The 144,179-nt window shown below is 46.5% G+C and overlaps 3 protein-coding genes across 3 annotated transcripts; all 3 read right to left on the minus strand.

Annotated features, from left to right (window-relative positions):
* Positions 1-8,289: 8,289 nt before the first annotated feature.
* LOC139688553 (zinc finger protein 431-like) lies at positions 8,290-26,091 on the minus strand. Its single transcript, XM_071586101.1, has 7 exons — positions 26,048-26,091; positions 25,794-25,896; positions 25,447-25,617; positions 24,554-24,751; positions 23,938-24,162; positions 12,466-12,583; positions 8,290-9,592 (listed from the first exon to the last, which is right to left on the minus strand). The coding sequence occupies exons 1-7, from the start codon at positions 26,077-26,079 to the stop codon at positions 8,532-8,534; spliced, it is 1,908 nt and encodes a 635-aa protein (XP_071442202.1). The 5' UTR covers positions 26,080-26,091; the 3' UTR covers positions 8,290-8,531.
* Positions 26,092-31,324: 5,233 nt separating this feature from the next.
* LOC139688554 (zinc finger protein 708-like) lies at positions 31,325-43,559 on the minus strand. The gene is made up of 3 exons (XM_071586102.1): positions 43,524-43,559; positions 42,226-42,343; positions 31,325-32,982 (listed from the first exon to the last, which is right to left on the minus strand). The coding sequence occupies exons 1-3, from the start codon at positions 43,551-43,553 to the stop codon at positions 31,925-31,927; spliced, it is 1,206 nt and encodes a 401-aa protein (XP_071442203.1). The 5' UTR covers positions 43,554-43,559; the 3' UTR covers positions 31,325-31,924.
* A 22-nt stretch (positions 43,560-43,581) lies between these two features.
* LOC139688576 (uncharacterized) lies at positions 43,582-73,749 on the minus strand. The gene is made up of 5 exons (XM_071586129.1): positions 73,596-73,749; positions 73,238-73,408; positions 44,107-44,304; positions 43,640-43,775; positions 43,582-43,592 (listed from the first exon to the last, which is right to left on the minus strand). Exons 1-5 carry the CDS (start codon positions 73,728-73,730, stop codon positions 43,582-43,584), a joined length of 651 nt encoding a protein of 216 aa, XP_071442230.1. The 5' UTR covers positions 73,731-73,749.
* Positions 73,750-144,179: the final 70,430 nt, after the last annotated feature.

The raw sequence follows: 144,179 nt of genomic DNA on the forward strand, positions 1-144,179 counted from the left end.
GGAGACATTGAACATAATCGTAAAATTTTAAACATTTTTCCTTAACAGCTTTCGTTATTCCTTTTGCTGTCTTCTTTTCTTTAGATCCCGCTACCTTGAACGAATGAAGTTTACTACGTAATCCAACGGAATGTGTCATTAGGTTTCCATCGCATTCGTCCTTGAATTTACCAATGACTTTTTAATTTGTTGCAGAAAAGCAAAAGTGATACTTTGGATAATTTGACGTGTCAAATGCATCTAGGTTCCCCAGAAAATCCCTTTACACATCATCCTTTTTTATTCATATATGAAGCCATCAGTATCGGTGTAGGCGAGGGATATATTTTCCCCGTATTTTGGAAGAATTGTTCTGTAATGAAAACTATACATTAAAGTCTTACTCAAGTCAAAGACACAGACATCTTTGTATAGAGGTTTTTTCAATTTTATGACTGCCTTCCGCATGTGAACAGCTACCAAATACTCGTGAAAAATCGTCCTATCCAGAAATGTTGACTTATTAATTAGTTCTTGTAGTCTTATTTTCTTTTACCACTAATTCCATATTCATCCGTTTCCTCACGTTTTCCATTGTTTTTCAAAAGAATTCTTTGTTCATCAGTTTATGGAAATCCTTCTCAGTCATTGACAGCCATTTTTCTTTTCTCAGTGTTCAAATCAATATAGGTCTCTAACCAATTTGATTGGCTAAACTCGATTACTCTTTGCACCTTCTTCAGCACGAGTCCTATTTCTAAAGCTCGTTTCAAGTTTACGTAATGAATTACATATTTACTTTTATTTTCCAGTTGTCAAGATTTTTGTTTACCGCCGGGTGGATTGTTTTCCGGGTAAAGATGGAGATCTTAATGTTTATTGTGTAGCCTTTGTGGGTACTCAAGATCACCGTCGAGAATATACCCAGTTTCACTTTCTGCGGGAACATTTTCTACGTTTAAATCATCAATATCCGCCTGTGTTAGCCATCGAAATTTACCGTAAGGAAGGGTTCTCGAAAGGGCCCACACGTAAGAATTGTTCGCGTCTAGATATGTCAAATAGGTAGAACCTGAATCTGGGTTATGACTTGACATGTATCTATTGTTCAATTCGCAGTATCTTTTACAGCATTGTGAAATTCCGCCTCGGTTACTGTTCTCAATCATTAGAATCATGTCGTAGTCAGTCAAAAGCATTAGTTCCATTTCAGTCTATTTGAGCATTGCATCAAAAGTTAAACCTGGAGCAGTATCATACCACGCAGGATCTAGGTTATACGCGCTGTAGCATATATCACGAAAACTTTCAAAAACATCAGGTAAAAGGGTAACGTCGCTTTTCAGAGAGACATCGCTGTAATCTCAGAGTGTTTCACATTCAAATGCGTTCCAAACATTTTCTGCATGCTGATAATCTTCTTCGGATACATATTTATCGGTCAGTCTGTTGTAAAAATTTTACTTTTCCGGGAGTAAGGTTTCATCGAGTTTATTCAACGAATCAGTGTAATCATAGGGATGAACTGCCTTCTGTGTAACTAAATTTGTCTTTTCACCGAATATTGTACTTGTGCATTTAAACTGTTAAATTGGCAACCAGTGAAGCTAGAGAGGTGGGAATGAACCTAAACGTGTCAACAAACCGAATTTTGAAATTTTCCACGATAGACTTAGAAAAAGATATATATTTTTCTTCAGAATTTGGAATTATAAATATTTCCCTCTCATCATAGTCAAGCTCTCGTACAATGAAATGGCCATTATATAATGAAAGGTTATGAATAAAGATTGGGAGGAAATTTGGCATTTTATATTGAATGCTACAAAAATAGTGCGCAGTTCCTCTATACTTTCCTGTCAAATGATCATGGTCTCTAACTTTATTCTCGTTCAATTCTTTACCACAAATGTGACATGTGTTCGCAGTTTCAAAATCTGAGTCTTCCTCTGGAGTGAGAGGATTCATTGGAATAATATTTTTTATAGTTTACAAACTTTTTCGGCCTCTTCTTTCATCCGTACAATGAATACCCTTGCAGCATTGGGACCTCGGTACAGGTATGGGTCCTCGCATCCCTCAGGTGTGACTACGATGTAACGTAAGCTGAACGGGGTATGTTTCTGCATTAAATTAGTATGGGATGAGTTATGATAAGGCTCGCAGGTACTAATATTTTCCAGAAGACATTCAAAGTCAGCGTAAATGACAAAAGATGCCCGAAAAGAATAATTTAAGTGGGTGAATTTTAAACTTTTATTGTCCTAGTCAGGTAGAACGATTTTACTCGGCTCACCTGTACCTTTACATAGCTGTTGATGCTCTTCTAGCCTGCGTTCATTCTGGTAATGTGAGGCAGCGTTCGCAAGTGAATATTCTATTAGAATGTTTTGAAATATGGGAGTGAATCAATTTATCAAAATTCCTAATCCAATAATACTGAGCGGTTGTTTTGTTGCTAATGTAAAGGAGGTCGCGATGATCCTCGAGCTCATGATCCACAATTTTTAGTGGGTGCAAGATGCTCTTATCTGTCAGACCAAAAACGTTGATTGAAATATTATTGACACGTTCGAATTTAGGGATATCTTTCAGCTCCACTGGGTACGCGATGGAGTCCCAATTGTAGCCCATATGGCATGCTCGCGCGTTATATTGGGAAACTCTTTGAGGATCCCTTTCGATATTCTGTGCCCAAATGGCATACTTGACGCATTATTGATCATCATTTTTGATATTGATAACGGATTTCGTAATCCTAATTTTTGTAGGCAGCTCAATGAATGTTGCGCTCACGCTGCTGCGATGTTTACAAACGAAGTTAATTATAAACTTGAGATCCACATTTGCTGACGATGCAGTGATATACGAGTGCCAATAGTATAGGGGAATATCCAGTAATGAAGATAGGGAATCATTAGGAATCATTCAATCATTATGAAATATGGGGAATCATAGGAAATCTGGGAATCATTCAATTCAAAAGTGGTGCGACTCATGGAAGCCAGAATAACATTTGAATAAATGTGTTTCGATAAATTCTTGGAGCGAAAAAATTTCACCCGAAAACTCAATAAACAGGGAAACGACGTAGAAAGCTTAGAAACGGTAAAAACTTCGTTGTAACGATAACTAAGGAGACGTATGTCCCGGGAAAAAGACAATCGTTAAAGTTGCAAAATAAAAGTTAGGATTCATCTAAAGGATGCTTGGCAATTATAATGACAGGGTTAGAGAGCCTTGTCATTTCACATTATTTTGGCCCAACCTAAAAAATACTACAGGTGTATGGCATCCTCACGACATTGCCTTAATTTTGGAACAAGCTCCAGTGCAACGTAGAGCAGCTAGGTTAATGAAAACTCGCAACGAACAAGGTAGCAATGTCGGCGCACTATTAGAATAATTAGAATGGGACCCTCTACTTCACCGTGTGGTTGAATTACAGGTCCCGACTTACTATGGTAGATCATAAAACTCACGTAAAATCGGGGGAAAAGATTGTAGATAGAATGGATTTAAAGTGTCTTTTTTGCCTTGGACCAATGAAGATAAAAATAGATATGATCGCAAGCGCGTAGACAAATACCATTGGCTGTGCATATATTTCCTTGACTACCTGAATGTTTTTGTATTTAATAGACCCATCTTCATTACTATTCTCCCGCATGATTTTATTATACGTATCCTGTTATTGAATATTTATCCATGTAAGTCCCTTCTTTCGCGTGATGGACTTGTTCCAGTGCACGATAAAACAAATCTTTGTGTTCAGGTGTGACCATCGGGAATGTTCTTGTTCGGCTGATGACGTCACACCCGTCGCCGTACGTCCTCGCGGCGGCTAGCGGGGAATTCTTTGCATACGTACACTTGTGTTTAGATGAAAACGAAGTTTTCACGAAATCGGAAGATTGGTGTCATTAATGTTTTAAAGGAACAATGTTGACATGACGACTGCTGCAAAAGCTTTGTCTATTCCAATTAATTGAAGAATGGCACTGGAATCACCTCCGGGAAAACCGATACGCGAAAGAAGAATTCGTCCCAGATTACGCACCAACCTTGAACCCAAAGGCATTCTCCCGGCTACGACGGCGTTCACCTCGAGAGCGATGGCTATTGTTGATGTCCTCGGCAGTATTTCCCCTTTCACATGATTTTTAACGCATTGCGACCTCTCCTATTTGGGTTTAACCAGGATTTACCCTTATCCGATGGTCACCGAACACCCTTCGCCTTCCAATAAGTTTTCGTCCGTCGTTCAAGCCAATAGGGATTGTCCACCCATAAATAAATAATAAAGAATCACGTACGTTTTTTGTCTAGGCGCGTTCGTCAACTTTCAAAGAGATGTGAACATTTTCCTTCAGTTACAATAATGAATTCCGTGGTAAGTGGCCTGCACATTTCATCTTCTCACGTACTTGATCCAATCGTAAAAATGTGTCCCGGTTATACGAATTATATTTTTTTGTGTCACAAATTTTTCACTTTCTATATTTAAGGTACTTTCTATTTTGTTTCCTTCGTTTCAGAATGAGAGACCAAAAGTGTTCGGGGCGGAGATGTTAGATGTTGGGTGACTCCTTCTTTGTAAGGGTCGCCTCAAACATTGGGTATAGGCTGCAAGATGGTGCGTTGGATTTTATGAGGATTACTCTTTCATACGGTAGTTTTGCTTATTTCTAATATCGTTTACTTCGTGGTTTTATAGTAAATCCTGCCCTTATTGGAATGTGTGTCTCAGGACAGACAACCGAGGAGTTGAAGAGGAGGACCCAAATTGTTAACGCGATAAACGAAGAGGTCATTGTATTGATTGGTTGCAAAGACTTCACTAAGGTATAATGTTTAAACTTGAGAGACGATAACATTGATTAATATGCCCACCATTGCTGACTGATTTCATTCCAGGGGACTAAGTTTCACACATTAAGGGGTAGCTACTGCTCCTTAGTGAGAACTTTATGGAACAGGGGATGCAGAATAACATTGTTAACCGTGATACCAGCACAAAGGTTTTGGTATTGCTCCAAATATAGGGCGCTTCTGGAGGCATTAAACAAAGCAGTTTTGAATTGGCGAAAAAGTAAGTTCCCAAAATGTCCTTACATATTTCTTTTTCGAGGGTCGCGGTAGTCCAAGGGGTTGAGCGTTTGACTACAGAGTAGAAGGCCCGGGTTCCATTCTCGGGCAAGTCTCTGGACACCAGCAGCTCCACCTAAGCTTTGGGATTTTTTGGGTACACATGTTCCTGGGAAACCATAACCGGCACAGGGAAAGGAACTGGCCCCCCTAACCTGATTCACACGCCGTCGGGCTTAGTAATGGGGAACTCCAGCATCACCAACCAAACCGACCTTCGGGTTGATTACTGAGTTTGTCTTTTTTAAATTGCAAATTGACATGGGGATGAATTAGCTCTGCCTTATATTTCTCATGAGGACACTATCCTTGATAACTACTATATTGTGATCCAAGTCTGTTCCTGTGAAACTGTGCAAATCAATCATACTGTTCCTAAATCTGTATTTAACCATAATGCAAGGTCTGTCCCCAAAAGTAGAAAGAGAAATTTTTTACCAGAGAGATGGAAGGATGGGCAGTAGATTCTTTTGCTGGTTTGAGAGAAGGGAATCTCTGGAAAGACAGCTGGTGGTAATTGGTTCCCAGCCTTTCCAAAGTGCACATCGTTGGTTTGTGAATCCTCTATAATGTGACCTCACTACTCTGCATCATGAACTGGTTAATTGAAATTATGTTATGTTATTGAATTTTGCCTAAAACTGAGCCAAACCAGGAAAGAGGCTCATGACAATCCCAACTCAGTTTATGAGAATTGTGAGTGAGGACATGGGCATGAGAAAGGTATGTGCAAAGTTGGTACCGCCAAAGCTCTCAGAAGAGCAAAAGGAAACAAGCCTTGACGAGGGAGCTAAGCAGCATTCTGGGCGCTGCCTTCCAGGTATGCACAAGGGATGGAAAACCTGCTGGCAGCGGTAAGTGAATGCACAAGGTTGCTACTTCATGGACTTTTGACCAAATGTATCAATTCTGGCAATAAATATTTTTTAATTGACTCAGTCCAGCTACTTTTTGATAGACTTCATAATCACCAGCTCATATATTTTCTGAACACCAAGATATTTTCCATTTATGTCTATACCAAATTTCTGGTATTTGAACCAAGTATTTTGTTACATATTACCCCCAGTCTCCAGCAAAATTCTATTTATATCTTCCTACAGTCATTTCTTAGATATTAAATGATATTTGCCCACCTCATCACCCCCTCTTCTTTTGCCTACTGTCGCATTCCCATTTCAATTTTTAAGGATTCTAAGTACAGTCACAGCTTTTTCCTTGTGGTGATCATATACCATCGACTTTTTTCCCCTAGATTTCCTGGTGGTATGTGGAAATGAGCAATGATCTAGGTTATTGATTCAGCTTTTAATTCCATTAACAATGTTGCATCACTCCCTTTATCTATGTTTACTAGGGTTCTTCTTATTATGGTTCCTTTGTTCATTACTATTAGCACCTCCCTTCCCCTCATGCTTTCTATCCTTCCCTCTATCATTCCTAACTTCTCTGCCCATCCCACCTTCTCACCTCTCTGCCCCTACCCGAGCGTAGTATAGGTAGATGGATGCCTGTAAGAGTGCTCACCTGAAGATGATGTTGAATGTCGAAACCCGGGTTGTATTGTAATAAATTTTCAGTGGAATCTCAAAGCTACTATTTTTCATTTCCAATATGAATCAAAACCAATAATTAACTAATTAACTATCAAGAGAAGAGCTGCCAAATGTATATTTTGAATTGACATCTGCGATTATGTATCTCCTAACAAAAAATAAATATGAGGGTTGCCATTCATATTTTCAGCCTAATAATGAAAAGACAGTAATTTATTGTTGAAAATGGCTTTATCCTTTTTGAACTATTCTCCATTATAATTAATACAATTTTGCATGTGCTTGGGCATTAATGCACATCATCATCACCTTATTTTTATGATCTAAAATAAGGTGATGATAATGAAAAAATGCAGTGCTCATAAATAATTATCACATTTCAAGTGACTAGTTACCAAATGTATTGGCTAATACTTAAGTACAAAGCCAGTTTTTTCCCTATTTGTATATTTAAACATATCTACAATGCCACAAATTCAATGCTATGATTAATTATTTTAAAACGTTTTAGTTAAATGAGAAAGCATTTATTTACTAATGGTGTTAATATATTTACCGAATAGAAGAGTAGAAATTTCCACAAAAGAAGCTACAAAAAATAATACACAATAAAAATAAATCGAACTATTTATGTGGAACATGACAGAACATTCAAAAAACATGTTGTTTTTTAAAGAAAATATATTGAGAGATCTTTATTGATTCTTGAAACACGATTTTGCTACATGCATGGCCTGCATCACATAGATTGCAAATATTCAGACAGACAATAAGAAATTCAATTGGAGATTGAATATAAATGATAGTCACAAATAAAAAAGGAACAGTAATGGCACACATTAGAATGATATTATTTATTTAGGGCGATGTGAATTCATCCACTGAGTAGACTTGATGTTTGCACAGGAACTGATAACGTTTAGATTTAAATGATAACTTTTCCATATCCCTTAGTTTTTCCAGAGGCTCACACCAGCATAACAGTTCTTAGCACACAAAGCAATGTGCTTTGGGCAATTATTCTCAAGCCATTACACCCTCTTGTGCTGTGCCTATGATGAAGGTTTGTATAAAAATTATTGGCAACAGTTTTTTCTCACGTTTGGGGAATTAATGAATTCAGCCCAATGGTTACAAAGTGTGTGTATTATTGATATTGATTGATAAAATTAATGCACACCATTGCCACTGAAAGTTTGGCAATGCAATGCTTGTTAAAACTTCCTGCAAGGATATTGTGACTATTCCCCAACCCCATTACAGTCCCGACTACGCACCAACAGACTATTCCCTACTCCCAAAAATCTTCCCTCATTAGACCCTTAGTTCCATCAAAGAAGCTTATACATGTCCCCTTCAGGTCCTTCCAGTATCCGCCAATCAGGGATCCTTCGCGTCAATGAAAAGTCGCTGGTAAATGTGTTTCCATGCTCAAGGGATGTACTTTGACGAATTTTGAGATATTGTAGCAATATCATAAAGGATTGTTTTAGTGCACAAAGGAAAAACCACTCTGCTATTATCACAAAATAGCAGATAGTTCACAAGGGATAAAATTAATGAAATAGTTTTTAATGTTATTATATTATCACGCTGTTGCCAATTTTTCAGGATTGACATAGATTCAGTATGTATCCATTTTTTCTGAAAATTTCCCATGAAAAATACGAGTATTTGAGGAGAACAATTTCATTTTTCGACAAATCGGTAAAGTCACTTAGTATTGATTCCTGGCAGAGTGAGGGAATTCTTGGGATGAGTTTTTAATACCAATCAATCCTCAGATTTCTAGTGCACTTAAATTATGTCGCCTTGGCTTTCTTTTGGAGATGGACTCTTTTTGGAGATTCAGTCGGTTATTACCTCCGTGTGCCCCTTCTTGTGCCTCATTAGGTCACATGTATGTTTGAATGTTTTTGAACACATTCCACATTTGTATGGCCTTTCATTTGTATGTGTCAACATGTGCCTTCTAAGGTTTGACTTATGTGAGAATGCTCTTGAGCATATTGCACATTTATGCGACTTCACCCCAGCATGTACACGCATGTGACCTTTCAGCGTTTGTTTGAGAGCGAATGATTTTGAACAAATCTCACATTTGTGCGGCCGTTCGCCAGTATGTGTCAACATGTGCTCCTTGAGGTGTGGCTTTTGATGAAAACCTTTCAAACATATCTCACACTTGTGCGGCCTTTCACCAGTGTGTGTCAACATGTGTATCTCAAGGTATGCTTTATGGTTAAAAGCTTTCGAACATAACTCACACTTTTGCAACCTTTCATTGGTATGTGTAAACATGTGCCGATTGAGGTTTGCATTCTTTGCAAAAGTTTTCAAGCATACTGCACATTTGTGAACCCGTTTACAAGTACGTAACAAAATGTGCTTACTCACGTCTCTCTTTCTCGAGAAAACTTTCAAACATTTCTCGCACCTGTACTGCTCTTTAACTCTGTGCGTCAACATGTGACTATCGAGGTGCAATTTTACCTTAAAATTTTTCGAACAAATATTACATTTGTGTGGTCTCTCCAAAGTATGTTTCAACATGTGCCTTTTAAGAAGACCATTATAACGGAAACCTTTTGAACATATATCACATTTCAATTGGCTTTTTCCAGTATGTGTCGACATGTGGATCCTGAGTTCACTTGGATTTTGGAAGTATCTGGAGCACTGTTGGCATCGGTGCCTCTTTTCCACAGCATGCACTGATTCCAGATGTCCATCGAGGTCACTTATGCACTCAAAAGCCTCTGAGCAAACACCACATTTGAGTTTCCTCTTCTTCACAAGGTGCACACGCATCACATGAGCCTTAAGATAGCTCCTTTTTGCAAATACTTTGGTGCAAATTTGGCACGTGTGCAGGAGTTTCACTACACCATCTTCTACTTGGCCATCATCTGAAAGAGTAGAATCACACCTTTTGATAATTATAATTACTTTTTATTTGCCCAGAGATCACAATACAAAAATACCAGGTGGGTGGTGTATGTACATGGTATAAGGCACGTCAAAAATGAGCAAAGACACAAGCTCAATTAAGATACATTAAAGAAATGGCATTCAAAGTTACATAATATTTGGCACAAACCCATGAACATTGGCTGTAACATATGCATGAAATATCAATTCAGAAAAATCATTGATCACCAACATGAATCCGACCATGACCATAGATATAAAATAACCATGCCCATAGCTATAAAATAAAAGTATGAATTTACTGGTCAGGAATATACTAAAGATATTTGTCAACTAAGTATAACATATTAAGCTGTAGATCTCTTTATATTTACGCCTGAATGCAGCAGTTCCATTTGTATCCTTGATACTTTTGGGCAGTTTGTTATGTAATCTGATGCCCATTTCATTGGGTCCTAATTTCAATGCTTAAGTTCTTACATTCCCATAATGGATATCATTCCTCCCTCTGGCGTAATAATGATGATAAGCAGAGTTAAGAGAATAGTTGCCAATGTTATTTTTAATATAAACAATTAAAAACACAATGTAGATGCACAGGAGTGGTAGCTAATTTAATTCATGGAAAATAAGCCTTGATGGAGCATTGTGAGGTTTCCTAGTGATGATTTCAATAGATTTCCTTGGCATTTTAAAGATGGTTCGAGAAATAGCAGCTGATCCCCATAACATTATACTGTAGGTAATATTTGAATAAATTTCGCCGTAGTATAAACTGATTAGTACAGTGTTACTTGTAGTTTCATACAGGTGTATTAATAAGTAGCAAGTTGAACTAGGCTTATGTTGAAGGGCTTTTACATTTGTATCTCAAGAAATAAAACCAGCAGCAGGACAGAAAACGCGGGAGAAGAAGACCAAAGTAGTTAGAATAGGAACGTGGAATGTTATGACAATGAGGAGGACAGGAAAATTGGACAACAATAAGCAAGAGATGGAAAGGGGAAATATAAATATTTTAAATCTATGCAAGGTGAGGTGGAAGGATAGCAGGGATTACTAAAGTGATAATTATAGAATAATATACAGCGGCTGGGACGAGAGCCAACAAGGGGTTGTCATAGTATTAAACAAAGAGGTAAGGAGAAGCGTAGTCAATATAGAACAAGCAACCGATAGAATATTACTAGTAGAGATAAAAGCAGAACTGACGAACTTGGTTATCATTCAGGTATACATGCCACTGAGCAACCATACGGAGGAAGAGGTCAATAGGATATACAATCAGTTAGAGGACATAATCGCTTGTGTTCCTGCAGGGAAACATTTGATAGTGATGGGGGATTGGAATGCGATGGTAGGCGAAGGAAGAGATGGTGTTGAGGTGGGGGACTACAGTTTAGGCACGAAGAATGACCAAGGGGAGAAAGAAGTTGAGTTCTGCAGGAGAGTGGGGTTAGGCATCACCAACACTTGGTTTAGACACCACAAAAGGTGCAGGCATATATGGAAAACACCAGGTGACTCAGAACGGTATCAGCTAGATTATATTCTGGTTAGACATAGGTTTAGGAACAGTGTGATAAATTCACACAGCTTCCCGGGAGCAGATGAGGACACTAAGGTGGGTAAGACAATACCTGACACAGGAAAGATCCAAGAGAGATGGAAGGAATATATAGAAGAACTGTACAGTAAAGAGCTTAGACCAACAAAGTTAGACATAGACAAGGAATGAATAACTGATCGTAGCACTTTTCCGCTTTATCAAGTGGAAAAGTGCTACGATCAGTTATTCATTATGTTCGACTTCTACCACATCACGCCTGAAGCTACTCAATTTATAGACAAGGAACATGACGTAGAGGAAGATACCTTAGGTCCAAGCATACTCGATGGTGAGATAGAAAGAGCATTAAGGGAGATGAAACTAAATAAGGCCGTGGGGGAGGATAACATTCCTGCGGAACTACTGAAATGTATAGGAAAATGTGGGAGGAAGAGGCTCTAGGGGCTGATTCGTAGTATCTATGAGGAAGGAATCTGGCCGGAAGACATTTTGAGATCAGTTTTAGTTCCTATTCCGAAAAAGTTAAAGGCTACATCATGTGAAGACTACAGCGCAATAAGTTTGATATCCCACGCAGCTAAAGTGGTTCTCAGGATCATAAATAAAAGGATAGAGTAGGGTAAATGATTACTTAGGGGATGATCAGTTTGGGTTTAGGAAGGGGAGAGGTACACGTGATGCAATTGCAGTAATGAGATCACAAATCGAGAGGAATATAGAATACAATCATGACGTATTAGCCTGTTTCGTAGATTTTGAAAAAGCATTTGTTAGAGTAAATTGGGAAAAACTAATGAGTGTATTGAAAAAAATAGGAATAGATTGGAGGGACAGGAGGCTAATGCGCAACCTGTATATGTCTCAGACGCTTTTGAATTGTCGACTGTGGGTTAGGAGAAGGTGAATTGGTCAGAAAGGAAAACAAAACAATGAAGAGCTATTGATATTGAGGGAGAGAAGAGAAGACTGCCCGGAAAAATCCAAAACAGGCAGGAATGATGGATTCAGAGAGCTCTTCCATCTAATCGCATATGCCCAAAGCATCTCCAAAATTGCATGCTAACAGATGAAACAATGACAAAGAAACTACATTTATACATCAATTAATATCACCATAGTGAATATAAGGTTAGTGACTGGTACCAAGAAGGCATTTACAAGTTATCAACCAAAAGAAGGCAATTGCAATATTGTTTTACAAATATTTTTGTGGATTATTCACTAAAAGTTCTACTACAACAGAAAGTGGCAAAAGTGAAAATGCAGCAGAGCCCTCCTTACCTTGCAATATATCACCTGCCATGTCTCCTTCCTCTCGAGGAATGTCAATGTCACTTTCCTCCTTAATGTCCACTTCCTCATTAAAAGTCAACCGTAGTTCTCTGTCTTCCGAATGGTCCTGTAAGATCAGAGAATAAATTATAAGGTAGAGTGCATCCATGCAAAACATCCATCATATGCCCCACCAACTTTCATACTTTGAATTTGAAATTGCACAAAGCTTGCCAATTTACATTAAAATCTAAAATAATAATTTTAGCATATTCTTAATTGAGACAAATTATTTTTATGTCTGCCAAAATCTTTCTACTCATGAATTGAACCTTTGAACACCAACGTATATTAACATTTCCCACATTTTTAAAAAAAGTTAACAGGGTTGAGGTATACGAGAGTTCAAGGATGAAAAGTATAAAAAAATATGTATTTCCATAGAATTACAATGGTCAACAGGAATGTTTACATTCTCTTAACGACTACTGTAATTAGAAGATTAGGAACTGCATTCTTTTAGGGTCGCTTCAGGTGAAGTTGAATGAAAGAGAAAAACAAACTAAGTCTGAAAGGAATGGTGAGATAGGGGGAGAGGGCATTGTTGGTATAAATCCAAAGGAGGCAGGAGAGAAGAAAGATAGAGGCAGAGAACATTTTAATTGGTAGTGAGATATTGAACACTTTGCAACATGGCATGTTTTTAAGTTCTCCTAACCATTAGCAGTAGTATTATTGGTAGTAATTGAGTTTTTAACAGTGCATCGACATCTATTGTCATTTAGCGCCACTGATAATAGGTTTAACTTCAATACCCTAGCAAGGAATAGATACAAAATTACTTTAATAGATAAATACATAAGTAATCAATACATAAATATTAAAAACCAATACCCTAAAATAAGGATACAACAACTATACTAGTCCCATTAAACCAGTTTCTTTTAAAAATGCAAAAACCTAATTTAAAGATTTGGGGTGATGCCATAAAATATAACCCAATCCCCCCTCATTTAAAAATACTTCTCTAGACCCCTGGTATCTGTTGCGGGGAGTCAAAATACGGTTCACCCTCAGGGTCAGGGCTCAATCTTTGCAGCGAGGATGCCCTTTCTCCTCCATGAAGAGATATGGTGGTGTGAGGGCACTCACACTGCCATATCTCTTCAGCATGTGTTGGTGACCTCTTCCATAAAATTTTTCCAGAAGGGCCAGGCCAAAACAACTGACTTTCCTGAACTCAGTTTGTTGCTATCCACAGACCACCAAGTTTCCTTCCACTGAGGGTAAAGAAAGAAACTAAGCACTTCCACATAAAGATTTAATATTTCACGACCATGGTTTCGATGCTGCACATCATCTTTTCACCTCGCGAGTCTTACTGAATTTTCCATTCCAAGCACTATACATCCCTGATAGGATAACGTTATGTAATGTTTATCTGCCGGAGGGTGCACCAGGGACATGTTTCAATTTAGAAGCCCTTGTTCATCGGCCACCTTGGCCATTTATATTGATCAGCAATTTTAATGCATACGACCCTTTATGGGGACAGTCAATGTCTCCGAGGAACAGGAGAAAATGGATTTTATCTAATTTTATTAAGGATTTTAACTTGTTATTATTGAAAGGTAGTAAAATAATACATTTTGACAGTTTTAATGGAGTATTCCCAGCTATAGATTTCTCTATATGCTCAAGAAGTCCAGCTCCTAAGCTTAAGACATCCCCATGATCTCTGTGAGAGTGGTCACTTCTTCTTTTCCTCGCCAAAGGAGACATTTCCTGTAATCTTATCAATTCTCCGGAAAACAGGCTCATAAGCCATGACTAGCCTCTATTTAAGTTCCTTTTGCCTTTTAAATAAAATGCTGGTTTTGATGCTTAGCACAACATTGAGAGGCTAAGGTCATCGCATGTAGCAGCAGTTTCCGCAGGTGTTCCTTGGTCCTCTGGTAAACTTACCCGAGCAACCTGTCCCTTGGTGGAACAAGTAATGCAACAGGGGGTCAGGGTGAGGAAAAGGGCATTAATTATGTTTTCTTAAATACCCCACAGCAACAAAACTTGCCTCTATTCAAAAACTCTGAGCGTGAGCTCAAAAGGCCATGAAGCAGGCCAAGAGGGCTTCCTCCATTGATTACGTCTCTAAGATCAACCATAGAACCCCAATCACTCACATACAGGACAAAGTGAAGAAAATCTCCAGGTCAAAGGGCTCGTTTGTCATCTCACGACTGCTCATAGCTGGCCCAGGTGGTGACTTCATCCCTGATATAAGCGTCATTATCATGAAGCAATTCACTGCTAATAGCAGTGATGAAAGCTATGATACAGATTTCTTAAAACATAAAGAGGTGATTTGAGAGGGTCCCTCTTAATTTTGGTGCGGGTTGAATAAGAGTGGAATTCAATGAGCCTTTCTTGCCCTGAGAACTGGAATCTGCCATCACAGACTCCCATAACACTTAGCCAGGTATGGATGGAATCCACAACACTTTCCTCAGACATATTCTGGAAGCGGCATTGGTGCAGGTCTTCAATACCATCAACCATTGGTGGATCGAGAATAGTTACCCAAGCTCCTGGTGGGAGTCCATAGTGATACCTATTCTTAAATAGGGCAAGAAAAAAAATGAACCGAATAGCTATGGTCCCACCTCTCTCACCAGATGCCTGTGCAAAGTACGAGAAAGAATGTTCAACTGACTTCTCTTTTGGTGCTTGGATAGGTGACAACTTTTCATCACTCAGGATGGTTCACGACGGTAGAGATTCACTAAGGACCATGTGGCGTGCAGATAATTTCGTCCAGGAATCCTTTCTACTATGCCAACATGTCGTTATAGTCTTTTTCAGCCCTTAGAATGCTTACAATAACGTTTGATGCCAATCAAAATGCATGTATGGGGATTTAGGGGCAAGATGGCTCTTTTTATTAGGACCTTTTAACTAACTGTATTTAAAGTAAGGATGAAGACCTTAAAGCTGCCTTTGAAACTCGATTTTAAACCAGTGGAAGGAACATAAGAATTTAAGGTTTAACTATGTGGAATTCCTTCATGATCAGGGTAAAGAAAGAAACTTAGCACTTCCACATAAAGATTTCATATTTCACCGCCATGGTTTCCATCATCATCATCAGCCAGGTCCCCCTTGTGTAAATAAAAACCACTTCAGGTCCACACTTACATAAAAACCATCAATTACCTCTGGCTTTCATAGCTTTGCTGAAGGTGTAGGGTTTGGTGTCTTTTCAAGCCCTCTTGGCATGTCCCCTTTGCTGGTTTTTAGCGCCCTCCTCTTGGAAGTGCCCACCGAAGTAGGTGGCTCATTGTTCAACTTACTCTATCTCTATTTGGTGATTTTCTTTTATGTTGACTGCCTGCCCGCAGTACTGTCCTTCAGATCACCTGTTTGCATGGCGATGGTATATTTTGGCAACAGGAGAAAGTTGGGGCCATTAGCACCATATACTTTCTCCTTCCTTTCACCTATGTGACCATTTTGAAGGTCTTTATCTCCATGACCTTCCTTTCATCTTTCATCTTAGGAGAATCGCAATAGTACATTGGATATGTACCCTTGTAGTTGGCGTAAAGAGGTTCTTAGTTGTACTCTTTACCCTCGTGAATGTCTTTGCAACAGCACAGGAAGGTGGCTTTACCCTAACATCACGACGTGACATGGATGAAGCATTGGTACTGAAAACAACGCCCTGGTTAGGTATGAATGGCTGAACTGGGGCCAATTCATACCCACCAAACACATTGTCTGGGAGCTCCTCTCAGTGGAAAATCAATCATTCCCTAAAAAAACATTTCTCTCTTCATCTCTCCATCCAGGCGGAAACTTTTCAGTAGTAGAAAGGATTTTTCCCCATGACAATAGATATTTCATCCCACGGCCTCCATATTTACCAAGGAGCCACACACTCTGGATGCCACTCTGCTTGATTGGATCAGTCACCAGGGCCAACTTGAGGGATATTACACTTCAGGAATGGTTATCTGTTTAGGGGTGGACCTTCAATGCAAGAGCTGACCAAAACCCTTATATCTTGAACTCCCCCTACTCAGACTCACGCAACCGTGGCACTCACCACCGGAACGAAAAGGTGACGTAAGCCAATGAACTGGGAGTGGCTAGCTCCCGACCTCCTGTTCACACAAAATCTGTGACTGAAGAGGAATGTCACTCCCCAGTGCATACAGGAAATCTGAATCCCTGCTGGGAACCATAAGGTTCACCACCCAGGATCCCCTTCTCTCCCTTGTGGGTCTCTAGGCACGGCAAACACGGGCAGAATGCAGGCCAGAGTGTATGGCTACATAAGCAGTGGATCCACAGCATCCTCTGGCCCTGGACCAGAACAGTACTAGCTCTTAGCAGTTGGGGGTTTGTTTTCAGGGTTTTCTCCGTGCCCTTTTAGTTGCCCACAACGACAAGCAGGGATCTGCAGGAGCATTCTCAATCCCCATACCCACAGGTATCTTCGCCAGTGTAGTGTACTTAGTGTACTCAGAAGAACAGAAAGTGCAGTCATTCATCCTAAACTACACCCTACTCAAATCAATTACTTCTTACATCATTTTGTTTTCCTTATACCATAAAGAAAGGACACCGTATTCTTATGTCTTTCTTAAAATTTGCAATGCGTCATCCAACATTAAATAGATGTGGAGTTCCCACATCAGAGTTTATTAAAGATTTCCCTTTCATTTATGAAATCTACCAGGGTAATCCCAGAAGTACCAGACCAAACAAAGAAAACACAAAAATTTTGGAAAAATATCTATATTTTTTTTAACATAATCTCATTTCACCTCTAAACACTTTTCCCCCAATGTTCACTAAGTTCAATACCCTTTTTATTATAAGAACTGTCTTGCTCCTCAAAATAGCCATTAACTGCCGACATTACCTCTTCACGGTTGGGAAATCTTTGACAACCGAGCCATTTTTTCATTTGTAAACAGAAAATAATCCGGGTGGGCGAAATCTGGCGAATAGGGTACATGAGGTAAATTTTCAAACATTAACTCATGAATTTTGGCCGTTGTAATACCAGATTTGTGAGCTCGTGCATTGTCTTGATAAAACAACACCTTTGTAGGCAAATGTGACCACTTTTGCTTGATTTCTCCGCTCAAACATCGCAAAAAGTTTGCATTATCCTTGTCAATGATAGTTTTTCCTTTTTCAAGATATTCATTGAAAATTATCCCACACGCATCCCAAAAAACCAATGCCATGACCTTGTCTGCAGATGAAACAGTCTTTGCCTTCTTTGGAGGCGGCCCTCCTTTTTGAATCCATTGTTTTGATTGTTCTTGTTTCTCGGGTGTGAAGAAATGGACCAATGCTTCATCCTTGGTTATGAAACGGTGCAAAAATTCTGCTTTGCTGTGGTGAAACTTGGCTAAACACTCAATAGAAACATCTTCACGACACTGGTTTTGCTCGAGTGTGAGCAAACTCGGCACCCATCTTGCACACAGGTTTCTCATGTCCACATTTTCAGTTAACCCCTTGCGCTGAAATGACGAGTCTAGCTCGTCATGAACTTCCGATACGAAAGGATGCTTATTGAAGGATAAATGCTATTGTAACACAAAAATTTTACAATAGTTTTTCAACAGTATACTTTTGGCAACTCTACTGGTGAAACTAAGCTACAATTTGGAATCTTTGACAAACTGTTAGTATAGCCATCCTTCCGTAGCATTATTTTCTTTCATTTTCATATTCACATAAAAGTATCAAGTTTCCACAATAGAGTTGCAAGTTTCGACTCTCAAGTTTCTACTACAGTTTGTACAGAGTTAGCCTTCTCTAAAAGGGTGTTTCTATTACACGATGAGTCATCTTCTCAGCATTTCTTGTGGTGCCTACGCAGTTCCTTCATGATAACCTTAGTTTGAATGCAATCATTCATGTGGTTAGACGGAGTTTGTCACAGGGTGTCTTTTCGGTTTTTGCCCACATTTTTTTACACATATATAGTGAGGTGAAAACTACCCTTCAATGAATAAAAGAATTATAAATTGTTTATGTGAAAGTGACGATGAGAGCATTGAAAAGAAGAGTTGGAGAGATGGTAGCGAAGCTATTCTTTCAAAACCAGCTAGTTTGATTGATTATAATCGAGGAATGGGAGATGTGGACATACAAGACGAGCAGCTGGCAGGCTTCCCATTGATAAGAAAGTTCGTGAAAGGATATAAAAAAACGTTCTTTTATATATTTGATAATGCACTGTTTAATTCTTACACTTTATATTCGAAAGTAAAGAAGAAAAGTATAAATAGTTTTCATTTGGATGTTGCCGAGGTGTTATTGGCAAAGGTCACTCTGTCAAATTACAATGTTCCTGGATGACCTTCACATGATGACATACCAGTCCGATAGCAAGCTAGAATTGGTCTCATTTTCCTAAAAATATCCCATCAACAGCAAAAGAAACAACACCCAAAAGATGCCATGCAAAAATGCTTCAAAAATGATGTTAGAAGTGAGACAATTTGGAAGTATAAGCACAGCCAGGTACCTTCACATTTGCCAGAGTGTTTTGAGAAGTATCATACTTTCTCTGATTATTAATTATGTATATGTATATCATATTATGTATTCAAATCTATTGTATAATAATGTTGCCTTGCTTTAAATATAAATATTTCCCAATTTTTAACTTTATGTATAGATTTTTCAATGACATATATGTAGTAAGATCTGGTGCTTTCCCGGCGTATTTGCTTCGTGAAGGATTCTCGGGTCTTCCACCGGGTCAAGGGTCCCACATTGGCCGACGTTTCGATGCCCGACTCGTGCATCGTCTTCAGGGTTGATGGCTGCCATTCCGTATTTGGCCGTCTTATATACCTGAGCTCACGCCTCAGGTGACATGTGATTGGCCCGAGGAGGGGGGACCTCCTGATTGGTCGCCGGGCAGTTGTGGTCTGTTCCTTCCTTTCTTTACTTGTTTTAGCACCGGTTTCCATGCATTGCTGAGGGAATAGCCGGAATCCCTATTGAAATTATGTCCTGCCATTTTAATTTCAATTGATTATTTGACTATTCGGTCCCAGTAACCACCGGCGGTTCAAGTACCTTCGTCTCATTGAAATTGATGGAATGATCCATCGCGATGCTGTGTTCGGCGATGGCTGATTTTTCCAATTGTCCCAGGCGAAGGTTTCTTTTATGTTCTTTTAATCTTGTCTCAATGGTCCGCCCCGTCTCTCCGATGTAGACATCTCCGCAGGCACACGGGACTTGGTATATGCCTGGGGTCTTTAGGCCGATAGGGTCCTTTGCTCTGACGAGCAAATTTCTAATTTTTCCCGGTGGTTTGTGGATAGCCTCGATGTTGTGCCTCGCAAGTATCCTGGATATTTTACCTGAGATCGAGGCGACATACGGCAGGCAGGCCCTTGCTATCGGTTTTTCTTTTTCCTCCTCCATCGTGCGTGGTAGCGGGTTGAAGGCCCTTTTTAGGGCCAGAGAGATTTCGTGTCCGCTATATCCATTTTGGCGAAAGGTGGTTTTGAGATGTTTAATCTCCTCCGACAAACTATTCTTGTCAGCGATGTCCCTGGCTCGTTGGAAGAGTGTATTCAACACTGGTCGCCTTTGGGTTGGGTGGTGGTGGCTCTTACCGTTGAGGTACAGCCAAGTGTGCGTCGGCTTACGATACACCCCATGTCCGAGTGTGCCATCACTCTTTCGTTGAACCAGGATATCGAGGAACGGGAGTTTGCCGTCAATTTCCAATTCCATGGTAAAGGAAATGTTGGGATGCTGGCGATTCATATGCGCCAGGAATTCGTTCAGTGTATCGTTCCCATGTGGCCAAATCACGAATGTGTCATCGACGTAGCGGAAGAAATATTTCGGGCGGAGCGGGGCTGATTGTAGTGCCTTTTCTTCGAAGTCTTCCATGAAGAAGTTGGCTATGGCAGGGGAGAGTGGAGATCCCATTGCCACTCCATCCGCTTGTTCAAAGTACTGCCCATCGTAGAGGAAGTAGGTGGAGGTCAAGACATGGCGGAAAAGCATCACCATGGTAGCGTCGAACTTGGCTTCCAGGAGGCGTAGAGTGTCAGTCAGGGGGACCCGTGTGAAAAGGGATACCACGTCCAAACTCACCAGGATATCCCTTTCCTCCAGACGGATTTCATCCAAGATTTTTACAAAATCTGCAGAGTTTCTTAGGTGATGCTCGCAGCAGCCCACATGTGGCGACAGAACACTGGTGAGGTGCTTCGCAAGATTATAGGTAGGTGAGCTGATGGCACTCACAATTGGTCGCAGAGGTGCCCCAGTTAGAAATTTGAAATTAGAAATTTGCTCGTCAGAGCAAAGGACCCTATCGGCCTAAAGACCCCAGGCATATACCAAGTCCCGTGTGCCTGCGGAGATGTCTACATCGGAGAGACGGGGCGGACCATTGAGACAAGATTAAAAGAACATAAAAGAAACCTTCGCCTGGGACAATTGGAAAAATCAGCCATCGCCGAACACAGCATCGCGATGGATCATTCCATCAATTTCAATGAGACGAAGGTACTTGAACGCGCCGGGGGTTACTGGGACCGAATAGTCAAAGAATCAATTGAAATTAAAATGGCAGGACATAATTTCAATAGGGATTCCGGCTATTCCCTCAGCAATGCATGGAAACCGGTGCTAAAACAAGTAAAGAAAGGAAGGAACAGACCACAACTGCCCGGCGACCAATCAGGAGGTCCCCCCTCCTCGGGCCAATCACAGGTCACCTGAGGCGTGAGCTCAGGTATATAAGACGGCCAAATACGGAATGGCAGCCATCAACCCTGAAGACGATGCACGAGTCGGGCATCGAAACGTCGGCCAATGTGGAACCCTTGACCCAGTGGAAGACCCGAGAATCCTTCACGAAGACATATATGTAATTTTATTTTTTGTTAATATTAAATATTATTATCATAGTTAAAAAGAAAAATGTCTTGATGAAAAAATAATCATTTAACTAGATACTTTACAATATGACATAAAAATAACTTTTTATTTCACTATTCTACGTTGATTACCAACTACAACGTTTCATTTCATTACCTACCATTCCATTTTTAAAAAAACAAAGAAAAATTAAATAGAGGATAGGGGCACGATATTCAAAAAATAAATTGAAGTGGAAGGGGTTAATATGCAATGTATCGCACTTTTTGAAATGGCTACTGTGTCTGCTAGCTCGCCCACTTTCAGTCAACAATTATCTAGTATCACTTGGTGGATTTTCTTCGCCCTTCCTGGAGATGTCACCTCATTTGGTCGACCAATGCGATGCTCGTCTTAACAGCTTGTACAGCCTCGATTACACTCTGCTACCCAATATTTTACTGTTGTAAACAAAGGAGCAGAATCACCCAGAGTAGAATCCAGTTCAGCCTTTATATTGGTTCGGCTGAGGCCTTTCAAAGGAAAATATTGTAACACATAAAGATGACAAATTTTCTTCATTTTCACAAATTCTGTTGAAAACGTTCACTGTTGATGGATGCCAAATAAATACTAAACAATGAAGCATCTTCAAACTTGAAACATAAGCTTAATAGATTGCATACTTTCTATAACAGAGATATTTTTCAAACAACTACCACCATCTCTAGGTCAGGCTGGATACTTCGGGGCCTTCCCACGTACAATGAATACTGAGCATCATAACTACACCTATTTAAAGGTCTTTAGTCATTATACTTGCCCGGTCTTATCGCATTTTCGAGCATATTTTCTTAACAAATTTCTGCAACACACTGACTATAAATATACACCAAGATATATCTCTATATTCTATTGTTTCAGGCTTCACTCCGTGAAAGTATTTAATATCCACACTAAAAAGAAAGACTTGTACTTTTCCACAGATTTAATTATATGGTACAAGGCATTTCACCGACTTGCAGCATCATCAGGCACAAAATTTGCTAAACAGACACAGTGCCAGAATATATACCCTCAGGACCGAGTGGGGGCGGGGAGGGGTGGAAGGGCCTGAGAGGGGTGGAGACCCTCAGGTACGTTGAGGGGTTGTTTTGACCATTTCCAGGCTGGTTTCTCGGAAAGGAGTGGGTAGGGGTATGGGAACAATTGCTCATTACAAAGGGTCGTGTTGGGGTTTGCCAAGTGCCTTCTAATCTCTAATTGCTCGAGAGCGTCCATTTTTAATCCTTTTGGGAGTGTGTGTAATATCTGTGGGACAAAGTCACTGCTTTGGTCAAATTCTAGTAAATGCTTGGCGAAGAGAGAGTTGGTATTCTGATTTTTGTGACACCTTGTGTGTTCCTTGACTCGTAACTTAATATTCCTACCTGTCTGACCGACATAAACGCTGTTGCAATCCTCACATTTCAGTTTATAAATGCCTGATTTGAGAAGGCTATCCTGGGTGTCTTTTCCATTGGCTAGAAGTTTGGAGAGGGTTACAGGTGTGTAAAAGGCTGCTTTGAGTGAGTTGGGTAGGCAGTTGGAAATCCTTTATGAAAGATCTCCCAGAAATGGGATCGAGCACCACTTAAAATCCTTAGATACTGCGGGCTGTGAAACGAAAATACTTTTTATGGCCATTGATTTTTGTTTTTTTTCCGCAGTAATGTGTCAACTAGCTCAGGGTTGTAACCATTGTTGGTAGCTATATCAGTGATTGTCAGGAGTTCAATGTTGAAGTTTTTGGGAAAAAGGGGGATGTGTAGGAGGTGGTTGATCGTGGGGTGGAGTTAACAAGGCATGTACTCGAGTGCTGACATCTTCAGGCATGTGTCAGAGAGGGCAATTCCTATGTAACTATGCATATAGTTTTCAAACTGCAATAAGATCTAGGCAAGGAGGCATCCCCATACCCAATCTACTCATTGTCATTACAGCTGATTCCCATTTATAAACATAGTAAACTTACAGACAGATGGGGAATATGATCTATAGATGCAATTCCTGGATACATTTATTGTCCTTGACTGAATATGACCATTTTTATGTTGCAAAAATTGGCTTATATTTTGCCCCGTATATTAATAATTCCTACAATTTTGTGGAGCACAAAAAGTGGCATTTTGACGTTAAACAACAAGAAATTATTGCTTATTTTTATTAAATTCAATTTATGATTTCATTATTCCAATTGTAATCATTTTTACTTATATCATTCCATCATATCCCCAGGACAACATCAAATTTTGTCAGTTGATAAAACAACTATGTCTAATAACAATTAGATAACTGATTTCAGCTCTCAGCAGGTTGACTGTTGCTAAACATAGGTATAGAGACTTGATTCCATTGATTACAATGGTTGATTGGGAGGCATATTCACACTTACTTAATAGGCAGTGTGATTGGGCATTAAAGGAATAGAAATCAAGTCAGACTGTCCCTTCAGTAGACAATATTCTCAAATGGAACAACTTAAAGGTTTGGGAAAACTAATGGATGGCAAATTACACTCACCAAATTCCCTGAAACCTCAATGTCCGACCAATGACAATCACCCTCCTGCGTTAATGGGACAATTGACCTATTTATATCCTTTTCCGGAGCAGCAAATCCTCGGAGGGCAGTGTAAACCTCCTTTTTCACAACGATCATGTCATCTCGGACATCCACAGCCCTGTTGTCAATAGCATCACTGGCAATGGTGGCATCACCCAAGTCTTTCTTGATCCCACCAGGACACTGATGCAAAGAATACACACGTTAGCATTCAATTATGGCAGAGGGTCAAACATTTTAAAACAAGAGCACCAGGGCAACAAATCCTTCACACCAAACTGTTTTAGAAAATTCTGGCATGAGCAACATTTAAGAGTCCCTCATTTCGCAAAAAGATAACCACTTATGATTGAGGGTAGTTAAATTGCCTTCAACTAGCATTCATTAAATGGAATACAGATTATTATATGCTGGTCTACCATTTAGGTTCAGGTTTTGGAATATTCAAAGACATGGAATGCTGTTGCATTTCTTAACTCTGCCTAAGAAGAAAAAACCTCACACTCTTAAAACGCTATAATAATGGTAAAGGCATCGCTTATATTTGCAGTGCATAATTACTTAATTCACTCACCTGAATCTCCACTCCATTCCAATCATTATCCGCCATCCAATTCACCCGAGAGCCCGCGGAATAGGTGTCCTCCATCTCAACCGTTGCCCTTTCCACGGGACTGCTGCATGCCCACACTTTGCCTGACGTACCTTCAACCGACTCCTCTCCAGGCCTCTCAACACCCTTGTTGCCATGGCTCGTGACATCACTCTCCTCCTTATAAACCATAAACAAAGTTATCAACCAGGGGTTTGTTTTGGTAGGTGACGGCAGAGTTTACCCCATACTAAGGCCCTTATGGCATTATGTGAAATTCACCCATTAGCAGGGTATTAATCAGGGGAGGGAGGAAGATAATTTCTCTGGGCCACCTATGGTTTTGCAGGGACATCTATTATGCTGTTATGAACCACACAGCTCGGGTCAATGGCAGGGAGTGCCCATAAACGCATTCCAGGAATCTTATCCTACCCTTCTTGTTAGTAGTGGGTTAAGGTCACAAAATCATGATCTTTAATGATTTGTATTACTTTGTTTATATGAAAGACAGTGATTACAGGGACATTGAGAAAATATGTTAGGAAAAAGCTCGTTATACGTATTATCAAACATACTTTCGTACACCGTCAAAACTTGGTCATAAAAGCAATACGATAGGCGTATATTGGAGGCTTTTTAAATGTGGGTTTGGGGAAGGTGAAATAGACGGATAGGAAAACAAATACACTTTTCCATGCTTCCTTACCCTAAGAGTGAATATTTTCGCCAACAGTTTTAATGCCTGTGATTGATCATTAAGATATGAGAATGGCTTTTCTGGTTATAAATCAAAACAGACGTAATTAAATATCCCTTTTGAACAGAAGATGTCTTCGTGAATGACATCGTTCAATTTAATTGATGCAACTAACCTCCTCTCGATTGGTTATCGAGTCTTTCGTTGTAGGATTGCAGCCCTTATAGATGCGATTGTAGAAAACAAACAAACACTCGGCACATCGACGCTTAAATAGCCGGAATTCCGTCAGCTTCTCCGTGCAGTTAGAACACACCAACCAGGGATAATTTGTATCCGCCACAACCTAATGATACATTTTTTAAAATAACTAATATTACCAACATAATGCTCGATACTCCTGTTACCTAAATATCAATGTACTTCTCCCCTAGAGCGTACGGAATCTATGCACTACTAGCTGATTTATTTAACCGAAGATCTCCAACACACATTGGATGTTACACATGCAACTCAACTTACTTTTACATCTATTAAATCTTCTATTGTCCTTTCCAACATGAATTCCAATTTATTGTTCTGTTCGAAAATATTTATCAACAATCCACCACTATTTAAACACAACCTGCAGAGTTTAAAATCGGTTATATCACACATTCTGACTGTTTCAAAGTACGTTAAATTATTCTCTGGACATTTTAACGTGAAAAAGGTAACGTAATCTTTCAATAGTACGTTAAGTAGAGTCAAAAATGCTAAACTGAGGACTTGCACACCTTACATTAACTTCAGAATTGACCTTAGGCATTACGTTCTTCACCTGTTCCTTCTCTTTGGGTGACTCTTCGAACCGCGGCATGGGTCAGAAGATTCACCTTTGTTAAACGAAGGGCACAAAGACTAATAAAAAGTATGCGCCTTCTTTGGTCTCTATCATATCGTCAAAGTGAACAAGAGAATCTGATCTTATGAATATTTAGCCATTCGAAAAAGGAAACCAGAGCAAAGTTTATAGTTGCAAAAGCATTTTAATGAAGGAAAAGTCTTGGGAAAATGCAATGATATCGCGAGTTTGAAGATTAGCGCACGCACTGCATCAGTTATTTTAAAGAAATAAAAGTAACTAATTGAGCAGTCAGCCTACCATCATGCAATTAAACCATTGAATCCTCAATACAAATCAGAGTGTTCAACGCCTGGTAGGGATTTACCGTTTGTTCCAACCAGAAAATAAGTGGACTTTTTCGAGAAGAGAGATGTGGAGGCCACACGGTCTTGCAGGCAGCATATATTGGGAATATACTATAGGAAAGCAAAAGTTAATATTTCCTTATAGAAGAAAAGTATCGTCGACATATAAGTCGTTCAGTTAGATCAAGATGGTTTTAGGGTGGAGTTTTGCATTTTTCAATGCAATCTTTATAAGCCCGATACATATTTACCTGCTTTTCTCCACCTTTTTCTATGCCACCCAAGAAGTAGGATTTTGGAAGGGTAATCAAATGTCTTGGTAGGAAGTGAATGATTTTCTTCGGAGCCATTTATTTAAGGTTAAAAATAAGTCACTGGGGTCCACCTTGCGGACGAATTTCATCGTCTTTACCTTCTTCGAAGCTAGCTCGCCTTTAAAATCGCAATTTTTCGACTCTTCCTTTATCTTTGGAGTGTAGTAGTGTATCCATGTTTGATCAACAGTAATGTATCATGGAGGATAAACTTGTCACGACTGCATCAGAAAAGTTCCCAATCAACCTTCCTTTGAATTGACCTCACAGAAACATTTATCCTCCCCTTAAAGTCAATACATTGCCTTTGACAAAACATTATTAGTTTAAAATTACTAACGGTTTTCTAGTATGTCACAGCTTCTGTCACATGTATAGATTGAATATATCAGCATTTCTACAATGCTCTAAGTGAAACTATTTCTAATAATTAATTGTGGGGAAAATATTTGTGAGTATGGTTATTAAAACTTGCAAGGGATAAAGACTACTACAATAACTAGCAAAATACTTAAGGGTATGGGAAAATGTGGGAGGAAGAGTTTTAAAGGATTTTGTTACATACTGACATGGGGGAGGAAGTCAGCCATAAGGTTTCATCAGATCAGTGTTAGTTCCTATTCCAAATAAGGTTATGGCTTAAATTTGTTAGGAATACAGAAAATATAGGAAGTTTGATTACTCCTGCAACTGATGTGGCTCTCTGGGTGATCAACAAGAGGATGGAGAGCAGGGCAAATGATTCATACTTAGGGATTGATCATTTAGGGTTCAGGAGGGGGAGAGGCAGGGGTGATGTCATAGAAGTAATGAGGTCACTAATTGGGAGAAACATGGAACCAGCTTTGTAAATATCAAAAAGGCCCTTGACAGTGACTTGAGAAAAACTAATGAATATAATGCAGAAAATAGGATTAGAGTTAAGTGATAGGAGGCTAATTAATCCACCACCTGTACACGTCTCAGACTGCTCAGATGCATGTGGGTGATTAATAGTTTGGATAGGCAGGGTTAGGAAGAGGAGTATGGCATGGGGGTCCATTATCGCCTGTGCGGTTTAACGTGTGATAGGCATAGATATTAGTGTTGGGGGTTTATAGGGTGCGTGGACACCTATGGTCATTTTGCACCAGTCAAGATGATTAGAACCTCAGTTCCATTTCATTAATAAATAAATAAATAGACAATTTTAAAAAAACAAAAGGCATTAACATTATGAGACCCTAACTAAAGCTGCCTCATTAACCCAGTTTCCCTTAAAAAAATTAAAACTCAATTTATACAGCCGGAATCATCCCCTAAATATTACTCAAATCTCCCCCAATATTAAAACTTTCTCTGGCCCTCTGGTAATTGCTACATTCAGTAAGCATATGTTTTATCGTCAGGGGCTGGTCGCATTCATTGCAGCAAGGATGTGAAGAGGTACAAGTGAGTGAGGGCAGAGTGCCATATCCTGAGGCGTGTAATCGTGACCTCTACCCTCCGAATATTCTGGATGGAAGAGGGCCATGAGGGCCAATTTTATGGCCCTCAGTTTGTTGTTTTGCAAGGACCGCCAAGCTTCCTTCCAATGATTTAGGACCAAATTCTGGAATGCAGCCTTTACATTCTCCACAGGATCCAATGTGGGTTTGGTCTCGGGTTTGCCCCGGGCTTCCTTCGCTGCTTGGTCAGCTCTTTCATCGCCTGGTATTCCAACATGACCAGGAGTCCATATAAAAGATACCCTGTTCCCCTTTCACTAAAGGGACAAGAGGGTATAATGGATCTCCGTAACTATCAGGTGCATTGGTGCAAAGTCTGATATTGATTTTAAGCTGCTCAAAGAGTCCGAACATTTGAGGAAAGAGCTGTTGCTTTCTTTCATTTCTCTTAGGGTCGTCCTTAGGGCTGACAGTTCGCCTGTAAGTATACTGCAAGATGTGTGCAGTTTTTTCCTCACAACTCCATGGTAGCAGGACACGACCACATAGGCACATACAGATTCTGACTTTGACCCATCGGTGTAGACATGGACAAAGTCAGAGTGCAAGCCAAGGACGGCACTGAGGAGTCAGTGGTATTCCGAATCAGTTGTCTTTGCTTTAAAGTGCGCATGAGATATGGGCTTAATATCCAGCTTTGGTGGTAACCAAGGTAGATATTTAGCGCTGGAGACAGGGCATATTTGAGGAAAGGTAAAATTTGCCTCATGAATAAAATCATTAAAACGAATGGCAAGGGGCCTAGTTGCCCTTCCCCGCCTATTAAATAAGTTTAAAAACCATTGGTTAAAACCAATGTTAACACAAGGGTGGTTGATCTCGGATAAAACTTTACAGGCATAATTGCCCATCAAAATCATCTTGTGGGTTGCCAACGGAGGCTCTTCTGCGTCTGCGAGTAAGCTTCGGACTGGGCTGCTTCTAAATGCTCCAGTGGCCACCCGTTCCTGGCATTGCGGACACATGTAAGTGGTCTCAAGTAAGACTTATCCTGATGAGTATATTATGGAACCGTAGTCCAGTACTGAACGGACCAAGCCCCAGTACAATAACAGCATGGTAGTGCGGTCTGCTCCCCATGTGGCATGAGTTAAGAACTTTAAAACATTGAGGGTTTGGCGACACCTCTCGCATAATACGCGAATATGCTCCCACCAGTTCAGCTTTTTGTCCAGGATCATGCCACGAAAGCAGATGGACTCCGCAAATAGGATATTCCTACCCAGCAGGCTTAGAGTCCGGGAGACATGGTGCCCGCAAAGACAATGGAAGCATTTCGTTTTCTCTGTTGGGAAACGAAATCCGTTCCTTCGCGACCACTCTCCCAGTTTATTTAGTCACCTGAGCTTGGCTGAAGGCATTTGTCAATCGTGTCAACTGGCAAAATATGGCTAGGTTGTCCACATAGAGCGATGTCATCAACGAAGTAATGATGCATTCCATCACGTCGCTGATGGGACAGCAAATAACGTTGCGCTCAGCACTGATCCCTGGGATACCCTTCTCCTGTATTAAGGATCAGGGTAAGTGCTTGTCAGTCCTTACTTTAAAAAAGCAGTTTGTTAAAAATTCCTGATTAATAAGGCCATATTGCCTCTAGATCCCCACTTGTGCAACGTGTTAAGGATTTTCCGTCGTCACACACTATCATAGGCCTTCTCCAGGTCAAAGAAGACTGCTATGACGTGTTGACGTTGGAGAAAGGCTTCCTGGATGAAGTTGTCAGTGCGGACCAGATGGTCTGTCGTGGACCTGCCATGCCGAAAGCCGCACTGAGTGTCGGAGAGCAGGTGTCGACTCTCCAAGCACCAAATTAGACATCGGTTTACCATCCTTTTCCATCACCTTGTCGCGTGGTTGTTGGCCGCGACATCATTGGTGGGAGCGTAGCACAGAATGAGGGAGTCGTATTCAGTTTATGTGTCTTTTACTTAACCCTTTAAGCAATGGGGCTCAGGCACTGGGGAGTAGGGACGAGCGAACGGGGCAAGGCCATCTCTGGTGTCTCGACCGATGGGCCCAGAGACAGGGTATTGGATGAGGAATCAGTAAGTATTGGGAATGGGAATCAGGAAGGGAATGGGTGTCTAGGAGTCGGGAAGGGAATGAGGGGTCCTGCTTCAGGAGCTCGCTTTATATAGGATCGCGCCTTCGGGAGGAGGGACTTCTGAGCCACTACATAGTGGCAACAAGGGAATTTGGTAGTGGACATTGTCTTGCCATGGTTTCCGAGAAACCCACGCTACATACATTGTCTGGTATGCTTGGGAGAGTTGACCAATAGTGTGGGTTTCCGGGACACCTTGCACAGGCAGCTGGTGAGAGATATGGGACGGTAGTTATTCGGGTTATTTTTGTTCTTGCTCTGTTTTGGGATTGGTATCACAACAGACTCTCTCCAGAAATTTGGAAAACTATCCTCATTCCACAATTGGTTGAGGGTACTTAGGACCTCCCCAATCGTTGTTTCCAGAAAAAAGCGGTGTGGTTTCCGTCCGCTCCTGGCAGGGTGTTCCGGGAATCTTGGGTGGTGGATTTAAGCTCCCAGGGTGAGAAGGGCACATAGTAATCTGCCAGTGTTGGACCTACACCAAAATTAAAGAGGGATTCTCTCGCATCGCCTTACGTTTGGAAAGTCCGTGGCATAGCCCTCGCAACTGCTATTGGCCTCGAACTGCCTGGTGAATATGTCGCTTATTTCAGCGGGTGAAGTAACCACCCAGCCACCTATAAGCAACGGTAAAACGCAGAAGGAGCCCTTGGACCAGGAGATTTTCTTCACTTTTGCCCTATCATTAACCATCGTACCCGACTTGCTCAGGTATGGGACAATTCTGTGATAGGCATAGATGTGAGGCTTTTGAAATGAAGGTGTTTAGAAGGATGGAGGAGGTGAAGTGGACAGAAAGGAAAACAAACAAGTGCTAAGAGGGGAAGAGAGTGGGGGCTGTTGGGAGAAATCCCAAGGAGGCAGCAAAAATAAATTTTAATCGCTGATATGGTTAATGAAATATTTATTCAATTAATACGCATTAAATAGTTTTAGTTGTCATGTGTAACATTATAACAGAAAATCCAATCATACATGGATTTGAAAACATGTTTTTATTAGAATTCAGACAGAAAGGTTAAGAAAAATAAATAAATAAATATGATATTTTCATTTTTACAAATTAGTTACAATTTCTTAAACACGCATGAGTTTTGTGTATCAATCAATCCTCAATGTCGTTACGTTATAACAGAAAAGCCAATCATACATGGATTTGAAAACATGTTTTTATTAGAATTCAGACAGAAAGGTTAAGAAAAATAAATAAATAAATATAATATTTTCATTTTTACAAATTAGTTAAAATTTCTTAAACGCACATGAGTTTTGTGTATCAATCAATCCTCAATATCGTTGGGCCCTCCATTTATATTTAGCCTCAGCACGTTTTGTCCCAGAAGGAAGTGAATGTGCAATGGTGGCCCTATTGTCTTCACTCGGAATCTGTTTATACCCTGTGTGCACCATAATGTACCTCTAAAGGCTACTTTCGTGTGTGTGTCAATGCCCTTGAACAAACGTCACGCTGTTGGGTTCTACCTCTGTGGTTCAACACGCGATCCTTGCAGTTTTGTTTGTGTCTGAATGCCTTAGGGCATGTCTCACGTTTTAGTGTGACTTCCCCCCAGTGTGTCTACGAAGGTGAACTTTAAGGTGTTGTTTGAGAGTGAATTCCTTCGCACATATATCGCACTTGTGAGGCCTTTCGCCAGTATGGAGCAACATGTGCCTACTGAGGGGTGTCTTGTGGTGGAAACCTTTGGAACATATATCACATTTAAGCGACGTCCCGACAGTATGGATCAACATGTGCCTTTTAAGGTTCTGCTTACACGTGAATGCCTTTGAGCAGACCTCGCACACGTGAGGCCTCGCTTCATTATGCACCAGCCTGTGCTCATTCAGCTGTTTCTTCAGTCGGAATGCCATTGAACACGTCTCGCATTTGTGCGACTTCTCCCCTGTGTGTATAAGCATGTGATCTGTCAGGTGTTGTTTGAGAGTGAAGGCCTTACGACACGTCTCGCATCTGTGAGACTTCTCCCCTGTGTGCGAAAGAATGTGAACTTTAAGGTGTTGCTTGAGAGTGAACTCCTTCGCACACACATCGCACTTGTGAGGTCTTTCGCCAGTATGAAGCAGCATGTGCCTTTTAAGGTGTGTCTTGTGGCGGAAACCTTTCGAACATATCTCACATTCATGCGACGTCCCGACAGTATGGAGTAGCATGTGCCTTTTAAGTTTCTTCTTCAATTTGAAAGTCTTTGAGCATTCCTCGCACTTGTGAGGCCTTGCATCATCGTGCACCAGCCTGTGCTCCTTTAGCTGTTTTTTCAGTCTGAATGCCTTCTCACACGTCTCGCATTTATGTGGCCTTTCCCCGACATGGAGCAACACGTGCTTCTCAAGGTTTGCCTTTTGTGAGAATCCTCTCGAACAATGTTTGCACTTGTATTGCGTCATCGCACCTGTATTGAGGTCACTTTTGCACCGAAACGACTCGAAGCCAACTTCACATCTGAGTTGCTTTCTCTTCACAGGGTGCACATGCATCTGGTGATCCAATAGGATGTCCTCCTGTGCAAATCCCTCATCGCAAATTTGACACCTAAACAGGAAATTCCCCACACCTTCCTCCCATGCACCATTTTGTTCCTGGCCACCATCTGAAAGAGTTGGATCATGCAATTGGTTAGTCCTAAGATAAACAGCTTTGTGCTCTCCAAGTACATCATTTTATATACACACATACACCTAAACCATGTACAGTGGAACCTAGCTTTATGAGCACCTTGCTTAGTGAGTAATTTGCATTAAGAGTAAAATTTGTAGCACCAAAAATGTCTCTCCCAGAACGAATTACTTTTCTCATAATGACAGGCACAGAGAATGGAATCCTTGGGATAATTGCATACCTCCTACTTCAGTTTGTGTCTAACACTCGTTCCACTAGCATCTTGGTGTCGCTAGTGATCACATATATTTTTCAAAACTTGTGATCAGACTTATTATTGGTGATTTTTGGTGTAAGAATTTATAATATTTTGTATATAATTTTAAAAATGACCCAGAAGAAAAATCCAGAGAAGGAAAGCCCCAAAGAAAAAAATAACAGTAAAAATGAAAAACAAAGTCATTGGAAATAGGGAACAAGGTGTGAGCATGATTAATCAAGTATGCACATCAACAATTGGTAAAAATCAATGATTGGCCAAGAAAACGGACAAGACTAACAAGATAAATGCTTAGACACATAACAGTAGAAGAAAATTCATTGCCTGGCCACATGCCGTTGAAAAGTCATCTCATGTTTACAAATGCAAGCAGCACATTGGAAATCAAACCCCTTCTTATTTACCATTCAGAAAGTCTCTCAGCCTTCTGGAAGGATTAAATTCAAAACAGCAGGCTAAATGAGATGTAAAGGTCATGGAAAGCTTTTGCATGGCACCATGTGTACACGGCTTCACTATGAAAAGGAAGTGGTGATGCCAGTCAGAAATTAATATCATGATAATTCTGCGCTGCATTTTTATAAAATTTTGAAGCGTCCGTTTCTTGTAAAAAGGAATGAAGTAAATATCATTAAAAGGAACTATTTATTTTGATTCTTTTTTCTTTTACAAATCACGTTCGCATTTCTGATTAATTTATTCCACGATAGAAGAAAATGTGAACATGATCCACAATCTCTCCATTCGTCCACGGCCAAGTACTGCATAGCGGCCTAGAGATCGTCGACAAGCACCAACGTGGAATTGATTTCTTGCTTTCCAAGGGCCCTTTACCCCTTAGTCCGCTTTCTCATTGCCATTCCGTTCCCCTTTTTCCAACTATTGAGTTCGTTGACCATAGGATGGATATGGATTTTAGTGAACTCAAGGAGTCGGAGCATATTAAGAACAATTTGGCAATGAAGCCACTGTACAGAGACTGCTCATCTTTATCCTCAGGACTCCATGGTAGGCCAACACAACCGTGCATGCACATGAATTTTCCAATTTCGACCCAACAAAATAAGCTGGGACAAAGTCAGAGTGCGATCCGAGGACGGCTTGAAAAGGTCCCTCGTATTCCAACTCAGTCATGGATGCTTTAGGGTGCATGTGTGACATACTCTTCATGCCAGGTTTGGGTATGACCCAAGGTGGAGATTTTACATAGCGAACAGGGTATACTTCGGATAGGGTAAAATTGAGTCCACGAATAAAAGCATTAAAACGAACACTGAGGGACCGAGTGGCCCTTAGCCACCTGTAAAATAAGTCTAAAAACCATGGATTAAAAAGTACGATGAAACATGGGTGGTTCATCACGGATAAAACTTTTAAGCACATCAAAATGATCCTGCAAGTTTTCAAAGATGGTTCCCCTGAGACAGCATAGACACTTAGCACTGGGACTGGGCTGGTTCTGATTGCACCCATGGCCACCCGAAGCTCGGCATTGTGGACACATGCTGGGGCCTCAGATATGACTATGTAGCCGAAGAGTATACCATAGTTGTGTAGTCCAATTTTGAATGCACCAGAGCACAGTACAGTAAAAGCATGGTAGTGCGGATTCTCCCCATGCAGAGTAACTTAAAAATCTTAATATATTAAGGGTGTGATAACATCTCTCGTGCAATGTTTGGATATGCTCCCTCCAGTTTAGTCGGAAGTCAAGGATCACTTAGACAAAAAGGAGAGACTCCACAAAGGGGAGGTTCCTGCCATCGAGGCTTAATGTAGGCGGGAAGAGGTATCTACGAAGTAGGTGGAAATGAATGCATTTCGTTTTCTCTGCGGAGAAACAGAACCCATTCTTACATGACCAGTCTCCCAACTTGTTTAAAGCTACCTGAATGCATTTACGAGGCGGGACAACCGGCAAAAAATGACTACGACACCAAAAAATAATGATGCCATCACCAGTGCATAGATACAATTTGCCACATCAGTGATTGCGATGGCAAACAACATTACGCTCAGTACTGATCCCTGAGGTACTCAGTTCTCTTGTATGAAGAGTCAGGATATATATTTGCCAGTCCTGACTTTAAAAACACGGCCCGTAAAAAATTTCTAATAAAATGGGCCATATTGCCCAAAATCCCCACATGTGCTACGTGTTTAAAATTTTGTCCCCACACTCTGTTGTAGGCCTTCCCCAGGTCTCAGAAGGCTGCGAACATGCGATGGCATAGTAGAAAAGCTTCCTGGATAAAATTATCAGTCTGAACCAAATGGTCAGTTGTGGATCTGCCTCTCCTAAAACCACACTCAGTGTCGGAAAGAAGATGTAGCCTCAAAAGGCACCAAACGAGACCTCAATTCACCGTTCTTTTCATCAACTTACACAGGCAGCTGATGAGAGAGATGGGACAGAAGCTACTGGGATCATCATTTTTATCAATGCCCTGCTCCGGAATGGGTACCACCACAGACTCCCGCCGAGAGCTGGGAAAGCTCCCTCAACCAACAACTGGGGGAGGGTATTGAGGACATCCACCAAAGCAATCTGCCGAATATACCGGAGGAAAGTGATGTGCATTCATCCAATTCTGGTGATGTATTATGGGAGTCTACAATGGCTGTTTTCAATTCCCACGGGGAAAAGGGCTCGTTGTATTCTGCTGTGATTCAACCCTCACCAAACTCAAGAGGGGTGCCCTCTATTACCCTCTTTTTGCTGAGGAAACCTGCATCATAGCTCACGTTATCGCTGTTGGTCGCTAACTGATGGCCAAATATCTCACTTATTCTGGGCAGTGAAACCACCACATCCCAGCTATGAGTAGTGGTGAGATGAGCCTTGGACCCGGAGATTTTCTTTACCCTGTCCCATACCAGTGCAAGTGGGGTTCTATGACTGACTTTGGAGATGCAGTCCATCCAGGAAGCCCTCTTTGCCTGTCTTACCACTGAGAGCCCGTGCTCTCAGCTGTCGGAAAGAGGCTAGATTCATTGCCTTTGGGAACTTATTAAAATTGTGCAATTGACCATCTCCTCCTTGTGCCAATAAAAGCCATTACAGTTTCCCTACAATGATCATCATTTAAAACTGTGTTTCCTTTTCCAATTACTTGCAAGGAACTCAGAATCGGAGATACTATGGTCCTGGTCTGTTACCTGCAGCTTTCTTGGTTTTGCCAGAGGCCTTGGTGTAGGGGGTCTTCTCATGCCTTCTCGGCATTCCCTATATGGAGGCTTTTGTCGGATTCTTTTTTGAAGGACCTGCCAGATTGGGTTCCACATTTTGTTTGTCCCTGTTCAACCAAAGCTTTAGCCAGTTTCATTTCTGGAGTCTGCATTTCCAGTACCTTGTTATTTTGCCTCCCCCTGAGGCACTGCCTTTTTGAAGGCTCTTTCAGTGCCGGGCGGGGAGGATTGTGTGCAGTAAGGATGTCAAGAGCTATGCCAGTGGTAGCATAGCTACTGGTAGGGCCTCCCTTGCCAGATAGGACTTGACTGAACTGCTAGACTAAGTGTGCCTCACATGATAGTGAAGAGAGGGCTCTTCATGTCTAGAGAAACAAGCCTTTCTAAGGGAGTAAACCCTCAATATAAATCCTGGCCTTCCAAGTCGGGGGTTAGGCGTAGGGCTAGCAACTCTACCCTTTAAAAATTTGCTTGCTACGAAACCTCTAAATGTGCCTCGGATAGATAAGGATGATTTACAAGATATCCACCTAGCAAACAGACAAGGACAACAAATACATGGAAATTAGCGGCATGGAAAGTCAGAACATTGTTGAAACTGGGTAGAATGATTCAAGTTGCCAACGAAATGCTGAAATATGGTTTGAATATTATAGCCCTACAGGAAGTAAGATGGGTCGGGAATGGTAGAATTGATAAGAAGAATTTTACAGTACTATACAGTGAACCCAGCCATGGAACTGGATTGTATGGAACTGCTTTCATGATTAATGCAAGGATAAGAAGCAGTTTGATGAATTTTGAGCCATTGGGGGACAGACTATGTAAAATAACCTTAAAAGGAAAATTCCATAACATCAGCCTTATATCAGCTCTTTCCCCTGCTGACGATAAAACAGAAGAAGAAAAGCAAGAATTTTACAATAAACTGGAAAGAGAATGCCCATTAATACCAAAATATTAAACAATTATCACCCTATGAGATTTTAATGCAAAAATCGATAAAGAAGACTTCTTGCATTCTGTAGTAGGAAAGTACTCACTGCATGATGTGACAGGTGAAAATGGAAGGCTTCTAAGCCAGCATCAACATGCTTTGAACATAAAAATATTCACAAAGGCACCTGGAAAATGCCTGGGACAGGAATTGTGAATCAAATCGATCATGTGCTGGTATCCAGGAGACATTCATCTTCTATACTAGACATAAGGTCTGCACGAGGACCAAATTGTGACTCTGACCACTATCTAGTGAAAGTAAATTTTAGAAATTGACTGACGCTCTGGGATAAGCTCAATAGGCCAAGAGGAGTTAAATGGAATAGTAAAATTTTAAGAGATCCCCAGTAAACTTTGAGGTACAAAGATGAAATAAGTAGAAAGTTAACAAGGAATTTGGAAGATCAGACAGAGCAATATTCTGTTGAATATCAATGGACAAGAATTAAACAATCTCTTTTATCAACTGCAACGGACATAATAGGTAAAAAGAAAGTAAAAAGGAATTGATTTTGATTGCCAGATTGGTTTCATAATGGGTGTAAACTTGCAATAGAGGAAAAGAATAGGAATGGATACAATATGTTACAAATGAAACTAGATTAACAAGAGAGAAGTATAGGTAGAGCAGGAAAGAAGCTGATAAATTACTGAAAGGAAAGAAAAAGGAGTACTTAAAAAATCAGATGAAGGCTGTAGAAGAGCTCAATAACGCTAAAAAAAAGCAAAACGTTCTACCAAGCAGTAAAATACATGACTAAAGGTTATCAACTAAAAGTGCACTCCTGTGGAAATAAAAATGGTCAAGTCATTGGAGATGAAAATGAGATACTAGAAAGATGGGCTGAATATTTTAATTACCTGTATAATAAGGAATTAACTCCAGGGGTTGAATAGCATGGAAAAAGTCAAACAGAAGACCAGGAAGTGCTTATTCCAACAATAGAAGAGGTAATTGAAAGTATTGGAAAACAAAGGAATGACACAGTACCAGGAGAAGATGGAATAACAGCTGAATTGATTAAAAATGGAGGTCAAGATTTAAATAGAGCATTACATCAGCTAATTTGTAGTAGGTGTTTAGGGGATGTTATTTAGGGTTCGGGGATGTTGTAGTAGTATGTTTGTGGTAGAGTAGTAGTAGGAGTAGTTGTGTAGTATGTTTTACTGTCAGGGGTTGGTCGTACTCATTGCAGTGGGGCTGTTCTTTTACCTCTGTGAAGAGGTACAATTGAGTGAGAGCAGAGTGCCCTATCCTCAGGTGCATATTTGTGACCTCTTCCCTCCGAATGTTCCGGATGAAAGAGGGCCATGGTGAAACGACTGATTTCATAGCCCTAAGTTTATTATTTTGCAAACACCACCAAGCCTCCTTCCACTGGTTCAGGACCTAATTGCGCAAGGCAGCCTTTATGTCCTCCACAGGAACCAACGTGGAGTCGGTCTTGGGTCTGCGCAGGGCTTCCTTCGCTGCTTTGTCAGCTTTTTCATTACCCGTTATTCCAAAGTGACCAGGAGTTGATATAAGAGATACCCTGTTCCCCTTTCTCTGCGGACAAGAGGGTTAAATGGATCTCCTGAACTATTGGGTGCACAGGTGCAAAGACCGAAATAGATTTTAGGGTACTCAACGAGTCAGTACAGATGATGAAAGAGCCATTGCTTTCTTTCATTTCTCTTAGGGCAACCCTTGTGGCTGACAGTTCGGCTGTAAGTATACAGCAAAATGTGAGCAGTTTTTTCCCCACGACTCCATGGTAGCTGGACACGACCGCATAGGCGCATGCAGATTCTGACTTCGACCCATCGGTGTAGACAGGGACAAAGTCAGAGTACAAGCCGAGGACGGCGCTGAAGAGCCGCTGGTATTCCGAATCGGTCGTCTTTGCTTTACAGTGCACATGGGACATGGACTTAATATCTGAGGACTTAATAATGAGGCTTTGGTGGTAACCAAGGCAGATATTTAGCGTAGGAGACAGGGCATATTTGAGGCTAGGTAAAATTTGCCTCATGAATAAAATCATTAAAACGAATGGCAAGGGGCCTAGTTGCCCTTCTCGGCCTGTTAAATAAGTCTAAAAACCTTTGGTTAAAAACAATGCTAACAGAAGGGTGGCTGGTCTTGGATAAAACTTTACAGGCATAATTGCCCATCAAAATCATCTTGCGGGTTGCCCATGGAGGCTCCCCTACGTCAGCAAGTAGGCTTGGGACTGGGCTGGTTCTAAATGCCCCAGTGGCCAACTGTATCCCAGCATTGTGGACACATGTAAGTGGTCTCAAGTAAGACTCTCGAGCTGAAGAGTATATTACGGTGCCATAGTCCAGTTTTGAACGGACCAAACCCAGTACAATATAAGCATGGTAGTGCGGTCTGCTCCCCATGTGGCATGAGTTAAGAACTTCAAAACATTGAGGGTTTGGCAACACCTCTTTAGTAATACCCGATTATGCTCCCACCAATTCAGCTTTTTGTCCAGGATCATGCCAAGAAAGTGGACCGACTCCACAAATGGGAGATTCCTACCCAGCAGGCTTAGAGTCGGGGTAATGTGGTGTCTGCGAAGATGGTGTGAATTCACGCATTTCATTTTATCCTTGGAGAAACGAAATCCGTTCTTTCGCGACCACTCTCCCAGTTAATTTAGAGTCACCTGGGCTTGCCTGGAGGCGTTTGCCAATCATGTCGACCTGCAAAATATGGCTAGGTCATCCACATAGAGCGATGCCATCACCGGAGTATTGATGAATTCCATCACGTCATTGATGGCGATGGCAAATAACTTCACGCTCAGCACTGATCCCTGGGATACCACTTTCTCCAGCCAGGAAGCCAGTACGCCACGAACAACTTCTCTCTTCATCTAGTGAACCTCCACAGACAAAAAATCACAATGGCTTATCACTCCCCAACAGGTGTTTAGGGTGCAGTGCATCTACACCTTGATCAAGTTGTCTTGGAGCTTCCCCATTGCCAGTAGCTTATCGCGCTGTTGGTCGTGGGCAATCTCAATAATAAGTGAACCATCCCTTGATATCCGTATGCTCCTAGGGTCTCCTGGTAAGACACTCGAAAGAACTCTTCCAATTAGAAAAGGTGGCACCTTTTTCAGATCTCACCTTTCATCGCACAAGACATTAACAGGTACCGCTTACATGTAGCATAACAATTATCTCCCATGCCCATATCTGGATGGGATCTTCTAAGGGATGGAAAACTTTTTCCCTCCATTATAATTAAGTCTTCATTCCTCGGCCTCCCCACCTACCATGGAGCCACACATTCGGGACACCTCTCCACTGAACCAGAGCGATCGCCAGGGCTAACTCAAGGGATTTAGCACTTTGGGAGTGGTTGTCTGTTTTGGGGTGGATCTTAGATGCAAGGGCCCTCCAAAACCATTGCATCTCCGACCTCGATATGCAGACCCCCACCACCTTGGCACTTGCCACAAGAGCGAAAACGCCATGGAAGCCGATTAACAGAGTGGCTAGCTCTTGGCCTCTCGTTTACATGAAATCCGGGATTGAAGATGGATATCACTCTCCGGTCCATATGGGGCATTCGAAACCCTGCTTGGAACCAGAGAGCTCACCCTCCAGGATCCATTCCTCTCCCAGGCACAGCAAACACCTGGGTGGATTGCAGGCCAGATGGTATAGCCGCACACAGACAAGGGATCCACTACACTGTCCGGACGTATCCCTTGCTGGCTGGGGGTTAGTTTTCAGGGTTTTCTCAACGCCTTTTTATTAACCTCTTACGACAAGCAGGGATTCTGCGGCAATATTCTTTATCCCCCCTACCTGCAGGGGTTACCATACCCAGGCCTTCATGGAAGTAGCTCAGAGCTCTACGCACTGAACTACTGCATCCTGAAGTTTGGCAATCATTTCAAAGTATTGCATATAAGCCTTCAAAATATTGAAAATTTTAACCATCATTTTTTTCTCCTGAACATGGAATCATAGCCACTAATCTTAAAAATTTGAAATAAATGGATTAATGATGCAAGTAAAATATTGGACATTAAGAACAACCTCGTATATTAGGACAGAATCTGATTTTCTTCAAAACTCAAAAATGACAAAATGCTCACACAAAACACCATTAAAAAGCAAAATGCCCACATTTCACAATTACTGTAGTGATGATGAATATAAGGTGGAACACAGGCAGTGTTATGGAACATAACAACTTAGAAACAAAGAAAGGTACTTGCCAGTTTATGTCTGTATACACTGTTGGCAGAACCACTGGCAGTTCTCCTAGTAGTAGTAGTTTTGGGAGTTTTAGGGTGCGTCGACAGCTAAGGTCATTTTGCACCACTCATTAAAATTAAAACTAAAATTCCTTTTTAATTAGGAATAAATAAATACGATTAAATATATAAATAAATAAATAATTGTTAAAATCAAAAGGCATTAAAATTATGAGATCAAAAACTATAGCTGCCTCATTAAACCAGTTGCCCTTAAAAAATTTAAGACTATTTATGAACCCAGAGTCGTCCCCTAAAATGTAACTTAAGTCTCCCCTTATATTAAACATGTCTCTGGTCCTTTGGTATGTTCTACATTCTGTCAGGATATGTTTTATTGTCAGGGGTTGGAGGCACTCATTGCAGCAGAGCTGTTCTTTTTCCTCCGCAAAGAGGTACGGCAGTTCTCCTTGACAACATCAAGGAGAAACACTGAAAGTGTTAAAATAGGATTCGCAAAAAGCAAAAGTGAAAATGCAGCAGAGTCCTGAGCCTTCCTTACCTCGCGACATAACGCACGGCAGGTCTCCTTCTTCCCGAGATATGTCAACATCATTCTCCTCCTTAATGTTCACGTCCACATTACAAGTCAACTGTAATTCTCTGTCTTCCGAATGGTCCTGTAAAATCAGGGAAAAAATTATAAGGTAGAGTGTATCCATGCAAAATATCCATCATATGCCCCACCAACTTTCATACTTTGAATTTGAAATTGTTCAAAGCTTTACAATTGACATTAAAACCTAAAATAATAATTTTAGCTTATCCTTAATGGAAACAAATTATGTTCATATCTTCAAAAACTTTTATTCTCATGAATTGAACCTTCCAAATTAACTAATATTAATATTTCCCCACTTTAAACAAAAGTTAACAGGGTTGAGGTATAAGAGAGTTCAAGGATGAAAAGTATATTAATCTATGCATTTCCCAACGATTATCACAATTAATGGGAGTATTTACAATGTCCTTACAACTACTGTAATCAGAAAAGTAGGAACTGCAGTCCTTTGGGGTGGCTTCAGGTAAAGTTGAATGAAAGGAAAACAAACAACAAAGTGAAAAAGGCAATTTCTATTTATTAGATGTTTGCATCATTTTTATTGTCATACTTTTTGCTAATATTGCATCATATCCCATATTCCTATATATTCCATCATAGCCCCAAAATTATAAAAATGCTGGTTAGTTGATATAACAAATGTCTGATAACAATAAAGATAACCAATATCAATAATCAACTGGTTGACTGTTGATAAACATATTTATAGAGACTTTGCTCCATTGATTCCAATGGTTGATTGGAAAGTACACCCACACTAACTCGATGGGGAGTGACATAGGGCATTAAAAGAATTGAAATCAAGTAGTTGGTAGTTTTGCGCGTTTTAGGGTGCGTCGACAGCTAAGGTCATTTTGCACCACTCATTAAAATTAAAACAAAAATTCCTTTTTAATTCGGAATAAATTAATCCGATTAAATATATAAATAAATAAATAATTGTTAAAATCAAGAGGCATTAAAATTATGAGATCCAAAACTATAGCTGCCTCATTAAACCAGTTGCCCTTAAAAAATTTAAGACTCGATTTATGAACCCAAAGTCATCCCCTAAAATATAACTAAAGTCTCCCCTTATATTAAACATGTCTCTGGTCCTTTGGTTGTGCTACATTCTGTCAGGATATGTTTTATCGTCAGGGGTTGGAGGAATTGAAATCAAGTCAGGCCCTGGAGTAGATAACATTCTCAAATGGAACTACTTAAAGGTTAAGAAAAACTAACAGATGGCAAATTACCCTCATGACATAAATATTCGCTGCACTCATCGAATCCTCAATGTCTGAGCAATGACTGTCACCTTCCTGCTTTAATGGGACAATTGACCAATCTATATCCTTTTCTGGTGCAGCACAGCATCCTCTGGCAGCATCAGCATCATCCTCCTCTTTGACAACGATCATGTCATCTCGGACATCCACAGCCCTCTCGTCAATAGCGTCACTGGCAATGGTGGCATCACCAAAGTCTTTCTTGATCCCACCAGAACACTAATTGCAAAGCATACAATGTTAGCATTTAATTTTGGCAGATGGTCAAACATTTCAAAACAAGAGCATCAGGGCAACAAATCCTTCACACCAAACTGTTTTAGAAAATCCTGGCATGAGCAACATTTGAGAGTCCCTCATTTCACAAAGAAAAGTACCACTTATGATTGAGGGTAGTTAAATTGCCTTCAACTAGCATTCATTAAATGGAACACAGATTATTATATGCTGGTCTACCATTCAAGTTCAAGTTTTGGAATATTCAAAGACATGGAATGCTGTTGCATTTCTTAACTCATGATTGCAATGCATAATTACTTAATTCACTCACCTGAATCTCTACTCCATTCCAAGTATTATCCGCCATCCAATTCACCCGAGAGCCCGCGGAATAGGTGTCCTCCATCTCAACCGTTGCCCTTTCCACGGGACTGCTGAATGCCCACACTTTGCCTGACGTACCTTCAACCGACTCCTCTCCAGGCCTCTCAACACCCTTGTTGCCATGGCTCGTGACATCACTCTCCTCCTTATAAACCATAAACAATGCAATCAACAGGAAGGTGATGGTAGAGTTTACCCAATACTAAGCCCCCTACGGCATTGAGTGAAATTCACCCATTAGGGGGGTATTAATCAGGGGAGGGAGGCAGACAATTTCTCTGTGTCATCTGTTGCGTATGGTTTTACAGGGACATCTGTTATGCTGTTAAGAATCACACAGTTCAGGTCAATGGCAGGGAGTGCCCCATAAAGGCATTCTAGTAATCTAAACCTTTCCTTCTCGTTAGCAATGGGTTAAGGTCACACATACAATGATCTTAAATGATTTGCATTATTTTATACACATGGGTGACAGAGATGACAGGGACATTGAGAAAATATGTTATGAAAAGGCTAGTTATAACTTATCAGTCTTTCTTGAATGCTCGTAGAGGGTTGACGTGCTTAGCGGTCGCTCCGTCCCACTTTCACTCCCAGACAATACTCGCTGCTGCAATGCCTCCCAAGGTCAACCATAACGGACCAAAGGACGATCATTCCCATGACCACGCCGAGTTAAAGTCCATGTTGAGAAAATAAATTAAACCATGGCGAGTTTCCAAGAAGAGCTGGAAACGGCAAAGAAGGACGGCTCTGAAGAAAAGATGCTGAAAATTACATCGCTCGAAGAAAGATTTATCAAATTTCGAAATGGAATCAACGGAGACCTAAAGCATCTCTCTGAAAGGTTGAAGGACATTGAAGAACGCGTCTCCAGGTTTGACTACCGCCTCGATGATCTTGAGCAGTACTCGAGAAGAAATTGTCTTCTTATACATGGGATCAATGACGATCATTCCCATGACCACGCCGAGTTAAAGTCCATGTTGAGAAAATAAATAAAACCATGGCGAGTTTCCAAGAAGAGCTGGAAATGGCAAAGAAGGACGGCTCTGAAGAAAAGATGCTGAAAATTACATCGCTCGAAGAAAGATTTATCAAATTTCGAAATGGAATCAACGGAGACCTAAAGCATCTCTCTGAAAAGAAATTGTCTTCTTATACATGGGATCAATGAAGAAAAAGGTGAGAACTGTTTGCGTGTAGCAGCAGATTTCTTCATTAATAAATTAAAGGTAAGCGTGAACCCCATGTCCCTTGACCGAAGCCACAGGATAGGTCCATTTAAGGAATCCCACAAGTATCCTCGACCCATCATCGTTAAGTTTATCTGCTATCAAGATAGGGATCAAGTGTGGAGGGCAAAACGAAACCTAAAAGCGAGCGGGTTTCTCATAACAGAGTCACTCACAGCCACTAGGAAGCGTCTGCTACTTGCCGCCAAAGTTTATCTGCTATCAAGATAGGGATCAAGTGTGGAGGGCAAAACGAAACCTAAAAGCGAGCGGGTTTCTCATAACAGAGTCACTCACAGCCACTAGGAAGCGTCTGCTACTTGCCGCCAAAGTTTATCTGCTATCAAGATAGGGATCAAGTGTGGAGGGCAAAACGAAACCTAAAAGCGAGCGGGTTTCTCATAACAGAGTCACTCACAGCCACTAGGAAGCGTCTGCTACTTGCCGCCAAAGATCTCGCCGGCCGAAGAACGTATGGACACAAGATGGTAAAATAACTATTTTAAAACCTGATGGCTCCAGGATTTATGCATCAAATGAAGGAGACATGCAGCAGGCGAGTGTTGATTATAACTCTCGCAACATTTCATCGAGGAGCGGACGCCGCTAACTCAGTGGGTGAATTGCCTCTCTTGCCTACCACGAGCATTTTTGACCAACCGCTTGCAGATTGATTAAAATAATTAAATACAGTGATTTGTGACTTGCCAGTGCTCTCTTTACTACCTGCGAACACATTATTCTCTCATAGTACCTTACCGCGCCGCACTCTTACCTTTTGGTGCTCGAAATTCCTGCCTTCCGTGCTTTGTGCCTCTACATTCTCGTCGCCCACTCTCCGTAAATTGCTCCTGATCTGCCTTCTTTCATTCTGTGCTAGTGACTTCCCACCACATCTTACTCCTGCATCTCTAGCCATCTATACCCTGTTGCTCCTTGATCCAGCTCACCTGTTCCTGATCTACGTTGCGAAGTCATCAAGTGAAAAGTGATTTAGTGTCAGTGGCCAGTGCTTTTCCCCTAGTTGTCTTAATTAGTGCCTCCCTTTTAAATAATGTTTTATATTCTTTTTCCCATTTGAATAATCATCCTGTAGTGCTGTGTTTAGAAGTAATTCAGTGAAAATTCATTTAGTGTCAGTGCCTCGTGCATTTCCCATATCTCACTTGATAGTGCCTTCCTTTCAACTGAGTTTGCAGGATCTTTATTTATTTGTTTCCTGCAATTGTTTAGTCTTTGCGTAGTGCAGTGCTTCGCACCTATCCCATCTAGTGCTTTTCTGAACAATCTCGTAGACTACCTTAACAAATACAGTGTATCGCTATCAACTTACCAATGCTTTTAATCTTGTAAATACTTAGATTTTTAATATTTTAAATTCTTTCCTCTTATGCTTCTGATTGTGTTAACTTAGATAGCTTAGCTATTTCCAGTAATATCTAAGAAGTATGATGGACCACTCTTTAGGCTCTCAGGTTCCTAAAAACATAACTTCCCAGTCATCACCCGTAAGCCATTACGCCTTCCCAAATTCCCAAACTCATTATCGCATACCCACTATCTTACCCCCACGGCAGAACACCCTCGGCCATACCCCGCCAGTAACACCATCACCGCAGGATGCTCTCCCACTCCTTTCCACTCAAAAACTCACTGTCAATGAGCTAACTCATATAATATTTGCACTGCATTGATCTCCTGTAGGATCCTTAAGGGAATTCGTTGATAAACTGGACAATTTACTCTATAATATGACAACTTATTCTAAGAGACCTAAAATAATTTTCACAGGAGACTTCAATTAGTAGTAGTTTTAGGGGTTTGTAGGGTGCGTCGACAGCTATGGTCATTTTGCACCACTGTCATTACGTAAAACTTATGTTCCTTTTAAACTAGGAATAAGTAAACAGATAAATACGAATAAATATATAAATAAATAAAATAAACAAAAAAAAAAAAAAGAAAATGCTAAAATCAAAAGCATTAAAATTATGAGCTCCGAAGCTAAAGCTGCCCCATTAAACCAGTTGCCCTTAAAAAAGTTAAGACTCGATTTATAGACCCAGAGTCATCCCCTAAAATATTTTTTAAGTCTCCCCTTATCTTCAACATGTCTCTGGCCCTTTGGTATGTTGTACATTCCGTCAGGATATGTTTTATCGTCAGGGGTTGGAAACACTCATTGCAGCGGGGCTGTTCTTTTACCTCCGCAAAGAGGTACGAATGAGTGAGGGCAGAGTGTCCTATTCTCAGGCGCGTAATCATGACCTCTTCCCTCCGAAAGTTCCGGATGGAAGAGGACCATGGTGAAACGACCGGTTTTATTGCCCTGAGTTTATTATTTTGAAGAGACTGCCAAGTCTCCTTCCACTGATGCAGGACCGAGTTCCGCAAGGCGGCCTTCACGTCCTCCATTGGAACCAAGGTGGAGTCGGTCTCGGGTTGTCGAAGGGCATCCTTCGCTGCCTGGTCAGCTTTTTCGTTGCCTCTTATGCCGACGTGACCAGGAGTCCATATAAAGGAGACCCTGTTCCCCTTTCTCTGAAGGGACAACAGGGTATAATGGATCTCCTGGACTATCGGGTGCACAGGTGCAAAGGCCGATAAAGATTTTAGGGCGCTCAACGAGTCGGTGCAGATGAGGAAAGAGCCATTGCTTTCTTTTATTTCTCCTAGGGCCGTCCTTATGGCTGACAGCTCGGCTGTGAAAATGCTGCAAGAAGTGTGCAGTTTTTTCCTCACGACTCCATGGTAGTGGGACACGACCGCATAGGCACATGCAGATTCTGACTTTGACCCGTCGGTGTAGACTGGGACAAAGTCAGAAAGTGAGCTGAGGACGGCACTGAAGAGCTGCTGGTATTCGGAATCAGTCGTTTTGGCTTTGCGGCGTGCACTGGCAATGAGTTTAATATCCGGCATTGGTGTTAACCAAGGCGGATACTTAGCATAGGAGACGGGGCATATTTGAGGGAATGTAAAATTTACCTCATTAATAAAATCATTAAAACGAACGGCAAAGGGCCTAGTTGCCCTTCTCCGCCTGTTAAATAAGTCTAAAAACCGTTGGTTAAAAACTATGTTAAAACAAGGGTGGATTGTCTCTGATAAAATTTTACAGGCATAGTTGCCCATTAAAATCATCCTGCGGGTTTCCAACGGAGGCTCCCCTGAGTCTGCAAGTAAGCTTGGGACTGGGCTTGTTCTAAATGCCCCGGTGGCCAACCGTATCCCAGCATTGTGGACACATGTAAGTGATCTCAAGTAAGACTCTCGTCCTGAGGAATACACTATGGAACCATAGTCCAGTTTGGATCGCACCAAGCCCCTGTACAATAAAAGCATGGTGGAGCGGTCTGCTCCCCAAGTGGAGTGAGTTAAAAACTTTAAAACGTTGAGGGTTTGGCGACACCTCTCGCGTAACACGCGGATATGCTCCCGCCAGTTCAGCTTTTGGTCCAGGATCATGCCGAGAAAGCGGACGGACTCCACAAATGGAAGAATCCTACCCAACAGGGTTAGGGTCGGGGTAACGTGGTAACCGCGAAGACGGTGAAAGTGCACGCATTTCGTTTTCTCCATGGAGAAACGAAATCCGTTCTTTCGCGACCACTCTCCCAGTTTGTTTAGAGTCACCTGGGCTTGCCTGGAAGCGTTTGGCAGTCGTGTCGACCGGCAAAATATGGCTAAGTCGTCCACATAGAGCGATGCCATCACCGGGGCATTGATGCATTCCACCACGTCGTTGATGGCGATGGCAAATAACGTCACGCTCAGTACTGAACCCTGGGGCACCCCGTTCTCCTGTGTAAAAGATCGGGATAAGTGCTTCCCAGTCCTTACTTTAAAAAGGCGGTTAGTTAAAAAATTTCTGATAAATAGGGCCATGTTGCCTCTAAATCCCCACTTGTGGAGCGTGTTGAGGATTCTCCAGTAGTTTTAGGGGTTTGTAGGGTGCGTCGACAGCTATGGTCATTTTGCACCACTGTCATTACGTAAAACTTATGTTCCTTTTAAACTAGGAATAAGTAAACAGATAAATACGAATAAATATATAAATAAATAAAATAAACAAAAAAAAAAGGAAAATGCTAAAATCAAAAGCATTAAAATTATGCGCTCCGAAGCTAAAGCTGCCCCATTAAACCAGTTGCCCTTAAAAAAGTTAAGACTCGATTTATAGACCCAGAGTCATCCCCTAAAATATTTTTTAAGTCTCCCCTTATCTTCAACATGTCTCTGGCCCTTTGGTATGTTGTACATTCCGTCAGGATATGTTTTATCGTCAGGGGTTGGAAACACTCATTGCAGCGGGGCTGTTCTTTTACCTCCGCAAAGAGGTACGAATGAGTGAGGGCAGAGTGTCCTATTCTCAGGCGCGTAATCATGACCTCTTCCCTCCGAATGTTCCGGATGGAAGAGGACCATGGTGAAACGACCGGTTTTATTGCCCTGAGTTTATTATTTTGAAGAGACTGCCAAGTCTCCTTCCACTGATGCAGGACCGAGTTCCGCAAGGCGGCCTTCACGTCCTCCATTGGAACCAAGGTGGAGTCGGTCTCGGGTTGTCGAAGGGCATCCTTCGCTGCCTGGTCAGCTTTTTCGTTGCCTCTTATGCCGACGTGACCAGGAGTCCATATAAAGGAGACCCTGTTCCCCTTTCTCTGAAGGGACAACAGGGTATAATGGATCTCCTGGACTATCGGGTGCGCAGGTGCAAAGACCGATAAAGATTTTAGGGCGCTCAACGAGTCGGTGCAGATGAGGAAAGAGCCATTGCTTTCTTTTATTTCTCCTAGGGCCGTCCTTATGGCTGACAGCTCGGCTGTGAAAATGCTGCAAGAAGTGTGCAGTTTTTTCCTCACGACTCCATGGTAGTGGGACACGACCGCATAGGCACATGCAGATTCTGACTTTGACCCGTCGGTGTAGACTGGGACAAAGTCAGAAAGTGAGCTGAGGACGGCACTGAAGAGCTGCTGGTATTCGGAATCGGTCGTTTTGGCTTTGCGGCGTGCACTGGCAATGAGTTTAATATCCGGCATTGGTGTTAACCAAGGCGGATACTTAGCATAGGAGACGGGGCATATTTGAGGAAATGTAAAATTTACCTCATTAATAAAATCATTAAAACGAACGGCAAAGGGCCTAGTTGCCCTTCTCCGCCTGTTAAATAAGTCTAAAAACCGTTGTTTAAAAATTATGTTAAAACAAGGGTGGATTGTCTCTGATAAAATTTTACAGGCATAGTTGCCCATTAAAATCATCCTGCGGGTTTCCAACGGAGGCTCCCCTGCGTCTGCAAGTAAGCTTGGGACTGGGCTTGTTCTAAATGCCCCGGTGGCCAACCGTATCCCAGCATTGTGGACACATGTGAGTGGTCTCAAGTAAGACTCTCGTCCTGAGGAATACACTATGGAACCATAGTCCAGTTTGGATCGCACCAAGCCTCTGTACAATAAAAGCATGGTGGAGCGGTCTGCTCCCCAAGTGGAGTGAGTTAAAAACTTTAAAACGTTGAGGGTTTGGCGACACCTCTCGCGTAACACGCGGATATGCTCCCGCCAGTTCAGCTTTTGGTCCAGGATCATGCCGAGAAAGCGGACGGACTCCACAAATGGAAGAATCCTACCCAACAGGGTTAGGGTCGGGGTAACGTGGTAACCGCGAAGACGGTGAAAGTGCACGCATTTCGTTTTCTCCATGGAGAAACGAAATCCGTTCTTTCGCGACCACTCTCCCAGTTTGTTTAGAGTCACCTGGGCTTGCCTGGAAGCGTTTGGCAGTCGTGTCGACCGGCAAAATATGGCTAAGTCGTCCACATAGAGCGATGCCATCACCGGGCCATTGATGCATTCCACCACGTCGTTGATGGCGATGGCAAATAACGTCACGCTCAGTACTGAACCCTGGGGTACCCCGTTCTCCTGTGTAAAAGATCGGGATAAGTGCTTCCCAGTCCTTACTTTAAAAAGGCGGTTAGTTAAAAAATTTCTGATAAATAGGGCCATGTTGCCTCTAAATCCCCACTTGTGGAGCGTGTTGAGGATTCTCCATCGCCACACACTATCATAGGCCTTCTCCAGGTCGAAAAAGACTGCTATGACGTGTTGACGGTGGAGAAAGGCTTCCTGGATGAAGTTCTCAGTGCGCACCAGATGGTCTGTCGTGGACCTGCCACGCCGAAAGCCGCACTGAGCGTCGGAGAGCAGGTGACGACTCTCCAAGCACCACATGAGACGTCGGTTTACCATCCGTTCCATCACCTTGCACAGGCAGCTGGTGAGAGATATGGGACGGTAATTGTTCGGGTCATTTTTGTCCTTGCCCTGTTTTGGGATTGGTATCACGATGGACTCTCGCCAGGCATTTGGAAAACTGCCCTCGTTCCAAAGTTGGTTGAGGGTATTTAGGACCTCCCCAATCGCAGTTTCCGGAATGTTCCGGAGAAATGCGTTGTGGATTTCGTCCGCCCCTGGCGAGGTGTAATGGGAGTCTTCGATGGCGGATTTAAGCTCCCAGGACGTGAAAGGCTCATTGTAATATTCACTTGTAGGACCTGCACCAAAATTGAGAGGGACTCTCTCGCATCGCCTCTTCAGGTTCGCAAAGTCCGCGGCATAGCCCTCGTCACTGCTATTGGCCGCGAACTGACTGGCAAATATGTTGCTTATTTCGGCAGGTGAATTAACCACCCGGCCAGCAACAAGCAATGGCGAGATGACAAATGAGCCCTTGGACCCGGAGATTTTCTTCACTTTGTCCCATACCTGACCAAGCGGCGTGCGATGGTTGATGGTAGAGACGTATTCTATCCAGGAAGCCCTCTTGGCCTCCTTCACGGCCCTTCGAGCTCGCGCTCTCAGGCGGCGGTACGATGCCAGATTAGTTGCCGTGGGATATTTTCTAAAAATATTTAATGCTTTTTTCCTCGCCCGAATCGCCCGGTCGCATTCCCCGTTCCACCAAGGGACAGGAGCTCGATTAATGTTCCCGGACGTACGAGGGATACTTTTGGTAGCTGCCGCCAACAGCGTTGAACTTAGTTTATCGACGTTGTGCAACGCGTCGAAACTTGCGTCGTGTTTATATGTAAACGTACGCTTAAAAAGTGGCCAGTCCGCACGGTTAATACGCCACTTTTCCGGAGGTTTTGAAATGGTGGGCGAAGAGTCTTCCTTAACGAGTAGAAGAGGAAAATGGTCACTCCCACAGAGATCGTTGTGGGTGGACATTTTCAGCTTTGGGGCTAGACTTCTCGAGCATAGACAAAGATCTATTGCTGAGAATTCCCCATTGAAGCTGTTAAACCGGGTTTTTTCGCCGCTATTTAATAAAAACAGGTTAAAATCCTCAATAAAGTTGGATAAAATTCGACCTCTCCTATTGCTTTGGGTTTCTGGCCCTCCCCAGAGAGGATCATGGGCATTAAAATCTCCCATCAAAATGAACGGCTGAGGAAGCTGGTGGACAAGGGCTTCAAGGTTCAGGCGGGTCACCGGTGCACCCTCTGGCAGATACACGTTGCATAACGTAATCCTCTCAGGGGTGTGCACCGTGACAGCGACGGCCTGGAATGGAGAGTTCAGTTGGACTCGCGAGGTGTAAAGGGCCTCACGGGCCGCAACTGCTACTCCCCCTTGGGCTCGTTGGCCACTTAGGTCATCCATTCTAAAAACAGTGAACCCCTTCAGAATACCCTTATCTTCAGCCTTAAAATGGGTCTCTTGGAGACAAATACAAGAGGGTTTAAAATCTTGGATTAAAATGGCCAGCTCCTCCTTGTGCCGATAAAAGCCATTGCAGTTCCACTGCAGAATGGAACACATTTTAAGTGTTAAATTAAAATAAATAAATAAATATATAAATAAATAAGATGACTAAAAAGGGAGATGACCAACTCTATTGAGGTTATCGCTTGAAGCGATGTTTCCTCTTCCACTCGTTTGCGAAGACCTCAGTATCAGAGATACTCTGGTCCTCTTCAATTACCTCCGGCCTCTTTGGCTTCACTGGAGGCGGCGGGGAAGGTGTATTCTCACGCCCTTTTGGCGTGTTCCCCTTGGTGGTTTTCTGTGGGCTCTTCTTTGAAGGGCCCACAGGAGTAGGTGGCTCCTTGTCCACCTTACTCTTCCCATCCTTCACCCTTTTGGGTTTAGGCACTTGCGTGTTTTCAACTGGGGATTCTTTCGGTATCTCCGTCTGCGTGGCGATGGTACACTTTACACATTGCGTGGTTGCAACGGAAGCAAAGGACCGGGAGAAAGTTGGAGCGATTAGCGCCCTGTATTTTCTCCTCGCTTCCGCATATGGGATTTTTTCAAGGGTTTTTATCTCCATGACTTTCCTCTCTTCTTTCATCTTCGGGCAATCACGAGAGTACACTGGGTGTGTACCCTCGCAATTGACACAAAGAGGTTCCGAAGAGCACTCTTTATCCTCGTGCGCGTCTTTGCCACAGCGCGGGCAGGTGGCCTTACCCTCGCAACGCGACGCGACATGGCCGAACCGTTGGCATTTGAAACAACGCACGGGATTTGGGATGAATGGCCTCACTGGTACCGATTCATAGCCCACAAACACCTTGTCGGGTAGTCTATCACGCGCAAACGTCAAGATCACGGAGGTGCTGTTTACGTTTTCTCCGTTGCGCCTCGTGGTGAGTCGACGACAATCAGTCACTCCCTGAGAGAACATTTCTCTCTTGATTTCTTCGATGTCCACGTATAGGAGGTCGTAGTGACTGATGACTCCCCGACAGGTGTTAAGAGTGCGGTGCACCTCCACCTTAATCGGAATGTCATGGAGCATTCCCATAGCAAGCAGTTTATCGCTTTGTGTATCGTTCAGGGTCTCTATAAGAAGTGTACCATCCCGGAGCTTCTTCACGCTCTTTGGGTCCCCAGGCACAATCTGTGACAAAACTCTGCGAATTAAGAAAGGAGAAACCTTTTTCAAGGTTTCACCTTCCTTTATGCACGACATAATTAAATAGCGCTTACATGCGCCTATGCACTTTTCTCCCCCGCCGGTGTCCGGACGGGATCTTTTTAGTGGTGGAAAGGGTTTTTCCTCCATAATAATTAATTATTCGTCCCTCGGCCTCCCCACCCGCCACGGAGCCACACATTTGGGACGCCACTCCGCCAAACCGGAGCGGTCGCCAGGGCTAACTCGAGGGATATAGCGCTTCAGGAGTGGTTGTCTGTTTCGGGGTGGATCTTCGGTGCAAGGGCCCACCAAAACCCTTACATCTCCGACCTCCCTACGCAGACCCCCACAACCTTGGCACTCGCCACCGGAGCGAAAACGCGACGGAAGCCGATTGACCGGGAGTGGCTAGCTCCCGGCCTCCCGTTTACACGAAATCCGGGGCCGAAGAGGGGTATCACTCCCCGGTCCATACAGGGCATCCGACACCCTGCTGGGAACCAGAAAGCTCACCCTCCAGGATCCCCTTTTCTCCCTTACGGGTCTCCAGGCACGGCAAACACCTGGGCGGATCGCAGGCCAGATGGTATGGCCGCTCACAGACAGTGGATCCACAGCACTGTCCGGACGCATCCCTTGCTGGCTTGGGGTTTGTTTTCGGGGTTTTCTCCCCGCCCTTTTAGTCGCCTCTTACGACAAGCAGGGATACTGCGGGAGTATTCTCTATCCCCCTACCCGCGGGGGGGAGGATTCTCCATCGCCACACACTATCATAGGCCTTCTCCAGGTCGAAAAAGACTGCTATGACGTGTTGACGGTGGAGAAAGGCTTCCTGGATGAAGTTCTCAGTGCGCACCAGATGGTCTGTCGTGGACCTGCCACGCCGAAAGCCGCACTGAGCGTCGGAGAGCAGGTGTCGACTCTCCAAGCACCACATGAGACGTCGGTTTACCATCCGTTCCATCACCTTGCACAGGCAGCTGGTGAGAGATATGGGACGGTAGTTGTTCGGGTCATTTTTGTCCTTGCCCTGTTTTGGGATTGGTATCACGATGGACTCTCGCCAGGCATTTGGAAAACTGCCCTCGTTCCAAAGTTGGTTGAGGGTATTCAGGACCTCCCCAATCGCAGTTTCCGGAATGTTCCGGAGAAATGCGTTGTGGATTTCGTCCGCCCCTGGCGAGGTGTAATGGGAGTCTTCGATGGCGGATTTAAGCTCCCAGGACGTGAAAGGCTCATTGTAATATTCACTTGTAGGACCTGCACCAAAATTGAGAGGGACTCTCTCGCATCGCCTCTTCAGGTTCGCAAAGTCCGCGGCATAGCCCTCGTCACTGCTATTGGCCGCGAACTGACTGGCAAATATGTTGCTTATTTCGGCAGGTGAATTAACCACCCGGCCAGCAACAAGCAATGGCGAGATGACAAATGAGCCCTTGGACCCGGAGATTTTCTTGACTTTGTCCCATACCTGACCAAGCGGCGTGCGATGGTTGATGGTAGAGACGTATTCTATCCAGGAAGCCCTCTTGGCCTCCTTCACGGCCCTTCGAGCTCGCGCTCTCAGGCGGCGGTACGATGCCAGATTAGTTGCCGTGGGATATTTTCTAAAAATATTTAATGCTTTTTTCCTCGCCCGAATCGCCCGGTCGCATTCCCCGTTCCACCAAGGGACAGGAGCTCGATTAATGTTCCCGGACGTACGAGGGATACTTTTGGTAGCTGCCGCCAACAGCGTTGAACTTAGTTTATCGACGTTGTGCAACGCGTCGAAACTTGCGTCGTGTTTATATGTAAACGTACGCTTAAAAAGTGGCCAGTCCGCACGGTTAATACGCCACTTTTCCGGAGGTTTTGAAATGGTGGGCGAAGAGTCTTCCTTAACGAGTAGAAGAGGAAAATGGTCACTCCCACAGAGATCGTTGTGGGTGGACATTTTCAGCTTTGGGGCTAGACTTCTCGAGCATAGACAAAGATCTATTGCTGAGAATTCCCCATTGAAGCTGTTAAAGCGGGTTTTTTCGCCGCTATTTAATAAAAACAGGTTAAAATCCTCAATAAAGTTGGATAAAATTCGACCTCTCCTATTGCTTTGGGTTTCTGGTCCTCCCCAGAGAGGATCATGGGCATTAAAATCTCCCATCAAAATGAACGGCTGAGGAAGCTGGTGGACAAGGGCTTCAAGGTTCAGGCGGGTCACCGGTGCACCCTCTGGCAGATACACGTTGCATAACGTCATCCTCTCAGGGGTGTGCACCGTGACAGCGACGGCCTGAAATGGAGAGTTCAGTTGGACTCGCGAGGTGTAAAGGGCCTCACGGGCCGCAACCGCTACTCCCCCTTGGGCTCGTTGGCCACTTAGGTCATCCGTTCTAAAAACAGTGAATCCCTTCAGAATACCCTTATCTTCAGCCTTAAAATGGGTCTCTTGGAGACAAATACAAGAGGGTTTAAAATCTTGGATTAAAATGGCCAGCTCCTCCTTGTGCCGATAAAAGCCATTGCAGTTCCACTGCAGAATGGAACACATTTAAAGTGTTAAATTAAAATACATAAATAAATATATAAATAAAAGAGATGACTAAAAAGGGAGATGACCAACTCTATTGAGGTTATCGCTTGAAGCGATGTTTCCTCTTCCACTCGTTTGCGAAGACCTCAGTATCAGAGATACTCTGGTCCTCTTCAATTACCTCCGGCCTCTTTGGCTTCACTGGAGGCGGCGGGGAAGGTGTACTCTCACGCCCTTTTGGCGTGTTCCCCTTGGTGGTTTTCTGTGGGCTCTTCTTTGAAGGGCCCACAGGAGTAGGTGGCTCCTTGTCCACCTTACTCTTCCCATCCTTCACCCTTTTGGGTTTAGGCACTTGCGTGTTTTCAACTGGGGATTCTTTCGGTATCTCCGTCTGCGTGGCGATGGTACACTTTACACATTGCGTGGTTGCAACGGAAGCAAAGGACCGGGAGAAAGTTGGAGCGATTAGCGCCCTGTATTTTCTCCTCGCTTCCGCATATGGGATTTTTCAAGGGTTTTTATCTCCATGACTTTCCTCTCTTCTTTCATCTTCGGGCAATCACGAGAGTACACTGGGTGTGTACCCTCGCAGTTGACACAAAGAGGTTCCGAAGAGCACTCTTTATCCTCGTGCGCGTCTTTGCCACAGCGCGGGCAGGTGGCCTTACCCTCGCAGCGCGACGCGACATGGCCGAACCGTTGGCATTTGAAACAACGCACGGGATTTGGGATGAATGGCCTCACTGGTACCGATTCATAGCCCACAAACACCTTGTCGGGTAGTCTATCACGCGCAAACGTCAAGATCACGGAGGTGCTGTTTACGTTTTCTCCGTTGCGCCTCGTGGTGAGTCGACGACAATCAGTCACTCCCTGAGAGAACATTTCTCTCTTGATTTCTTCGATGTCCACGTATAGGAGGTCGTAGTGACTGATGACTCCCCGACAGGTGTTAAGAGTGCGGTGCACCTCCACCTTGATCGGAATGTCATGGAGCGTTCCCATAGCAAGTAGTTTTTCGCTCTGTGTGTCGTTCAGGGTCTCTATAAGTAGTGTACCATCCCTGAGCTTCTTCACGCTCTTTGGGTCCCCAGGCACAATCTGTGATAACACTCTGCGAATTAAGAAGGGAGAAACCTTTTTCAAGGTCTCACCTTCCTTTGCACAAGACATAATTAAATAGCGCTTACATGCGCCGATACACTTTTCTCCCCCGCCGGTGTCCGGACGGGATCTTTTTAGTGGTGGAAAGGGTTTTTCCTCCATAATAAGAAATGATTCGTCCCTCGGCCTCCCCACCCGCCACGGAGCCACACATTTGGGACGCCACTCCGCCAAACCGGAGTGGTCGCCAGGGCTAACTCGAGGGATATAGCGCTTCTGGAGTGGTTGTCTGTTTCGGGGTGGATCTTCGGTGCAAGGGCCCACCAAAACCCTTACATCTCCGACCTCCCTACGCAGACCCCCACAACCTTGGCACTCGCCACCGGAGCGAAAACGCGACGGAAGCCGATTGACCGGGAGTGGCTAGCTCCCGGCCTCCCGTTTACACGAAATCCGGGGCCGAAGAGGGGTATCACTCCCCGGTCCATACAGGGCATCCGACACCCTGCTGGGAACCAGAAAGCTCACCCTCCAGGATCCCCTTTTCTCCCTTACGGGTCTCCAGGCACGGCAAACACCTGGGCGGATCGCAGGCCAGATGGTATGGCCGCTCACAGACAGTGGATCCACAGCACTGTCCGGACGCATCCCTTGCTGGCTTGGGGTTTGTTTTCGGGGTTTTCTCCCCGCCCTTTTAGTCGCCTCTTACGACAAGCAGGGATACTGCGGGAGTATTCTCTAACCCCCTACCCGCAGGGGGTAGGCTTCAATTGTAACCTCCTTACTGATGGTAATAATCAAAGAGAACTGCTGTCTCGACTAGCCTCCTATAACTTAAAACCCTTGGTGAATAATCCTACAAGAGTTACAGCTAGTTCTAAAACCCTGTTGGATAACATCTTCACAGACTACCCAGAATCCCAAGTTAAGACTGTTGTTTTTAACCCAGCTCTGTCTGATCACAGGGCAATTATGTCAGTTTTCAATGTGTCTGAAATCCGCCAATCTGCTGTTGCCCCTACCATATTAAAGAGGGTCTTTAGTGACTCTAATGTCAGCCACTTTCAACTTCTCTTGAGTCAAGAGAATTGGAAGTTGTTGAATGAGAATAACTCCCTGAACAGTAACTTTGACCTGCTCTACAGAACGTTTTTGTTTCACTTTGAATCAGCCTTTTCCCTTGTACCATTTAAGCACCCTAAAGCCATTAAAAAAAACTGGATCACAACAGAAATTAGGCATTTGTCCAGGGTAGAGAGTAGTAGATTTTGAGTTTTAGGGTGCGTCGACAGCTAAGGTCATTTTGCACCACTCATTAAATATAAAACTACAATTCCTTTTTACTTAGGAATAAATAAATACGATTAAATATAAATAAATAAATAATTGTTAAAATCAAAGGCCATTAAAATTATGAGATCAAAAACTATATCTGCCTCATTAAACCAGTTGCCCTTAAAAAATGTAAGACTCGATTTATGGACTCACAGTCATCCCCTAAAATATTTTTTAAGTCTCCCCTTATCTTCAACATGTCTCTGGGTAGTAGTAGTAGTAGTATTTTTGTTTATGGGGTGCATCGACGGCTGAGGTCATTTTGCACCACGTCGAAACTTTTAAAAACCACAGTTAAGGTTTAATAAATAAATAAATAAATAAATAAATAAATAGATAAATATTAAAAACAAATGACATCGACAAGAATAAAAATACCACGGCTAAAGTTGCCTCATTAGGCCAGTTTCCTTTAAAAATAATAAAACCTTGCTTAAAGAGTTGGGGTCATCTCCTAATATTTGTTTCAAATCTCCCCTTACATGAAACTTTTCTCTACCCCTTATATATTTTTGGCACTGCGTAAGAATATGTTTCATTGTAAGGGGCACGTCGCACTCATTGCAGCGCGGTTGCACTTTTCCCTCCGTGAAGAGGTACGAGTGTGTGAGGGCAGAGTGCCCTATCCTCAAACGCGTAATCGTTACCTCTTCCCTCCGAATCTTTCGGATTGAAGAGGGCCATGCCGAAACAACCGGTTTTATCTCCCTAAGTTTATTATTTATTAGGGACCGCCAAGCTTCTTTCCACTGGTTTAGGACATTGTGCCGCAAAGCGGCCTTTATGTCCTCCACCGGTACCAAAGAATGATCGTACTAATTTTGGTCCAGGGCTTCCTTCGCTGCTTTGTCAGCTTTTTCGTTGCCAGGTATTCCCACATGACCAGGAATCCACATAAAGGATACCCTGGTCCCCTTTCTCTGAAGGGATAAGAGGCTATGGTGGATCTCTTGGACTATCGGGTGCATTGATGAGAACACCGAAATGGATTTTAAGGCGCTCAGAGAGTCCGAACAGATGAGAAAAGAGCCGTTATTATCGTTTAGTTGTTTTAGGGCGGTTCTTATGGCTGACAGTTCGGCTGTGAATATACCGCAAAGCGTGTTCAATCTTTCCCTCACGACTCCATGGTAGCGGGAGACGACCGCATAAGCACATGCGGACTCCGAGTAGTAGTAGTTTTAGGGGTTTGTAGGGTGCGTCGACAGCTATGGTCATTTTGCACCACTGTCATAACGTAAAACTTATGTTCCTTTTAAACTAGGAATAAGTAAACAAATAAATACGAATAAATATATAAATAAATAATATATAAAAAAAAAAAGGAAAATGCTAAAATCAAAAGCATGAAAATTATGAGCTCCAAAGCTAAAGCTGCCCCATTAAACCAGTATACCTTAAAAAACTTAAGACTCGGTTTATAGACCCAGAGTCATCCCCTAAAATATTTCTTAAGTCTCCCCTTATCTTCAACATGTCTCTGGCCCTTTGGTATGTTGTACATTCCGTCAGGATATGTTTTATCGTCAGGGGTTGGAGGCACTCATTGCAGCGGGGCTGTTCTTTTACCTCCGCAAAGAGGTACGAATGAGTGAGGGCAGAGTGTCCTATTCTCAGGCGCGAAATCATGACCTCTTCCCTCCGAATGCTCCGGATGGAAGAGGACCATGGGGAAACGACCGGTTTTATTGCCCTGAGTTTATTATTTTGCAGAGACTGCCAAGCCTCCTTCCACTGATGCAGGACCGAGTTCCGCAAGGCGGCCTTCACGTCCTCCATTGGAACCAAGGTGGAGTCGGTCTCGGGTTGTCGAAGGGCATCCTTCGCTGCCTGGTCAGCTTTTTCATTGCCTCTTATGCCGACGTGACCAGGAGTCCATATAAAGGAGACCCTGTTCCCCTTTCTCTGAAGGGACAACAGGGTATAATGGATCTCCTGGACTATCGGGTGCACAGGTGCAAAGACCGATAAAGATTTTAGGGCGCTCAGCGAGTCGGTGCAGATGAGGAAAGAGCCATTGCTTTCTTTTATTTCTCCTATGGCCGTCCTTATGGCTGACAGCTCGGCTGTGAAAATGCTGCAAGAAGTGTGCAGTTTTTTCCTCACGACTCCATGGTAGTGGGACACGACCGCATAGGCACATGCAGATTCTGACTTTGACCCGTCGGTGTAGACTGGGACGAAGTCAGAAAGTGAGCTGAGGACGGCACTAAAGAGCTGCTGGTATTCGGAATCGGTCGTCTTGGCTTTGCGGCGTGCACTGGCAATGAGTTTAATATCCGGCATTGGTGTTAACCAAGGCGGATACTTAGCATAGGAGACGGGGCATATTTGAGGAAATGTAAAATTTACCTCATTAATAAAATCATTAAAACGAACGGCAAAGGGCCTAGTTGCCCTTCTCCGCCTGTTAAATAAGTCTAAAAACCGTTGGTTAAAAACTATGTTAAAACAAGGGTGGATTGTCTCTGACAAAATTTTACAGGCATAGTTGCCCATTAAAATCATCCTGCGGGTTTCCAACGGAGGCTCCCCTGCGTCTGCAAGTAAGCTTGGGACTGGGCTTGTTCTAAATGCCCCGGTGGCCAACCGTATCCCAGCATTGTGGACACATGTGAGTGGTCTCAAGTAAGACTCTCGTGCTGAGGAATACACTATGGAACCATAGTCCAGTTTGGATCGCACCAAGCCTCTGTACAATAAAAGCACGGTGGTGCGGTCTGCTCCCCAAGTGGAGTGAGTTAAAAACTTTAAAACGTTGAGGGTTTGGCGACACCTCTCGCGACACACGCGGATATGCTCCCGCCAGTTCAGCTTTTGGTCCAGGATCATGCCGAGAAAGCGGACGGACTCCACAAATGGAAGAATCCTACCCAACAGGGTTAGGGTCGGGGTAACGTGGTAACCGCGAAGACGGTGAAAGTGCACGCATTTCGTTTTCTCCATGGAGAAACGAAATCCGTTCTTTCGCGACCACTCTCCCAGTTTGTTTAGAGTCACCTGGGCTTGCCTGGAAGCGTTTGGCAGTCGTGTCGACCGGCAAAATATGGCTAAGTCGTCCACATAGAGCGATGCCATCACCGGGGCATTGATGCATTCCACCACGTCGTTGATGGCGATGGCAAATAACGTCACGCTCAGTACTGAGCCCTGGGGTACCCCGTTCTCCTGTGTAAAAGATCGGGAAAAGTGCTTCCCAGTCCTTACTTTAAAAAGGCGGTTAGTTAAAAAATTTCTGATAAATAGGGCCATGTTGCCTCTAAATCCCCACTTGTGGAGCGTGTTGAGGATTCTCCATCGCCACACACTATCATAGGCCTTCTCCAGGTCGAAAAAGACTGCTATGACGTGTTGACGGTGGAGAAAGGCTTCCTGGATGAAGTTCTCAGTGCGCACCAGATGGTCTGTCGTGGACCTGCCACGCCGAAAGCCGCACTGAGCGTCGGAGAGCAGGTGACGACTCTCCAAGCACCACATGAGACGTCGGTTTACCATCCGTTCCATCACCTTGCACAGGCAGCTGGTGAGAGATATGGGACGGTAGTTGTTCGGGTCATTTTTGTCCTTGCCCTGTTTTGGGATTGGTATCACGATGGACTCTCGCCAGGCATTTGGAAAACTGCCCTCGTTCCAAAGTTGGTTGAGGGTATTTAGGACCTCCCCAATCGCAGTTTCCGGAATGTTCCGGAGAAATGCGTTGTGGATTTCGTCCGCCCCTGGCGAGGTGTAATGGGAGTCTTCGATGGCGGATTTAAGCTCCCAGGACGTGAAAGGCTCATTGTAATATTCGGTTGTAGGACCTGCACCGAAATTGAGAGGGACACTCTCGCATCGCCTCTTCAGGTTCGCAGAGTCCGCGGCATAGCCCTCGTCACTGCTATTGGCCGCGAACTGACTGGCAAATATGTTGCTTATTTCGGCAGGTGAATTAACCACCCGGCCAGCAACAAGCAATGGCGAGATGACAAATGAGCCCTTGGACCCGGAGATTTTCTTCACTTTGTCCCATACCTGACCAAGCGGCGTGCGATGGTTGATGGTAGAGACGTATTCTATCCAGGAAGCCCTCTTGGCCTCCTTCACGGCCCTTCGAGCTCGCGCTCTCAGGCGGCGGTACGATGCCAGATTAGTTGCCGTGGGATATTTTCTAAAAATTTTCAATGCTTTTTTCCTCGCCCGAATCGCCCGGTCGCATTCCCCGTTCCACCAAGGGACAGGAGCTCGATTTATATTCCCGGACGTACGAGGGATACTTTTGGTAGCTGCCGCCAACAGCGTTGAACTTAGTTTATCGACGTTGTGCAACGCGTCGAAACTTGCGTCGTGTTTATATGTAAACGTACGCTTGAAAAGTGGCCAGTCCGCACGGTTAATACGCCACTTTTCCGGAGGTTTTGAAATGGTGGGCGAAGAGTCTTCTTTAACGAGTAGAAGAGGAAAATGGTCACTCCCACAGAGATCGTTGTGGGTGGACATTTTCAGCTTTGGGGCTAGACTTCTCGAGCATAGACAAAGATCTATTGCTGAGAATTCCCCATTGAAGCTGTTAAAGCGGGTTTTTTCGCCGCTATTTAATAAAAACAGGTTAAAATCCTCAATAAAGTTGGATAAAATTCGACCTCTCCTATTGCTTTGGGTTTCTGGCCCTCCCCAGAGAGGATCATGGGCATTAAAATCTCCCATCAAAATGAACGGCTGAGGAAGCTGGTGGACAAGGGCTTCAAGGTTCAGGCGGGTCACCGGTGCACCCTCTGGCAGATACACGTTGCATAACGTCATCCTCTCAGGGGTGTGCACCGTGACAGCGACGGCCTGGAATGGAGAGTTCAGTTGGACTCGCGAGGTGTAAAGGGCCTCACGGGCCGCAACTGCTACTCCCCCTTGGGCTCGTTGGCCACTTAGGTCATCCATTCTAAAAACAGTGAACCCCTTCAGAATACCCTTATCTTCAGCTTTAAAATGGGTCTCTTGGAGACAAATACAAGAGGGTTTAAAATCTTGGATTAAAATGGCCAGCTCCTCCTTGTGCCGATAAAAACCATTGCAGTTCCACTGCAGAATGGAACACATTTAAAGTGTTAAATTAAAATAAATAAATAAATATATAAATAAATAAGATGACTAAAAAGGGAGATGACCAACTCTATTGAGGTTATCGCTTGAAGCGATGTTTCCTCTTCCACTCGTTTGCGAAGACCTCAGTATCAGAGATACTCTGGTCCTCTTCAATTACCTCCGGCTTCTTTGGCTTCACTGGAGGCGGCGGGGAAGGTGTATTCTCACGCCCTTTTGGCGTGTTCCCCTTGGTGGTTTTTTGTGGGCTCTTCTTTGAAGGGCCCACAGGAGTAGGTGGCTCCTTGTCCACCTTACTCTTTCCATCCTTCACCCTTTTTGGTTTAGGCACTTGCGTGGTTTCTATTGGGGATTCTTTCGGGATCTCTGTCTGCGTGGCGATGGTACACTTTACACATTGCGTGGTTGCAACGGAAGCAAAGGACCGGGAGAAAGTTGGAGCGATTAGCGCCCTGTATTTTCTCCTCGCTTCCGCATATGGGATTTTTTCCAGTGTTTTTATCTCCATGACTTTCCTCTCTTCTTTCATCTTCGGGCAATCACGAGAGTACACTGGGTGTGTACCCTCGCAATTCACACAAAGAGTTTCCGAAGAGCACTCTTTATCCTCGTGCGCGTCTTTGCCACAGCGCGGGCAGGTGGCCTTGCCCTCGCAGCGCGACGCGACATGGCCGAACCGTTGGCATTTGAAACAACGCACGGGATTTGGGATGAATGGCCTCACTGGTACCGATTCATAGCCCACAAACACCTTGTCGGGTAGTCTATCACGCGCAAACGTCAAGATCACGGAGGTGCTGTTTACGTTTTCTCCGTTGCGCCTCGTGGTGAGTCGACGACAATCAGTCACTCCCTGAGAGAACATTTCTCTCTTGATTTCTTCGATGTCCACGTATAGAAGGTCGTAGTGACTGATGACTCCCCGACAGGTGTTAAGAGTGCGGTGCACCTCCACCTTAATCGGAATGTCATGGAGCGTTCCCATAGCAAGTAGTTTTTCGCTCTGTGTGTCGTTCAGGGTCTCTATAAGTAGTGTACCATCCCTGAGCTTCTTCACGCTCTTTGGGTCCCCAGGCACAATCTGTGATAACACTCTGCGAATTAAGAAGGGAGAAACCTTTTTCAAGGTCTCACCTTCCTTTGCACAAGACATAATTAAATAGCGCTTACATGCGCCGATACACTTTTCTCCCCCGCCGGTGTCCGGACGGGATCTTTTTAGTGGTGGAAAGGGTTTTTCCTCCATAATAAGAAATGATTCGTCCCTCGGCCTCCCCACCCGCCACGGAGCCACACATTTGGGACGCCACTCCGCCAAACCGGAGTGGTCGCCAGGGCTAACTCGAGGGATATAGCGCTTCTGGAGTGGTTGTCTGTTTCGGGGTGGATCTTCGGTGCAAGGGCCCACCAAAACCCTTACATCTCCGACCTCCCTACGCAGACCCCCACAACCTTGGCACTCGCCACCGGAGCGAAAACGCGACGGAAGCCGATTGACTGGGAGTGGCTAGCTCCCGGCCTCCCGTTTACGCGAAATCCGGGGCCGAAGAGGGATATCGCTCTCCGGTCCATGCAGGGCATCCGAAACCCTGCTGGGAACCAGAAAGATCACCCTCCAGGATCCCCTTCTCTCCCTTACGGGTCTCCAGGCACGGCAAACACCTGGGCGGATCGCAGGCCAGATGGTATGGCCGCTCACAGACAGTGGATCCACAGCACTGTCCGGACGCATCCCTTGCTGGCTTGGGGTTTGTTTTCGGGGTTTTCACCCCGCCCTTTTAGTCGCCTCTTACGACAAGCAGGGATACTGCGGGAGTATTCTCTATCCCCCTACCCGCGGGGGGGGCGGACTCCGATTTCGACCCATCGGTGTACACCGGTACGAAGTCCGGGTGCGATCCGAGGAAGGCGTTAAAGAGTCCTTGGTATTCTGACTCGGTCGTGAACGCTTTACAGTGCGCATGAGGCAACGACTTCATATCCGGCTTTGGTGTTAGCCAAGGAGGATGTTTAGCATAGGCAACAGGGCACGCTTGAGGTAAGGTAAAATTGAGTTCGTGGATAAAATCAGTAAAACGAACGGCCAAGGGCCTAGTTGCCCTTCTTCGCCTGTTAAATATATCTAAAAATCTTGGTTTAAAAAGAATGTTAAAACATGGGTGCTTGGTCACGGATAAAACTTTACAGGCATAATTTCCCATCAAAATCAACCTTCGGGTTGCTAACGAGGGTTCACCTGCGTCAGCAAGTAGGCTTGGGACTGGGCTGGTTCTAAATGCCCCAGTGGCCAAACGTATCCCGGCATTGTGGACACACGTCAGGGGTCTCAAATAGGACTCTCGTCCTGACGAGTATATTATAGAACCGTAGTCCAGCTTCGAACGGACCAAGCCTCGATATAATAAAAGCATGGTGGAGCGATCTGCTCCCCATTTGGAGTGGGTTAAAAACCTTAGGATGTTTAGGGTCTGGCGACACCTCTCCCGTAACACCCGTATATGCTCCCGCCAATTTAGTTTTTTGTCCAGGATCATGCCGAGAAAACGGACGGACTCAACAAATGGGAGATTTCTGCCCAGAAGGACTAAGGTCGGTGTAATGTGGTGTCCGCGAAGACGGTGGAAATGAACACATTTCGTTTTCTCCGTGGAGAAGCGAAACCCGTTCCTTCGCGACCACTCTCCCAGTTTGTTCAAGGTGACCTGGGCTTGCCTGGAGGCGTATGTCAGTCTTGTAGAGCGGCAGAAAATAGCCAGGTCGTCGACAAATAGCGATGCCATCACCGGGGCATTGATGCATTCCGTGACGTCGTTGATTGCGATGGCGAACAACGTCACGCTCAGCACTGATCCCTGAGGTACACCGTTCTCCTGGATGTAGGATCGGGATAAATGATTGCCCGTCCTTACTCTAAAAAGGCGGTTTGTTAAAAAATGTTTTATAAATATGGCCATATTGCCCTTAAAACCCCACTCATGCAACGTGTTTAAAATCTTTCGTCGCCACACACTGTCGTAGGCCTTCTCGAGGTCGAAGAAGACTGCTACGACGTGTTGGCGTAACAGAAAGGCTTCCTGGATGAAATTGTCAGTGCGCACCAGATGATCTGTCGTGGACCTCTCACGCCGGAAGCCGCACTGAGCGTAGGAGAGGAGGTGTCGTCTCTCCAAGCACCAAACGAGACGTCGGTTAACCATTCTTTCCATCACCTTGCAAAGGCAACTGGTGAGAGAGATGGGCCGATAGCTGTTCGGGTCGCTCTTATTCTTACCCTGTTTCGGAACGGGTATCACCAGGGACTCCCGCCAGGAATTCGGGAAACTACCCTCAATCCACAATTGGTTGAGGGTTTTGAGGACCTCCCCCAACGCTGACTTCGGAATATTCCGAAGAAAGGCGTTGTGGATCTGATCCATTCCCGGTGAGGTGTTATGGGAGTCCGTGATAGCGGACTCGAGTTCCCATGGCGAGAATGGCTCATTGTATGCTGCAGGATTTCCAGCTTCGCGAAAATTGAGAGGGACTCTCTCGCATTGCCTCTTGAAGTTTGCGAAGTTGGCGTCATATAATTCATCACTGCTGCTGGCCTCGAATTGCTTGGCGAAAGTGTCGCTTATTTCTGGGGGTGAAGTCACCACCCGTCCAGCAATAAGCAGTGGCGAGATGACGAAGGAGCCCTTGGATCCAGAGATTTTTTTGACTTTGTCCCATACCTGCGAAAGTAGGGTTCTCTGGTTAATAGTAGAGACGTACTCTATCCAGGAAGCCCTCTTGGCCTGCTTCACCGCCTTCCGGGCTCGCGCTCGTAGGTGGCGGTAGGCTGCCAGGTTTGTTGCCGTGGGGCATTTTTTAAAAATATTCAACGCTTTCTTCCTCGTCCGGATCGCTCTGTCGCATTCCTCGTTCCACCAAGGGACGGGTGCTCGATGAAGGGTGCCGGACGTGCGAGGAACACTTTCGGTAGCTGCGGCTACGAGCGTTGAAGTCAGCGTCTCGACATTTTGCAACGCGTCTAGACTTGTGTCATGTTTAAAATGAAAATTATTCCTAAAAAGCGACCAGTCGGCACGGCTGATACGCCAGTTTTCCGGAGGTCTGAAGGTGCTTGGCGAACGGTCTAATTTCTCCAGTAGAAGAGGAAAGTGGTCACTCCCACAGAGATCGTTGTGGACGATCATCTTCAGCTTCGGGGCTAGGCTTCTCGAGCATAGACAAAGATCTATTGCTGAAAATTCCCCTGTGAAGCTGTTGAAGCGAGTTTTTTCCCCGCCATTTAATAAAAACAAATTAAAATCCTCGATAAAATTCGATAAAATTCGGCCTCTCCTATTGCTTGGGGTGGATGGGCCTCCCCATAGTGGATCATGGGCATTAAAATCGCCCATCAAAATAAATGGACGAGGTAGCTGACGGACAAGGGCTTCCAAGTTGAAACGAGTTACCGGTGCACCCTCCGGCAGATAGACGTTGCATAACGTCATCGTCTCTGGGGTGTGCACTGTGACAGCCACTGCCTGGAATGGGGTGTTCAGTTGGACTCGGGAGGTGTAAAGGGCCTCGCGAATCGCAACTGCCACTCCTCCTTGGGCGCGTTGACCACTCGTGTCGTCCAGTCTAAAAACAGTGCACCCCTTTAAAACACCCTTGTCTGTCGCTTTAAAATGCGTCTCTTGCAGACAGATGCAAGAGGGATCAAAAGCGTCCATTAAAACGGCCAGCTCCTCCTTGTGCCGATAAAAACCGTTGCAGTTCCACTGCAGTAAAAAGGCTATTAAAATTAATTATAATTAAAATAAATAAATAGATAAATAAATGTGTTTTAAAATTTGGGAGATGACCGGTTTTTAAGAAATCATCGCTTAAAGCGATGTTTCCTCCTCCACTCAGTTGTCAGGACCTCCGTATCCGAGATACTCTGGTCCTCCAGAACCTCCGGCCTCCCTGGTTTTGCGGGAGGTGTAGGGGAAGGTGTCTTCTCACGCCGTATCGTCGTGTTCCCCTTGGTGGTTTTTCGTTGTGGGCTCTTCTTCGAAGGGCCCACCGGAGTAGGTGGCTCATTGTCCACCTTACTCTTTGTCTCTTTGGTGCTTTTTAATTTTTTGCTTTGCGTGACCAAAGCGGTGACTTGTGGGGCGTCAGTTTGCGTGGCGATGGTGCACTTTGGCAATGGGGTAGACGCGACGGAAGCAAAGGACCGGGAGAAAGTTGGGGCGACGAGTGCCCTGTACTTTCTCCTCGCTTCCAGATATGATGTCTTATCCAGCGTCTTTATCTCCATGATTTTTCTTTCCTCTTTCATCTTCGGACAATCACGGGAGTACACTGGATGTGTACCCTCGCAATTGACGCAAAGAGCTTCCGAGGAGCACTCTCTATCCTCGTGCGCGTCCTTGCCACAGCGCGGGCAGGTTGCCTTGCCCTCGCAGCGCGACGCGACGTGGCCGAAACGTTGGCACTGAAAACAACGCACGGGATTAGGAATGAACGGCCTCACTGGGACCGATTCATATCCAATGAATACCTTGTCGGGCAGCCTATCACGAGCGAACGTCAAAATCACGGACGTGGTGTTAATATTCTCGCCGTTGCGCCTTGTCGTTAGTCGACGACAATCCGTCACTCCTTGAGAGAACATTTCTCTCTTGATTTCGTCGACGTCAACATAGAGAAGGTCGTAATGGCTGATGACTCCCCGACAAGTGTTGAGAGTGCGGTGCACCTCCACTTTTACCGGAATGTCATGGAGCATTCCCATTGCCAATAATTTTTCGCTTTGCTTTTCGTTCGATGTCTCTATAAGCAGAGTACCGTCCCTGAGTTTCTTGACGCTCTTCGGGTCCCCAGGTACTATCTGCGACAAAACTCTCCGTATAAGGAAAGGAGAGACCTTTTTCAAGGTCTCACCTTCCTTAGCACATGACATAATGAGGTACCGCTTGCAAGCACCTATGCATTGATCTCCCCCGCCCGAGTCCGGACGGGATCTTTTTGTTGGTGGAAAGGGTTTTTCCTCCATAATAATTAATAATTCGTCCCTCGGCCTCCCCACCCACCACGGAGCCACACATTCGGGACGCCACTCCGCCAAACCGGAGCGGTCGCCAGGGCTAACTCGAGGGATATAGCGCTTCAGGAGTGGTTGTCTGTTTCGGGGTGGATCTTCGATACAAGGGCCCACCAAAACCCTTACATCTCCGACCTCCCTACGCAGACCCCCACAACCTTGGCACTCGCCACCGGAGCGAAAACGCGACGGAAGCCGATTGACCGGGAGTGGCTAGCTCCCGGCCTCCCGTTTACACGAAATCCGGGGCCGAAGAGGAGTATCACTCCCCGGTCCATACAGGGCATCCGACACCCTGCTGGGAACCAGAAAGCTCACCCTCCAGGATCCCCTTCTCTCCCTTACGGGTCTCCAGGCACGGCAAACACCTGGGCGGATCGCAGGCCAGATGGTATGGCCGCTCACAGACAGTGGATCCACAGCACTGTCCGGACGCATCCCTTGCTGGCTTGGGGTTTGTTTTCGGGGTTTTCTCCCCGCCCTTTTAGTCGCCTCTTATGACAAGCAGGGATACTGCGGGAGTATTCTCTACCCCCCTACCCGCAGGGGGCGCACCTTGTCGTTAGTCGACGACAATCCGTCACTCCCTGAGAGAACATTTCTCTCTTGATTTCGTCGACGTCAACATAGAGGAGGTCGTAATGGCTGATGACTCCCCGACAAGTGTTGAGAGTGCGGTGCACCTCCACTTTTACCGGAATGTCATGGAGCATTCCCATTGCCAATAATTTCTCGCTTTGCTTTTCGTTATTTGTCTCTATAAGCAGAGTACCGTCCCTTAGTTTCTTGACGCTCTTCGGGTCCCCAGGTACTATCTGCGACAACACTCTCCGTATAAGGAAAGGAGAGACCTTTTTCAAGGTCTCACCTTCCTTAGCACATGACATAATGAGGTACCGCTTGCAAGCACCTATGCATTGATCTCCCCCGCCCGAGTCCGGACGGGATCTTTTTGTTGGTGGAAAGGGTTTTTCCTCCATAATAATTAATAATTCGTCCCTCGGCCTCCCCACCCACCACGGAGCCACACATTCGGGACGCCACTCCGCCAAACCGGAGCGGTCGCCAGGGCTAACTCGAGGGATATAGCGCTTCAGGAGTGGTTGTCTGTTTCGGGGTGGATCTTCGATACAAGGGCCCACCAAAACCCTTACATCTCCGACCTCCCTACGCAGACCCCCACAACCTTGGCACTCGCCACCGGAGCGAAAACGCGACGGAAGCCGATTGACCGGGAGTGGCTAGCTCCCGGCCTCCCGTTTACACGAAATCCGGGGCCGAAGAGGAGTATCACTCCCCGGTCCATACAGGGCATCCGACACCCTGCTGGGAACCAGAAAGCTCACCCTCCAGGATCCCCTTCTCTCCCTTACGGGTCTCCAGGCACGGCAAACACCTGGGCGGATCGCAGGCCAGATGGTATGGCCGCTCACAGACAGTGGATCCACAGCACTGTCCGGACGCATCCCTTGCTGGCTTGGGGTTTGATTTCGGGGTTTTCTCCCCGCCCTTTTAGTCGCCTCTTACGACAAGCAGGGATACTGCGGGAGTATTCTCTATCCCCCTACCCGCGGGGGGGATTTTCCTTAATTACACTCCCCCACCTCCCATCCGCTACCTCTACCCGACCGAGTATATAACTCAGAAAAATGTCTATTGTACCACTAGTCCTGATGATGTTACAGTGTAAACGCAACTAGTCGACGAATAAATTTTATTCTGTAGAAAGCAAAGATAATATTATTTTTCCTAAGTTAAAAATGGAATTCTACAAAGTTAAGGCCTCAACCATTCAGTGCGGTTAATAAAGATTTATTTTCAATGTACTAAATCAATTCCAAGTGAAGCTCTCACAGTACAGGATCCCATATATATGAAACATAGGAGGTATGGAAAGCAAGGAGTTTCCATGTGCTGGGAGGGGTTGGGGAAGAGGCGAGTGAGAAAAACCGAGGCTCTTGAGGATGGGAGAAAAAAAGGTTAGAAGCGGAGGGTGGAGATTGAAGGTTTTTAGAGGAAGAGGGATAGACAAAGGAGTACGGAGAGTGCAGTCAGTTGCAATGAGACAGTCTTTTCACCTTATCCGGGTTCCTTATGGCATCTAACTTCCCATCTCACCACGGTGTGCAGGGAAGGATGATGGTGTCCAGTGGTGTGCTATTCTCAGGGAAGAGTCTTTACATGGGGGGAGAGGCACAGACACCTAAGGCACCATCATCCTCCTCCGCTGGTGGGATGGGACAATGGACACAATAAGGATTCCAGACAAGAGGAAAGACCATCTCATTGCAACCAACTGGACTAACCATAATCCATTGACTATCCTTCTTCCTCTACAAGCCTTCAATCCCCACCCTCTACTTTTACCCGTTTTCTCTTCCACCCTCAAGAGCTTCAATTTATTCACTCGCCTCTCCCCCAACCCCTCCTAGCATGTCGACACGCCCTAGTTTCTACAATACTTATGTTGCATATATATTGAACTCTGTACAATGAGAGCTACACTTAAAATTGATTTAGCTGAAAACTAGTCGAAAATAAATCTTCATGAAGTGGAATATTACAAGAGTCTCAGATCTCAGCTCTTATGCAAAAGACCCACCACATCACACCTGAATAGGTAATTTATACACTTTTCCCTGTTTCCTCACTCGAAGAGTGAATATAGTTGCCAAACTTCAAGACGCCTGAGATTGATTATGAAGATGTGAGATATGAGAACGGCTTTTCTATATTTAAATCAAAACGGATGCAACGAAGCATGCATTTTCATTAAAAGATGTTTTCTTGAATGACATCGTTCAATTTAATGGATGCAACTAACCTCCTGTCGATTGGTTATCCAGTCTTTCGTTACAGGATTGCAACCCTTTTGGATGCGATTGTAGAAAACAAACAAACACTCGGCACATCGACGCTTAAATAGCCGGAATTCTGTCAGCTTCTCCGTGCAGTTAGAACACACCAACCAGGGATAATTTGTATCCGCTACAACCTACGAAAATATTATTTTTAAATAACAAATGTTAACAACATAATTGTCGGTACTCCTTTTGCCCAAATATCAATACACTCTTTCCCAACAGGATAGGAAATCTATAGACGACTTGCTGATTAATTTAACCGAAAATCTCCAACAAACATAATTAAACAAAGGGAGTCACACTTACAACTCAACTTACTTTAACATCTATTAAATCTTCTATTGTCTTTTCTAACATGAATTCCAATTTATTATCCTGCTCGAAAATATTTATCAACAGTCCACCACTGTTTAAACATAACCTACACAGTTCAAAATCGGTTCTATCACACATTCTGAACGTTTTAAGTACACTGAAAGGTTTCCTCGACAACTTAAGGTGAGAATTTATGTGAACTTGGCCCACGGAGAGTAGCCCACGAGTATTTACCGGCCGTTCAGGCTCTGGATTTTTCAGTCATACCAACGTAAATATTTTTGCACGAGGTAACTAAGTAAATCCCCTAAACCATTGAAGCAATCTCACTACATTGGCCATATCATACTCAGTAATACTCCCTGTAATCACTAGCAATTGTTAGACCGGGATAAATAATATAGTATATCATATACGGCCCTAGAAAGATAACTAAACTGAAATAGCCCAAGTGGCAAGTCGTCCATTATAGCGAAAAGAAAGAGTTGATAAGAAAAGCGACAATTTCTGCTGATGTTGAGCTTTATTTTACTAGAAAATCACCACAAACACTCGGCTTTCCATCCTCTATCATGACGTACACAAGACGCCCCATTCTCATATCCTAGTTTAAGATCAAGGGCCCACTGTAGCCATTGAGTCGCCCTTTCACAACAAAACTAAGAAAGTACTTAACAACTCTCCTACACAAAAAGTTTTTTCTAAATTTAGGCAAAAATACTAAACGCAAATTACCCTACCTGCAGGCTTTCGCTTACCCCATACTCATTCCCTAGTTTAGGATTCCGGGCCCACCAAATGTGACTACATTACAATGAACTTGCCCCGCGGTCATAATTACTTATCACGTTAGTTCTGTTATGTATTCTATATTATTTCTAATACGACCCCTTTCTTCTGCCCTTGCGTAGAATAGTAGACAATTTTTTAATGAAATGTACCCCATTTCAGCAATCTGTTCCTAAATTCAAGTCATTACTTACAGTTTGTTTTTTTTTTCATTTTTGCAACATTTCCTGCCCACGGTTTCTCTTTTTCAGAGTTTCTGCTGCTCCTTCAGTGCTGTCCGTTTTCTTTCTCCGATGGCTTGAGCTGCAAAAATGGGATTTGATGGAAAGTGTTCAGAAGTTTTGTATGGGTAATTTTATGTTTTTATTATTATCAGTATTCATTAATACATCACGGTTTTAGTACATCTGCAAGTTATTCCACATTACCCGAAGAGGTTATTCGTCAGATACGTTTCTCTTTGTGCTTGGAGAAGAAACGAGCGAAGAAGAGATCCCAGGGAGGCATATGAGAAACCGCTCGTTCTTTCCCTTAATTAGAAAGGAAGCATCTCCCGCTCTAATTTAAGAGATTAACTCCCGTTTATTTTTTTGTAACAGTATATTCATACCGTTGTTGTCCAAATGAATCATGTCCAACCGCCTGCTTTTCGGGTGCCCTATTCACCTGAAGAAAAGGTTTTCAGGTTTTTACTTCTTATTGAAATTTGACGGAAGAATGTTTAAAAATGACGATTGCCTCTCGAAACTGTGTTTTTAGCGCTCCTTCGGCAATAACGAATAAACTGGCTACGTCAATCACCCTGATCCCCCCTCGTAATGAAAGTAGTAAAATATATATTTTTTATCAGTATGAAAAAGAAATAAAAAAACTAAAGACACAGTAATCAACCCGAAGTAGTAGTAGTATTGAGCGTTTTAGGGTGCGTCGACAGCTAAGGTCATTTTGCACCACTCATTAAAATTAAAACTAAAATTCCTTTTTAATTAGGAATAAATAAATACGATTAAATTTTTAAATAAATAATTGTTAAAATCAAAAGGCATTAAAATTATGAGATCCAAAAACTATAGCTGCCTCATTAAACCGGTTGCCCTTAAAAAATGTAACACTCGATTGAACCCAGAGTCATCCCCTAAAATATAACTTAAGTCTCCCCTTCTATTAAACATGTCTTGCCAGCCAACGTCCCTGGCACCGCCGCCTCCACCACCGCAGACGCAGTACCGGCCCTTTCGCCAGCCTCCCAACCGTGGAAGGGGCTCACGTGGCGGGAGAAGACGGCCCAATTATTGAATGCCCCACCATTCATGTCCCGGAGCGCGAGCTCGCTGTGGCTGAATATGCCCTGCTCGACTGGGTCGACTCGGCAGAACCAGAGGACGCGGAAAACCTCTCTGACACAGACACCTCCAGCACCGGTAACGACAGCGACCGAGATACAAACAGTGACCGTGACATCAACGAGCCGGAAGAGGAGGAGAGCCGCCGATGGAACATCCCCAGAATCCCGCAATTCAACGACATCCCCGAGCTCGGTTTCGACGCAAGCCTTTCGGGGGACGCCCTCACTAACCTCGAGGAAACGACGGTCAAACCGGAGGAAGTCCCGGCCGTCCAACCCATAAGACCCCGCACTTACAAGCTGCCGGCGAACACCGCCCTAGCCAGGCTGGGCGCCTCGCTGCCCAAACCGACGGAGGCACCATACGTCTCCCTAACTACGGCGGTCTCATCAAATATGTCCACATACATCGATGGCCTCTTGGAAGCGGGAATCCTGGTCAAATGGAACTGTAAGTGTTCTTTTCGATGTTTTCTTATACCCAAAAGTGACGGGGGACACAGGCTAATCTATGACTTATCACCGAGGACGGAATATTACCGCACCCCAAAATTTAGCCTCATGGGACCCGGGCGTGTGCTAGCCGACATACCACTAGGCGCATATCTCATAAAAATACATCTAACTAGTGCCTTCTACCAGTTGCAAATACACCCACGCTGCTGGAAATTCTATGGTGTCCGATACCGAGGTGAGAAGCTAGCCTTCACAAGGCTTCCTATGGGCCACGCCCTTAGCCCGGCCATCTTGCAGCGATGGGCCGACGAAGTGGGGAATGATATCAGTAAATTTCAAGTGAAAGTGATAGTGTACCTAGACGATTGGCTCGTCTATAGTAAAACGAGAATTAACAGTGCAGCCATTACCCAGTTCATAGAAGAGGAATTCGGCATTAAAATTAACTATCGCAAGTCCAAATTAGAATCAGTGCATGAAATTAAATACCTCGGAGTATTTATAAATTCAGTGGATTTCTCCCTCAGATTAACCCCAGGATCAATCAAACGAGTTTACCAAGGAATCCCCATTATCCCAGTACTAAGAAAACGTGACATCCCCTAACTAGCAGGCTACCTAAATTTGGTGGTCTGGCTCCAGCGACTACCAAAATTTTTAGTCTCACAAGTTTTCCAACGGAACGTGACATGGTGGTACATCCTACAAGAATCCGAAATTTTCAACCGGAAAATGATCTTACCAAGGCCAACGGAAGACATCGTGGTCTTCACAGATGCAACCCCGGGACAAGGAGGAGTGGTGATACCAGCATGGGATATCGACCAAAGTTTTCCCATCCCAGAACTAACATCCATCAACGCAGCCGAAGCATACGCAGCACTTCATGGTTTAAAACTAACTTTAGAACTATTAAACGAACTCAAACTGTACAATGTCAATATAAAAATGTATTGTGACAATTCAACCGCTGTATATTGCTTATCTAAAGGCCGCGGCCTCACTTGAACTGTTAATTCAAATGTACATGGAAATATTCATTAAAGCACATCAGTCACAGACAGTGACCTGGCTGTGGGTCCCCACTACGGCTAACCCGGCGGACGCGCCCTCACGGTCCGTGCCACCCAGTATGCGCGCGCCCGCCATCTTGGCGGGTCAGCTATATATATACTGGGGGGCTCGGTTATGCGTCACCTTCACCCAAGGAAAGCGCCCGGCATTGACGGCATTTCTAATACCGTCATCCGGGCACTTCCGAAGGCGGCAGTGGCGTACCTTGCCAGCATATTTAACGGCTGCATCAGAATTTCCTTCTTCCCGTCCACCTGGAGGAGAGCAAGAATCATCTGTCTTCCAAAGTCGCAGAAGACAGTTGGGTCCTGAAGACTTCCGGCCCATCTCCCTTCTGGACGGCTTTGGAAAGATATTCGAAAGAATACTGCAGGGGCCGATCTGCGACTTCATACGGGCAGAAGAAATTCTCCCGGAGGAACAGTTCGGCTTCCGACTTCAGTCCGGTTACAGACTTCATCACGGACGCCTTCAATAGGAGAATGGCGGTAGCCGGTGCCTTCTTTGACATAAAGAAGGCATTCGAGCGCGTCCGGCACCCAGCCCTTCTGTTGAAGATGCAGCGACTCCGCTTCCCGGCATGGATCTGGCGCCTAATCAGATCCTACCTGCAGGACAGGACATTCGTCACCAGCTGGCTCAGGACGGACTCTGGGGTTCGACGGATACACGCCGGCGTGCCTCAGGGCTCCGTTCTTGGGCCTATGCTTTTTAATATCTATACTCATGACATCCCTAGGAATCATGGGCGTCGTGGAATCCTGTCACTATATGCAGTAGTAGTAGTAGTATTTTTGTTTATGGGGTGCATCGACGGCTGAGGTCATTTTGCACAACGTCGAAACTTTTAAAAACCACAGTTAGGGTTTAATAAATAAATAAATAAATAAATAGATAAATAAATATATAGTAAAAACAAATGACATCGGCAAGAATAAAAATACCACAGCTAAAGTTTCCTCATTAGGCCAGTTTCCTTTAAAAATAATAAAACCTTGCTTAAAGAGTTGGGGTCGTCTCCTAATATTTGATCCAGATCTCCCCTTACATGAAACTTTTCTCTGGCCCTTTTATATTTTTGGCACTGCGTAAGAATATGTTTCATTGTAAGGGGCAGGTCGCACTCATTGCAGCGCGGTTGCACTTTTCCCTCTGTGAAGAGGTACGAGTGTGTGAGGGCAGAGTGCCCTATCCTCAAACGCGTAATCGTGACCTCTTCCCTCCGATTCTTTCGGATGGAAGAGGGCCATGCCGAAACAACCGGTTTTATCTCCCTAAGTTTATTATTTATTAGGGACCGCCAAGCTTCTTTCCACTGGTTTAGGACATTATGCCGCAAGGCGGCCTTTATGTCCTCCACCGGTACCAAACAATGATCGGACTCATTTTGGTCCAGGGCTTCCTTCGCTGCTTTGTCGGCTTTTTCGTTGCCAGGTATTCCCACATGACCAGGAATCCACATAAAGGATACCCTGGTCCCCTTTCTCGGAAGGGATAAGAGACTATGATGGATCTCTTGGACTATCGGGTGCATTGAAGAGAACACCGAAATGGATTTTAAGGCGCTAGAAGAGTCCGAACAGATGAGAAAAGAGCCGTTATTTTCATTTAGTTGATTTAGGGCGGTTCTTATGGCTGACAGTTCGGCTGTGAATATACCGCAAAGCGTGTTCAATTTTTCCCTCACGACTCCATGGTAGCGGGACACGACTGCATAGGCACATGCGGACGCCGACTTCGACCCATCGGTGTAGACCGGGACGAAGTCCGGGTGCGATCCGAGGAAGGCGTTAAAGAGTCCTTGGTAGTAGTAGTATTTTTGTTTATGGGGTGCATCGACGGCTGAGGTCATTTTGCACCACGTCGAAACTTTTAAAAACCACAGTTAAGGTTTAACAATACATAAACATAACCAATAAATAAATAAATAAATAAATAGATAAATATTAAAAACAAATGACATCGACAAGAATAAAAATACCACGGCTAAAGTTGCCTCATTAGGCCAGTTTCCTTTAAAAATAATAAAACCTTGCTTAAAGAGTTGGGGTCATCTCCTAATATTTGTTTCAAATCTCCCCTTACATGAAACTTTTCTCTACCCCTTATATATTTTTGGCACTGCGTTAGAATATGTTTCAATGTAAGGGGCACGTCGCACTCATTGCAGCGCGGTTGCACTTTTCCCTCCGTGAAGAGGTACGAGTGTGTGAGGGCAGAGTGCCCTATCCTCAAACGCGTAATCGTTACCTCTTCCCTCCGAATCTTGGTAGTAGTAGCAGTAGTTTTAGGGGTTTGTAGGGTGCGTCGACAGCTATGGTCATTTTGCACCACTGTCATAACGTAAAACTTATGTTCCTTTTAAACTAGGAATAAGTAAACAAATAAATACGAATAAATATATAAATAAATAAAATAAACAAAAAAAAAAAGGGAAAATGCTAAAATCAAAAGCATTAAAATTATGAGCTCCAAAGCTAAAGCTGCCCCATTAAACCGGTGTACCTTAAAAAACTTAAGACTCGGTTAATAGACCCAGAGTCATCCCCTAAAATATTTTTTAAGTCTCCCCTTATCTTCAACATGTCTCTGGCCCTTTGGTATGTTGTACATTCCGTCAGGATATGTTTTATCGTCAGGAGTTGGAAACTCTCATTGCAACGGGGCTGTTCTTTTACCTCCGCAAAGAGGTACGAATGAGTGAGGGCAGAGTGTCCTATTCTCAGGCGCGTAATCATTACCTCTTCCCTCCGAATTTTCCGGATGGAAGAGGACCATGGTGAAACGACCGGTTTTATTGCCCTGAGTTTATTATTTTGCAGAGACTGCCAAGTCTCCTTCCACTGATGCAGGACCGAGTTCCGCAAGGCAGCCTTTACGTCCTCCATTGGAACCAAGGTGGAGTCGGTCTCGGGTTTTCGAAGGGCATCCTTCGCTGCCTGGTCAGCTTTTTCGTTACCTCTTATGCCGACGTGACCAGGAGTCCATATAAAGGAGACCCTGTTCCCCTTTCTCTGAAGGGACAACAGGGTATAATGGATCTCCTGGACTATCGGGTGCAATGGTGCAAAGACCGATATAGATTTTAGGGCGCTCAACGAGTCTGTGCAGATGAGGAAAGAGCCATCGCTTTCTTTTATTTCTCCTAGGGCCGTCCTTATGGCTGACAGCTCGGCTGTGAAAATGCTGCAAGAAGTGTGCAGTTTTTTCCTCACGACTCCATGGTAGTGGGACACGACCGCATAGGCACATGCAGATTCTGACTTTGACCCGTCGGTGTAGACTGGGACGAAGTCAGAAAGTGAGCTGAGGACGGCACTAAAGAGCTGCTGGTATTCGGAATCGATCGTCTTGGCTTTGCGGCGTGCACTGGCAATGAGTTTAATATCCGGCATTGGTGTTAACCAAGGCGGATACTTAGCATAGGAGACGGGGCATATTTGAGGAAATGTAAAATTTACCTCATTAATAAAATCATTAAAACGAACGGCAAAGGGCCTAGTTGCCCTTCTCCGCCTGTTAAATAAGTCTAAAAACCGTTGGTTAAAAACTATGTTAAAACAAGGGTGGATTGTCTCTGATAAAATTTTACAGGCATAGTTGCCCATTAAAATCATCCTGCGGGTTTCCAACGGAGGCTCCCCTGCGTCTGCAAGTAAGCTTGGGACTGGGCTTGTTCTAAATGCCCCGGTGGCCAACCGTATCCCAGCATTGTGGACACATGTGAGTGGTCTCAAGTAAGACTCTCGTCCTGAGGAATACACTATGGAACCATAGTCCAGTTTGGATCGCACCAAGCCTCTGTACAATAAAAGCATGCTGGTGCGGTCTGCTCCCCAAGTGGAGTGAGTTAAAAACTTTAAAACGTTGAGGGTTTGGCGACACCTCTCGCGTAACACGCGGATATGCTCCCGCCAGTTCAGCTTTTGGTCCAGGATCATGCCGAGAAAGCGGACGGACTCCACAAATGGAAGAATCCTACCCAACAGGGTTAGGGTCGGGGTAACGTGGTAACCGCGAAGACGGTGAAAGTGCACGCATTTCGTTTTCTCCATGGAGAAACGAAATCCGTTCTTTCGCGACCACTCTCCCAGTTTGTTTAGAGTCACCTGGGCTTGCCTGGAAGCGTTTGGCAGTCGTGTCGACCGGCAAAATATGGCTAGGTCGTCCACATAGAGCGATGCCATCACCGGGGCATTGATGCATTCCACCACGTCGTTGATGGCGATGGCAAATAACGTCACGCTCAGTACTGAGCCCTGGGGTACCCCGTTCTCCTGTGTAAAAGATCGGGATAAGTGCTTCCCAGTCCTTACTTTAAAAAGGCGGTTAGTTAAAAAATTCCTGATAAATAGGGCCATGTTGCCTCTAAATCCCCACTTGTGGAGCGTGTTGAGGATTCTCCATCGCCACACACTATCATAGGCCTTCTCCAGGTCAAAAAAGACTGCTATGACGTGTTGACGGTGGAGAAAGGCTTCCTGGATGAAGTTCTCAGTGCGCACCAGATGGTCTGTCGTGGACCTGCCACGCCGAAAGCCGCACTGAGCGTCGGAGAGCAGGTGACGACTCTCCAAGCACCACATGAGACGTCGGTTTACCATCCGTTCCATCACCTTGCACAGGCAGCTGGTGAGAGATATGGGACGGTAGTTGTTCGGGTCATTTTTGTCCTTGCCCTGTTTTGGGATTGGTATCACGATGGACTCTCGCCAGGCATTTGGAAAACTGCCCTCGTTCCAAAGTTTGTTGAGGGTATTTAGGACCTCCCCAATCGCAGTTTCCGGAATATTCCGGAGAAATGCGTTGTGGATTTCGTCCGCCCCTGGCGAGGTGTAATGGGAGTCTTCGATGGCGGATTTAAGCTCCCAGGACGTGAAAGGCTCATTGTAATATTCGCTTGTAGGACCTGCACCGAAATTGAGAGGGACACTCTCGCATCGCCTCTTCAGGTTCGCAAAGTCCGCGGCATAGCCCTCGTCACTGCTATTGGCCGCGAACTGACTGGCAAATATGTTGCTTATTTCGGCAGGTGAATTAACCACCCGGCCAGCAACAAGCAATGGCGAGATGACAAATGAGCCCTTGGACCCGGAGATTTTCTTCACTTTGTCCCATACCTGACCAAGCGGCGTGCGATGGTTGATGGTAGAGACGTATTCTATCCAGGAAGCCCTCTTGGCCTCCTTCACGGCCCTTCGAGCTCGCGCTCTCAGGCGGCGGTACGATGCCAGATTAGTTGCCGTGGGATATTTTCTAAAAATATTCAATGCTTTTTTCCTCGCCCGAATCGCCCGGTCGCATTCCCCGTTCCACCAAGGGACAGGAGCTCGATTTATATTCCCGGACGTACGAGGGATACTTTTGGTAGCTGCCGCCAACAGCGTTGAACTTAGTTTATCGACGTTGTGCAACGCGTCGAAACTTGCGTCGTGTTTATATGTAAACGTACGTTTGAAAAGTGGCCAGTCCGCACGGTTAATACGCCACTTTTCCGGAGGTTTTGAAATGGTGGGCGAAGAGTCTTCTTTAACGAGTAGAAGAGGAAAATGGTCACTCCCACAGAGATCGTTGTGGGTGGACATTTTCAGCTTTGGGGCTAGACTTCTCGAGCATAGACAAAGATCTATTGCTGAGAATTCCCCATTGAAGCTGTTAAAGCGGGTTTTTTCGCCGCTATTTAATAAAAACAGGTTAAAATCCTCAATAAAGTTGGATAAAATTCGACCTCTCCTATTGCTTTGGGTTTCTGGCCCTCCCCAGAGAGGATCATGGGCATTAAAATCTCCCATCAAAATGAACGGCTGAGGAAGCTGGTGGACAAGGGCTTCAAGGTTCAGGCGGGTCACCGGTGCACCCTCTGGCAGATACACGTTGCATAACGTCATCCTCTCAGGGGTATGCACCGTGACAGCGACGGCCTGGAATGGAGAGTTCAGTTGGACTCGCGAGGTGTAAAGGGCCTCACGGGCCGCAACTGCTACTCCCCCTTGGGCTCGTTGGCCACTTAGGTCATCCATTCTAAAAACAGTGAACCCCTTCAGAATACCCTTATCTTCAGCCTTAAAATGGGTCTCTTGGAGACAAATACAAGAGGGTTTAAAATCTTGGATTAAAATGGCCAGCTCCTCCTTGTGCCGATAAAAACCATTGCAGTTCCACTGCAGAATGGAACACATTTAAAATGTTAAATTAAAATAAATAAATAAATAAATATATAAATAAATAAGTTGACTAAAAAGGGAGATGACCAACTCTATTGAGGTTATCGCTTGAAGCGATGTTTCCTCTTCCACTCGTTTGCGAAGACCTCTGTATCAGAGATACTCTGGTCCTCTTCAATTACCTCCGGCCTCTTTGGCTTCACTGGAGGCGGCGGGGAAGGTGTATTCTCACGCCCTTTTGGCGTGTTCCCCTTGGTGGTTTTTAGTGGGCTCTTCTTTGAAGGGCCCACAGGAGTAGGTGGCTCCTTGTCCACCTTACTCTTTCCATCCTTCACCCTTTTGGGTTTAGGCACTTGCGTGTTTTCCAGTGGGGATTCTTTCTGTATCTCCGTCTGCGTGGCGATGGTACACTTTACACATGGCGTGGTTACAACGGAAGCAAAGGACCGGGAGAAAGTTGGGGCGATTAGCGCCCTGTATTTCCTCCTCGCTTCCGCATATGGGATTTTTCCAGTGTTTTAATCTCCATGACTTTCCTTTCTTCTTTCATCTTCGGGCAATCACGAGAGTACACTGGGTGTGTACCCTCGCAATTCACACAAAGAGGTTCCGAAGAGCACTCTTTATCCTCGTGCGCGTCTTTGCCACAGCGCGGGCAGGTGGCCTTGCCCTCGCAGCGCGACGCGACATGGCCGAACCGTTGGCATTTGAAACAACGCACGGGATTCGGGATGAATGGCCTCACTGGTACCGATTCATAGCCCACAAACACCTTGTCGGGTAGTCTATCACGCGCAAACGTCAAGATCACGGAGGTGCTGTTCACGTTTTCTCCGTTGCGCCTCGTGGTGAGTCGACGACAATCAGTCACTCCCTGAGAGAACATTTCTCTCTTGATTTCTTCGATGTCCACGTATAGGAGGTCGTAGTGACTGATGACTCCCCGACAGGTGTTAAGAGTGCGGTGCACCTCCACCTTAATCGGAATGTCATGGAGCATTCCCATAGCAAGCAATTTTTCGCTCTGTGTGTCGTTCAGGGTCTCTATAAGTAGTGTACCATCCCTGAGCTTCTTCACGCTCTTTGGGTCCCCAGGCACAATCTGTGACAACACTCTGCGAATTAAGAAGGGAGAAACCTTTTTCAAGGTCTCACCTTCCTTTGCACAAGACATAATTAAATAGCGCTTACATGCGCCGATACACTTTTCTCCCCCGCCGGTGTCCGGACGGGATCTTTTTAGTGGTGGAAAGGGTTTTTCCTCCATAATAAGAGATGATTCGTCCCTCGGCCTCCCCACCCGCCACGGAGCCACACCTTTGGGACGCCACTCCGCCAAACCGGAGCGGTCGCCAGGGCTAACTCGAGGGATATAGCGCTTCTGGAGTGGTTGTCTGTTTCGGGGTGGATCTTCGGTGCAGGGGCCCACCAAAACCCTTACATCTCCGACCTCCCTACGCAGACCCCCACAACCTTGGCACTCGCCACCGGAGCGAAAACGCGACGGAAGCCGATTGACCGGGAGTGGCTAGCTCCCGGCCTCCCGTTTACGCGAAATCCGGGGCCGAAGAGGGATATCGCTCTCCGGTCCATGCAGGGCATCCGAAACCCTGCTGGGAACCAGAGAGATCACCCTCCAGGATCCCCTTCTCTCCCTTACGGGTCTCCAGGCACGGCAAACACCTGGGCGGATCGCAGGCCAGATGGTATGGCCGCTCACAGACAGTGGATCCACAGCACTGTCCGGACGCATCCCTTGCTGGCTTGGGGTTTGTTTTCGGGGTTTTCTCCCCGCCCTTTTAGTCGCCTCTTACGACAAGCAGGGATACTGCGGGAGTATTCTCTATCCCCCTACCCGCGGGGGGGACGTAAAACTTATGTTCCTTTTAAACTAGGAATAAGTAAACAAATAAATACGAATAAATATATAAATAAATAAAATAAACAAAAAAAAAAGGAAAATGCTAAAATCAAAAGCATTAAAATTATGAGCTCCAAAGCTAAAGCTGCCCCATTAAACCGGTTGACCTTAAAAAACTTAAGACTCGGTTAATAGACCCAGAGTCATCCCCTAAAATATTTTTTAAGTCTCCCCTTATCTTCAACATGTCTCTGGCCCTTTGGTATGTTGTGCATTCCGTCAGGATATGTTTTATCGTCAGGGGTTGGAAACACTCATTGCAGCGGGGCTGTTCTTTTACCTCCGAAAAGAGGTACGAATGAGTGAGGGCAGAGTGTCCTATTCTCATGCGCGTAATCATGACCTCTTCCCTCCGAATGCTCCGGATGGAAGAGGACCATGGGGAAACGACCGGTTTTATTGCCCTGAGTTTATTATTTTGCAGAGACTGCCAAGTCTCCTTCCACTGATGCAGGACCGAGTTCCGCAAGGCGGCCTTCACGTCCTCCATTGGAACCAAGGTGGAGTCGGTCTCGGGTTGTCGAAGGGCATCCTTCGCTGCCTGGTCAGCTTTTTCGTTGCCTCTTATGCCGACGTGACCAGGAGTCCATATAAAGGAGACCCTGTTCCCCTTTCTCTGAAGGGACAACAGGGTATAATGGATCTCCTGGACTATCGGGTGCACAGGTGCAAAGACCGATAAAGATTTTAGGGCGCTCAACGAGTCGGTGCAGATGAGGAAAGAGCCATTGCTTTCTTTTATTTCTCCTAGGGCCGTCCTTATGGCTGACAGCTCGGCTGTGAAAATGCTGCAAGAAGTGTGCAGTTTTTTCCTCACGACTCCATGGTAGTGAGAAACGACCGCATAGGCACATGCAGATTCTGACTTTGACCCGTCGGTGTAGACTGGGACGAAGTCAGAAAGTGAGCTGAGGACGGCACTAAAGAGCTGCTGGTATTCGGAATCGGTCGTCTTGGCTTTGCGGCGTGCACTGGCAATGAGTTTAATATCCGGCATTGGTGTTAACCAAGGCGGATACTTAGCATAGGAGACGGGGCATATTTGAGGAAATGTAAAATTTACCTCATTAATAAAATCATTAAAACGAACGGCAAAGGGCCTAGTTGCCCTTCTCCGCCTGTTAAATAAGTCTAAAAACCGTTGGTTAAAAACTATGTTAAAACAAGGGTGGATTGTCTCTGACAAAATTTTACAGGCATAGTTGCCCATTAAAATCATCCTGCGGGTTTCCAACGGAGGCTCCCCTGCGTCTGCAAGTAAGCTTGGGACTGGGCTTGTTCTAAATGCCCCGGTGGCCAACCGTATCCCAGCATTGTGGACACATGTGAGTGGTCTCAAGTAAGACTCTCGTCCTGAGGAATACACTATGGAACCATAGTCCAGTTTGGATCGCACCAAGCCTCTGTACAATAAAAGCACGGTGGTGCGGTCTGCTCCCCAAGTGGAGTGAGTTAAAAACTTTAAAACGTTGAGGGTTTGGCGACACCTCTCGCGTAACACGCGGATATGCTCCCGCCAGTTCAGCTTTTGGTCCAGGATCATGCCGAGAAAGCGGACGGACTCCACAAATGGAAGAATCCTACCCAACAGGGTTAGGGTCGGGGTAACGTGGTAACCGCGAAGACGGTGAAAGTGCACGCATTTCGTTTTCTCCATGGAGAAACGAAATCCGTTCTTTCGCGACCACTCTCCCAGTTTGTTTAGAGTCACCTGGGCTTGCCTGGAAGCGTTTGGCAGTCGTGTCGACCGGCAAAATATGGCTAAGTCGTCCACATAGAGCGATGCCATCACCGGGGCATTGATGCATTCCACCACGTCGTTGATGGCGATGGCAAATAACGTCACGCTCAGTACTGAACCCTGGGGTACCCCGTTCTCCTGTGTAAAAGATCGGGATAAGTGCTTCCCAGTCCTTACTTTAAAAAGGCGGTTAGTTAAAAAATTCCTGATAAATAGGGCCATGTTGCCTCTAAATCCCCACTTGTGGAGCGTGTTGAGGATTCTCCATCGCCACACACTATCATAGGCCTTCTCCAGGTCGAAAAAGACTGCTATGACGTGTTGACGGTGGAGAAAGGCTTCCTGGATGAAGTTCTCAGTGCGAACCAGATGGTCTGTCGTGGACCTGCAACGCCGAAAGCCGCACTGAGCGTCGGAGAGCAGGTGTCGACTCTCCAAGCACCACATGAGACGTCGGTTTACCATCCGTTCCATCACCTTGCACAAGCAGCTGGTGAGAGATATGGGACGGTAGTTGTTCGGGTCATTTTTGTCCTTGCCCTGTTTTGGGATTGGTATCACGATGGACTCTCGCCAGGCATTTGGAAAACTGCCCTCGTTCCAAAGTTGGTTGAGGGTATTTAGGACTTCCCCAATCGCAGTTTCCGGAATGTTCCGGAGAAATGCGTTGTGGATTTCGTCCGCCCCTGGCGAGGTGTAATGGGAGTCTTCGATGGCGGATTTAAGCTCCCAGGACGTGAAAGGCTCATTGTAATATTCGCTTGTAGGACCTGCACCGAAATTGAGAGGGACTCTCTCGCATCGCCTCTTCAGGTTCGCAAAGTCCGCGGCATAGCCCTCGTCACTGCTATTGGCCGCGAACTGACTGGCAAATATGTTGCTTATTTCGGCAGGTGAATTAACCACCCGGCCAGCAACAAGCAATGGCGAGATGACAAATGAGCCCTTGGACCCGGAGATTTTCTTCACTTTGTCCCATACCTGACCAAGCGGCGTGCGATGGTTGATGGTAGAGACGTATTCTATCCAGGAAGCCCTCTTGGCCTCCTTCACGGCCCTTCGAGCTCGCGCTCTCAGGCGGCGGTACGATGCCAGATTAGTTGCCGTGGGATATTTTCTAAAAATATTCAATGCTTTTTTCCTCGCCCGAATCGCCCGGTCGCATTCCCCGTTCCACCAAGGGACAGGAGCTCGATTAATGTTCCCGGACGTACGAGGGATACTTTTGGTAGCTGCCGCCAACAGCGTTGAACTTAGTTTATCGACGTTGTGCAACGCGTCGAAACTTGCGTCGTGTTTATATGTAAACGTGCGCTTGAAAAGTGGCCAGTCCGCACGGTTAATACGCCACTTTTCCGGAGGTTTTGAAATGGTGGGCGAAGAGTCTTCTTTAACGAGTAGAAGAGGAAAATGGTCACTCCCACAGAGATCGTTGTGGGTGGACATTTTCAGCTTTGGGGCTAGACTTCTCGAGCATAGACAAAGATCTATTGCTGAGAATTCCCCATTGAAGCTGTTAAACCGGGTTTTTTCGCCGCTATTTAATAAAAACAGGTTAAAATCCTCAATAAAGTTGGATAATATTCGACCTCTCCTATTGCTTTGGGTTTCTGGCCCTCCCCAGAGAGGATCATGGGCATTAAAATCTCCCATCAAAATGAACGGCTGAGGAAGCTGGTGGACAAGGGCTTCAAGGTTCAGGCGGGTCACCGGTGCACCCTCTGGCAGATACACGTTGCATAACGTCATCCTCTCAGGGGTATGCACCGTGACAGCGACGGCCTGGAATGGAGAGTTCAGTTGGACTCGCGAGGTGTAAAGGGCCTCACGGGCCGCAACTGCTACTCCCCCTTGGGCTCGTTGGCCACTTAGGTCATCCGTTCTAAAAACAGTGAACCCCTTCAGAATACCCTTATCTTCAGCCTTAAAATGGGTCTCTTGGAGACAAATACAAGAGGGTTTAAAATCTTGGATTAAAATGGCCAGCTCCTCCTTGTGCCGATAAAAGCCATTGCATTTCCACTGCAGAATGGAACACATTTAAAGTGTTAAATTAGAATAAATAGATAAATAAATATATAAATAAAAGAGATGACTAAAAAGGGAGATGACCAACTCTATTGAGGTTATCGCTTGAAGCGATGTTTCCTCTTCCACTCGTTTGCGAAGACCTCAGTATCAGAGATACTCTGGTCCTCTTCAATTACCTCCGGCTTCTTTGGCTTGACTGGAGGCGGCGGGGAAGGTGTATTCTCACGCCCTTTTGGCGTGTTCCCCTTGGTGGTTTTTAGTGGGCTCTTCTTTGAAGGGCCCACAGGAGTAGGTGGCTCCTTGTCCACCTTACTCTTTCCATCCTTCACCCTTTTTGGTTTAGGCACTTGCGTGGTTTCTATTGGGGATTCTTTCGGGATCTCTGTCTGCGTGGCGATGGTACACTTTACACATTGCGTGGTTGCAACGGAAGCAAAGGACCGGGAGAGAGTTGGAGCGATTAGCGCCCTGTATTTTCTCCTCGCTTCCGCATATGGGATTTTTTCCAGTGTTTTTATCTCAATGACTTTCCTCTCTTCTTTCATCTTCGGGCAATCACGAGAGTACACTGGGTGTGTACCCTCGCAATTCACACAAAGAGGTTCCGAAGAGCACTCTTTATCCTCGTGTGCGTCTTTGCCACAGCGCGGGCAGGTTGCCTTGCCCTCGCAGCGCGACGCGACATGGCCGAACCGTTGGCATTTGAAACAACGCACGGGATTTGGGATGAATGGCCTCACTGGTACCGATTCATAGCCCACAAACACCTTGTCGGGTAGTCTATCACGCGCAAACGTCAAGATCACGAAGGTGCTGTTTACGTTTTCTCCGTTGCGCCTTGTGGTGAGTCGACGACAATCAGTCACTCCGTGAGAGAACATTTCTCTCTTGATTTCTTCGATGTCCACGTATAGAAGGTCGTAGTGACTGATAACTCCCCGACAGGTGTTAAGAGTGCGGTGCACCTCCACCTTAATCGGAATGTCATGGAGCGTTCCCATAGCAAGTAGTTTTTCGCTCTGTGTGTCGTTCAGGGTCTCTATAAGTAGTGTACCATCCCTGAGCTTCTTCACGCCCTTTGGGTCCCCAGGCACAATCTGTGATAGCACTCTGCGAATTAAGAAGGGAGAAACCTTTTTCAAGGTCTCACCTTCCTTTGCACAAGACATAATTAAATAGCGCTTACATGCGCCGATACACTTTTCTCCCCCGCCGGTGTCCGGACGGGATCTTTTAAGTGGTGGAAAGGGTTTTTCCTCCATAATAATAAATGATTCGTCCCTTGGCCTCCCCACCCGCCACGGAGCCACACATTTGGGACGCCACTCCGCCAAACCGGAGCGGTCGCCAGGGCTAACTCGAGGGATATAGCGCTTCAGGAGTGGTTGTCTGTTTCGGGGTGGATCTTCGGTGCAAGGGCCCACCAAAACCCTTACATCTCCGACCTCCCTACGCAGACCCCCACAACCTTGGCACTCGCCACCGGAGCGAAAACGCGACGGAAGCCGATTGACCGGGAGTGGCTAGCTCCCGGCCTCCCGTTTACACGAAATCCGGGGCCGAAGAGGGGTATCACTCCCCGGTCCATACAGGGCATCCGACACCCTGCTGGGAACCAGAAAGCTCACCCTCCAGGATCCCCTTTTCTCCCTTACGGGTCTCCAGGCACGGCAAACACCTGGGCGGATCGCAGGCCAGATGGTATGGCCGCTCACAGACAGTGGATCCACAGCACTGTCCGGACGCATCCCTTGCTGGCTTGAGGTTTGTTTTCGGGGTTTTCTCCCCGCCCTTTTAGTCGCCTCTTACGACAAGCAGGGATACTGCGGGAGTATTCTCTACCCCCCTACCCGCAGGGGGGGACCGGTTTTATTGCCCTGAGTTTATTATTTTGCAGAGACTGCCAAGTCTCCTTCCACTGATGCAGGACCGAGTTCCGCAAGGCAGCCTTTACGTCCTCCATTGGAACCAAGGTGGAGTCGGTCTCGGGTTTTCGAAGGGCATCCTTCGCTGCCTGGTCAGCTTTTTCGTTACCTCTTATGCCGACGTGACCAGGAGTCCATATAAAGGAGACCCTGTTCCCCTTTCTCTGAAGGGACAACAGGGTATAATGGATCTCCTGGACTATCGGGTGCACAGGTGCAAAGACCGATACAGATTTTAGGGCGCTCAAAGAGTCTGTGCAGATGAGGAAAGAGCCATCGCTTTCTTTTATTTCTCCTAGGGCCGTCCTTATGGCTGACAGCTCGGCTGTGAAAATGCTGCAAGAAGTGTGCAGTTTTTTCCTCACGACTCCATGGTAGTGGGACACGACCGCATAGGCACATGCAGATTCTGACTTTGACCCGTCGGTGTAGACTGGGACAAAGTCAGAAAGTGAGCCGAGGACGGCACTGAAGAGCTGCTGGTATTCGGAATCGGTCGTCTTGGCTTTGCGGCGTGCACTGGCAATGAGTTTAATATCCGGCATTGGCGTTAACCAAGGCGGGTACTTAGCATAGGAGACGGGGCATACTTGAGGAAATGTAAAATTTACCGCATTAATAAAATCATTAAAACGAACGGCAAAGGGCCTAGTTGCCCTTCTCCGCCTCTTAAATAAGTCTAAAAACCGTTGGTTAAAAACTATGTTAAAACAAGGGTGGATTGTCTCTGATAAAATTTTACAGGCATAGTTGCCCATTAAAATCATCCTGCGGGTTTCCAACGGAGGCTCCCCTGCGTCTGCAAGTAAGCTTGGGACTGGGCTTGTTCTAAATGCCCCGGTGGCCAACCGTATCCCAGCATTGTGGACACATGTAAGTGGTCTCAAGTAAGACTCTCGTCCTGAGGAATACACCATGGAACCATAGTCCAGCTTGGATCGCACCAAGCCTCTGTACAATAAAAGCATGTTGGTGCGGTCTGCTCCCCAAGTGGAGTGAGTTAAAAACTTTAAAACGTTGAGGGTTTGGCGACACCTCTCACGTAACACGCGGATATGCTCCCGCCAGTTCAGCTTTTGGTCCAGGATCATGCCGAGAAAGCGGACGGACTCCACAAATGGAAGAATCCTACCCAACAGGGTTAGGGTCGGGGTAACGTGGTAACCGCGAAGACGGTGAAAGTGCACGCATTTCGTTTTCTCCATGGAGAAACGAAATCCGTTCTTTCGCGACCACTCTCCCAGTTTGTTTAGAGTCACCTGGGCTTGCCTGGAAGCGTTTGGCAGTCGTGTCGACCGGCAAAATATGGCTAAGTCGTCCACATAGAGCGATGCCATCACCGGGGCATTGATGCATTCCACCACGTCGTTGATGGCGATGGCAAATAACGTCACGCTCAGTACTGAACCCTGGGGTACCCCGTTCTCCTGTGTAAAAGATCGGGATAAGTGCTTCCCAGTCCTTACTTTAAAAAGGCGGTTGGTTAAAAAATATCTGATAAATAGGGCCATGTTGCCTCTAAATCCCCACTTGTGGAGCGTGTTGAGGATTCTCCATCGCCACACACTATCATAGGCCTTCTCCAGGTCGAAGAAGACTGCTATGACGTGTTGACGTTGGAGAAAGGCTTCCTGGATGAAGTTCTCAGTGCGAACCAGATGGTCTGTCGTGGACCTGCCACGCCGAAAGCCGCACTGAGCGTCGGAGAGCAGGTGTCGACTCTCCAAGCACCACATGAGACGTCGGTAGTAGTAGTTTTAGGGGTTTGTAGGGTGCGTCGACAGCTATGGTCATTTTGCACCACTGTCATTACGTAAAACTTATGTTCCTTTTAAACTAGGAATAAGTAAACAGTAGTAGTAGTTTTAGGGGTTTGTAGGGTGCGTCGACAGCTATGGTCATTTTGCACCACTGTCATTACGTAAAACTTATGTTCCTTTTAAACTAGGAATAAGTAAACAGATAAATACGAATAAATATATAAATAAATAAAATAAACAAAAAAAAAGGAAAATGCTAAAATCAAAAGCATTAAAATTATGCGCTGCGAAGCTAAAGCTGCCCCATTAAACCGGTTGCCCTTAAAAAAGTTAAGACTCGATTTATAGACCCAGAGTCATCCCCTAAAATATTTTTTAAGTCTCCCCTTATCTTCAACATGTCTCTGGCCCTTTGGTATGTTGTACATTCCGTCAGGATATGTTTTATCGTCAGGGGTTGGAAACACTCATTGCAGCGGGGCTGTTCTTTAACCTCCGCAAAGAGGTACGAATGAGTGACGGCAGAGTGTCCTAATCTCAGGCGCGTAATCATGACCTCTTCCCTCCGAATGTTCCGGATGGAAGAGGACCATGGTGAAACGACCGGTTTTATTGCCCTGAGTTTATTATTTTGAAGAGACTGCCAAGTCTCCTTCCACTGATGCAGGACCGAGTTCCGCAAGGCGGCCTTCACGTCCTCCATTGGAACCAAGGTGGAGTCGGTCTCGGGTTGTCGAAGGGCATCCTCCGCTGCCTGGTCAGCTTTTTCGTTGCCTCTTATGCCGACGTGACCAGGAGTCCATATAAAGGAGACCCTGTTCCCCTTTCTCTGAAGGGACAACAGGGTATAATGGATCTCCTGGACTATCGGGTGCACAGGTTCAAAGGCCGATAAAGATTTTAGGGCGCTCAACAAGTCGGTGCAGATGAGGAAAGAGCCATTGCTTTCTTTTATTTCTCCTAGGGCCGTCCTTATGGCTGACAGCTCGGCTGTGAAAATGCTGCAAGAAGTGTGCAGTTTTTTCCTCACGACTCCATGGTAGTGGGACACGACCGCATAGGCACATGCAGATTCTGACTTTGACCCGTCGGTGTAGACTGGGACAAAGTCAGAAAGTGAGCTGAGGACGGCACTGAAGAGCTGCTGGTATTCGGAATCGGTCGTTTTGGCTTTGCGGCGTGCACTGGCAATGAGTTTAATATCCGGCATTGGTGTTAACCAAGGCGGATACTTAGCATAGGAGACGGGGCATATTTGAGGAAATGTAAAATTTACCTCATTAATAAAATCATTAAAACGAACGGCAAAGGGCCTAGTTGCCCTTCTCCGCCTGTTAAATAAGTCTAAAAACCGTTGGTTAAAAACTATGTTAAAACAAGGGTGGATTGTCTCTGATAAAATTTTACAGGCATAGTTGCCCATTAAAATCATCCTGCGGGTTTCCAACAGAGGCTCCCCTGCGTCTGCAAGTAAGCTTGGGACTGGGCTTGTTCTAAATGCCCCGGTGGCCAACCGTATCCCAGCATTGTGGACACATGTGAGTGGTCTCAAGTAAGACTCTCGTCCTGAGGAATACACTATGGAACCATAGTCCAGTTTGGATCGCACCAAGCCTCTGTACAATAAAAGCATGGTGGAGCGGTCTGCTCCCCAAGTGGAGTGAGTTAAAAACTTTAAAACGTTGAGGGTTTGGCGACACCTCTCGCGTAACACGCGGATATGCTCCCGCCAGTTCAGCTTTTGGTCCAGGATCATGCCGAGAAAGCGGACGGACTCCACAAATGGAAGAATCCTACCCAACAGGGTTAGGGTCGGGGTAACGTGGTAACCGCGAAGACGGTGAAAGTGCACGCATTTCGTTTTCTCCATGGAGAAACGAAATCCGTTCTTTCGCGACCACTCTCCCAGTTTGTTTAGAGTAACCTGGGCTTGCCTGGAAGCGTTTGGCAGTCGTGTCGACCGGCAAAATATGGCTAGGTCGTCCACATAGAGCGATGCCATCACCGGGGCATTGATGCATTCCACCACGTCGTTGATGGCGATGGCAAATAACGTCACGCTCAGTACTGAACCCTGGGGTACCCCGTTCTCCTGTGTAAAAGATCGGGATAAGTGCTTCCCAGTCCTTACTTTAAAAAGGCGGTTGGTTAAAAAATATCTGATAAATAGGGCCATGTTGCCTCTAAATCCCCACTTGTGGAGCGTGTTGAGGAGTCTCCATCGCCACACACTATCATAGGCCTTCTCCAGGTCGAAGAAGACTGCTATGACGTGTTGACGTTGGAGAAAGGCTTCCTGGATGAAGTTCTCAGTGCGAACCAGATGGTCTGTCGTGGACCTGCCACGCCGAAAGCCGCACTGAGCGTCGGAGAGCAGGTGTCGACTCTCCAAGCACCACATGAGACGTCGGTAGTAGTAGTTTTAGGGGTTTGTAGGGTGCGTCGACAGCTATGGTCATTTTGCACCACTGTCATTACGTAAAACTTATGTTCCTTTTAAACTAGGAATAAGTAAACAGATAAATACGAATAAATATATAAATAAATAAAATAAACCAAAAAAAAGGAAAATGCTAAAATCAAAAGCATTAAAATTATGCGCTGCGAAGCTAAAGCTGCCCCATTAAACCGGTTGCCCTTAAAAAAGTTAAGACTCGATTTATAGACCCAGAGTCATCCCCTAAAATATTTTTTAAGTCTCCCCTTATCTTCAACATGTCTCTGGCCCTTTGGTATGTTGTACATTCCGTCAGGATATGTTTTATCGTCAGGGGTTGGAAACACTCATTGCAGCGGGGCTGTTCTTTTACCTCCGCAAAGAGGTACGAATGAGTGAGGGCAGAGTGTCCTAATCTCAGGCGCGTAATCATGACCTCTTCCCTCCGAATGTTCCGGATGGAAGAGGACCATGGTGAAACGACCGGTTTTATTGCCCTGAGTTTATTATTTTGAAGAGACTGCCAAGTCTCCTTCCACTGATGCAGGACCGAGTTCCGCAAGGCGGCCTTCACGTCCTCCATTGGAACCAAGGTGGAGTCGGTCTCGGGTTGTCGAAGGGCATCCTTCGCTGCCTGGTCAGCTTTTTCGTTGCCTCTTATGCCGACGTGACCAGGAGTCCATATAAAGGAGACCCTGTTCCCCTTTCTCTGAAGGGACAACAGGGTATAATGGATCTCCTGGACTATCGGGTGCACAGGTTCAAAGGCCGATAAAGATTTTAGGGCGCTCAACAAGTCGGTGCAGATGAGGAAAGAGCCATTGCTTTCTTTTATTTCTCCTAGGGCCGTCCTTATGGCTGACAGCTCGGCTGTGAAAATGCTACAAGAAGTGTGCAGTTTTTTCCTCACGACTCCATGGTAGTGGGACACGACCGCATAGGCACATGCAGATTCTGACTTTGACCCGTCGGTGTAGACCGGGACAAAGTCAGAAAGTGAGCTGTGTACGGCACTGAAGAGCTGCTGGTATTCGGAATCGGTCGTTTTGGCTTTGCGGCGTGCACTGGCAATGAGTTTAATATCCGGCATTGGTGTTAACCAAGGCGGATACTTAGCATAGGAGACGGGGCATATTTGAGGAAATGTAAAATTTACCTCATTAATAAAATCATTAAAACGAACGGCAAAGGGCCTAGTTGCCCTTCTCCGCCTGTTAAATAAGTCTAAAAACCGTTGGTTAAAAACTATGTTAAAACAAGGGTGGATTGTCTCTGATAAAATTTTACAGGCATAGTTGCCCATTAAAATCATCCTGCGGGTTTCCAACGGAGGCTCCCCTGCGTCTGCAAGTAAGCTTGGGACTGGGCTTGTTCTAAATGCCCCGGTGGCCAACCGTATCCCAGCATTGTGGACACATGTGAGTGGTCTCAAGTAAGACTCTCGTCCTGAGGAATACACTATGGAACCATAGTCCAGTTTGGATCGCACCAAGCCTCTGTACAATAAAAGCATGGTGGAGCGGTCTGCTCCCCAAGTGGAGTGAGTTAAAAACTTTAAAACGTTGAGGGTTTGGCGACACCTCTCGCGTAACACGCGGATATGCTCCCGCCAGTTCAGCTTTTGGTCCAGGATCATGCCGAGAAAGCGGACGGACTCCACAAATGGAAGAATCCTACCCAACAGGGTTAGGGTCGGGGTAACGTGGTAACCGCGAAGACGGTGAAAGTGCACGCATTTCGTTTTCTCCATGGAGAAACGAAATCCGTTCTTTCGCGACCACTCTCCCAGTTTGTTTAGAGTCACCTGGGCTTGCCTGGAAGCGTTTGGCAGTCGTGTCGACCGGCAAAATATGGCTAAGTCGTCCACATAGAGCGATGCCATCACCGGGGCATTGATGCATTCCACCACGTCGTTGATGGCGATGGCAAATAACGTCACGCTCAGTACTGAACCCTGGGGTACCCCGTTCTCCTGTGTAAAAGATCGGGATAAGTGCTTCCCAGTCCTTACTTTAAAAAGGCGGTTAGTTAAAAAATTTCTGATAAATAGGGCCATGTTGCCTCTAAATCCCCACTTGTGGAGCGTGTTGAGGATTCTCCATCGCCACACACTATCATAGGCCTTCTCCAGGTCGAAGAAGACTGCTATGACGTGTTGACGGTGGAGAAAGGCTTCCTGGATGAAGTTCTCAGTGCGCACCAGATGGTCTGTCGTGGACCTGCCACGCCGAAAGCCGCACTGAGCGTCGGAGAGCAGGTGTCGACTCTCCAAGCACCACATGAGACGTCGGTTTACCATCCGTTCCATCACCTTGCACAGGCAGCTGGTGAGAGATATGGGACGGTAGTTGTTCGGGTCATTTTTGTCCTTGCCCTGTTTTGGGATTGGTATCACGATGGACTCTCGCCAGGCATTTGGAAAACTGCCCTCGTTCCAAAGTTGGTTGAGGGTATTTAGGACCTCCCCAATCGCAGTTTCCGGAATGTTCCGGAGAAATGCGTTGTGGATTTCGTCCGCCCCTGGCGAGGTGTAATGGGAGTCTTCGATGGCGGATTTAAGCTCCCAGGACGTGAAAGGCTCATTGTAATATTCACTTGTAGGACCTGCACCAAAATTGAGAGGGACTCTCTCGCATCGCCTCTTCAGGTTCGCAAAGTCCGCGGCATAGCCCTCGTCACTGCTATTGGCCGCGAACTGACTGGCAAATATGTTGCTTATTTCGGCAGGTGAATTAACCACCCGGCCAGCAACAAGCAATGGCGAGATGACAAATGAGCCCTTGGACCCGGAGATTTTCTTGACTTTGTCCCATACCTGACCAAGCGGCGTGCGATGGTTGATGGTACAGACGTATTCTATCCAGGAAGCCCTCTTGGCCTCCTTCACGGCCCTTCGAGCTCGCGCTCTCAGGCGGCGGTACGATGCCAGATTAGTTGCCGTGGGATATTTTCTAAAAATATTTAATGCTTTTTTCCTCGCCCGAATCGCCCGGTCGCATTCCCCGTTCCACCAAGGGACAGGAGCTCGATTAATGTTCCCGGACGTACGAGGGATACTTTTCGTAGCTGCCGCCAACAGCGTTGAACTTAGTTTATCGACGTTGTGCAACGCGTCGAAACTTGCGTCGTGTTTATATGTAAACGTACGCTTAAAAAGTGGCCAGTCCGCACGGTTAATACGCCACTTTTCCGGAGGTTTTGAAATGGTGGGCGAAGAGTCTTCCTTAACGAGTAGAAGAGGAAAATGGTCACTCCCACAGAGATCGTTGTGGGTGGACATTTTTAGCTTTGGGGCTAGACTTCTCGAGCATAGACAAAGATCTATTGCTGAGAATTCCCCATTGAAGCTGTTAAAGCGGGTTTTTTCGCCGCTATTTAATAAAAACAGGTTAAAATCCTCAATAAAGTTGGATAAAATTCGACCTCTCCTATTGCTTTGGGTTTCTGGCCCTCCCCAGAGAGGATCATGGGCATTAAAATCTCCCATCAAAATGAACGGCTGAGGAAGCTGGTGGACAAGGGCTTCAAGGTTCAGGCGGGTCACCGGTGCACCCTCTGGCAGATACACGTTGCATAACGTCATCCTCTCAGGGGTGTGCACCGTGACAGCGACGGCCTGGAATGGAGAGTTCAGTTGGACTCGCGAGGTGTAAAGGGCCTCACGGGCCGCAACTGCTACTCCCCCTTGGGCTCGTTGGCCACTTAGGTCATCCGTTCTAAAAACAGTGAATCCCTTCAGAATACCCTTATCTTCAGCCTTAAAATGGGTCTCTTGGAGACAAATACAAGAGGGTTTAAAATCTTGGTTAAAAATTGCCAGCTCCTCCTTGTGCCGATAAAAGCCATTGCAGTTCCACTGCAGAATGGAACACATTTAAAGTGTTAAATTAAAATAAATAAATAAATATATAAATAAAAGAGATGACTAAAAAGGGAGATGACCAACTCTATTGAGGTTATCGCTTGAAGCGATGTTTCCTCTTCCACTCGTTTGCGAAGACCTCAGTATCAGAGATACTCTGGTCCTCTTCAATTACCTCCGGCCTCTTTGGCTTCACTGGAGGCGGCGGGGAAGGTGTATTCTCACGCCCTTTTGGCGTGTTCCCCTTGGTGGTTTTTAGTGGGCTCTTCTTTGAAGGGCCCACAGGAGAAGGTGGCTCCTTGTCCACCTTTCTCTTTCCATCCTTCACCCTTTTGGGTTTAGGCACTTGCGTGTTTTCCATTGGGGATTCTTTCGGTATCTCCGTCTGCGTGGCGATGGTACACTTTACACATGGCGTGGTTACAACGGAAGCAAAGGACCGGGAGAAAGTTGGGGCGATTAGCGCCCTGTATTTCCTCCTCGCTTCCGCATATGGGATTTTTCCAGTGTTTTAATCTCCATGACTTTCCTTTCTTCTTTCATCTTCGGGCAATCACGAGAGTACACTGGGTGTGTACCCTCGCAATTCACACAAAGAGGTTCCGAAGAGCACTCTTTATCCTCGTGCGCGTCTTTGCCACAGCGCGGGCAGGTGGCCTTGCCCTCGCAGCGCGACGCGACATGGCCGAACCGTTGGCATTTGAAACAACGCACGGGATTCGGGATGAATGGCCTCACTGGTACCGATTCATAGCCCACAAACACCTTGTCGGGTAGTCTATCACGCGCAAACGTCAAGATCACGGAGGTGCTGTTCACGTTTTCTCCGTTGCGCCTCGTGGTGAGTCGACGACAATCAGTCACTCCCTGAGAGAACATTTCTCTCTTGATTTCTTCGATGTCCACGTATAGGAGGTCGTAGTGACTGATGACTCCCCGACAGGTGTTAAGAGTGCGGTGCACCTCCACCTTAATCGGAATGTCATGGAGCATTCCCATAGCAAGCAATTTTTCGCTCTGTGTGTCGTTCAGGGTCTCTATAAGTAGTGTACCATCCCTGAGCTTCTTTACGCTCTTTGGGTCCCCAGGCACAATCTGTGACAACACTCTGCGAATTAAGAAGGGAGAAACCTTTTTCAAGGTCTCACCTTCCTTTGCACAAGACATAATTAAATAGCGCTTACATGCGCCGATACACTTTTCTCCCCCGCCGGTGTCCGGACGGGATCTTTTTAGTGGTGGAAAGGGTTTTTCCTCCATAATAAGAGATGATTCGTCCCTCGGCCTCCCCACCCGCCACGGAGCCACACATTTGGGACGCCACTCCGCCAAACCGGAGCGGTCGCCAGGGCTAACTCGAGGGATATAGCGCTTCTGGAGTGGTTGTCTGTTTCGGGGTGGATCTTCGGTGCAGGGGCCCACCAAAACCCTTACATCTCCGACCTCCCTACGCAGACCCCCACAACCTTGGCACTCGCCACCGGAGCGAAAACGCGACGGAAGCCGATTGACCGGGAGTGGCTAGCTCCCGGCCTCCCGTTTACGCGAAATCCGGGGCCGAAGAGGGATATCGCTCTCCGGTCCATGCAGGGCATCCGAAACCCTGCTGGGAACCAGAGAGATCACCCTCCAGGATCCCCTTCTCTCCCTTACGGGTCTCCAGGCACGGCAAACACCTGGGCGGATCGCAGGCCAGATGGTATGGCCGCTCACAGACAGTGGATCCACAGCACTGTCCGGACGCATCCCTTGCTGGCTTGGGGTTTGTTTTCGGGGTTTTCTCCCCGCCCTTTTAGTCGCCTCTTACGACAAGCAGGGATACTGCGGGAGTATTCTCTATCCCCCTACCCGCGGGGGGGACGTAAAACTTATGTTCCTTTTAAACTAGGAATAAGTAAACAAATAAATACGAATAAATATATAAATAAATAAAATAAACAAAAAAAAAAGGAAAATGCTAAAATCAAAAGCATTAAAATTATGAGCTCCAAAGCTAAAGCTGCCCCATTAAACCGGTTGACCTTAAAAAACTTAAGACTCGGTTAATAGACCCAGAGTCATCCCCTAAAATATTTTTTAAGTCTCCCCTTATCTTCAACATGTCTCTGGCCCTTTGGTATGTTGTGCATTCCGTCAGGATATGTTTTATCGTCAGGGGTTGGAAACACTCATTGCAGCGGGGCTGTTCTTTTACCTCCGCAAAGAGGTACGAATGAGTGAGGGCAGAGTGTCCTAATCTCAGGCGCGTAATCATGACCTCTTCCCTCCGAATGTTCCGGATGGAAGAGGACCATGGTGAAACGACCGGTTTTATTGCCCTGAGTTTATTATTTTGAAGAGACTGCCAAGTCTCCTTCCACTGATGCAGGACCGAGTTCCGCAAGGCGGCCTTCACGTCCTCCATTGGAACCAAGGTGGAGTCGGTCTCGGGTTGTCGAAGGGCATCCTTCGCTGCCTGGTCAGCTTTTTCGTTGCCTCTTATGCCGACGTGACCAGGAGTCCATATAAAGGAGACCCTGTTCCCCTTTCTCTGAAGGGACAACAGGGTATAATGGATCTCCTGGACTATCGGGTGCACAGGTTCAAAGGCCGATAAAGATTTTAGGGCGCTCAACAAGTCGGTGCAGATGAGGAAAGAGCCATTGCTTTCTTTTATTTCTCCTAGAGCCGTCCTTATGGCTGACAGCTCGGCTGTGAAAATGCTGCAAGAAGTGTGCAGTTTTTTCCTCACGACTCCATGGTAGTGGGACACGACCTCATAGGCACATGCAGATTCTGACTTTGACCCGTCGGTGTAGACTGGGACAAAGTCAGAAAGTGAGCCGAGGACGGCACTGAAGAGCTGCTGGTATTCGGAATCGGTCGTCTTGGCTTTGCGGCGTGCACTGGCAATGAGTTTAATATCCGGCATTGGCGTTAACCAAGGCGGGTACTTAGCATAGGAGACGGGGCATACTTGAGGAAATGTAAAATTTACCGCGTTAATAAAATCATTAAAACGAACGGCAAAGGGCCTAGTTGCCCTTCTCCGCCTGTTAAATAAGTCTAAAAACCGTTGGTTAAAAACTATGTTAAAACAAGGGTGGATTGTCTCTGATAAAATTTTACAGGCATAGTTGCCCATTAAAATCATCCTGCGGGTTTCCAACGGAGGCTCCCCTGCGTCTGCAAGTAAGCTTGGGACTGGGCTTGTTCTAAATGCCCCGGTGGCCAACCGTATCCCAGCATTGTGGACACATGTAAGTGGTCTCAAGTAAGACCCATCGTCCTGAGGAATACACTATGGAACCATAGTCCAGTTTGGATCGCACCAAGCAGTAGTAGTTTTAGGGGTTTGTAGGGTGCGTCGACAGCTATGGTCATTTTGCACCACTGTCATAACGTAAAACTTATGTTCCTTTTAAACTAGGAATAAGTAAACAAATAAATACGAATAAATATATAAATAAATAAAATAAACAAAACAAAAAAAAAAAAAGGAAAATGCTAAAATCAAAAGCATTAAAATTATGAGCTCCAAAGCTAAAGCTGCCCCATTAAACCAGTATACCTTAAAAAACTTAAGACTCGGTTTATAGACCCAGAGTCATCCCCTAAAATATTTCTTAAGTCTCCCCTTATCTTCAACATGTCTCTGGCCCTTTGGTGTGTTGTACATTCCGTCAGGATATGTTTTATCGTCAGGGGTTGGAAACACTCATTGCAGCGGGGCTGTTCTTTTACCTCCGCAAAGAGGTATGAATGAGTGAGGGCAGAGTGTCCTATTCTCAGGCGCGTAATCATGACCTCTTCCCTCCGAATGTTGGGGTAGTAAGTTTTAGGGGTTTGTAGGGTGCGTCGACAGCTATGGTCATTTTGCACCACTGTCGTAGTAGTAGTAGTTTTAGGGGTTTGTAGGGTGCGTCGACAGCTATGGTCATTTTGCACCACTGTCATTACGTAAAACTTATGTTCCTTTTAAACTAGGAATAGGTAAACAGATAAATACGAATAAATATATAAATAAATAAAATAGACAAAAAAAAAAGGAAAATGCTAAAATCAAAAGCATTAAAATTATGCGCTCCGAAGCTAAAGCTGCCCCATTAAACCGGTTGCCCTTAAAAAAGTTCAGACTCGATTTATAGACCCAGAGTCATCCCCTAAAATATTTTTTAAGTCTCCCCTTATCTTCAACATGTCTCTGGCCCTTTGGTATGTTGTACATTCCGTCAGGATATGTTTTATCGTCAGGGGTTGGAAACACTCATTGCAGCGGGGCTGTTCTTTTACCTCCGCAAAGAGGTACGAATGAGTGAGGGCAGAGTGTCCTATTCTCAGGCGCGTAATCATTACCTCTTCCCTCCGAATTTTCCGGATGGAAGAGGACCATGGTGAAACGACCGGTTTTATTGCCCTGAGTTTATTATTTTGAAGAGACTGCCAAGTCTCCTTCCACTGATGCAGGACCGAGTTCCGCAAGGCGGCCTTCACGTCCTCCATTGGAACCAAGGTGGAGTCGGTCTCGGGTTGTCGAAGGGCATCCTTCGCTGCCTGGTCAGCTTTTTCGTTGCCTCTTATGCCGACGTGACCAGGAGTCCATATAAAGGAGACCCTGTTCCCCTTTCTCTGAAGGGACAACAGGGTATAATGGATCTCCTGGACTATCGGGTGCACAGGTGCAAAGGCCGATAAAGATTTTAGGGCGCTCAACGAGTCGGTGCAGATGAGGAAAGAGCCATTGCTTTCTTTTATTTCTCCTAGGGCCGTCCTTATGGCTGACAGCTCGGCTGTGAAAATGCTGCAAGAAGTGTGCAGTTTTTTCCTCACGACTCCATGGTAGTGGGACACGACCGCATAGGCACATGCAGATTCTGACTTTGACCCGTCGGTGTAGACTGGGACAAAGTCAGAAAGTGAGCTGAGGACGGCACTGAAGAGCTGCTGGTATTCGGAATCGGTCGTTTTGGCTTTGCGGCGTGCACTGGCAATGAGTTTAATATCCGGCATTGGTGTTAACCAAGGCGGATACTTAGCATAGGAGACGGGGCATATTTGAGGAAATGTAAAATTTACCTCATTAATAAAATCATTAAAACGAACGGCAAAGGGCCTAGTTGCCCTTCTCCGCCTGTTAAATAAGTCTAAAAACCGTTGTTTAAAAATTATGTTAAAACAAGGGTGGATTGTCTCTGATAAAATTTTACAGGCATAGTTGCCCATTAAAATCATCCTGCGGGTTTCCAACGGAGGCTCCCCTGCGTCTGCAAGTAAGCTTGGGACTGGGCTTGTTCTAAATGCCCCGGTGGCCAACCGTATCCCAGCATTGTGGACACATGTGAGTGGTCTCAAGTAAGACTCTCGTCCTGAGGAATACACTATGGAACCATAGTCCAGTTTGGATCGCACCAAGCCTCTGTACAATAAAAGCATGGTGGAGCGGTCTGCTCCCCAAGTGGAGTGAGTTAAAAACTTTAAAACGTTGAGGGTTTGGCGACACCTCTCGCGTAACACGCGGATATGCTCCCGCCAGTTCAGCTTTTGGTCCAGGATCATGCCGAGAAAGCGGACGGACTCCACAAATGGAAGAATCCTACCCAACAGGGTTAGGGTCGGGGTAACGTGGTAACCGCGAAGACGGTGAAAGTGCACGCATTTCGTTTTCTCCATGGAGAAACGAAATCCGTTCTTTCGCGACCACTCTCCCAGTTTGTTTAGAGTCACCTGGGCTTGCCTGGAAGCGTTTGGCAGTCGTGTCGACCGGCAAAATATGGCTAAGTCGTCCACATAGAGCGATGCCATCACCGGGGCATTGATGCATTCCACCACGTCGTTGATGGCGATGGCAAATAACGTCACGCTCAGTACTGAACCCTGGGGTACCCCGTTCTCCTGTGTAAAAGATCGGGATAAGTGCTTCCCAGTCCTTACTTTAAAAAGGCGGTTAGTTAAAAAATTTCTGATAAATAGGGCCATGTTGCCTCTAAATCCCCACTTGTGGAGCGTGTTGAGGATTCTCCATCGCCACACACTATCATAGGCCTTCTCCAGGTCGAAGAAGACTGCTATGACGTGTTGACGGTGGAGAAAGGCTTCCTGGATGAAGTTCTCAGTGCGCACCAGATGGTCTGTCGTGGACCTGCCACGCCGAAAGCCGCACTGAGCGTCGGAGAGCAGGTGTCGACTCTCCAAGCACCACATGAGACGTCGGTTTACCATCCGTTCCATCACCTTGCACAGGCAGCTGGTGAGAGATATGGGACGGTAGTGTTTCGGGTCATTTTTGTCCTTGCCCTGTTTTGGGATTGGTATCACGATGGACTCTCGCCAGGCATTTGGAAAACTGCCCTCGTTCCAAAGTTGGTTGAGGGTATTTAGGACCTCCCCAATCGCAGTTTCCGGAATGTTCCGGAGAAATGCGTTGTGGATTTCGTCCGCCCCTGGCGAGGTGTAATGGGAGTCTTCGATGGCGGATTTAAGCTCCCAGGACGTGAAAGGCTCATTGTAATATTCACTTGTAGGACCTGCACCAAAATTGAGAGGGACTCTCTCGCATCGCCTCTTCAGGTTCGCAAAGTCCGCGGCATAGCCCTCGTCACTGCTATTGGCCGCGAACTGACTGGCAAATATGTTGCTTATTTCGGCAGGTGAATTAACCACCCGGCCAGCAACAAGCAATGGCGAGATGACAAATGAGCCCTTGGACCCGGATATTTTCTTGACTTTGTCCCATACCTGACCAAGCGGCGTGCGATGGTTGATGGTAGAGACGTATTCTATCCAGGAAGCCCTCTTGGCCTCCTTCACGGCCCTTCGAGCTCGCGCTCTCAGGCGGCGGTACGATGCCAGATTAGTTGCCGTGGGATATTTTCTAAAAATATTTAATGCTTTTTTCCTCGCCCGAATCGCCCGGTCGCATTCCCCGTTCCACCAAGGGACAGGAGCTCGATTAATGTTCCCGGACGTACGAGGGATACTTTTGGTAGCTGCCGCCAACAGCGTTGAACTTAGTTTATCGACGTTGTGCAACGCGTCGAAACTTGCGTCGTGTTTATATGTAAACATACGCTTGAAAAGTGGCCAGTCCGCACGGTTAATACGCCACTTTTCCGGAGGTTTTGAAATGGTGGGCGAAGAGTCTTCCTTAACGAGTAGAAGAGGAAAATGGTCACTCCCACAGAGATCGTTGTGGATGGACATTTTCAGCTTTGGGGCTAGACTTCTCGAGCATAGACAAAGATCTATTGCTGAGAATTCCCCATTGAAGCTGTTAAAGCGGGTTTTTTCGCCGCTATTTAATAAAAACAGGTTAAAATCCTCAATAAAGTTGGATAAAATTCGACCTCTTCTATTGCTTTGGGTTTCTGGCCCTCCCCAGAGAGGATCATGGGCATTAAAATCTCCCATCAAAATGAACGGCTGAGGAAGCTGGTGGACAAGGGCTTCAAGGTTCAGGCGGGTCACCGGTGCACCCTCTGGCAGATACACGTTGCATAACGTCATCCTCTCAGGGGTGTGCACCGTGACAGCGACGGCCTGGAATGGAGAGTTCAGTTGGACTCGCGAGGTGTAAAGGGCCTCACGGGCCGCAACTGCTACTCCCCCTTGGGCTCGTTGGCCACTTAGGTCATCCGTTCTAAAAACAGTGAATCCCTTCAGAATACCCTTATCTTCAGCCTTAAGATGGGTCTCTTGGAGACAAATACAAGAGGGTTTAAAATCTTGGATTAAAATGGCCAGCTCCTCCTTGTGCCGATAAAAGCCATTGCAGTTCCACTGCAGAATGGAACACATTTAAAGTGTTAAATTAAAATAAATAAATAAATATATAAATAAATAAGATGACTAAAAAGGGAGATGACCAACTCTATTGAGGTTATCGCTTGAAGCGATGTTTCCTCTTCCACTCGTTTGCGAAGACCTCAGTATCAGAGATACTCTGGTCCTCTTCAATTACCTCCGGCCTCTTTGGCTTCACTGGAGGCGGCGGGGAAGGTGTATTCTCACGCCCTTTTGGCGTGTTCCCCTTGGTGGTTTTCTGTGGGCTCTTCTTTGAAGGGCCCACAGGAGTAGGTGGCTCCTTGTCCACCTTACTCTTCCCATCCTTCACCCTTTTGGGTTTAGGCACTTGCGTGTTTTCAACTGGGGATTCTTTCGGTATCTCCGTCTGCGTGGCGATGGTACACTTTACACATTGCGTGGTTGCAACGGAAGCAAAGGACCGGGAGAAAGTTGGAGCGATTAGCGCCCTGTATTTTCTCCTCGCTTCCGCATATGGGATTTTTTCAAGGGTTTTTATCTCCATGACTTTCCTCTCTTCTTTCATCTTCGGGCAATCACGAGAGTACACTGGGTGTGTACCCTCGCAATTGACACAAAGAGGTTCCGAAGAGCACTCTTTATCCTCGTGCGCGTCTTTGCCACAGCGCGGGCAGGTGGCCTTACCCTCGCAACGCGACGCGACATGGCCGAACCGTTGGCATTTGAAACAACGCACGGGATTTGGGATGAATGGCCTCACTGGTACCGATTCATAGCCCACAAACACCTTGTCGGGTAGTCTATCACGCGCAAACGTCAAGATCACGGAGGTGCTGTTTACGTTTTCTCCGTTGCGCCTCGTGGTGAGTCGACGACAATCAGTCACTCCCTGAGAGAACATTTCTCTCTTGATTTCTTCGATGTCCACGTATAGGAGGTCGTAGTGACTGATGACTCCCCGACAGGTGTTAAGAGTGCGGTGCACCTCCACCTTAATCGGAATGTCATGGAGCATTCCCATAGCAAGCAGTTTATCGCTTTGTGTATCGTTCAGGGTCTCTATAAGAAGTGTACCATCCCGGAGCTTCTTCACGCTCTTTGGGTCCCCAGGCACAATCTGTGACAAAACTCTGCGAATTAAGAAAGGAGAAACCTTTTTCAAGGTTTCACCTTCCTTTATGCACGACATAATTAAATAGCGCTTACATGCGCCTATGCACTTTTCTCCCCCGCCGGTGTCCGGACGGGATCTTTTTAGTGGTGGAAAGGGTTTTTCCTCCATAATAATTAATTATTCGTCCCTCGGCCTCCCCACCCGCCACGGAGCCACACATTTGGGACGCCACTCCGCCAAACCGGAGCGGTCGCCAGGGCTAACTCGAGGGATATAGCGCTTCAGGAGTGGTTGTCTGTTTCGGGGTGGATCTTCGGTGCAAGGGCCCACCAAAACCCTTACATCTCCGACCTCCCTACGCGGACCCCCACAACCTTGGCACTCGCCACCGGAGCGAAAACGCGACGGAAGCCGATTGACCGGGAGTGGCTAGCTCCCGGCCTCCCGTTTACACGAAATCCGGGGCCGAAGAGGGGTATCACTCCCCGGTCAATACAGGGCATCCGACACCCTGCTGGGAACCAGAAAGCTCACCCTCCAGGATCCCCTTTTCTCCCTTACGGGTCTCCAGGCACGGCAAACACCTGGGCGGATCGCAGGCCAGATGGTATGGCCGCTCACAGACAGTGGATCCACAGCACTGTCCGGACGCATCCCTTGCTGGCTTGGGGTTTGTTTTCGGGGTTTTCTCCCCGCCCTTTTAGTCGCCTCTTACGACAAGCAGGGATACTGCGGGAGTATTCTCTATCCCCCTACCCGCGGGGGGGACACCACTGTCATTACGTAAAACTTATGTTCCTTTTAAACTAGGAATAAGTAAACAAATAAATACGAATAAATATATAAATAAATAAATTAAACAAAAAAAAAAAAAAAAGGAAAAATGCTAAAATCAAAAGCATTAAAATTATGAGCTCCAAAGCTAAAGCTGCCCCATTAAACCAGTATACCTTAAAAAACTTAAGACTCGGTTTATAGACCCAGAGTCATCCCCTAAAATATTTCTTAAGTCTCCCCTTATCTTCAACATGTCTCTGGCCCTTTCGTATGTTTTACATTCCGTCAGGATATGTTTTATCGTCAGGGGTTGGAGGCTCTCATTGCAGCGGGGCTGTTCTTTTACCTCCGCAAAGAGGTACGAATGAGTGAGGGCAGAGTGTCCTATTCTCATGCGCGTAATCATGACCTCTTCCCTCCGAATGCTCCGGATGGAAGAGGACCATGGGGAAACGACCGGTTTTATTGCCCTGAGTTTATTATTTTGCAGAGACTGCCAAGTCTCCTTCCACTGATGCAGGACCGAGTTCCGCAAGGCGGCCTTCACGTCCTCCATTGGAACCAAGGTGGAGTCGGTCTCGGGTTGTCGAAGGGCATCCTTCGCTGCCTGGTCAGCTTTTTCGTTGCCTCTTATGCCGACGTGACCAGGAGTCCATATAAAGGAGACCCTGTTCCCCTTTCTCTGAAGGGACAACAGGGTATAATGGATCTCCTGGACTATCGGGTGCACAGGTGCAAAGACCGATAAAGATTTTAGGGCGCTCAATGAGTCGGTGCAGATGAGGAAAGAGCCATTGCTTTCTTTTATTTCTCCTAGGGCCGTCCTTATGGCTGACAGCTCGGCTGTGAAAATGCTGCAAGAAGTGTGCAGTTTTTTCCTCACGACTCCATGGTAGTGGGACACGACCGCATAGGCACATGCAGATTCTGACTTTGACCCGTCGGTGTAGACTGGGACGAAGTCAGAAAGTGAGCTGAGGACGGCACTAAAGAGCTGCTGGTATTCGGAATCGGTCGTCTTGGCTTTGCGGCGTGCACTGGCAATGAGTTTAATATCCGGCATTGGTGTTAACCAAGGCGGATACTTAGTATAGGAGACGGGGCATATTTGAGGAAATGTAAAATTTACCTCATTAATAAAATCATTAAAACGAACGGCAAAGGGCCTAGTTGCCCTTCTCCGCCTGTTAAATAAGTCTAAAAACCGTTGGTTAAAAACTATGTTAAAACAAGGGTGGATTGTCTCTGATAAAATTTTACAGGCATAGTTGCCCATTAAAATCATCCTGCGGGTTTCCAACGGAGGCTCCCCTGCGTCTGCAAGTAAGCTTGGGACTGGGCTTGTTCTAAATGCCCCGGTGGCCAACCGTATCCCAGCATTGTGGACACATGTGAGTGGTCTCAAGTAAGACTCTCGTCCTGAGGAATACACTATGGAACCATAGTCCAGTTTGGATCGCACCAAGCCTCTGTACAATAAAAGCATGGTGGAGCGGTCTGCTCCCCAAGTGGAGTGAGTTAAAAACTTTAAAACGTTGAGGGTTTGGCGACACCTCTCGCGTAACACGCGGATATGCTCCCGCCAGTTCAGCTTTTGGTCCAGGATCATGCCGAGAAAGCGGACGGACTCCACAAATGGAAGAATCCTACCCAACAGGGTTAGGGTCGGGGTAACGTGGTAACCGCGAAGACGGTGAAAGTGCACGCATTTCGTTTTCTCCATGGAGAAACGAAATCCGTTCTTTCGCGACCACTCTCCCAGTTTGTTTAGAGTCACCTGGGCTTGCCTGGAAGCGTTTGGCAGTCGTGTCGACCGGCAAAATATGGCTAAGTCGTCCACATAGAGCGATGCCATCACCGGGGCATTGATGCATTCCACCACGTCGTTGATGGCGATGGCAAATAACGTCACGCTCAGTACTGAACCCTGGGGTACCCCGTTCTCCTGTGTAAAAGATCGGGATAAGTGCTTCCCAGTCCTTACTTTAAAAAGGCGGTTAGTTAAAAAATTTCTGATAAATAGGGCCATGTTGCCTCTAAATCCCCACTTGTGGAGCGTGTTGAGGATTCTCCATCGCCACACACTATCATAGGCCTTCTCCAGGTCGAAAAAGACTGCTATGACGTGTTGACGGTGGAGAAAGGCTTCCTGGATGAAGTTCTCAGTGCGCACCAGATGGTCTGTCGTGGACCTGCCACGCCGAAAGCCGCACTGAGCGTCGGAGAGCAGGTGTCGACTCTCCAAGCACCACATGAGACGTCGGTTTACCATCCGTTCCATCACCTTGCACAGGCAGCTGGTGAGAGATATGGGACGGTAGTTGTTCGGGTCATTTTTGTCCTTGCCCTGTTTTGGGATTGGTATCACGATGGACTCTCGCCAGGCATTTGGAAAACTGCCCTCGTTCCAAAGTTGGTTGAGGGTATTTAGGACCTCCCCAATCGCAGTTTCCGGAATGTTCCGGAGAAATGCGTTGTGGATTTCGTCCGCCCCTGGCGAGGTGTAATGGGAGTCTTCGATGGCGGATTTAAGCTCCCAGGACGTGAAAGGCTCATTGTAATATTCACTTGTAGGACCTGCACCAAAATTGAGAGGGACTCTCTCGCATCGCCTCTTCAGGTTCGCAAAGTCCGCGGCATAGCCCTCGTCACTGCTATTGGCCGCGAACTGACTGGCAAATATGTTGCTTATTTCGGCAGGTGAATTAACCACCCGGCCAGCAACAAGCAATGGCGAGATGACAAATGAGCCCTTGGACCCGGAGATTTTCTTGACTTTGTCCCATACCTGACCAAGCGGCGTGCGATGGTTGATGGTACAGACGTATTCTATCCAGGAAGCCCTCTTGGCCTCCTTCACGGCCCTTCGAGCTCGCGCTCTCAGGCGGCGGTACGATGCCAGATTAGTTGCCGTGGGATATTTTCTAAAAATATTTAATGCTTTTTTCCTCGCCCGAATCGCCCGGTCGCATTCCCCGTTCCACCAAGGGACAGGAGCTCGATTAATGTTCCCGGACGTACGAGGGATACTTTTGGTAGCTGCCGCCAACAGCGTTGAACTTAGTTTATCGACGTTGTGCAACGCGTCGAAACTTGCGTCGTGTTTATATGTAAACGTACGCTTAAAAAGTGGCCAGTCCGCACGGTTAATACGCCACTTTTCCGGAGGTTTTGAAATGGTGGGCGAAGAGTCTTCCTTAACGAGTAGAAGAGGAAAATGGTCACTCCCACAGAGATCGTTGTGGGTGGACATTTTCAGCTTTGGGGCTAGACTTCTCGAGCATAGACAAAGATTTATTGCTGAGAATTCCCCATTGAAGCTGTTAAACCGGGTTTTTTCGCCGCTATTTAATAAAAACAGGTTAAAATCCTCAATAAAGTTGGATAAAATTCGACCTCTCCTATTGCTTTGGGTTTCTGGCCCTCCCCAGAGAGGATCATGGGCATTAAAATCTCCCATCAAAATGAACGGCTGAGGAAGCTGGTTGACAAGGGCTTCAAGGTTCAGGCGGGTCACCGGTGCACCCTCTGGCAGATACACGTTGCATAACGTCATCCTCTCAGGGGTGTGCACCGTGACAGCGACGGCCTGGAATGGAGAGTTCAGTTGGACTCGCGAGGTGTAAAGGGCCTCACGGGCCGCAACTGCTACTCCCCCTTGGGCTCGTTGGCCACTTAGGTCATCCGTTCTAAAAACAGTGAATCCCTTCAGAATACCCTTATCTTCAGCCTTAAAATGGGTCTCTTGGAGACAAATACAAGAGGGTTTAAAATCTTGGATTAAAATGGCCAGCTCCTCCTTGTGCCGATAAAAGCCATTGCAGTTCCACTGCCGAATGGAACACATTTAAAGTGTTAAATTAAAATAAATAAATAAATATATAAATAAATAAGATGACTAAAAAGGGAGATGACCAACTCTATTGAGGTTATCGCTTGAAGCGATGTTTCCTCTTCCACTCGTTTGCGAAGACCTCAGTATCAGAGATACTCTGGTCCTCTTCAATTACCTCCGGTCTCTTTGGCTTCACTGGAGGCGGCGGGGAAGGTGTATTCTCACGCCCTTTTGGCGTGTTCCCCTTGGTGGTTTTCTGTGGGCTCTTCTTTGAAGGGCCCACAGGAGTAGGTGGCTCCTTGTCCACCTTACTCTTCCCATCCTTCACCCTTTTGGGTTTAGGCACTTGCGTGTTTTCAACTGGGGATTCTTTCGGTATCTCCGTCTGCGTGGCGATGCTACACTTTACACATTGCGTGGTTGCAACGGAAGCAAAGGACCGGGAGAAAGTTGGAGCGATTAGCGCCCTGTATTTTCTCCTCGCTTCCGCATATGGGATTTTTTCAAGGGTTTTTATCTCCATGACTTTCCTCTCTTCTTTCATCTTCGGGCAATCACGAGAGTACACTGGGTGTGTACCCTCGCAATTGACACAAAGAGGTTCCGAAGAGCACTCTTTATCCTCGTGCGCGTCTTTGCCACAGCGCGGGCAGGTGGCCTTACCCTCGCAACGCGACGCGACATGGCCGAACCGTTGGCATTTGAAACAACGCACGGGATTTGGGATGAATGGCCTCACTGGTACCGATTCATAGCCCACAAACACCTTGTCGGGTAGTCTATCACGCGCAAACGTCAAGATCACGGAGGTGCTGTTTACGTTTTCTCCGTTGCGCCTTGTGGTGAGTCGACGACAATCAGTCACTCCCTGAGAGAACATTTCTCTCTTGATTTCTTCGATGTCCACGTATAGGAGGTCGTAGTGACTGATGACTCCCCGACAGGTGTTAAGAGTGCGGTGCACCTCCACCTTAATCGGAATGTCATGGAGCATTCCCATAGCAAGCAGTTTTTCACTTTGTGTATCGTTCAGGGTCTCTATAAGAAGTGTACCATCCCGGAGCTTCTTCACGCTCTTTGGGTCCCCAGGCACAATCTGTGACAACACTCTGCGAATTAAGAAAGGAGAAACCTTTTTCAAGGTTTCACCTTCCTTTATGCACGACATAATTAAATAGCGCTTACATGCGCCTATGCACTTTTCTCCCCCGCCGGTGTCCGGACCGGATCTTTTTAGTGGTGGAAAGGGTTTTTCCTCCATAATAGTAAATGATTCGTCCCTCGGCCTCCCCACCCGCCACGGAGCCACACATTTGGGACGCCACTCCGCCAAACCGGAGCGGTCGCCAGGGCTAACTCGAGGGATATAGCGCTTCTGGAGTGGTTGTCTGTTTCGGGGTGGATCTTCGGTGCAAGGGCCCACCAAAACCCTTACATCTCCGACCTCCCTACGCAGACCCCCACAACCTTGGTACTCGCCACCGGAGCGAAAACGCGACGGAAGCCGATTGACCGGGAGTGGCTAGCTCCCGGCCTCCCGTTTACACGAAATCCGGGGCCGAAGAGGGGTATCACTCCCCGGTCCATACAGGGCATCCGACACCCTGCTGGGAACCAGAAAGCTCACCCTCCAGGATCCCCTTCTCTCCCTTACGGGTCTCCAGGCACGGCAAACACCTGGGCGGATCGCAGGCCAGATGGTATGGCCGCTCACAGACAGTGGATCCACAGCACTGTCCGGACGCATCCCTTACTGGCTTGGGGTTTGTTTTCGGGGTTTTCTCCCCGCCCTTTTAGTCGCCTCTTACGACAAGCAGGGATACTGCGGGAGTATTCTCTATCCCCCTACCCGCAGGGGGGGGGTACCCCGTTCTCCTGTGTAAAAGATCGGGATAAGTGCTTCCCAGTCCTTACTTTAAAAAGGCGGTTAGTTAAAAAATTCCTGATAAATAGGGCCATGTTGCCTCTAAATCCCCACTTGTGGAGCGTGTTGAGGATTCTCCATCGCCACACACTATCATAGGCCTTCTCCAGGTCGAAGAAGACTGCTATGACGTGTTGACGGTGGAGAAAGGCTTCCTGGATGAAGTTCTCAGTGCGAACCAGATGGTCTGTCGTGGACCTGCCACGCCGAAAGCCGCACTGAGCGTCGGAGAGCAGGTGTCGACTCTCCAAGCACCACATGAGACGTCGGTTTACCATCCGTTCCATCACCTTGCACAGGCAGCTGGTGAGAGATATGGGACGGAAGTTGTTCGGGTCATTTTTGTCCTTGCCCCTTTTTGGGATTGGTATCACGATGGACTCTCGCCAGGCATTTGGAAAACTGCCCTCGTTCCAGAGTTGGTTGAGGGTATTTAGGACCTCCCCAATCGCGGTTTCCGGAATGTTCCGGAGAAATGCGTTGTGGATTTCGTCCGCCCCTGGCGAGGTGTAATGGGAGTCTTCGATGGCGGATTTAAGCTCCCAGGACGTGAAAGGCTCATTGTAATATTCGCTTGTAGGACCTGCACCAAATTTGAGAGGGACTCTCTCGCATCGCCTCTTCCGGTTCGCAAAGTCCGCGGCATAGCCCCCGTCACTGCTATTGGCCGCGATATGACTGGCAAATATGTTGCTTATTTCGGCAGGTGAATTAACCACCCGGCCAGCAACAAGCAATGGCGAGATGACAAATGAGCCCTTGGACCCGGAGATTTTCTTGACTTTGTCCCATACCTGACCAAGTGGCGTGCGATGGTTGATGGTTGAGACGTATTCTATCCAGGAAGCCCTCTTGGCCTCCTTCACGGCCCTTCGAGCTCGCGCTCTCAGGCGGCGGTACGATGCCAGATTAGTTGCCGTGGGATATTTTCTAAAAATATTCAATGCTTTTTTCCTCGCCCGAATCGCCCGGTCGCATTCCCCGTTCCACCAAGGGACAGGAGCTCGATTTATATTCCCGGAAGTACGAGGGATACTTTTGGTAGCTGCCGCCAACAGCGTTGAACTTAGTTTATCGACGTTGTGCAACGCGTCGAAACTTGCGTCGTGTTTATATGTAAACATACGCTTGAAAAGTGGCCAGTCCGCACGGTTAATACGCCACTTTTCCGGAGGTTTTGAAATGGTGGGCGAAGAGTCTTCTTTAACGAGTAGAAGAGGAAAATGGTCACTCCCACAGAGATCGTTGTGGGTGGACATTTTCAGCTTTGGGGCTAGACTTCTCGAGCATAGACAAAGATCTATTGCTGAGAATTCCCCATTGAAGCTGTTAAAACGGGTTTTTTCGCCGCTATTTAATAAAAACAGGTTAAAATCCTCAATAAAGTTGGATAAAATTCGACCTCTCCTATTACTTTGGGTTTCTGGCCCTCCCCAGAGAGGATCATGGGCATTAAAATCTCCCATCAAAATGAACGGCTGAGGAAGCTGGTGGACAAGGGCTTCAAGGTTCAGGCGAGTCACCGGTGCACCCTCTGGCAGATACACGTTGCATAACGTCATCCTCTCAGGGGTGTGCACCGTGACAGCGACGGCCAGGAATGGAGAGTTCAGTTGGACTCGCGAGGTGTAAAGGGCCTCACGGGCCGCAACTGCTACTCCCCCTTGGGCTCGTTGGCCACTTAGGTCATCCATTCTAAAAACAGTGAACCCCTTCAGAATACCCTTATCGGGAGTAGTAGTTTTAGGGGTTTGTAGGGTGCGTCGACAGCTATGGTCATTTTGCACCACTGTCATTACGTAAAACTTATGTTCCTTTTAGACTAGGAATAAGTAAACAAATAAATACGAATAAATATATAAATAAATAAAATAAACAAAAAAAAAGGAAAATGCTAAAATCAAAAGCATTAAAATTATGAGCTCCAAAGCTAAAGCTGCCCCATTAAACCGGTTGACCTTAAAAAAACTTAAGACTCGGTTAATAGACCCAGAGTCATCCCCTAAAATATTTTTTAAGTCTCCCCTTATCTTCAACATGTCTCTGGCCCTTTGGTATGTTGTGCATTCCGTCAGGATATGTTTTATCGTCAGGGGTTGGAAACACTCATTGCAGCGGGGCTGTTCTTTTACCTCCACAAAGAGGTACGAATGAGTGAGGGCAGAGTGTCCTATTCTCAGGCGCGTAATCATGACCTCTTCCCTCCGGATTTTCCGGATGGAAGAGGACCATGGTGAAACGACCGGTTTTATTGCCCTGAGTTTATTATTTTGTAGAGACTGCCAAGTCTCCTTCCACTGATGCAGGACCGAGTTCCGCAAGGCAGCCTTTACGTCCTCCATTGGAACCAAGGTGGAGTCGGTCTCGGGTTTTCGAAGGGCATCCTTCGCTGCCTGGTCAGCTTTTTCGTTACCTCTTATGCCGACGTGACCAGGAGTCCATATAAAGGAGACCCTGTTCCCCTTTCTCTGAAGGGACAACAAGGTATAATGGATCTCCTGGACTATCGGGTGCACAGGTGCAAAGACCGATATAGATTTTAGGGCGCTCAACGAGTCTGTGCAGATGAGGAAAGAGCCATTGCTTTCTTTTATTTCTCCTAGGGCCGTCCTTATGGCTGACAGCTCGGCTGTGAAAATGCTGCAAGAAGTGTGCAGTTTTTTCCTCACGACTCCATGGTAGTGGGACACGACCGCATAGGCACATGCAGATTCTGACTTTGACCCGTCGGTGTAGACTGGGACAAAGTCAGAAAGTGAGCCGAGGACGGCACTGAAGAGCTGCTGGTATTCGGAATCGGTCGTCTTGGCTTTGCGGCGTGCACTGGCAATGAGTTTAATATCCGGCATTGGTGTTAACCAAGGCGGGTACTTAGCATAGGAGACGGGGCATACTTGAGGAAATGTAAAATTTACCGCGTTAATAAAATCATTAAAACGAACGGCAAAGGGCCTAGTTGCCCTTCTCCGCCTGTTAAATAAGTCTAAAAACCGTTGGTCAAAAACTATGTTAAAACAAGGGTGGATTGTCTCTGATAAAATTTTACAGGCATAGCTGCCCATTAAAATCATCCTGCGGGTTTCCAACGGAGGCTCCCCTGCGTCTGCAAGTAAGCTTGGGACTGGGCTTGTTCTAAATGCCCCGGTGGCCAACCGTATCCCAGCATTGTGGACACATGTAAGTGGTCTCAAGTAAGACTCTCGTCCTGAGGAATACACTATGGAACCATAGTCCAGTTTGGATCGCACCAAGCCTCTGTACAATAAAAGCATGCTGGTGCGGTCTGCTCCCCAAGTGGAGTGAGTTAAAAACTTTAAAACGTTGAGGGTTTGGCGACACCTCTCACGTAACACGCGGATATGCTCCCGCCAGTTCAGCTTTTGGTCCAGGATCATGCCGAGAAAGCGGACGGACTCCACAAATGGAAGAATCCCACCCAACAGGGTTAGGGTCGGGGCAACGTGGCAACCGCGAAGACGGTGAAAGTGCACGCATTTCGTTCTCTCCATGGAGAAACGAAATCCGCTCCTTCGCGACCACTCTCCCAGTTTGTCTAGAGCCACCTGGGCCTGCCTGGAAGCGCCTGGCAGTCGTGTCGACCGGCAAAACATGGCTAGGTCGTCCACACAGAGCGATGCCATCACCGGGGCATTGATGCACTCCACCACGTCGTTGATGGCGATGGCAAATAACGTCACGCTCAGTACCGAACCCTGGGGCACCCCGTTCTCCTGTGTAAAAGATCGGGAAAAGTGCTTCCCAGTCCTTACCTTAAAAAGGCGGTTGGTTAAAAAATTTCTGATAAATAGGGCCATGCCGCCTCCAAATCCCCACTTGTGGAGCGCGTTGAGGACTCTCCATCGCCACACACTATCATAGGCCCTTTCCAGGTCGAAGAAGACTGCCATGACGTGCTGACGCTGGAGAAAGGCTTCCCGGATGAAGCTCTCAGCGCGAACCAGACGGTCTGTCGCGGACCTGCCACGCCGAAAGCCGCACTGAGCGTCGGAGAGCAGGTGTCGACCCTCCAAGCACCACATGAGACGTCGGTCCACCATCCGTTCCATCACCCTGCACAGAATACCCTTATCTTCAGCCTTAAAATGGGTCTCTTGGAGACAAATACAAGAGGGTTTAAAATCTTGGATTAAAATGGCCAGCTCCTCCTTGTGCCGATTAAAGCCATTGCAGTTCCACTGCAGAATGGAACACATTTAAAATGTTAAATTAAAATAAATAAATAAATATATAAATAAATAGGTTGACTAAAAAGGGAGATGACCAACTCTATTGAGGTTATCGCTTGAAGCGATGTTTCCTCTTCCACTCGTTTGCGAAGACCTCTGTATCAGAGATACTCTGGTCCTCTTCAATTACCTCCGGCTTCTTTGGCTTCACTGGAGGCGGCGGGGAAGGTGTATTCTCACGCCCTTTTAGCGTGTTCCCCTTGGTGGTTTTTAGTGGGCTCTTCTTTGAAGGGCCCACAGGAGTAGGTGGCTCCTTGTCCACCTTACTCTTTCCATCCTTCACCCTTTTGGGTTTAGGCACTTGCGTGTTTTCCATTGGGGATTCTTTCGGTATCTCCGTCTGCGTGGCGATGGTACACTTTACACATGGCGTGGTTGCAACGGAAGCAAAGGACCGGGAGAAAGTTGGGGCGATTAGCGCCCTGTATTTTCTCCTCGCTTCCGCATATGGGATTTTTTCCAGTGTTTTTATCTCCATGACTTTCCTCTCTTCTTTCATCTTCGGGCAATCACGAGAGTACACTGGGTGTGTACCCTCGCAATTGACACAAAGAGGTTCCGAAGAGCACTCTTTATCCTCGTGCGCGTCTTTGCCACAGCGCGGGCAGGTGGCCTTGCCCTCGCAGCGCGACGCGACATGGCCGAACCGTTGGCATTTGAAACAACGCACGGGATTTGGGATGAATGGCCTCACTGGTACCGATTCATAGCCCACAAACACCTTGTCGTGTAGTCTATCACGCGCAAACGTCAAGATCACGGAGGTGCTGTTTACGTTTTCTCCGTTGCGCCTTGTGGTGAGTCGACGACAATCAGTCACTCCCTGAGAGAACATTTCTCTCTTGATTTCGTCGATGTCCACGTATAGGAGGTCGTAGTGACTGATGACTCCCCGACAGGTGTTAAGAGTGCGGTGCACCTCCACCTTAATCGGAATGTCATGGAGCGTTCCCATAGCAAGCAGTTTTTCACTTTGTGTATCGTTCAGGATCTCTATAAGAAGTGTACCATCCCGGAGCTTCTTCACGCACTTTGGGTCCCCAGGCACAATCTGTGACAACACTCTGCGAATTAAGAAAGGAGAAACCTTTTTCAAGGTTTCACCTTCCTTTATGCACGACATAATTAAATAGCGCTTACATGCGCCAATACACTTTTCTCCCCCGCCGGTGTCCGGACGGGATCTTTTTAGTGGTGGAAAGGGTTTTTCCTCCATAATAGTAAATGATTCGTCCCTCGGCCTCCCCACCCACCACGGAGCCACACATTTGGGACGCCACTCCGCCAAACCGGAGCGGTCGCCAGGGCTAACTCGAGGGATATAGCGCTTCTGGAGTGGTTGTCTGTTTCGGGGTGGATCTTCGGTGCAAGGGCCCACCAAAACCCTTACATCTCCGACCTCCCTACGCAGACCCCCACAACCTTGGTACTCGCCACCGGAGCCAAAACGCGACGGAAGCCGATTGACCGGGAGTGGCTAGCTCCCGGCCTCCCGTTTACACGAAATCCGGGGCCGAAGAGGGGTATCACTCCCCGGTCCATACAGGGCATCCGACACCCTGCTGGGAACCAGAAAGCTCACCCTCCAGGATCCCCTTCTCTCCCTTACGGGTCTCCAGGCACGGCAAACACCTGGGCGGATCGCAGGCCAGATGGTATGGCCGCTCAAAGACAGTGGATCCACAGCACTGTCCGGACGCATCCCTTGCTGGCTTGGGGTTTGTTTTCGGGGTTTTCTCCCCGCCCTTTTAGTCGCCTCTTACGACAAGCAGGGATACTGCGGGAGTATTCTCTATCCCCCTACCCCCGGGGGGGTCCACCACGTCGTTGATGGCGATGGCAAATAACGTCACGCTCAGTACTGAACCCTGGGGTACCCCGTTCTCCTGTGTAAAAGATCGGGAAAAGTGCTTCCCAGTCCTTACTTTAAAAAGGCGGTTGGTTAAAAAATTTCTGATAAATAGGGCCATGTTGCCTTTAAATCCCCACTTGTGGAGCGTGTTGAGGATTCTCCATCGCCACACACTATCATAGGCCTTCTCCAGGTCGAAGAAGACTGCTATGACGTGTTGACGCTGGAGAAAGGCTTCCTGGATGAAGTTCTCAGTGCGAACCAGATGGTCTGTCGTTGACCTGCCACGCCGAAAGCCGCACTGAGCGTCGGAGAGCAGGTGTCGACTCTCCAAGCACCACATGAGACGTCGGTTTACCATCCGTTCCATCACCTTGCACAGGCAGCTGGTGAGAGATATGGGACGGTAGTTGTTCGGGTCATTTTTGTCCTTGCCCTGTTTTGGGATTGGTATCACGATAGACTCTCGCCAGGCATTTGGAAAACTGCCCTCGTTCCAGATTTGTATGAGGGTATTTAGGACCTCCCCAATCGCGGTTTCCGGAATGTTCCGGAGAAATGCGTTGTGGATTTCGTCCGCCCCTGGCGAGGTGTAATGGGAGTCTTCGATGGCGGATTTAAGCTCCCAGGACGTGAAAGGCTCATTGTAATATTCGCTTGTAGGACCTGCACCAAAATTGAGAGGGACTCTCTCGCATCGCCTCTTCCGGTTCGCAAAGTCCGCGGCATAGCCTTCGTCACTGCTATTGGCCGCGAACTGACTGGCAAATACGTTGCTTATTTCGGCAGGTGAATTAACCACCCGGCCAGCAACAAGCAATGGCGAGATGACAAATGAGCCCTTGGACCCGGAGATTTTCTTGACTTTTTCCCATACCTGACCAAGTGGCGTGCGATGGTTGATGGTAGAGACGTATTCTATCCAGGAAGCCCTCTTGGCCTCCTTCACGGCCCTTCGAGCTCGCGCTCTCAGGCGGCGGTACGATGCCAGATTAGTTGCCGTGGGATATTTTCTAAAAATATTCAATGCTTTTTTCCTCGCCCGAATCGCCCGGTCGCATTCCCCGTTCCACCAAGGGACAGGAGCTCGATTTATATTCCCGGACGTACGGGGGATACTTTTGGTAGCTGCCGCCAACAGCGTTGAACTTAGTTTATCGACGTTGTGCAACGCGTCGAAACTTGCGTCGTAATTATATGTAAACGTACGCTTGAAAAGTGGCCAGTCCGCACGGTTAATACGCCACTTTTCCGGAGGTTTTGAAATGGTGGGCGAAGAGTCTTCTTTAACGAGTAGAAGAGGAAAATGGTCACTCCCACAGAGATCGTTGTGGGTGGACATTTTCAGCTTTGGGGCTAGACTTCTCGAGCATAGACAAAGATCTATTGCTGAGAATTCCCCATTGAAGCTGTTAAAACGGGTTTTTTCGCCGCTATTTAATAAAAACAGGTTAAAATCCTCAATAAAGTTGGATAAAATTCGACCTCTCCTATTACTTTGGGTTTCTGGCCCTCCCCAGAGAGGATCATGGGCATTAAAATCTCCCATCAAAATGAACGGCTGAGGAAGCTTGTGGACAAGGGCTTCAAGGTTCAGGCGAGTCACCGGTGCACCCTCTGGCAGATACACGTTGCATAACGTCATCCTCTCAGGGGTGTGCACCGTGACAGCGACGGCCTGGAATGGAGAGTTCAGTTGGACTCGCGAGGTGTAAAGGGCCTCACGGGCCGCAACTGCTACTCCCCCTTGGGCTCGTTGGCCACTTAGGTCATCCATTCTAAAAACAGTGAACCCCTTCAGAATACCCTTATCTTCAGCCTTAAAATGGGTCTCTTGGAGACAAATACAAGAGGGTTTAAAATCTTGGATTAAAATGGCCAGCTCCTCCTTGTGCCGATTAAAGCCATTGCAGTTCCACTGCAGAATGGAACACATTTAAAATGTTAAATTAAAATAAATAAATAAATATATAAATAAATAAGTTGACTAAAAAGGGAGATGACCAACTCTATTGAGGTTATCGCTTGAAGCGATGTTTCCTCTTCCACTCGTTTGCGAAGACCTCTGTATCAGAGATACTCTGGTCCTCTTCAATTACCTCCGGCTTCTTTGGCTTCACTGGAGGCGGCGGGGAAGGTGTATTCTCACGCCCTTTTAGCGTGTTCCCCTTGGTGGTTTTTAGTGGGCTCTTCTTTGAAGGGCCCACAGGAGTAGGTGGCTCCTTGTCCACCTTACTCTTTCCATCCTTCACCCTTTTGGGTTTAGGCACTTGCGTGTTTTCCATTGGGGATTCTTTCGGTATCTCCGTCTGCGTGGCGATGGTACACTTTACACATGGCATGGTTGCAACGGAAGCAAAGGACCGGGAGAAAGTTGGGGCGATTAGCGCCCTGTATTTTCTCCTCGCTTCCGCATATGGGATTTTTTCCAGTGTTTTTATCTCCATGACTTTCCTCTCTTCTTTCATCTTCGGGCAATCACGAGAGTACACTGGGTGTGTACCCTCGCAATTGACACAAAGAGGTTCCGAAGAGCACTCTTTATCCTCGTGCGCGTCTTTGCCACAGCGCGGGCAGGTGGCCTTGCCCTCGCAGCGCGACGCGACATGGCCGAACCGTTGGCATTTGAAACAACGCACGGGATATTGGATGAATGGCCTCACTGGTACCGATTCATAGCCCACAAACACCTTGTCGGGTAGTCTATCACGCGCAAACGTCAAGATCACGGAGGTGCTGTTTACGTTTTCTCCGTTGCGCCTTGTGGTGAGTCGACGACAATCAGTCACTCCCTGAGAGAACATTTCTCTCTTGATTTCTTCGATGTCCACGTATAGGAGGTCGTAGTGACTGATGACTCCCCGACAGGTGTTAAGAGTGCGGTGCACCTCCACCTTAATCGGAATGTCATGGAGCATTCCCATAGCAAGCAGTTTTTCACTTTGTGTATCGTTCAGGGTCTCTATAAGAAGTGTACCATCCCGGAGCTTCTTCACGCTCTTTGGGTCCCCAGGCACAATCTGTGACAACACTCTGCGAATTAAGAAAGGAGAAACCTTTTTCAAGGTTTCACCTTCCTTTATGCACGACATAATTAAATAGCGCTTACATGCGCCAATACACTTTTCTCCCCCGCCGGTGTCCGGACCGGATCTTTTTAGTGGTGGAAAGGGTTTTTCCTCCATAATAGTAAATGATTCGTCCCTCGGCCTCCCCACCCACCACGGAGCCACACATTTGGGACGCCACTCCGCCAAACCGGAGCGGTCGCCAGGGCTAACTCGAGGGATATAGCGCTTCTGGAGTGGTTGTCTGTTTCGGGGTGGATCTTCGGTGCAAGGGCCCACCAAAACCCTTACATCTCCGACCTCCCTACGCAGACCCCCACAACCTTGGTACTCGCCACCGGAGCGAAAACGCGACGGAAGCCGATTGACCGGGAGTGGCTAGCTCCCGGCCTCCCGTTTACACGAAATCCGGGGCCGAAGAGGGGTATCACTCCCCGGTCCATACAGGGCATCCGACACCCTGCTGGGAACCAGAAAGCTCACCCTCCAGGATCCCCTTCTCTCCCTTACGGGTCTCCAGGCACGGCAAACACCTGGGCGGATCGCAGGCCAGATGGTATGGCCGCTCACAGACAGTGGATCCACAGCACTGTCCGGACGCATCCCTTGCTGGCTTGGGGTTTGTTTTCGGGGTTTTCTCCCCGCCCTTTTAGTCGCCTCTTACGACAAGCAGGGATACTGCGGGAGTATTCTCTATCCCCCTACCCGCAGGGGGGGTACCCCGTTCTCCTGTGTAAAAGATCGGGATAAGTGCTTCCCAGTCCTTACTTTAAAAAGGCGGTTAGTTAAAAAATTCCTGATAAATAGGGCCATGTTGCCTCTAAATCCCCACTTGTGGAGCGTGTTGAGGATTCTCCATCGCCACACTATCATAGGCCTTCTCCAGGTCGAAGAAGACTGCTATGACGTGTTGACGGTGGAGAAAGGCTTCCTGGATGAAGTTCTCAGTGCGAACCAGATGGTCTGTCGTGGACCTGCCACGCCGAAAGCCGCACTGAGCGTCGGAGAGCAGGTGTCGACTCTCCAAGCACCACATGAGACGTCGGTTTACCATCCGTTCCATCACCTTGCACAGGCAGCTGGTGAGAGATATGGGACGGAAGTTGTTCGGGTCATTTTTGTCCTTGCCCCTTTTTGGGATTGGTATCACGATGGACTCTCGCCAGGCATTTGGAAAACTGCCCTCGTTCCAGAGTTGGTTGAGGGTATTTAGGACCTCCCCAATCGCGGTTTCCGGAATGTTCCGGAGAAATGCGTTGTGGATTTCGTCCGCCCCTGGCGAGGTGTAATGGGAGTCTTCGATGGCGGATTTAAGCTCCCAGGACGTGAAAGGCTCATTGTAATATTCGCTTGTAGGACCTGCACCAAATTTGAGAGGGACTCTCTCGCATCGCCTCTTCCGGTTCGCAAAGTCCGCGGCATAGCCCCCGTCACTGCTATTGGCCGCGAACTGACTGGCAAATACGTTGCTTATTTCGGCAGGTGAATTAACCACCCGGCCAGCAACAAGCAATGGCGAGATGACAAATGAGCCCTTGGACCCGGAGATTTTCTGGACTTTGTCCCATACCTGACCAAGTGGCGTGCGATGGTTGATGGTTGAGACGTATTCTATCCAGGAAGCCCTCTTGGCCTCCTTCACGGCCCTTCGAGCTCGCGCTCTCAGGCGGCGGTACGATGCCAGATTAGTTGCCGTGGGATATTTTCTAAAAATATTCAATGCTTTTTTCCTCGCCCGAATCGCCCGGTCGCATTCCCCGTTCCACCAAGGGACAGGAGCTCGATTTATATTCCCGGAAGTACGAGGGATACTTTTGGTAGCTGCCGCCAACAGCGTTGAACTTAGTTTATCGACGTTGTGCAACGCGTCGAAACTTGCGTCGTGTTTATATGTAAACATACGCTTGAAAAGTGGCCAGTCCGCACGGTTAATACGCCACTTTTCCGGAGGTTTTGAAATGGTGGGCGAAGAGTCTTCTTTAACGAGTAGAAGAGGAAAATGGTCACTCCCACAGAGATCGTTGTGGGTGGACATTTTCAGCATGGGGGCTAGACTTCTCGAGCATAGACAAAGATCTATTGCTGAGAATTCCCCATTGAAGCTGTTAAAACGGGTTTTTTCGCCGCTATTTAATAAAAACAGGTTAAAATCCTCAATAAAGTTGGATAAAATTCGACCTCTCCTATTACTTTGGGTTTCTGGCCCTCCCCAGAGAGGATCATGGGCATTAAAATCTCCCATCAAAATGAACGGCTGAGGAAGCTGGTGGAAGAGGGCTTCAAGGTTCAGGCGAGTCACCGGTGCACCCTCTGGCAGATACACGTTGCATAACGTCATCCTCTCAGGGGTGTGCACCGTGACAGCGACGGCCTGGAATGGAGAGTTCAGTTGGACTCGCGATGTGTAAAGGGCCTCACGGGCCGACTCTGCTACTCCCCCTTGGGCTCGTTGGCCACTTAGGTCATCCATTCTAAAAACAGTGAACCCCTTCAGAATACCCTTATCTTCAGCCTTAAAATGGGTCTCTTGGAGACAAATACAAGAGGGTTTAAAATCTTGGATTAAAATGGCCAGCTCCTCCTTGTGCCGATTAAAGCCATTGCAGTTCCACTGCAGAATGGAACACATTTAAAATGTTAAATTAAAATAAATAAATAAATATATAAATAAATAGGTTGACTAAAAAGGGAGATGACCAACTCTATTGAGGTTATCGCTTGAAGCGATGTTTCCTCTTCCACTCGTTTGCGAAGACCTCTGTATCAGAGATACTCTGATCCTCTTCAATTACCTCCGGCTTCTTTGGCTTCACTGGAGGCGGCGGGGAAGGTGTATTCTCACGCCCTTTTAGCGTGTTCCCCTTGGTGGTTTTTAGTGGGCTCTTCTTTGAAGGGCCCACAGGAGTAGGTGGCTCCTTGTCCACCTTACTCTTTCCATCCTTCACCCTTTTGGGTTTAGGCACTTGCGTGTTTTCCATTGGGGATTCTTTCGGTATCTCCGTCTGCGTGGCGATGGTACACTTTACACATGGCGTGGTTGCAACGGAAGCAAAGGACCGGGAGAAAGTTGGGGCGATTAGCGCCCTGTATTTTCTCCTCGCTTCCGCATATGGGATTTTTTCCAGTGTTTTTATCTCCATGACTTTCCTCTCTTCTTTCATCTTCGGGCAATCACGAGAGTACACTGGGTGTGTACCCTCGCAATTGACACAAAGAGGTTCCGAAGAGCACTCTTTATCCTCGTGCGCGTCTTTGCCACAGCGCGGGCAGGTGGCCTTGCCCTCGCAGCGCGACGCGACATGGCCGAACCGTTGGCATTTGAAACAACGCACGGGATTTGGGATGAATGGCCTCACTGGTACCGATTCATAGCCCACAAACATCTTGTCGGGTAGTCTATCACGCGCAAAAGTCAAGATCACGGAGGTGCTGTTTACGTTTTCTCCGTTGCGCCTTGTGGTGAGTCGACGACAATCAGTCACTCCCTGAGAGAACATTTCTCTCTTGATTTCTTCGATGTCCACGTATAGGAGGTCGTAGTGACTGATGACTCCCCGACAGGTGTTAAGAGTGCGGTGCACCTCCACCTTAATCGGAATGTCATGGAGCGTTCCCATAGCAAGCAGTTTTTCACTTTGTGTATCGTTCAGGATCTCTATAAGAAGTGTACCATCCCGGAGCTTCTTCACGCACTTTGGGTCCCCAGGCACAATCTGTGACAACACTCTGCGAATTAAGAAAGGAGAAACCTTTTTCAAGGTTTCACCTTCCTTTATGCACGACATAATTAAATAGCGCTTACATGCGCCAATACACTTTTCTCCCCCGCCGGTGTCCGGACGGGATCTTTTTAGTGGTGGAAAGGGTTTTTCCTCCATAATAGTAAATGATTCGTCCCTCGGCCTCCCCACCCACCACGGAGCCACACATTTGGGACGCCACTCCGCCAAACCGGAGCGGTCGCCAGGGCTAACTCGAGGGATATAGCGCTTCTGGAGTGGTTGTCTGTTTCGGGGTGGATCTTCGGTGCAAGGGCCCACCAAAACCCTTACATCTCCGACCTCCCTACGCGGACCCCCACAACCTTGGCACTCGCCACCGGAGCGAAAACGCGACGGAAGCCGATTGACCGGGAGTGGCTAGCTCCCGGCCTCCCGTTTACACGAAATCCGGGGCCGAAGAGGGGTATCACTCCCCGGTCCATACAGGGCATCCGACACCCTGCTGGGAACCAGAAAGCTCACCCTCCAGGATCCCCTTCTCTCCCTTACGGGTCTCCAGGCACGGCAAACACCTGGGCGGATTGCAGGCCAGATGGTATGGCCGCTCACAGACAGTGGATCCACAGCACTGTCCGGACGCATCCCTTGGTGGCTTGGAGTTTGTTTTCGGGGTTTTCTCCCCGCCCTTTTAGTCGCCTCTTACGACAAGCAGGGATACTGCGGGAGTATTCTCTATCCCCCTACCCGCGGGGGGGTCCACCACGTCGTTGATGGCGATGGCAAATAACGTCACGCTCAGTACTGAACCCTGGGGTACCCCGTAGTAGTAGTTTTAGGGGTTTGTAGGGTGCGTCGACAGCTATGGTCATTTTGCACCACTGTCATTACGTAAAACTTATGTTCCTTTTAAACTAGGAATAAGTAAACAGATAAATACGAATAAATATATAAATAAATAAAATAAACAAAAACAAAAAAAAAAAGGAAAAATTCTAAAATCAAAAGCATTAAAATTATAAGCTCCGAAGCTAAAGCTGCCCCATTAAACCGGTTGCCCTTAAAAAAGTTAAGACTCGATTTATAGACCCAGAGTCATCCCCTAAAATATTTTTTAAGTCTCCCCTTATCTTCAACATGTCTCTGGCCCTCTGGTATGTTGTACATTCCGTCAGGATATGTTTTATCGTCAGGGGTTGGAAACACTCATTGCAGCGGGGCTGTTCTTTTACCTCCGCAAAGAGGTACGAATGAGTGAGGGCAGAGTGTCCTATTCTCAGGCGCGTAATCATGACCTCTTCCCTCCGAATGTTCCGGATGGAAGAGGACCATGGTGAAACGACCGGTTTTATTGCCCTGAGTTTATTATTTTGAAGAGACTGCCAAGTCTCCTTCCACTGATGCAGGACCGAGTTCCGCAAGGCGGCCTTCACGTCCTCCATTGGAACCAAGGTGGAGTCGGTCTCGGGTTGTCGAAGGGCATCCTTCGCTGCCTGGTCAGCTTTTTCGTTGCCTCTTATGCCGACGTGACCAGGAGTCCATATAAAGGAGACCCTGTTCCCCTTTCTCTGAAGGGACAACAGGGTATAATGGATCTCCTGGACTATCGGGTGCACAGGTGCAAAGGCCGATAAAGATTTTAGGGCGCTCAACGAGTCGGTGCAGATGAGGAAAGAGCCATTGCTTTCTTTTATTTCTCCTAGGGCCGTCCTTATGGCTGACAGCTCGGCTGTGAAAATGCTGCAAGAAGTGTGCAGTTTTTTCCTCACGACTCCAAGGTAGTGGGACACGACCGCATAGGCACATGCAGATTCTGACTTTGACCCGTCGGTGTAGACTGGGACAAAGTCAGAAAGTGAGCTGAGGACGGCACTGAAGAGCTGCTGGTATTCGGAATCGGTCGTTTTGGCTTTGCGGCGTGCACTGGCAATGAGTTTAATATCCGGCATTGGTGTTAACCAAGGCGGATACTTAGCATAGGAGACGGGGCATATTTGAGGAAATGTAAAATTTACCTCATTAATAAAATCATTAAAACGAACGGCAAAGGGCCTAGTTGCCCTTCTCCGCCTGTTAAATAAGTCTAAAAACCGTTGGTTAAAAACTATGTTAAAACAAGGGTGGATTGTCTCTGATAAAATTTTACAGGCATAGTTGCCCATTAAAATCATCCTGCGGGTTTCCAACGGAGGCTCCCCTGCGTCTGCAAGTAAGCTTGGGACTGGGCTTGTTCTAAATGCCCCGGTGGCCAACCGTATCCCAGCATTGTGGACACATGTGAGTGGTCTCAAGTAAGACTCTCGTCCTGAGGAATACACTATGGAACCATAGTCCAGTTTGGATCGCACCAAGCCTCTGTACAATAAAAGCATGGTGGAGCGGTCTGCTCCCCAAGTGGAGTGAGTTAAAAACTTTAAAACGTTGAGGGTTTGGCGACACCTCTCGCGTAACACGCGGATATGCTCCCGCCAGTTCAGCTTTTGGTCCAGGATCATGCCGAGAAAGCGGACGGACTCCACAAATGGAAGAATCCTACCCAACAGGGTTAGGGTCGGGGTAACGTGGTAACCGCGAAGACGGTGAAAGTGCACGCATTTCGTTTTCTCCATGGAGAAACGAAATCCGTTCTTTCGCGACCACTCTCCCAGTTTGTTTAGAGTCACCTGGGCTTGCCTGGAAGCGTTTGGCAGTCGTGTCGAACGGCAAAATATGGCTAAGTCGTCCACATAGAGCGATGCCATCACCGGGGCATTGATGCATTCCACCACGTCGTTGATGGCGATGGCAAATAACGTCACGCTCAGTACTGAACCCTGGGGTACCCCGTTCTCCTGTGTAAAAGATCGGGATAAGTGCTTCCCAGTCCTTACTTTAAAAAGGCGGTTAGTTAAAAAATTTCTGATAAATAGGGCCATGTTGCCTCTAAATCCCCACTTGTGGAGCGTGTTGAGGATTCTCCATCGCCACACACTATCATAGGCCTTCTCCAGGTCGAAAAAGACTGCTATGACGTGTTGACGGTGGAGAAAGGCTTCCTGGATGAAGTTCTCAGTGCGCACCAGATGGTCTGTCGTGGACCTGCCACGCCGAAAGCCGCACTGAGCGTCGGAGAGCAGGTGTCGACTCTCCAAGCACCACATGAGACGTCGGTTTACCATCCGTTCCATCACCTTGCACAGGCAGCTGGTGAGAGATATGGGACGGTAGTTGTTCGGGTCATTTTTGTCCTTGCCCTGTTTTGGGATTGGTATCACGATGGACTCTCGCCAGGCATTTGGAAAACTGCCCTCGTTCCAAAGTTGGTTGAGGGTATTTAGGACCTCCCCAATCGCAGTTTCCGGAATGTTCCGGAGAAATGCGTTGTGGATTTCGTCCGCCCCTGGCGAGGTGTAATGGGAGTCTTCGATGGCGGATTTAAGCTCCCAGGACGTGAAAGGCTCATTGTAATATTCACTTGTAGGACCTGCACCAAAATTGAGAGGGACTCTCTCGCATCGCCTCTTCAGGTTCGCAAAGTCCGCGGCATAGCCCTCGTCACTGCTATTGGCCGCGAACTGACTGGCAAATATGTTGCTTATTTCGGCAGGTGAATTAACCACCCGGCCAGCAACAAGCAATGGCGAGATGACAAATGAGCCCTTGGACCCGGAGATTTTCTTCACTTTGTCCCATACCTGACCAAGCGGCGTGCGATGGTTGATGGTAGAGACGTATTCTATCCAGGAAGCCCTCTTGGCCTCCTTCACGGCCCTTCGAGCTCGCGCTCTCAGGCGGCGGTACGATGCCAGATTAGTTGCCGTGGGATATTTTCTAAAAATATTTAATGCTTTTTTCCTCGCCCGAATCGCCCGGTCGCATTCCCCGTTCCACCAAGGGACAGGAGCTCGATTAATGTTCCCGGACGTACGAGGGATACTTTTGGTAGCTGCCGCCAACAGCGTTGAACTTAGTTTATCGACGTTGTGCAACGCGTCGAAACTTGCGTCGTGTTTATATGTAAAGGTACGCTTAAAAAGTGGCCAGTCCGCACGGTTAATACGCCACTTTTCCGGAGGTTTTGAAATGGTGGGCGAAGAGTCTTCCTTAACGAGTAGAAGAGGAAAATGGTCACTCCCACAGAGATCGTTGTGGGTGGACATTTTCAGCTTTGGGGCTAGACTTCTCGAGCATAGACAAAGATCTATTGCTGAGAATTCCCCATTGAAGCTGTTAAAGCGGGTTTTTTCGCCGCTATTTAATAAAAACAGGTTAAAATCCTCAATAAAGTTGGATAAAATTCGACCTCTCCTATTGCTTTGGGTTTCTGGCCCTCCCCAGAGAGGATCATGGGCATTAAAATCTCCCATCAAAATGAACGGCTGAGGAAGCTGGTGGACAAGGGCTTCAAGGTTCAGGCGGGTCACCGGTGCACCCTCTGGCAGATACACGTTGCATAACGTCATCCTCTCAGGGGTGTGCACCGTGACAGCGACGGCCTGGAATGGAGAGTTCAGTTGGACTCGCGAGGTGTAAAGGGCCTCACGGGCCGCAACTGCTACTCCCCCTTGGGCTCGTTGGCCACTTAGGTCATCCGTTCTAAAAACAGTGAATCCCTTCAGAATACCCTTATCTTCAGCCTTAAAATGGGTCTCTTGGAGACAAATACAAGAGGGTTTAAAATCTTGGATTAAAATGGCCAGCTCCTCCTTGTGCCGATAAAAGCCATTGCAGTTCCACTGCAGAATGGAACACATTTAAAGTGTTAAATTAAAATAAATAAATAAATATATAAATAAATAAGATGACTAAAAAGGGAGATGACCAACTCTATTGAGGTTATCGCTTGAAGCGATGTTTCCTCTTCCACTCGTTTGCGAAGACCTCAGTATCAGAGATACTCTGGTCCTCTTCAATTACCTCCGGCCTCTTTGGCTTCACTGGAGGCGGCGGGGAAGGTGTATTCTCACGCCCTTTTGGCGTGTTCCCCTTGGTGGTTTTCTGTGGGCTCTTCTTTGAAGGGCCCACAGGAGTAGGTGGCTCCTTGTCCACCTTACTCTTCCCATCCTTCACCCTTTTGGGTTTAGGCACTTGCGTGTTTTCAACTGGGGATTCTTTCGGTATCTCCGTCTGCGTGGCGATGGTACACTTTACACATTGCGTGGTTGCAACGGAAGCAAAGGACCGGGAGAAAGTTGGAGCGATTAGCGCCCTGTATTTTCTCCTCGCTTCCGCATATGGGATTTTTTCAAGGGTTTTTATCTCCATGACTTTCCTCTCTTCTTTCATCTTCGGGCAATCACGAGAGTACACTGGGTGTGTACCCTCGCAATTGACAAAGAGGTTCCGAAGAGCACTCTTTACCCTCGTGCGCGTCTTTGCCACAGCGCGGGCAGGTGGCCTTACCCTCGCAACGCGACGCGACATGGCCGAACCGTTGGCATTTGAAACAACGCACGGGATTTGGGATGAATGGCCTCACTGGTACCGATTTATAGCCCACAAACACCTTGTCGGGTAGTCTATCACGCGCAAACGTCAAGATCACGGAGGTGCTGTTTACGTTTTCTCCGTTGCGCCTCGTGGTGAGTCGACGACAATCAGTCACTCCCTGAGAGAACATTTCTCTCTTGATTTCTTCGAGTAGTAGTAGTTTTAGGGGTTTGTAGGGTGCGTCGACAGCTATGGTCATTTTGCACCACTGTCATTACGTAAAACTTATGTTCCTTTTAAACTAGGAATAAGTAAACAGATAAATACGAATAAATATATAAATAAATAAAATAAACAAAAAAAAAAAGGAAAATGCTAAAATCAAAAGCATTAAAATTATGCGCTCCGAAGCTAAAGCTGCCCCATTAAACCGGTTGCCCTTAAAAAAGTTAAGACTCGATTTATAGACCCAGAGTCATCCCCTAAAATATTTTTTAAGTCTCCCCTTATCTTCAACATGTCTCTGGCCCTTTGGTATGTTGTACATTCCGTCAGGATATGTTTTATCGTCAGGGGGGTAGTAGTAGTTTTAGGGGTTTGTAGGGTGCGTCGACAGCTATGGTCATTTTGCACCACTGTCATTACGTAAAACTTATGTTCCTTTTAAACTAGGAATAAGTAAACAGATAAATACGAATAAATATATAAATAAATAAAATAAACAATAAAAAAAAAAAAAAAAAAGGAAAATGCTAAAATCAAAAGCATTAAAATTATGCGCTCCGAAGCTAAAGCTGCCCCATTAAACCGGTTGCCCTTAAAAAAGTTAAGACTCGATTTATAGACCCAGAGTCATCCCCTAAAATATTTTTTAAGTCTCCCCTTATCTTCAACATGTCTCTGGCCCTTTGGTATGTTGTACATTCCGTCAGGATATGTTTTATCGTCAGGGGTTGGAAACACTCATTGCAGCGGGGCTGTTCTTTTACCTCCGCAAAGAGGTACGAATGAGTGAGGGCAGAGTGTCCTATTCTCAGGCGCGTAATCATGACTTCTTCCCTCCGAATTTTCCGGATGGAAGAGGACCATGGTGAAACGACCGGTTTTATTGCCCTGAGTTTATTATTTTGAAGAGACTGCCAAGTCTCCTTCCACTGATGCAGGACCGAGTTCCGCAAGGCGGCCTTCACGTCCTCCATTGGAACCAAGGTGGAGTCGGTCTCGGGTTGTCGAAGGGCATCCTTCGCTGCCTGGTCAGCTTTTTCGTTGCCTCTTATGCCGACGTGACCAGGAGTCCATATAAAGGAGACCCTGTTCCCCTTTCTCTGAAGGGACAACAGGGTATAATGGATCTCCTGGACTATCGGGTGCACAGGTGCAAAGGCCGATAAAGATTTTAGGGCGCTCAACGAGTCGGTGCAGATGAGGAAAGAGCCATTGCTTTCTTTTATTTCTCCTAGGGCCGTCCTTATGGCTGACAGCTCGGCTGTGAAAATGCTGCAAGAAGTGTGCAGTTTTTTCCTCACGACTCCATGGTAGTGGGACACGACCGCATAGGCACATGCAGATTCTGACTTTGACCCGTCGGTGTAGACTGGGACAAAGTCAGAAAGTGAGCTGAGGACGGCACTGAAGAGCTGCTGGTATTCGGAATCGGTCGTTTTGGCTTTGCGGCGTGCACTGGCAATGAGTTTAATATCCGGCATTGGTGTTAACCAAGGCGGATACTTAGCATAGGAGACGGGGCATATTTGAGGAAATGTAAAATTTACCTCATTAATAAAATCATTAAAACGAACGGCAAAGGGCCTAGTTGCCCTTCTCCGCCTGTTAAATAAGTCTAAAAACCGTTGGTTAAAAACTATGTTAAAACAAGGGTGGATTGTCTCTGATAAAATTTTACAGGCATAGTTGCCCATTAAAATCATCCTGCGGGTTTCCAACGGAGGCTCCCCTGCGTCTGCAAGTAAGCTTGGGACTGGGCTTGTTCTAAATGCCCCGGTGGCCAACCGTATCCCAGCATTGTGGACACATGTGAGTGGTCTCAAGTAAGACTCTCGTCCTGAGGAATACACTATGGAACCATAGTCCAGTTTGGATCGCACCAAGCCTCTGTACAATAAAAGCATGTTGGAGCGGTCTGCTCCCCAAGTGGAGTGAGTTAAAAACTTTAAAACGTTGAGGGTTTGGCGACACCTCTCGCGTAACACGCGGATATGCTCCCGCCAGTTCAGCTTTTGGTCCAGGATCATGCCGAGAAAGCGGACGGACTCCACAAATGGAAGAATCCTACCCAACAGGGTTAGGGTCGGGGTAACGTGGTAACCGCGAAGACGGTGAAAGTGCACGCATTTCGTTTTCTCCATGGAGAAACGAAATCCGTTCTTTCGCGACCACTCTCCCAGTTTGTTTAGAGTCACCTGGGCTTGCCTGGAAGCGTTTGGCAGTCGTGTCGACCGGCAAAATATGGCTAAGTCGTCCACATAGAGCGATGCCATCACCGGGGCATTGATGCATTCCACCACGTCGTTGATGGCGATGGCAAATAACGTCACGCTCAGTACTGAACCCTGGGGTACCCCGTTCTCCTGTGTAAAAGATCGGGATAAGTGCTTCCCAGTCCTTACTTTAAAAAGGCGGTTAGTTAAAAAATTTCTGATAAATAGGGCCATGTTGCCTCTAAATCCCCACTTGTGGAGCGTGTTGAGGATTCTCCATCGCCACACACTATCATAGGCCTTCTCCAGGTCGAAAAAGACTGCTATGACGTGTTGACGGTGGAGAAAGGCTTCCTGGATGAAGTTCTCAGTGCGCACCAGATGGTCTGTCGTGGACCTGCCACGCCGAAAGCCGCACTGAGCGTCAGAGAGCAGGTGTCGACTCTCCAAGCACCACATGAGACGTCGGTTTACCATCCGTTCCATCACCTTGCACAGGCAGCTGGTGAGAGATATGGGACGGTAGTTGTTCGGGTCATTTTTGTCCTTGCCCTGTTTTGGGATTGGTATCACGATGGACTCTCGCCAGGCATTTGGAAAACTGCCCTCGTTCCAAAGTTGGTTGAGGGTATTTAGGACCTCCCCAATCGCAGTTTCCGGAATGTTCCGGAGAAATGCGTTGTGGATTTCGTCCGCCCCTGGCGAGGTGTAATGGGAGTCTTCGATGGCGGATTTAAGCTCCCAGGACGTGAAAGGCTCATTGTAATATTCACTTGTAGGACCTGCACCAAAATTGAGAGGGACTCTCTCGCATCGCCTCTTCAGGTTCGCAAAGTCCGCGGCATAGCCCTCGTCACTGCTATTGGCCGCGAACTGACTGGCAAATATGTTGCTTATTTCGGCAGGTGAATTAACCACCCGGCCAGCAACAAGCAATGGCGAGATGACAAATGAGCCCTTGGACCCGGAGATTTTCTTCACTTTGTCCCATACCTGACCAAGCGGCGTGCGATGGTTGATGGTAGAGACGTATTCTATCCAGGAAGCCCTCTTGGCCTCCTTCACGGCCCTTCGAGCTCGCGCTCTCAGGCGGCGGTACGATGCCAGATTAGTTGCCGTGGGATATTTTCTAAAAATATTTAATGCTTTTTTCCTCGCCCGAATCGCCCGGTCGCATTCCCCGTTCCACCAAGGGACAGGAGCTCGATTAATGTTCCCGGACGTACGAGGGATACTTTTGGTAGCTGCCGCCAACAGCGTTGAACTTAGTTTATCGACGTTGTGCAACGCGTCGAAACTTGCGTCGTGTTTATATGTAAACGTACGCTTAAAAAGTGGCCAGTCCGCACGGTTAATACGCCACTTTTCCGGAGGTTTTGAAATGGTGGGCGAAGAGTCTTCCTTAACGAGTAGAAGAGGAAAATGGTCACTCCCACAGAGATCGTTGTGGGTGGACATTTTCAGCTTTGGGGCTAGACTTCTCGAGCATAGACAAAGATCTATTGCTGAGAATTCCCCATTGAAGCTGTTAAAGCGGGTTTTTTCGCCGCTATTTAATAAAAACAGGTTAAAATCCTCAATAAAGTTGGATAAAATTCGACCTCTCCTATTGCTTTGGGTTTCTGGCCCTCCCCAGAGAGGATCATGGGCATTAAAATCTCCCATCAAAATGAACGGCTGAGGAAGCTGGTGGACAAGGGCTTCAAGGTTCAGGCGGGTCACCGGTGCACCCTCTGGCAGATACACGTTGCATAACGTCATCCTCTCAGGGGTGTGCACCGTGACAGCGACGGCCTGGAATGGAGAGTTCAGTTGGACTCGCGAGGTGTAAAGGGCCTCACGGGCCGCAACTGCTACTCCCCCTTGGGCTCGTTGGCCACTTAGGTCATCCGTTCTAAAAACAGTGAATCCCTTCAGAATACCCTTATCTTCAGCCTTAAAATGGGTCTCTTGGAGACAAATACAAGAGGGTTTAAAATCTTGGATTAAAATGGCCAGCTCCTCCTTGTGCCGATAAAAGCCATTGCAGTTCCACTGCAGAATGGAACACATTTAAAGTGTTAAATTAAAATAAATAAATAAATATATAAATAAATAAGATGACTAAAAAGGGAGATGACCAACTCTATTGAGGTTATCGCTTGAAGCGATGTTTCCTCTTCCACTCGTTTGCGAAGACCTCAGTATCAGAGATACTCTGGTCCTCTTCAATTACCTCCGGCCTCTTTGGCTTCACTGGAGGCGGCGGGGAAGGTGTATTCTCACGCCCTTTTGGCGTGTTCCCCTTGGTGGTTTTCTGTGGGCTCTTCTTTGAAGGGCCCACAGGAGTAGGTGGCTCCTTGTCCACCTTACTCTTCCCATCCTTCACCCTTTTGGGTTTAGGCACTTGCGTGTTTTCAACTGGGGATTCTTTCGGTATCTCCGTCTGCGTGGCGATGGTACACTTTACACATTGCGTGGTTGCAACGGAAGCAAAGGACCGGGAGAAAGTTGGAGCGATTAGCGCCCTGTATTTTCTCCTCGCTTCCGCATATGGGATTTTTTCAAGGGTTTTTATCTCCATGACTTTCCTCTCTTCTTTCATCTTCGGGCAATCACGAGAGTACACTGGGTGTGTACCCTCGCAATTGACAAAGAGGTTCCGAAGAGCACTCTTTACCCTCGTGCGCGTCTTTGCCACAGCGCGGGCAGGTGGCCTTACCCTCGCAACGCGACGCGACATGGCCGAACCGTTGGCATTTGAAACAACGCACGGGATTTGGGATGAATGGCCTCACTGGTACCGATTTATAGCCCACAAACACCTTGTCGGGTAGTCCATCACGCGCAAACGTCAAGATCACGGAGGTGCTGTTTACGTTTTCTCCGTTGCGCCTCGTGGTGAGTCGACGACAATCAGTCACTCCCTGAGAGAACATTTCTCTCTTGATTTCTTCGATGTCGACGTATAGGAGGTCGTAGTGACTGATGACTCCCCGACAGGTGTTAAGAGTGCGGTGCACCTCCACCTTAATCGGAATGTCATGGAGCATTCCCATAGCAAGCAGTTTATCGCTTTGTGTATCGTTCAGGGTCTCTATAAGAAGTGTACCATCCCGGAGCTTCTTCACGCTCTTTGGGTCCCCAGGCACAATCTGTGACAAAACTCTGCGAATTAAGAAAGGAGAAACCTTTTTCAAGGTTTCACCTTCCTTTATGCACGACATAATTAAATAGCGCTTACATGCGCCTATGCACTTTTCTCCCCCGCCGGTGTCCGGACGGGATCTTTTTAGTGGTGGAAAGGGTTTTTCCTCCATAATAATTAATTATTCGTCCCTCGGCCTCCCCACCCGCCACGGAGCCACACATTTGGGACGCCACTCCGCCAAACCGGAGCGGTCGCCAGGGCTAACTCGAGGGATATAGCGCTTCAGGAGTGGTTGTCTGTTTCGGGGTGGATCTTCGGTGCAAGGGCCCACCAAAACCCTTACATCTCCGACCTCCCTACGCAGACCCCCACAACCTTGGCACTCGCCACCGGAGCGAAAACGCGACGGAAGCCGATTGACCGGGAGTGGCTAGCTCCCGGCCTCCCGTTTACACGAAATCCGGGGCCGAAGAGGGGTATCACTCCCCAGTCCATACAGGGCATCCGACACCCTGCTGGGAACCAGAAAGCTCACACTCCAGGATCCCCTTTTCTCCCTTACGGGTCTCCAGGCACGGCAAACACCTGGGCGGATCGCAGGCCAGATGGTATGGCCGCTCACAGACAGTGGATCCACAGCACTGTCCGGACGCATCCCTTGCTGGCTTGGGGTTTGTTTTCGGGGTTTTCTCCCCGCCCTTTTAGTCGCCTCTTACGACAAGCAGGGATACTGCGGGAGTATTCTCTATCCCCCTACCCGCGGGGGGGGCATATTTGAGGAAATGTAAAATTTACCTCATTAATAAAATCATTAAAACGAACGGCAAAGGGCCTAGTTGCCCTTCTCCGCCTGTTAAATAAGTCTAAAAACCGTTGGTTAAAAACTATGTTAAAACAAGGGTGGATTGTCTCTGATAAAATGTTACAGGCATAGTTGCCCATTAAAATCATCCTGCGGGTTTCCAACGGAGGCTACCCTGCGTCTGCAAGTAAGCTTGGGACTGGGCTTGTTCTAAATGCCCCGGTGGCCAACCGTATCCCAGCATTGTGGACACATGTGAGTGGTCTCAGGTAAGACTCTCGTGCTGAGGAATACACTATGGAACCATAGTCCAGTTTGGATCGCACCAAGCCTCTGTACAATAAAAGCATGGTGGTGCGGTCTGCTCCCCAAGTGGAGTGAGTTAAAAACTTTAAAACGTTGAGGGTTTGGCGACACCTCTCGCGTAACACGCGGATATGCTCCCGCCAGTTCAGCTTTTGGTCCAGGATCATGCCGAGAAAGCGGACGGACTCCACAAATGGAAGAATCCTACCCAACAGGGTTAGGGTCGGGGTAACGTGGTAACCGCGAAGACGGTGAAACTGCACGCATTTCGTTTTCTCCATGGAGAATGGAAATCCGTTCTTTCGCGACCACTCTCCCAGTTTGTTTAGAGTCACCTGGGCTTGCCTGGAAGCGTTTGGCAGTCGTGTCGACCGGCAAAATATGGCTAAGTCGTCCACATAGAGCGATGCCATCACCGGGGCATTGATGCATTCCACCACGTCGTTGATGGCGATGGCAAATAACGTCACGCTCAGTACTGAGCCCTGGGGTACCCCGTTCTCCTGTGTAAAAGATCGGGATAAGTGCTTCCCAGTCCTTACTTTAAAAAGGCGGTTAGTTAAAAAATTCCTGATAAATAGGGCCATGTTGCCTCTAAATCCCCACTTGTGGAGCGTGTTGAGGATTCTCCATCGCCACACACTATCATAGGCCTTCTCCAGGTCGAAAAAGACTGCTATGACGTGTTGACGGTGGAGAAAGGCTTCCTGGATGAAGTTCTCAGTGCGCACCAGATGGTCTGTCGTGGACCTGCCACGCCGAAAGCCGCACTGAGCGTCGGAGAGCAGGTGACGACTCTCCAAGCACCACATGAGACGTCGGTTTACCATCCATTCCATCACCTTGCACAGGCAGCTGGTGAGAGATATGGGACGGTAGTTGTTCGGGTCATTTTTGTCCTTGCCCTGTTTTGGGATTGGTATCACGATGGACTCTCGCCAGGCATTTGGAAAACTGCCCTCGTTCCAAAGTTGGTTGAGGGTATTTAGGACCTCCCCAATCGCAGTTTCCGGAATGTTCCGGAGAAATGCGTTGTGGATTTCGTCCGCCCCTGGCGAGGTGTAATGGGAGTCTTCGATGGCGGATTTAAGCTCCCAGGACGTGAAAGGCTCATTGTAATATTCGCTTGTAGGACCTGCACCGAAATTGAGAGGGACACTCTCGCATCGCCTCTTCCGGTTCGGAAAGTCCGCGGCATAGCCCTCGTCACTGCTATAGGCCGCGAACTGACTGGCAAATATGTTGCTTATTTCGGCAGGTGAATTAACCACCCGGCCAGCAACAAGCAATGGCGAGATGACAAATGAGCCCTTGGACCCGGAGGTTTTCTTCACTTTGTCCCATACCTGACCAAGCGGCGTGCGATGGTTGATGGTAGAGACGTATTCTATCCAGGAAGCCCTCTTGGCCTCCTTCACGGCCCTTCGAGCTCGCGCTCTCAGGCGGCGGTACGATGCCAGATTAGTTGCCGTGGGATATTTTCTAAAAATATTCAATGCTTTTTTCCTCGCCCGAATCGCCCGGTCGCATTCCCCGTTCCACCAAGGGAGTAGTAGTTTTAGGGGTTTGTTGGGTGCGTCGACAGCTATGGTCATTTTGCACCACTGTCATAACGTAAAACTTATGTTCCTTTTAAACTAGGAATAAGTAAACAAATAAATACGAATAAATATATAAATAAATAAAATAAACAAAAAAAAAAAGGAAAATGCTAAAATCAAAAGCATTAAAATTATGCGCTCCGAAGCTAAAGCTGCCCCATTAAACCGGTTGCCCTTAAAAAAGTTAAGACTCGATTTATAGACCCAGAGTCATCCCCTAAAATATTTTTTAAGTCTCCCCTTATCTTCAACATGTCTCTGGCCCTTTGGTATGTTGTACATTCCGTCAGGATATGTTTTATCGTCAGGGGTTGGAAACACTCATTGCAGCGGGGCTGTTCTTTTACCTCCGCAAAGAGGTACGAATGAGTGAGGGCAGAGTGTCCTATTCTCAGGCGCGTAATCATGACCTCTTCCCTCCGAATGTTCCGGATGGAAGAGGACCATGGTGAAACGACCGGTTTTATTGCCCTGAGTTTATTATTTTGAAGAGACTGCCAAGTCTCCTTCCACTGATGCAGGACCGAGTTCCGCAAGGCGGCCTTCACGTCCTCCATTGGAACCAAGGTGGAGTCGGTCTCGGGTTGTCGAAGGGCATCCTTCGCTGCCTGGTCAGCTTTTTCGTTGCCTCTTATGCCGACGTGACCAGGAGTCCATATAAAGGAGACCCTGTTCCCCTTTCTCTGAAGGGACAACAGGGTATAATGGATCTCCTGGACTATCGGGTGCACAGGTGCAAAGGCCGATAAAGATTTTAGGGCGCTCAACGAGTCGGTGCAGATGAGGAAAGAACCATTGCTTTCTTTTATTTCTCCTAGGGCCGTCCTTATGGCTGACAGCTCGGCTGTGAAAATGCTGCAAGAAGTGTGCAGTTTTTTCCTCACGACTCCATGGTAGTGGGACACGACCGCATAGGCACATGCAGATTCTGACTTTGACCCGTCGGTGTAGACTGGGACAAAGTCAGAAAGTGAGCTGAGGACGGCACTGAAGAGCTGCTGGTATTCGGAATCGGTCGTTTTGGCTTTGCGGCGTGCACTGGCAATGAGTTTAATATCCGGCATTGGTGTTAACCAAGGCGGATACTTAGCATAGGAGACGGGGCATATTTGAGGAAATGTAAAATTTACCTCATTAATAAAATCATTAAAACGAACGGCAAAGGGCCTAGTTGCCCTTCTCCGCCTGTTAAATAAGTCTAAAAACCGTTGGTTAAAAACTATGTTAAAACAAGGGTGGATTGTCTCTGATAAAATTTTACAGGCATAGTTGCCCATTAAAATCATCCTGCGGGTTTCCAACGGAGGCTCCCCTGCGTCTGCAAGTAAGCTTGGGACTGGGCTTGTTCTAAATGCCCCGGTGGCCAACCGTATCCCAGCATTGTGGACACATGTGAGTGGTCTCAAGTAAGACTCTCGTCCTGAGGAATACACTATGGAACCATAGTCCAGTTTGGATCGCACCAAGCCTCTGTACAATAAAAGCATGGTGGAGCGGTCTGCTCCCCAAGTTGAGTGAGTTAAAAACTTTAAAACGTTGAGGGTTTGGCGACACCTCTCGCGTAACACGCGGATATGCTCCCGCCAGTTCAGCTTTTGGTCCAGGATCATGCCGAGAAAGCGGACGGACTCCACAAATGGAAGAATCCTACCCAACAGGGTTAGGGTCGGGGTAACGTGGTAACCGCGAAGACGGTGAAAGTGCACGCATTTCGTTTTCTCCATGGAGAAACGAAATCCGTTCTTTCGCGACCACTCTCCCAGTTTGTTTAGAGTCACCTGGGCTTGCCTGGAAGCGTTTGGCAGTCGTGTCGACCGGCAAAATATGGCTAAGTCGTCCACATAGAGCGATGCCATCACCGGGGCATTGATGCATTCCACCACGTCGTTGATGGCGATGGCAAATAACGTCACGCTCAGTACTGAACCCTGGGGTACCCCGTTCTCCTGTGTAAAAGATCGGGATAAGTGCTTCCCAGTCCTTACTTTAAAAAGGCGGTTAGTTAAAAAATTTCTGATAAATAGGGCCATGTTGCCTCTAAATCCCCACTTGTGGAGCGTGTTGAGGATTCTCCATCGCCACACACTATCATAGGCCTTCTCCAGGTCGAAAAAGACTGCTATGACGTGTTGACGGTGGAGAAAGGCTTCCTGGATGAAGTTCTCAGTGCGCACCAGATGGTCTGTCGTGAACCTGCCACGCCGAAAGCCGCACTGAGCGTCGGAGAGCAGGTGTCGACTCTCCAAGCACCACATGAGACGTCGGTTTACCATCCGTTCCATCACCTTGCACAGGCAGCTGGTGAGAGATATGGGACGGTAGTTGTTCGGGTCATTTTTGTCCTTGCCCTGTTTTGGGATTGGTATCACGATGGACTCTCGCCAGGCATTTGGAAAACTGCCCTCGTTCCAAAGTTGGTTGAGGGTATTTAGGACCTCCCCAATCGCAGTTTCCGGAATGTTCCGGAGAAATGCGTTGTGGATTTCGTCCGCCCCTGGCGAGGTGTAATGGGAGTCTTCGATGGCGGATTTAAGCTCCCAGGACGTGAAAGGCTCATTGTAATATTCACTTGTAGGACCTGCACCAAAATTGAGAGGGACTCTCTCGCATCGCCTCTTCAGGTTCGCAAAGTCCGCGGCATAGCCCTCGTCACTGCTATTGGCCGCGAACTGACTGGCAAATATGTTGCTTATTTCGGCAGGTGAATTAACCACCCGGCCAGCAACAAGCAATGGCGAGATGACAAATGAGCCCTTGGACCCGGAGATTTTCTTCACTTTGTCCCATACCTGACCAAGCGGCGTGCGATGGTTGATGGTAGAGACGTATTCTATCCAGGAAGCCCTCTTGGCCTCCTTCACGGCCCTTCGAGCTCGCGCTCTCAGGCGGCGGTACGATGCCAGATTAGTTGCCGTGGGATATTTTCTAAAAATATTTAATGCTTTTTTCCTCGCCCGAATCGCCCGGTCGCATTCCCCGTTCCACCAAGGGACAGGAGCTCGATTAATGTTCCCGGACGTACGAGGGATACTTTTGGTAGCTGCCGCCAACAGCGTTGAACTTAGTTTATCGACGTTGTGCAACGCGTCGAAACTTGCGTCGTGTTTATATGTAAAGGTA

This window comes from Hetaerina americana, unplaced genomic scaffold (assembly GCF_022747635.1).
Source record: "Hetaerina americana unplaced genomic scaffold, ioHetAmer1.1.p SCAF_20, whole genome shotgun sequence".
NCBI lineage: Eukaryota > Metazoa > Arthropoda > Insecta > Odonata > Calopterygidae > Hetaerina > Hetaerina americana.

Coding starts and splice junctions, on each gene's coding strand:
- LOC139688553 (XM_071586101.1), bottom strand. CDS start 26,079: ATGCCTAAGGTCAATTCTGAAGTTAATGTAAG. Junction 24,752..25,446: donor CGATAACCAATCGAGAGGAG/GTTAGTTGCATC, acceptor ATGGTTTATAAG/GAGGAGAGTGATGTCACGAG. Junction 24,163..24,553: donor GGAATGGAGTGGAGATTCAG/GTGAGTGAATTA, acceptor TCTTTGCATCAG/TGTCCTGGTGGGATCAAGAA.
- LOC139688554 (XM_071586102.1), bottom strand. CDS start 43,553: ATGAGTGCAGCGAATATTTATGTCATGAGG. Junction 42,344..43,523: donor CGAATATTTATGTCATGAGG/GTAATTTGCCAT, acceptor CTGATTTTACAG/GACCATTCGGAAGACAGAGA. Junction 32,983..42,225: donor GCCGTGCGTTATGTCGCGAG/GTAAGGAAGGCT, acceptor CAACTCTTTCAG/ATGGTGGCCAGGAACAAAAT.
- LOC139688576 (XM_071586129.1), bottom strand. CDS start 73,730: ATGTGTGATAGAACCGATTTTGAACTGTGTAGGTTATGTTTAAACAGT. Junction 73,409..73,595: donor AAGATTTAATAGATGTTAAA/GTAAGTTGAGTT, acceptor ATATTTTCGTAG/GTTGTAGCGGATACAAATTA. Junction 43,776..44,106: donor GGAATGGAGTAGAGATTCAG/GTGAGTGAATTA, acceptor CTTTGCAATTAG/TGTTCTGGTGGGATCAAGAA.